The sequence below is a fragment of the Macrotis lagotis genome, chromosome 7 (genome assembly GCF_037893015.1).
Source record: "Macrotis lagotis isolate mMagLag1 chromosome 7, bilby.v1.9.chrom.fasta, whole genome shotgun sequence".
Classification (NCBI taxonomy): Eukaryota; Metazoa; Chordata; class Mammalia; order Peramelemorphia; family Peramelidae; genus Macrotis; species Macrotis lagotis.
Genome location: NC_133664.1, coordinates 142222029 through 142366207, shown reverse-complemented (window position 1 = coordinate 142366207; position 144179 = coordinate 142222029). Strand labels below are relative to the sequence as shown.

Below are 144179 nucleotides of genomic sequence, written 5' to 3'. Positions count from 1 at the left end.
TCTTGTAAATATATAAATACCAAACTTTATGCTAATATGATACTGAAGTTAAAATCCCATCTCTGATGAATACCTCATATAAAGGTAGGACTGGTACATGGCTCAGTGGATAGAGATAGCCAGATCTGGGAGTCAAGAAGACCCAAGTTCACATTTGGCCTCCCTTTCCTCATCTGTAAAATGAGCTAGAAAAGGAAATGGAAAATCATTCCAACATATTTGCCAAAAGATACTCAAATGGAGTCAAAAACCATCAGACAAATGAAAAATATCTGAATGACAACAAAATCTTAGGTAAATCACATAAACTTCCTGGCCTTCATTTTACTTGATTTACTAATATGTTCAATGAGAGGTTAGATTAGATGGCTTTCGAGGTTCTTTCCAGTGCTAAATCTAATGATCATGTAATAATTTCTTATAAGATGAGATGATTCAAAAAGTTTTGTGTTTTTTTTCAAATTCTTCATGTAACAAAAACAGTTGTGATATGTGCATAGACAAAACTTCCCCTATACTGTGTCACACTTAGGACTGAAAATATAATTCAACAGGTGTCATGTGAAACAGTTTTTGAAGGGCACAAAAGGGTATTGTAAAGGGAAATGAGCAATAATCACGAGTCAGTGGTTTCACAACTGTGATTAGGGAAAAAACAGATGCATCCTTTCTGCACATTAATAAATGTTGGGCAGTTCAGAGGAGATGTGCTTGTGAATAGTGCTATCATCAAGAAATTAACTCCAAAATGCAGATTCACAGTCCAAGAGCATTAGCACATGCACCAAAGAGCAAAACAAAAGCCATTAAAAAAATTAATACATTCAAGGAAAGTAGAGGATGAATTTAGGACTCAGTTTTCTTGCCCTCTGGTGCTTTTTTCTTACTTTTATCCCCTTTCTACCTCTCAATCACATTGGTGTTTTAATAATTTTTAATATTTTAAATTCAGGCTACTTTGCAAGTATTTTTGAAAAATATTTTCTATGTTTGGGGATCATTATTGAGTTATAATAATACAAAGTAATTTCCCTCTTTCTGGTTCTAATAAAATCTGGTTTCAATCTATCAATTCACTCACTCCACTCTCTACCCCGCCTTTGGAATAGATATTTAAAAGGGAGAGAGATGACTATTGCTCAACTGATATGAATTTGGTGCTTAGTTTTAACATCTCATATTCCTTCTTTGGATTTCTAATTACTTAGTGATTTTATGAGCAACCAGAACATAATGGTCTGTAAGAGGGGGAAAGGTTGCCATTTAAAAGACCCAATGCTCTATTTGGAAATGGTTCATGAATATCAAAGTACAGGTAATAGACTTTAAAGTTGTATCATTTCAATAAATAAATTCTAATGCTATCACATTTGGTTCTAGTTAACCTTAAAACATAATTGTAAGTGGCAAGGAAAAGATGTCTTCATCCAGATTCTTGGCACACTCTGCCTGCCTCCTTAGTAGGGAGGCATTTGTTTTCCCAAGCAAAATTTCTTTATTTTTCCCCTGAATGCTCCAACATAAAGATAAATTGCCTATTTAATGCCTTGACACTAACTACATCTTGAAGAATAGCTTTAGTATCTATTCTTTAAGTTCAATTCTCAGGGAAAGATCTATTTCTTAGAGGAAAAACATTGCCTCCTTTTTGACCCCTAATATTAGTCTCAAATAGATAACACATTGATTCTACTCAGTAAGCAGTTAATTGTTCTTCACTTACAGGTTACAGTACTCTTGAAAGTTTTAATATTTGCTCTAGAAAATAAACCTGAATTGGGGATGAACCTCTGGATCAAAAAAAATGTTGCTGCTAGATCTTGGTGGGGGCTTTTTTGGTGGGGGGGGGGTGTTGTTGTGGATTTGCTTGTTTTGCTCTGATCTGCATCCATGATTTCATCACAAAATTTTTCTAGTGAGGAAACTCTCTTCTTATAGAGAGCTGCCATATGTAATCTTTGAGAGTGACCTAGAATATTCTGAAAGTTAAGCAACTTGATTAGTTACACAGTCGCTGCTGTCAGAGGTGAAATTTGAAACCGGGACCTAGAGATCCTGATTGAAGACTTCCTAACCACTGTGCCATAATATCTGTCTTACAGAAATTTAATTTATAGAACATTCATTAAACCAGAGGATAGAGGAAAAAAGGAGAATGATTTCCCTCAAACCCAAGTATATATTACTATTACCTAGGATACTCCCCCCCATTTCCAAAATTTAGGTTTGATATTGATATATGCAGTGGAATAAATGAAAACAAATCTGGGCTTTATCCTGTGCTATCCAGAATCCATGCTTTGCCAAAGAAGAATTTGGTTATGTGAGATCCTATACTATTAGGTTCCGAGCACTGAATTACTAAAACAAGGTATTTTGATGAGAGATAACCTAAAGAACAATTGTGTATGAAGACATTAAAGTCTCTAAATAATCTATAAAAGACTATTCCTCAGTTCACCAAATAACAATAATAATTCATAATAGTCCACATTTATATTATAATTTTAGGTTTTCAAAGGCCTTTACAAATATTATTTCATTGGATCTTCACTACATTCTCATTTTACAACAGAGGAGACTGAGAAGAGTTAAGTGAATTGTCTAGGGTCTTACATCTACAAAGTATCTAAGAGATACTTTGAATACATCCTCCTGATTCCAAATTTCCCACTCCATCCAATACAACTCAATACCTTTGATTTTATTGGTGTTAGGATCTCTCAAAAATGAAGCCCTTTCTATAACTCTGTACAATCAAAAGTAAATACATCTCACCTTTGTCCTTAGGACTAAGCACAATAATGGGTTTTGGTTTGAATATTCCAGTTAAAGTGCCTCACTTGTAAAACTTGTAAGTTTTCAAATCTATCATTGTTTCCAAAGAAAAGCAAATCTAGCAAACAGATATTAAAATGACATACAATTTAAAAATGCAGAATTAAACAGAATCTGACTGTGGTCTTTCTTTTCACTAGATCTTTGGACAGCTGGGGGTTAAGCAGAGATTTCTGAATTATAAGATGGTTTCCTTACTTCGAGGATAATTTAAGTATTTCTAAGATGTTTTTCCTCCTTTACAATTTAATAAAAACAGCACAAGTCACTATGGTTTCCCAAAGAGAGAGAGAGAGAGAGAGAGAGAGAATGAAACTATATACATCCAGGAAAGATGGAAGATGCCAAGTCTAGTTTCTGAGTCAAATTAAGTTGCCTTCTCTGAGACATGTGGCATGGGGGGAAATGTAAAAGTTAAAAAATTATCTTAAGTGCACTCAGAGTTTGCTTCCCATTCTGAAACTTGGGATTCTAGCCTTTAAAACTAGAAGAGGTTTGAAGGCTTTCTGTAGATAGTTACAGAAATCTTTCAATATAAAAGCCTCTATCCCTGTGCTTCAGGAAAATAAAACAAGCAACCTACAAAGTCTAACCTTTTGATCCCTTTCAGCTTATCACTTTCTTTTTTTTCTCCCTCTCCCTCTCCCTCCCTATTTTAAGGCTTAAAGATTACTGATTTTTTTGCTTTCTGGTAATAAAATTGTCTTAACTCAGAGTAAAGAAGATAACAAATTATGCAACAATTGATAGAGGAAAGTTTTTTTGCCAAAGAAGAATCTGGTTATGTGAGATCCTATACTATTAGGTTCCATAGTGAATAGAGCACTGATTGTTTCAGTTGTTTCCTATCCCTAGTAACCTAGTTTGGAGTTTTCTTGGCAAAGATGTTGGAGTAGTTTGCCATTTCCTCCTCCAACTTATTTTACAGATGAGGAATACTAAGGCATAAAGGGTTAAGTGACTTCCCTAGGGTAACAGTCAATAAGCATCTAAGACCAGATTTGAACTCATAAAGATGTCTTCCTGATTTCTGACTTGACACTTTAAGTGCTGTGCCATGTAGCTGCTCCTACAGATAGCCTATAATAAGTCACTGTGTAGCAGAGAAAATATTGGACAGAAAAATATGATTTATAATTAATCTGTTCCTTCTGCACTTACCTTGCATCCTACATTGCTCAAGGCAATATATACCTCTACCCCATCCCATTGTTTAATTTATTGAGATGAGGTCAATGAACTTTTTTTTGTTTTTTGCAAGGCAATGGGGTTGAGTGACTTGCCCAAGGTCACAAAGCTAGGTAATTATTATGTGTCTGAGATCAAATCTGAACTCAGGTCCTCCCGACTCCAGGGCCAGTGCTCTATCCACAGCTCCACCTAGCTGCTCCTCAATGAGTTTTTAAAAAATTATCTTGCCACTCCCTGACAAGGACTGCCCCCAGAACAAAACAAACCCCCATTAATAAAACAATGGATCTCTTCCCTAAACTGAAAGGATTAAGTTTTTGTACTACAGCTCTCCCATCTACATATATCTGATTAACTCTTCTTCCTGCCCCTTTAAAAGCTCCCTCTCTATTCAGTTGAGTAGTTGGTCTTCCTTTGGGAGGTCAGCCCTTCTGACTTTTGATCCCCACCCCACCCCTACCTCATCCACCTCTTCTTAGCTGATGTTACTGGTTCTGCTATTAATCCCTTATTTTCTCTCTCTCCCTTGGTTTCTGCTAACTATAGTAATATTTAAATAAAACTTTCTGTTCTTAAATTTGAGTTGGTACATTAATAAATATGTCACATTCATGCCCAAAACTAGACCACCTTAAACCTCACTTTTAAATTTCTCCAATGGGTTCCCTCTTCATCATTCTTGATATCTATCTCATTCCTTACACAAGAGATTCCATCTCATATCTAGGGAAACTGATTTAGAATGCTACCTTCATCTTCTCCTGGATTAAAATTCCCTTCTTTCCCAATCCCACTTAAAGTAAATTCCTTTCCTCTATTGATTTATCTCAGATTTATCCTGTATCTGTCCCCTATTGTCAAAGTGTTGCCAATGGGATTTGGGGGTAACTAGATAAGAAAAATGGTGAGTTTCAAAACTTATATTTCTGTAACAAGTGATTGGAAATTCCCATAGAGCCTCCTATTGATCAAATTGGGGTATAGAGAGGAGTGGGTAAGGTCCAGTTCAGATACCAAGCACCTTCTGGTAATTAAGTCAATTAGTTTCTTCTAAATTGAAAAGGATGCTTACAGAGGACTCTCTTAATAATAAAACAAAACAAAGGCTTACCTTTTAATGTCATAATAAACCTCAAAGTTATACTTTTGCTTTGCAGGTCTTTTAGCCTTTCCTTACTGGAATGTCTGCTCCCCCATTCCTTCCTCCCCACCTTCTCCCACCTCCTCCTCTTTCCCCTCCTCTTTTCCCACCTCTTCCTGAATTCCCTCCACCTCTTCCTACATTGGGGGCCATTCCCTTCTTTGACTGGACAAACTAGAAGTGACATTTTGAATTGCATGTCCAATGTATAGTGTTATTTAAGTCAAGGGTAAATGCCCATGGGAAAGTCTGATAAGTTTAGCTACTCAAACTAACTGAAAGTTATACATTAGCAAATTATCAATAAATGTGCTTTTAATCAAATTTGGTTTCCTTAAGATCAAAATATCCTAACTTTGGAGTTTTCCCCAATAGTTTCCTCATTATATATTGCTCTCATTTACTTCACAAGCGTTTCAGCCACTTTTGGCTTTTACTGAACATATTTATGTTTCCATATTTGCATACATTTGTGATCATGCAAGAATGTGAGCATCCAAAGATAACTAATTCCAAACTCATCCCTGCCTTCTTATTCTGGGAGACACTTGTTGCTTTACTCACAAATCACTAATTAGCAAAATGTGTCAATCAATTTTTCAGGATTCCTCAAGCAACTGATTCTGGTCTCTCCAGGTCAAATTCATACTCTTAGTAGAATTTCAGAAGCACAATTGTTCATCTTAAAAACAAACTTTATGAAATGATATGAGTTGTTTGAGTCTACAGATACCACATGCAGTTGAATTACATTATCCTTCTGACCATTTTTAAATTTTTTAAATTTTAATTTATGAAAGAAAACAATCATTTCTGTAACATAGTATAAAAAAGCATGATTACACATGATCTTTTTAAATTTTAATTTCTGAATTAAAACAAGCATTTCTAAAACAGTAGAAAAAAGGATGATTGCATATGACCATTTCTTTCATGAAACTTAACGAAGTGATTTGTGTAAAACAAGAGCAAGTTTAAGGGTTGCTGAGCAGCCATTATACTTTGTATATAAATCAAATGAGGTGTTTCTCCATTATTTTTTTAGTATGGTTAAAATTTTTCACATCAAAGACTCTAAAATAAATAGGGCTATTTACTAACAGTATTCTGTCAAAGTTTCCTGCAAGCCTACTGTGTGTGGTCCTACTTGGCATCTTGGAGTCATAATGAATCTTCAGGGGTTTCCTTGTCTTGCTCACTATGTGCCAGATAACATATTGACTAATATAGGATTTATACCTCAGTGATGTAAAGCAGTTAATATATCATTTACAATCCTGGGTAATTCAGATTTTTCATTACAATAAGACATTACATCATCAAATGGAGATTTGTTTCAGAAATGATGGAAAAACCTTGGGACTTGGAAAAGTGGAAGATTTTTATTGGCTTTCAGTCATATTGTATCAAGGTCATTTTTCTTTTTTTTCCCTTTCTTTCCAGTCATGGCATGCCTGGATGAGGAATGGTCATTTTGTGGAGATTAACTGCTTCCAACTGCTCTTTCCACTGCATTTCCCTGACATGTGTATCTTATATTGAATTTGTATGTTACTTAAGCAAATTTTAATAATTTGCATTTTTAATTAAGGGTTCTAGAAGGCAAATGCCACCTCTAGGGAATTTGGGCAGTGGGTAGCTGAATGAAATCATGGGGTTAACAATCTAGCTTTGGAGGAGGTACCACTCCCTCCAGATTTGCACCACACACGACTTTCCCAGGTACTTACCAGCAGCTAACTATAGGACGTGTGAACTTGATTCACTCTCATGCTTAGGATTAAAAGTAGTCTGCATTTTCAGCTTCTGAAGTACTTTTTGTAACAACTTTACAGATGCAAGAACTAAGGCTCAGAGAATGATTTTCACAAGGTCACACAAATACTAAGTGGCAAAGTCATATCCATTGTCCTTTCCTCTACAACCACATTGTCAACTTCATGATCTATGTGAGCCAGGAAATACTTACCTCAAAAACAAAACAAAATAAAAACCTGTTGCTTTTAAGTATTTCAAGATCTCACTCAATTAATGGATGGTGAATAAGTTTCATTGTAGGATGACTACAATGTACCTTGTGAGAAATATAATTTGCATTCCATTAGTTCATATTTATAAAATGCTCAGAATGGAAGTGCCACTAAGTGCTGTGTGTTTTAGTTTTTTGAAGGCTTATTATTTATCATTAATACTTCATCAAGAAATTACATTTTTCCCATATAACCTAGTTTTAGAATTTCATCTGTATGTACAAAGCTTTACAATGGGTCCTTGAAACCTCCATTTTTAATAATAACTAGCATTTATCTCTTTGTTTTATGTATGTTATATGGAATTAGAGCCCCCTGTAGAGACATTAGATTAGGGATTATAAAATCAATGTGGCATGCAGTCATTGTCCTGATATTTTCAAACCATCAATGCAGAATGGAAAAAGGGGCAGCTGGGCCCTGACCTACCATGTGGGACCACATTATCCAGTAGGGTGTCTCTCCAAGAGTCACTAACCAGACAGCCTGTGTAAAGTTAGATAAGAGGTAAGCTTAATGTTCAGGGAATCTATAAATAATTATTCAGTTCACCAAGCAAGGTAACACTGCACCCTGCAGGGCTCAAATCAGACAACTCAGTATGAGGGGGGAAATATTGAAATTTAACAAGAATTTAATTTAGTTCTGCACCCTCACTGTAAGGTTAACCTTTCCTTGAAAGTAGGTCACTCAAGAAACAATGCTTTGAAGTGTTCACTTTTTGGACCAAGTCCTTCTTGTCTCAAGACCAAACTCCCATAGTCTATACTATTGGGAGGGAGCAAAGGAGAAAGTAGAAGGAAATCTGACACCATAGTAATCCAAGAAATGGTTTAATCATAGAATCTTTTTGAGAAATGCAATTGTGTTATTTTTAGTTACCTACCTTAACTTGAATTAACTGCTAACAAAGTATTTTTAAATAAAATTTCCTACTGGACCTGCTTTAATAAATAGATTGTGATCATTTGTAATTAGTACTTCTGATCTGCATTTGTGAGCTAAGCTCCTTACAAAAGGTTTTCCCTTAAGAATAATAAATATACCTCATACTTTGTTTATTAATTTGCCTGCAAATCTTTTCACAGTTAAATTTAGCCAAAACCAGGTCCAATTATCATAAATCATGAATGAACAGAGTCTAAATTAGTATTTGGAATATTATTTGCTCTATAATTCTTAAAGGCAAAAATTGTACAGATGACTATAACCAGTGGCTAGAACCAAATTGAAATCTTTTCTAAGCTTTAATAAAAATACTTATTTTGGTTATTTTTGAATCTTTGGACATACTTTGGATTTTTTTAACATCTTCATAAATTGTCTATAAATAATAACTTTCCTAGTTCTAATTAAATATGGAAGAATTCATGTTTCTAAACCAAGTAAAGTCTCTATCTGTTATACTAGAGTTTTTAACAAATTAACCTGATGCATTATAATTCACCTAATTTAGAAAATAATCAAATAAGGCAGATCAGGAATGTTTGAATAAGCTAGAAAAGGTCTTTAAAAAGTCATTTAGATTTCTCTGGAAAGCTGAATCACAGGTTCTAGACATATGCTATCTACTATGTGGAATTCTTTCCCATATGGAAGTTTTTTTTTTATCTCTGATAAAGTTAATTCAAAAGTTATCTGATTTAACTCCATTCAAGCATGTACTCTGCACCCAAAATAGTGGTAGACATTATATATGCCTGTATTAAGGACAACTTCATGCTTCTTTGTGGCATAGTTCTGGAAGGCTGTGGTATTGAACAGCAAGTTCCTTTAGTTCCTACCCCAAAGGAAAGATTCTTTTTAGACCCTAAGTATAAATGGACCTTTTCTAATTTCTGAGAATCAGCTTATCTAAAATTCTTAGATATTTATGACCGAAAGATGATCCAAAAGCAGGTGATGAAGCTTTTTTTAACTAGAGCAATATAGGAAACTATCTATAGGGGTCATGATCTTTGGATACACTTTGAAATCTAAGAAGGTTAGATAAAGGTGAACTATTATTATTGTAGTGGTTAAATGCCCTAGATTACTCTCCCAACCCACATGTCTATTAAAAGGTTGAGATCTCACCCTTGAAATTGTACAAGGCGGGGCAACTAGGGGGGCAACTAGGTGGTGCAGTGGAATCCTGGAGTCAGGAGTACCTGAGTTCAAATGCAGCCTCAGACACTTAATAATTAACTAGCTGTGTGGCTTTGGGCATGCCACTTAACTCCATTTGTCTTGCAAAATCCTAAAACAAACAAACAAACAAACAAACAAAAGAAATTCCACAGGGGCAATTTTTCTAATACCCTTAGTCAAGTCCCCATTCCAGCATAATTCTTCAATATCAGTACAGTGGAACCAAGAAAGCAATGTACACATTAACAACAACATTGTTGGATGATCAATCTTGATGGAAGCAGCTCCTCTCAGCAATTCAGAGAGCTAGGACAACTGCTTTAGAACTCCTATGGACCATACTCCCTCCATCCAGAAGAAGAAAAGCAAAGCAAACCAAAAAAAGCCCTTCAGAATCTGAGGAACACTTTATAAAAATTATCTCTTAAAAATTTTTCGTAACATGTATTTGAAAAATAAAATATCAATAAAAACATTAATATGGTAATTAGAGCCTCCATATCAGTTATTGAATTCATATCTCCTGGATAATATAAAATCAAAATTTAATAGCAATTAGTATTTGAAGGTGAAGCAGTTATTTATTAGTCACATCCATCTCTTCATGAGCTCATTTGGGATTTCCTTGGCAAAAAAGAAACTGGAGTGGTTTGCCATTTCCTTCCCCAGCTCATGTTACAGATGAGGAAACTGAAGCAAATATGGTTAAGTGACTTGTTCAAGGTTTCTCAGGCCAGATTTGAGCACAGGTTTTTCTGACTTCAGATTTATGATCTAATTCCTGTGCCCTCTCTGCATGTGCCATTGTTTACAGGATGGTTTTCTCCATCTATTTATGTTGGGGATGCAGGAACATATTTACTATTAAACTCTGTATCTTCAGCTAATAACTATATTTATGAATTAGAAATGACCAATTTTTAAGTAAATGGAAAGCACTAAAACTAGTGACCATTTTTGAGGCAGCTAACTGGAATAATGAATGACTGAGGCAAAAGACTTAGAAGTTAGGGGATCTGAGTTCAAATTTTGCTCTATAACCTTACTAGTTGTTGGCCATGGGCATTCAACTGCAACATTTAGCTTTTTTTTTTTTGAGTTCCACATTTTGAGGTTTTGAGTTCCACATTTTTCTCCCTTCATCCCTTCTCTCCCCTCTCCCCTTGACAGAGAGCAATTTGATATAGGTTATGCAAATATAACTATTCAAAATTTAACTTTTAAGAGCTTGTTTTCACTTAACCTTTTTAAGCCTGAGTCCTGACATGTAAAATGGGGACTATAATAATTGTTACCTTTTCTTTGTAATCTAAAGTTTGCACAGTACTTTACCAACATCTCATTTGAACCTCATAACAACTCTGGGAGGTAGATACAATTATTATCCCCATTTTAGAGAAGAGGAAACTGAGGCAGATTCAGGATTACATAGCTAGTATCTGAGTTTGAATCAGAACTCAGGTCTTCTGATTAAAAGTTAGCTGTGTTCCCCAGCTGCCTACTATCACCTTCCTCACAGGATTATTGTAGGTAATCAAATGAAATAACACAAAGTACTATATAAATACTCACTGTATTATTGTTTCCCTCAGCATTTCAGGTTTACCCTAATGTAGATAAGCTATGTTTATACTTGATTGTTATTTATGTATGACCTAAAAGTAGGGGATGGGAGAATGAAGAGTATATGCTCAACTGTGGAAAAAGCTCAGAACGTTCTTATTCTCTGCACTGTTCTTTATGGATGAATCATCATGGCCACCCAAAATGAATCATTTCAAATCAATAAATCCACTCCTTCAATTAGTTCTAAAGGGAAAAGTTAAAGTCAACACAAAGGCTATATGCAGAGCTATATCCTATCATTAAGATACATGAAAGATTTGTGATCCTACACGTATTTCCTGAAACATAGGAGATTCTTCATAAATGCTCTTTTTATCTATGAGAACTGGGAATATGGGAATTCACTTTTCAGAGTCAGATCACAGCTGGTCTATGACTTAGTTAATAAATCCTAGAGAGAGGAATTTTGATGTTAAATGGCTTGCCAAGGGTCACACAACTAATAAGGTGCTGAAGTCAAATTTGATCCCAAGTGTCTTTAACTCCAAGCCCAGCCCCCCCCCCCAGTTCACTATTTCAGATTATTTCCATCCTCAGGGACTCTTCACTGTACAAAGGATTTTTCTCCCTGTGAAGAGAGGAGCTTCCTCTATATTTATCCAAAATGCTTATTCTGTGTACATTGTACAAAGAAATGCCAAAAAAAACCCAAAAAGACAAAACAAAAAAACAGTCCCTACTTCAACAAGAAATATACATTCAAGACAAATTAGGAAATAATAATCTGAGGATGGAAGGCACTAGAATTGAGGGAGAATTAAGAAGCTTCTTACTGAAGATGGCCTTTTAGCTGGATCTTGAAGGAGGCTAGGGGAGGCAAAAGGTAAAATGCTCAGAGCTTAGCAATGGAATGTCTGCATATAGAATGTATAGCAGAGGGCAAAGCTATAGGATCTGAGATAATGTGTATGTGGGATGGGAGAAGGGGCAGGTTATAAAGGGCTTTGTACAGCCAAACCAAGGATTTTACTTTTGGTTATGGAACTGATAGGGAACCACCAGTTCATTGAATTCATTTGCAAATTGCTAATTAAATAATACAGAAGGTTGGGATGGGGCAAGAATGAGTATCAGAACACTATAGGTTTGCGAACCATCTAAGTCCTCTAAAGTTATTTTATGGTTAAAGAAGAAAATACCAGTTTAGGGAAGAAGGCTTAACTAGGATGAGATCCATTGAATAAAGTAAAAAAAAAAAAGCCTGTTGTTTGTGGTTTGCCCTTCATCATAGAAGAAGACATCAGGGAAGTGATGACATGCATATGGATTGGATTTGAAAGTAAGCCTAGTTTGGTGACACAGTGGATATAGCACCAGCCTTGGAGTCAGGAAGATCTGAGTTCAAATCCAACCTCAGATAATTAATAATTACCTTGTTGTATGACCTTGGGTAAATCACTTAATCTCATCGCCTTAAATAAAATAAAAATAAAACAAGACAAAACAAAAAAAGAAAGCCTATACTTCTCTAGAATACCTTAGTGGTTAAATTGACCTACTTTGATGGTCCAAGGAAAGACTCTATCTGGAAGAACTGCTAGAACTGTATTTTCAGTGGATTTTAAAGAGTAGTCCTAAATGGTCCCAAGTTATTGATTCTCATAATCTAAAGATTCCCATGTTAGAATAAAAAATAGTATTAAATACTGTTCATAGCTATATTGGGGGGAAAATCTTTTAAAAAGATTAGTTCATTTTAAATATCTATATTACAATGGACTTAAATGTGTAGATCTACTATCAGATGTTTGATTCAATTTAATTAAATTCAATTAGCATTTAATAAATGTCTACTATATATCAGGTATTTTCTATGTTCTGCAGATACAAAGATAGAAAAGAGTCATACCTGATCTTAAAATACTTACATTCCAATGAGAAGATGGAGATGGTTATTGAATAAAAAACAGACAAGCAAGTAGAAGATATATACAAAAGAAAAGAAAAAGAATTATTGGAAAGGCATCGGAAAGGATCTAGTATAGGAAGTCACACTTGAACTGAGTCTTGATGAGAGCTAATGGGAATGGGAGTCCCAAGAGGCCAAGTTGAGGAGAGGATACCACAGCCTATGGAGAAGGGTAAGCCTATGCAAAGGCAATACAATGGGTTAGATGACTTTTTTTGGGGGGGGGTTGCAAGGCAGTGGGGTTAAGTGACTTGCCCAAGGCCACACAGCTAGGTAATTATTAAGTGTCTGAGGTTGAATTTGAACTCAGGTCCTCCTGACTCCAGGGTTGGTACTCTATTCACTGCACCACCTAGTTGCCCCTGTTGAATGACTTCTACTGTGGTCAATAGACAGAACAGTTTGCCCAAATTGAATAGTCAGTTGTATATAACTGTCATTTCTGCAGTAATGCTTTTTTGATAATGTGAATTTGTTCCAATGAAACAATTTAATCATAACTTGAATTTCATGTTTGCTTATTAGAAATTTTATCAAGAAATATCATGAAACCAGAAAACAGAACCCACAAGCAAACTTTGGGTCTTCTTCAAGGACAAGTGCCATATTTGTTGTCTTATCTTCTGGTGCAATAGGAGATGTGAAAAGAAGTAAACTGGTCCTCATATCTACTCTGTTATTTTCCTCCTTGGCCTTCTTTGGCTCAAACCCTAAATTTCTACCTGTCCAGCTCACTCAAAATTTTGCCATCTGAGGCCATGGGAAGTAGGGATTGTAGGAACAGATGAATAGCAGTCCTAGGCCATGGACTTTGCTTCTATTTATTTTAATATTTATGTATTTCTTAAGCATTTTATGTGTATAAAATTATTTTCTTGTTTTTATTGGTTTACTATCTTTTTTTTAATGTTTCACTTCAGAAAATTTTGAGCATTATGCCCTGGCCAATTTTTCCCATAAACCATGTATTCTTTTATTGAGCATAAAATTGTGCATTTTCAAGCACAGAGATGCTTAGAAACTATAAATAATGGTCAAGTGTCAAAAGGCTTTAATGATCTGGCAGAATAGTATGTGTTTTATTCTTAAGTCAAGAGAGAATCATTCAAGTTTCTTGAGTCAGGAAGTGATATGGCTAGAATTGAACTTTAGGAATAATACATCCACAGTGGAGTGAAGGCCAATTAAGAAACTGTTATTATGCCACTTCAGTATAACATTAGAAGTAAAGTGAACAGGATATATAAGAGAGATGATGAGGGCAAAGAAGCCACAAACATTGGCAGTTGATTAGATTACAAGGAAATAAGAGTGAAGAATTGAGGATAACCCAAAGCGATAAGAGTTAGATATGTGGTTTCTTTTGTTATCTGCATAGAACTGTTCAAATAAACTATGAGAGTTGAGAATTTAGTTAAGTACTAAATAGAACTCTGAGATATTTTCATTAAAAGGGAAAGGAAATAGAGGCAAGGTAGAGGATAGGCAAGATAGGAAGTAGGAGGAATAATAAAGCAATGAACAATAAAATAATGAAAATTTAAGAATTAGCAGTGTCAAGTGCTGTTAGAAAACAAGGAGATTGGATAGAGAAATACTGAGGTCCTTGATGCCCTAGGAGAGGACAACTTCAATAGAGTGCTCTTGGACAAGAGTCAGATTGCAAAGGGGTTGAAGAATGAATGGGAGGTGAGAAAGTGAAATTGAGAAATATGAACATCTATTTCTTTATTTTCATGGCTAGCTTCAGTAATGTTCAAACTCTGTGTCTAGATAGGTACAATGACAACAGATTTCTACATTATCTTAAAAATGCATATATATATATACATACATATACATATCTATATCTATATCCATATCTATATCTATATCATCTATATCTATATCTAAATATAGACTGTAATCCTTCTTCCCTTTATACAAGATAACTGGAAAATTCAATTCTACTCTGTGTGAACAAAAACATTTTCCCCTACACACTTAATTAGCATAATATTAATCAATCAATCAACAAGCATTTATTAAGCACTAGAAAAGTGCTTATATATATAAAAGTTCTATAAAGAGTTAATTTGCCCCACAAAAGTAGTCATTTGTCTTGGTCTCAAACTACAGACAAGAAGGACTTGATCAAAAGGAAGCCAGGACTCTCTGGGATACTATAGTTTCTTCTTTCATGCCTGCCATACCTTGGAAAGGGTTAAGCATAGAAAGGGCAGACATTTTTAGATGATGCTAGAAGCAGTATCTTAACCTCAGGGAATGGACCAATGATTTTGTTCCAGTGATGTAATGTAACCACTTTAGGGGACTGTCACTTGATATTTCACTGAGAGGGTTGGAGTATGGTGGTTTTTGTTTGATTGGTTTTTTTGGTAATGGTTCAATGAAGTTTCTCTCCAATTCTTGTAGTTTAGTTTAATAGTCATTAAACTTACCACTGTAATAGAAAGTGAATTAGAAAAAAAGAGTTATAATTCCTTTTCCCTCTAAGCCCATCATATCATTGAAAAATAGCACATCAATTAACTGACCAGTAGCTGCATTATCCCCCCAAAAGTTTGTTCCTTTTCCACCCCCTTCCTTCCATTTTTTAGTCTAAAGAGGAGTGACAGTGACCTTTTTTAAGGGGTGTGTGTGTGTGTGTGTGTGTGTGTGTGTGTGTATTAAGAAACTTTTAGGGAGGTTATTTTGATTATTGTTGGTGCTCTCTTTCCAACCCTCCACCTGCCCCCTCAATTGTTGGCTATTATGAGCTGTAAGAGAAGACTGCACACTCTTCTAAATCTTTACTCTGCCAGGAGCATGCTTACTCAGTCTACCAGAGAGACATCTAATCTTGGCCCCTGTCTGTCATTTGGCCTTTTTAAAATGGTCCCAGTTGAAAGTGTTGTGTAATAAAAATAAATAGGTTTGCCTCCCTAAGAGCTATGACTCACCCTCATTAAAGTCTCAGCTGCCTTGAAGGACACTGCTTTTTACCTTCACAAAATAAGTGAATTGGGAGGGAAGGTGCCCGGGTTTAAGTTAACCATCATATACTGTACACTTACTAGATGGAGAGTTCCATAGTTAGTGGAGAAATCATTTGCAAACTGTTTAGAAAAAAAATATTTTTTCCTTTCGGTTTGCCCTATTAATATTACCAACTTTTATATAAGCAATGTGGAGTCAACATGTCTTTAGAAGCTACTCATTTCCAGGTTTCCCACCAACTTCTACTTTGGCATTGAAGTCACAGGAAATAATTTATCTTTGTAATGTGGATCTTCTGTTTGATTTGTTTTTTTCTGTGATTATTTATGTTTTTTCTTCCCTCTTACTAGGAGATTTACATCCTGATTTGCCAATTTTCTAAGTATTGTATTTTTTTTGCCTTATGTCTAAAACTGAGAAATAGCTACAAGTTTTAACTATTTTAAACTTCTTGTTTAGTGGTGTTCAGCTCTTCATGATCCCATTTGGGGTTTTCCTTAGGAAAGGTACTGGTGTGGTTTTCTATTTCCTTCTCTAGTTTACAGATGAGGTAAAAAAGAATTAAATGACTTGCCCAGAGTCATCAGTTACTAAATGTTTGAGGCAAAGTATGAACTCAGGGGGTGGTGAGGTGGCACAGTGGATAGAGCACCGGAGTCAGGAGTACCTGAGTTCAAATCTGACCTCAGACATTTAATAATTACCTAGCTGTGTGGCCTTAGGCAAGCCACTTAACCTTATTTGCCTTGCAAAAACCTAAAAAAAAATATGAACTCAGGATGATGAGACCCTGTACTCTCTCCACTGTGCCACCTAACTGCCCCATTTGAAATTATAAATCACTTATTGAAATTAATATTAAATGATTGGCTAAAATCTTTGGATTAATGAAAATGATTTTATTATTTATTTGGAAAAGTATTAAAAATGATCTCTAATGCAAAAAGGTACATTTCAATTTATTCAAATCATATATTCATTTCATCTGTTGTCGAGTTTGTCTCAGTAAATCTTCTTGCAAATATACTATATATCAATCAATAAACACTTATTAAGTAATTACTAGTGTAATTAGTAATACAAAGAAAGGCAAAATAGTACCTGTCCTCAAGAAGTTTACATTAGAATTAGGGAGACAAGATATAAATAATTACATAAATACAAGCTAGCTATAGGATAGATGGAAATTAACTAAGGACCCAAAAGACCTATAAAAGGCTAGATTTTGTCTGATTCTTAAAGGAAGCCAGGAAAACTAAGAAGTAGAGATGATAAATGACATCCAGTAAAAATAGTCTAAGCATAAGGGACAGTCAGTGCAAAGTCATAGATCCAGGAAACGCAGTGTATTAGACTATGGTAATTAGATCATGGAGCATATGAGAGGAGGAATGTACAGTAAGACTAGAGAAGGAAAGACAAACAAGGGACTATGTTATGAAGAGCTTTATAAAGAATATAATTGATTGTAAAGGTAAAAGAGAGACAGTATAATTTATTGAGGAAGAGTATATGTGCAGATCAGTGCATTAGAAAAATCACTTTAATAGCTGAGTAACAATCCATCCTAAGAAGGATGAATTGTAATAAGGACATATGAGGTAGGGGAAACAAACCAGAAATCTATTCCAGTAGAGAGGTGAGGAGGACCCAACCTAGGGCAGCAGCTATATGAGTGGAGATAAAGAGATCTATACAACTAATGTTGGGAAGGTAGAAATGGCAAGATTTGTCAATGGATTGGATAGATAGAGAGGATGAGAATGAGTAATGGAGGGGAAACTAAGGTTATCATTCAGGATGATTTGAAGGATGGCATTAATCTGGACAGTAATATGGAAGTTGGGAAGAGGGAAAGGTTGTAGGTGGCAGAGGGAGGGAAATATGAAGAAAATGAATTCTGCTTTAGGTCTGGTGAGTTTGGGATGCTTATGGAGTATCCAATTTGAGACGTTCAAAATGGCAGTTAGAGATGTGTGACTAGAATTCAGGAGAAAGGTTGGGGTTGTATATATAGATCTGTGAATAATTTGCATTTAGATGAGAACAACCCATGATAGTTGCTGAGTTCAACAAGTGAGATAGTAGCAAGCAAAAGCAAAACAAGTCCCAATATGGAACATGGATGGGCATCCACAATTGTAAGAATTGGATGAAAAGGTAGGAAAGGGGATTGAGAAGGAACAGCCAGGTTGTAGAACCATGAGACTCCATAGAGGAGAGAATATTCAAGAGAAGAAAATGATCAACAGTGTCAAATTCTGCAGAGGTTAAAAAGAAAGAGGATTGAAAAAGGACACTGAATTTGTCAATTAAGAGATCATTGATAACTTTGGGAAAGCAGTTTCAGTTGAATAGAGAGGTCAGAAACTAGATTACATGGAGTTTAGAAGAGAGTGAGAGGCAAAGAAGAATTGAAAACTATTTCCATGTATATTAAAGAATGCTTCAAATCACTAATAATAATAAGAAAAATGCAAATCAAAACAACCCTGAGATTTCACCTCACATCCAATAAATTGGCAAAAATGACAAAAGATAGGAATAACTAATTTTGGAGTGGTTGTAGAAAGACAGGCACAGTAATGCATTGTTAATGGAGCTGTCAATTAGTTCAACCATTCTGAAAAGCAATTTGGAATTATGCAAATAAAATGGCTAAAATGTTCACACCCTTTGACCCAGAGATTCCATTGCTAGGCATGTGTCCCAAAGAAGTTGCTGACAAAAGAAAGCTTCCATTTACAACAGAATACTTATAGTAGTACTTTTTATGGTAGCAAGAATTGGAAGTAGATGTCCATCATTTAGAGAATGCTAAACAAATTGTGGTACATGAATATATGAGATATTACTGCACTGTATGCAGTAACATATATGATGAATTCAGAGAAGCATGGAAAGACTTAGATGAACTGATGCAGAGTGAAATAAACAGTCAAAAAGCAATATATTCTACACCATACAATGATGATAACAGTGTAAATAAAAGTTCACAAACTACAAAATAATCAAAACTAAAGTAGCAAAATTATAAAGAACAAGATTAGTCCCTATGAAGAGAGAAGATACCTTCCTTCACTCCTCACAGATATAGGATATTACAAGAAATGTCATATTTTTCCATGTAATAAACAGTGTTGCTGAATTATTTTTCTTTTTTTTTCTCTTAAAAAATCTTTGTTATAAGAGATGATCCTCTGGGAGGAGAATAGATTTGGTGGAAGGGGAAATTTTGGTGATATAAAGTAAATACTATCAATGACATCTGTTTTAAATAGAAAAGATTTAGAGAAGTGGGAGGAAGAGTGCAGTTTTGGTGCAATACAAAGTTTGATAAAGGGAAATAATGTGAAATAGGGTTGAAAATGTGGTTTGGATCCATATTACAGAAGATATTGGATGCCAGACCAAGGAATTTATATTTTCCCTTACAAACAACAGGAAGCTGATGGTTTTTGAGATTGTTGACTTGATTAGATCTGTGCCTAAACAAAATACTTTGGCCAGGTATGGAAAGGATGGATTGGAAAGGGTAGAAACTGGAAATAAACTGTTCAGGAGAATATTGCAATAGTCCAGGCAAGAGTTGATGAGGATCTGAATTAGAGTGATGACTGTGTGAATGAAGTGAAGGAGGCAGAAGGAATAATGGTCTAGAAATAAAATTAAGATAAATTAGCGACATGTTGGAAAGGAGGGTTAAAGAAAATGGGAAGAGTCAAATATTTCACTGAGATTTCTGAGGCAAGTTTAAGTTGATGGTAGTACCATAAGGAGAAAAGGGAAACTTGGGAGAGGGATAGGTTTAGATGGGAAAGATAAGAAATCATTGTCCATTCATTGACCTTATGATGTTATTACTAGTATTTCTGCTTTACTGAATGATCAAGATATTCAGGTTCAATCTTTTTTCAAGTTTATATCATTTGACTTTTGGAAGGAGGGAGAGTAGCATGTGCATTTTTAAGCTTTAATCCTAGGACTAATAATAGTATTTCTTGTCCTAGAGACCCCATGAAACCATCGGGGATTAATGGGTCTCAGTATTTTCTGTTTTACTGTGGACTTATACATGTTCATTTGTGTTTAACATATTTACTTTTTTTGTCATTTTTTTGTAAGAGCAGTTAGGACTAAGGGGGAAAAAAGAAAACTATGAGATAGGAAGGAAACACATAAAGAGAAGTTTTAAAAAAAGTGATTATAGTATGCTTTCAGATGCCATGGCTTTTTTCCTCTGGATGTGAATGGCATTGTCCAGAGCAGATCTCTCAAGGTTGACTTGATCTCTGAACTGCAGAGAGCTGCTACATCCATCATAGTTGTGATCTTATAATTCTAAGTAGCATGTGCATAGTTGTACATGTAGTAAAGGCAGAGCTCAGGACCTAAATCCAAGTCTTCAGATCTCTGGTCCAAAGTTTTATCATAAAAATAACACTCTGTCTCTCAATTCTTTATGGAGAATTTATTTACATTACACAGTCATTCCTCTCCAAAGGACCCAGTTAAATAAAATACAAATTCCTTAGCCTTAAATTCAGTGGTGCTTCTCCTGATCCTCCTTCTTATCTTATTTTGCAATACCCTTTCATGCACCATATATTCCAGTCTCGAGATAGATATTTAATCTTTGTTGGCCTCAGTGTCTTCATCTTGGATGGTTTCTACAGTTCTGAAGCAGGGTACAAGGAAATAATTGACTTGAAGATCAAGCCTTTTGGGACAGGAAAAAACTAGTCCCCAGAAGGCTAAGCTCAATGAGTACTGTTTAAGCTACTCCTTGCGTGTAGCATATGCATGGAGAATACCTGGAGTCAATTGTTAGACCACTCCCCAAGCACCACCCTGGTCCCACCAACCACCTAAATGCATTTAAGAAAGATCTGCCAGGGTGGAAATCTCTCTTGTCTGGATTCCTGATAGACCACTCTTTTGCTCTCTAAGCTAGAGCTATGTGCTCTGGTCTGTGCTGCTCTTCTCCTTTCTATGCTCTGGTCTATGCTGCTCCTTTTTTCTCCTTTCCTCTTCTGGCTCCCTGCTGTTTCCTTTTCCCTTCTTACCTCTAAGTTTCTTCCCTTGACCTATATTAATCTAAGCTTCTTTTTCTCTTTTTCTCTTCTCTCTTTCAAAGAGACTACTTCCCCAGCTTGTAACTAATCATATGGGCCCAACTCTAGGAGAGGCCCTTGTGGGTCTTAGCTCAGTCATTTCTTAAGATTGTTCTTATTCCTTCCTTCTTCCCTCAGACATTCTGGTTTCGATCTTTGATATTCCATCTGTCCTCAAGCAACTTGTCTCTCCAGATGAATTAAATCTGGATTGCTTGTGGTCTGTAATATGTGTATACTTTGCAGGTCTGTGAATTTAAAAAGTCTGAGCTTTTTCATCCTTGGGGTCAGTTGTGAGATCATCTTATTAGGACCCTGATCTTTGGGAAAGCACTCCCAATTTCCCTGCCAGTTCTAAATCTATGAGCCTATGTTGCTGGTTGACTCATTTTTTTCCAGGTATTGTCCTACCCTCTTCAACTGGCATAGCTTTACACACATTCTCTCCTAAATCTAGAATTTATTTCCTTTCCCCATTTCTGCCTCCTTCAAGGGCCAATTCAGGTACTTCTCCCATGAAGCCTCCTTTGAGGTAACTTATTACCTGAATCTCTTATTCAAGTCTATTTGACCTCTCCTGTGCCCTTAATCAGAATTAAACTTGTTCAGAAAACATACTGTAGGATTGATCTTTTCATCCCTAGCAAAGACTACCAAGATAGACCATAACCAATCCATGACCCAGTAGAGAAATCTTAAAGAACATACAGTTGAAGCAGAAAGTGTCAGAAGGAAGATTTGGCCCAGATGTTCCTGGTCTTTAAACCCAGCACTCTACACCATGTTGCCATTTTAACATTATTATTAACATATTAACAAGTCAATGCTTGTATTATAACTATTAAAGGGCCATCTCTTGTTGTCCTGATCCATATCTGTTCACTGAATCCAACTGACCTTGAGGAGAAAGTGAAGCCAGTGACTTTGTACATGACCCCCTCACTTAAATTCATTCACAAGCATATCGTGGCATCACCTCCCTGATGTCATGGTTCTCTTCTAGAATAAAGGACAAACCGGTATCATATATATGTGTGTGTGTGTGTGTGTGTGTGTGTGTGTGTGTGATACACACACATATGAGGGGTACCCCCAGTGAGACAAAAGCTGAAGAGCTTCAGGGTCTAAAAGCCAGAGTCATTGGAGAGAAAAGAGGAAGTCATCAGATTCAAGATAGCTATTCTCTATCCTAGAAAAGGTGAGATGATTGAATACCTTCATGGTTTTTGAAGAAGTCAACAAATCAATGAAAGTGTCGTCAGAATTTAGACTGCATTTATACCATTGTCCTTTGACACTCATCTACACAAGATTCCCAAAATAGTATGGGAAATGAAAATAATCAACTCAAAGGCAGCATGGAGAGGCTTAATGAGGGAAGAGACTTTTGACCTAATAAGATTGGTAAGCCTTCTTCTATTTTCTCGTCTTGAGTTGATAAACAACCTCAGACCTTTTGATCTGGTGGAGATGAAATGCAGAAGCTTTGGCCACCCTAAAGTAAGAGTGGTTATCCTGAGAGCTTTGTAACGCTAAAGAACATGGTCAATCGAGTACATACCACCCAGTGTAGTCTGTGGCTAAAGGTGAAAAATAATTCCTTTTACCAATGGAAGAGTAAGCCCCAGACAACAAAGGATTCAGCAAAGATTCTGCATCATAGAAAGATCCCAGAGGCTTAGTTTGCAGCAGCTGTCCAATATAAAAGCCACCTGCCAGGTCCCTTCTGGCAGCCACTAGGTTGCCCCCAATCCATCCCAGTAGTGATGCTATTAGTAGCTTGCAGAGTAAATGAATGACTTTCTCAGATCAATCCAGCAGCAGAATAGTCTGTTGAGGAACTCCACCAGCTACCACAGGACCTTTTCAGCCCAGTCCAGCAGCTTATTGGCCCAGTTCTTTAAGTTCTAGACTTGCCAGTTGTCTCGAGGCAATGAAGGACTCTTAGAGATTGTAAGGTCCCTGAGGTCAGAGATTTTTTTGCCTCATTTTGTAAATCTAAGACTTGTAGCTGGCACCTAATAGGTAGATACTTGATAAGTGCTTATTGATTGATTCTAAAGTTGTGATTTATCTTATTTTCAGAATTGTGAGTTGTCTTGAATACTATCATGAAACTTTAGTTAGTGCCCATTCTTCTGCCTCTCCTGATCTCTGGGCATATTGGTGAGAGAGTGCCCCTGGTGGTGAAAAAAAATGATTATGACTATTTTTCTTGTTGGGATTTTGGGGTACATGTATTTGCTAAACAACTGAATCTACTGTTAAATTATTCAGAGAAAATATGAACTATTGTTTAGGAAGACTGCCACCCAAAGGATCACAGGAACCTAAAAGTAGTAACAGCAACCCTTTTGGGAACCTAACCTGCCAGCCGTGCATGATTTGGGGAAAAAAAGCCCAAGGCTAGGAGAGCATTGAAAATGAATTTCTTCTCCTACCAGTTATATTCTTCTTTTGGACAAGTCCTATAGCTTATTTGGACTTTACATTTCTAGTGCCTTCTAAGGAGTAGTCATTTAATAAACATTTGTTAAATTGATTAGAATATGAAGAGACTTGTTTCCAATAAACTTGCTAAATTTAATAGTCAATGAAACTAATAACTTGGGACCCAAAGACAATATTTTGATATTAAAATTTAATAGAAAATAGCCATTTTGCATTTTGTTTTCTAGACAAAATATAAGTAATGTTATCCCTAGTGGATGATTCAGGAGAAAAAAAAACTGCTCTGGAGAAATATTCAGGTATTTTTGATTTGTACTGTTTAGACTGACAGTCTACACTAGAGGTATCAAACAAATAGAAACAAGGATCACTAAACCATATGTAAGAATCATTGTGTCACATATTGACTTGGTTTTTTAAATGTAATATTGTCTATATTTATAGTATTTTTTATTTATTTTATCAAATATTTCTTAGTTACATTTTAATTTGGTTTAGTTCACATTTAGGAGCATTGTGGCCTGCATGTGGCCTGCAAGATATATGTTGAACACCTTCTTGTCTCGGCTGATATAATTTGCTAAATTTTATTATAACTTATCACTTCACTTAGAATTTTCTCAGTCTAATAGTTCTATACTCCTGTGTTATAAGATGCTAGAGAGCATTCATATCATTATTTTAACTAACACAAAATTAAAGTAGAAAACTAGCACCTGCAATACTGTGACAATGCTGAATTCTACATATCAGGGTCAAATTTGAAAAAATTCTTTAATATAGCATAGAGTCAAAATGGTACTATGTAAACTTTCAACCAACACTTTAAATACATATGCGCTATATGTGCATATGTACACACATCCATATATTTACATACATATAGAAAGTTGATGACTACCAACTAGAAATGTTTCCAAACACAGATGAATAGTCCAGAGAACCAACATTCCACTACATCATTGTTGCATATTTTTGCTGTGTTAGGGCACAGAAAATCTCCTTTATTCAATTGTCAGAGACTTATGGTACCTTATTTTGTCCCAACATTAAACCCGAACCAAGATGGTACTGATTTTAGACTTGTCCCTCCAACAGTCAGGGGACTAATAAGTAACAGAGATGACTCGAAAGATAATATCTTTCTACTAGATTATAGTCTGTCTCAACCAGCCAGCTAGGTTTCAGGGTGCAAACTGTTCTGAAAAAAAAAAAAAGACAATGTGGTATTAACATGTTTGTGTATAGTCTTTAGAATTATAAAAAAGGGGCATGGTTTCAATTTTCAAAATAGTTTTCCATTAAAATGATGTGAGCATGAAAAAATGAGCTGATCATATGTGTAATTTGGGACCCCTAACACTAATTCTTGGGGGTAGCCAGACTGTCAGAATACATTCCCTAGCTCTGGGTAGCCAGAGTTGACATTTAGAAATACTGAAATACCTGTCACACCCATCCCTGGCCCCACAAATAGGAAGAACATTTCATAGATTTGCACTATTACTATTGTCTATAAAAGAAAGTGGGTAAGGGGGAGGTATTAAATTTAAAAAAAATACAAAACATTAAATTAGTTTTCCACATATTTCCTTTTCTTTGTTAAAAAGATATTAATTAGTTTTATAATACTAATGGCATGCATATTAATGGTTCCTATTGCAAAATTTTTTCATTCTTCTGAAATACAATTTCACCTATGAAAATATAATATTTAAGTTTAGCCACTATTTGGTTTTCTCTTTCTTATGTCTTTCATTCTACAAATCTAAATTTAATGGAAAAAAACAAGCTTCTCTAAAGACACCCTAGGAATAAATAGGGTATGTAATGAGCAACCATTATACATGATTTCCTCACTCATGTGGAAACCCCTATAACCCACTAATGAGTTCACCACTTGCGAGTTACCAAGGCCTTTTCTTTCAACTACGCTAATCATATTTTATGGCCACCCATCATACCTCCTTTATTCATGTATATTACTGTTTCATCTGTACATACTGTATTTATACTTTATGGTCCAGTTTATAATTTGACTACATTTGAGACCCAATCCTATAGGGATATTTTTGTTCCATCATTTGATATAGAAAATGTATTAAAGTTTCTATTATCTTCATAAATATAATAAAACATGTTAACAGAGAATACTTTGTAAGTAGATAAAATAGTATATAGCAAGTCCTAAATAACCATTTTTATTCTGAATATTAATACAATGGGGAGCTAGAAGACACAGCAGATTATTGAACATGGAGTTAGGAAGATCTGTGTTCAAATCTGGATTTAGACACTTGTTATATGACCCTGGACAAGAAACTCAAACTCTGACTCAGTTTCTACATTTACAAAATTGATAAAATAATAGCATCTATCTTCCAGGGGGATTTAAAGGCTCAAATGAGATAAATTTATAAATTATTTATAAATATCACTTTCAAGTGCTAAATAAATGCTACTATTATTATTGTTAATTATTATTATTATTATTATTACAATAGTTTGTAGTATGTCCAAGTAACCTCACAATGACCTTGAGAATGGTTTAATGGCTGATAGAAACAACAAGAAGAGCAGTTAATTATAGGATCATTGCTATACAGCTGGAAAGACTGTAGAGATCGTGTAACGCCATTATTTCAGCTTACAAATGAAGAAACTGAATTCCAGAATGTTATGATTTGCCCAAGGTCACACAGAAAACAAATTCCTATGGTTTCTTTCCTCCTCCAGGTACTATGATTTCAGCATCCCCCACAGCACTACAATTATTATTCAATTATTGTTTGTTTAGTAAACTTTTGATTAAGAACAACCAGTGATGGGGCAGCTAGGTGGTGCAGTGGATAGAGCACTGACCCTGAAGTCAGGAGGACCTAAGTTCAAAGTCAACCTCAGAAACTTAATACTTACTTAGCTGTGTGACCCTGGGCAAATCACTTAATCCAAATGCTTGTAATAAGAATTTAAAAAAAAGAACAACTGGCAAAAAGATTTCTTTTGACAATAAATCAATGTGGGTATCAGTGAGCAAGTTACAAATGGCAGCTCTAAGATACTGTAGAAAATAGCAATGAATTTTCTTCTTTGTATGAAATAAACTTCCTTTAATAATTTGAGATCATGGGATATGGTGAAGAGGACAGAGGAGAATGTAAGAAAAGGGGAGGAGAATATAAGAAAAGGAGAGGAGATAAGAGAAGATGAGACAAGAGGAAGAGAAGAAGGGGAAAAGCAAGGAAAGAAGGAGAAAGGAAGAAAGAAGGAAAGAAAAAATAGAGGAGGGGGAAAGGAGAAGAGAGGAGAGGAAAGGTAAGCTAGAGCAGACAAATCATAAACTGATTATGAGGCAGCCCATATTATTAGCTCTGTTCCCAAACTCTAAAGGATTTTGACCCAAAGAAAGTTATGAGAATTCAACAACGAACATTTATTAAACACCTACTATATACAAGGAGACTTTCTGGGGAGTCAGGGTTAGCTCCCATCATCTTTCTTTAGTTTTAGTTTTTCTTGGTAATTTGAATCAAGTTATCAAAAAGGTTGAGGGGTGGGGTGAGGGAAGGGGAGGCAAACATCCAAAAGCATCAACGCTTGTAGCAAACTTGAGTAGCCACTGAAGATAATACAGATTCTAGTTATGTTGAAAGGAAAACATTTGTTTGCTTTTCATTCATGGTCAAACCATGATGTTTCTCAGGGCCCTTAGTTAATTATTATATTTATTATATATAAAATATTATCATATAGTATATGGACATAATTATAAATACAAAATATATAATGAATATTCAAATATTGTAAAAATTCAACTTAAATAACTGCATCATCCTAAGAAAATAATCACTAAAAGATTCCCATCAAGACAATCCATATTAACCCAACTTATAGAGGAGGAGTAAATACATTGATAGGACAGGAAAACATAGATAGTATTGGGTTTTAGACCCAGCTCTTTAGTAACTGTGTAATCATGTGCAAATCACTTAACCTTCTAGATATTAGTTTCTCTCTATATATAAATGAAGCAATTGAGTTAGATTGTCTATAAGGGTCTTTAGAGTTGGAAAATTTTGATTCTAAATAAAAGGATTTGTTTAACAGTTTAACTGCTCTGACTTTGAATATAATTTTTGAAAATATATATTTTAAACATTTTTGATATAATTCAATTCTCAGTATCCCTTAGAAACTCATCATAGAGTTTATTAGGTTTTTAATAACAAAGACTTCAATTCCTTGGAATATGTCACCCTATTTGATGGGCGGAATGGTTTGGATAACCACTCATACTTACCAGAGATATAGACAAATCTAGTAACTACTCAACCCAACTGCAAATATGTAGCCTCTGAAACCTCACAGAAGATACAATAACATTATGTCAGATTTATAGAGGAAAGCTCTTTATAAACCTCCAAATGCTATGGAAATGTCAGATATTGCTATTTTTATATTATTACTTACGTTTATAGGTTAGGTGGTAGTTTTCTAATTTCTAAAAAATTTTAAATTACAACATCTTAAAAGGTACACATTTGCACATTCATTTAGTTACATTCTAAAGATGAAATAAAGCTTATCAATATTTACTTTTATAGTACTTTTCTTAAATCAATTTTTAAAATATTTTGAAATTATCTAAATAGTATTTATAATAATCTTGAGATCTGAGCAAGTTCAGTTGAATTTTTAATTGTCATTCAATCATTTTTGTTCACATTAGCCTCTTCATTACCCCATTTGAGGTTTTTCTTGACGAAGATGCTACAGTGGTCTGCCATTTCCTTCTCCTTATAGATAAGGAAACTAAGGCAGAGTCAAATGACTTGCCCAAGATCAACCATCCAGGAAGTATCTGATGTCAGATTTGATCTCAGAAAGATGAATTACTGACTCTCAACCTTACATTCTATCCAATATGCTACTTAGTTGCTCTTCAATTGAATTATCTATCTAAATTCTACCTAAACCCCACAAAAAAAAATTATTTTCCCCCAAGTATGGGTGTTTTATATAAAAATCAGGTGACTCCTTAAATCCCAAATAATCAACATCTGTTATTTTCTGACTAAATCAAAAACAGGAATGAAAAAAAGGTGAAATAGGAACTGAACCTTGAAGCAAGGAGGGATGTCAACAGAGTTGACTAGAATAAGGAGAACAAGAAGGCACAGGACAAGTAGTATTCTAATCTTGGGAAACAGCAAGCTCAAGGATGGACAAGAACTTGAAATGAAAAGGGGTTCATTTTTGTAGGTTGCTGCCAGATTACAGAGATCCCTAGAGGAGGAATTTTTACTTTATTAAAGAAGTCATAGATAGCTATTAATATTAAGCTTAAGTTTACAATAGACCACTAAAACTCCCAGATTCTATTCATAGGTACTATTAATATTATTAATATTAATATTAATATCTCTCTCATTATATATTTGAAGAATTTATCTTTTTGACCCAATTGCTGGATTTTACATTTATTTCTATTGGATTTCATCTTTTATATTTGGCACATTTTTCTAGTATATCAAGATTTTTTTGAATCCTTTATCATCCAGTATTAGTTACCCCTTTCAACTTTAGGTTAACAAAAATTTTAATAACCATTCCATCTTTACATTAATTCAAGTGGTGAATAAAAATGTTGAACTGCAGAGGAACAAGGAAAATCCTTCTCCAAGTAGGCATCTTCCAAGTTGACTTTAATCCATTAATGACTACTTTTTAGACCCAGTCTTTTAACAAGATATGAATCCACATAATTATAGTCATGGAACTAGTCCACATCTCTGCACCTCAACCACAATGACAGTATAAGAAACTTTATTAAATGCTTTGCTGAACTCTGGGTCAACTGTGCTTGCAGCACAGATCAAATGACCTGTCAATAAAAGATAATTAGATTATCCTTGACTGACCCAATGTTGTTAAAACCATGAAGGATCCTAGTGATTTCCATTCCATTCCAATACATATAGAAATATGTAGTATTAATTTGATCTAGTATTTTTCTAGGAATCAAAATCAAACCCACTGGCCTATTGGACCATAACACACAATTTTTATGAAAGCCAACTAAAATTGTAACTTAATTCTATTTACTCATAGAGAACATCACAAGGGTCACTGTGAGGAGGCCAACAAAGGGGTAAAGATACTAAGTTTTAATGAGCAGAAAGGAATATGCTTTATCATCTATTTGCACTTAACCTGAATTTTATTGCCTTTTTGGTCTCATTGTTATCTACATGATTTTTGTAATTGGGTATTGTTCTTCTGGTTCTACTTACTTTTCTTTGCATCATTACTAGCAAGTCTTTTCAACTCTGATAGGACTAATATCTACTAGGGCTACTAACATGTATTTTAACCCATACCTCCTTAAATAGCGATTAGTTTTCCCTAAAAGATGACTCTCCAAGTCATCTGATTGATCCCTGCTACCTTTAAGACCACTTGCATCACCATATTGACCAAATCATCATATTGATTTCCAAGCATTTTTCTATATGGAAGGCCATGGAGGCCATGGTCACCAAAGATGAAGCCAAGTACTACTGCATCTTTACCTATATCTTTTCTGTGCTACAGCTAATAAATTCTTATCATTAACTGTTCAGTGACCAACAAGTGTCTCATTTTATCCCAACATTGAATCTGACCTAAAACAGTGCCCATGATTTGCCCATCCTCAACACTATATTTCTCTGAATTCTTCACATTAAAATTTTAAACTCCCATTAGTACTACTCATAGATGAAACTTCTCAGCCTTTTTATGGAAAACAATGAAATTAATATAATCACTTCTTTTTTGACCATTGGATTAAGACAATATATATTAAAAGGAATCCAGAAAATGACACTATAGTTGTTTAATGCTTTGTTCCAAATTCTGTAAATGGAATTGAAGATAATTTCCTTTTTTTTTTATTTTGCAAGGCAATGGGGTTAAGTGGCTTGCCTAAGGCCACACGAATAGGTAATTATTAAGTGTCTGAGGCTGGATTTGAACTCAGGTACTCCTGACTACAAGGCCAGTGCTCTATCCACTGTGCCACCTAGCCACCCCCTGATAATTTCTTTAAGTTGAAAGAAACTGAGACTAGTAAAGCAAATAAAACTGAAGAATTTAAAGATTCAGAAGAAAGTGATGACTCTGGAAATGATGAAGAGCATGGAGTAAAGAATGAGAAAAATAATATAACTTTAGATAATTCATTAATGAAAAGTTTATATCATTAGGTACATTAGTTTTTGTATTTAACCATTTTAGTTTTTTTTATCTTAAATTCAAGGTTAATTTTCTTTTTTTTAGGGTTAATAAGGTTGTAAGTAATCCTCAAAACCTTGAATGGAATGAATTCCAAAAGCTCTTTTCTAAGTCAGTTGCTTGGAACATTCAATGCATTTCCCATAAAAATATTGTTATAAATAGTGATTAGGCCTCCATGACAGACCACAAAAGCCTCTTTAATCCATAATGGAGCTGAACTACTATATTAATAGTACAAGTTTGAGTTCCAGGGGTCCTGGGAATAGAGGTTATTTGTACATGAAAGATAATTTCTTTCCCTCTTCCTGAACTAGAGGCTGCTCCTGAGGAATGTCTTGAAATAGGCCTAATTTATACTGGACATATTTTTGCTGTCCTCTGCCTAGGTCACTTTCCCTTCATACCCAGGACTCTCATTTTGACTCAAATTCAGCCTATTCAGATATGCCATATCTATCCTCACCCCACAAATACTCCAAGTTCACAAATTTCCCACCTCACTTTCTTTATAGTCAAAAATCTATTACCTCAATATAAATGGTCTCAAGTATTAGAAATATGGCTCCAATGAATTCATTCTAAGGTGAAAATTACAGCCCCTTAACCTTACTATTGTTGGTAATTTTGTTAGACAAATGATTCCCTAATTTTAGGATTCCAGAAAATGTACCACAGAAAAGTTATTTGGAGTTCTACTCAAGTCAGTACCTTCAAAAAAACCTGCCCTCAGGGAGAGCTCCTCTAAATTCTGATTGCTTGTCAAAATTTCTTCCCTATCTTCACTTTTGAAAGTATTGTCAACTAAACAAATAAGAGACAAGTATTTAAGTGCCTTCACTGGGCAGGGGGTGTGTTAAATGCAGAAGATTTCAAGATTAAAGTGAAATGGTAATAAGAGAAATGGAAGGAAGGAAGGAAGGAAGGAAGGAAGGAAGGAAGGAAGGAAGGAAGGAAGGAAGGAAGGAAGGAAGGAAGGAAGGAAGGAAGGAAGGAAGGAAGGAAGGAAAGAAGGAAAGAAGGAAAGAAGGAAAGAAGGAAAGAAGGAAAGAAGGAAAGAAGGAAGGAAGAAAGGGAGGAGGGGAGGAAGGGATGAAGGAAAGGAGGGAGGGATAGAAATGAATCAACATAAACTTATGTAAGTTTACATAGAGTAAATATACATATTTTTTCAGTGTCTTCAATGGCAAGAGCAATGTGAGTTCTAGTGAAACAAGGCACCTTGACTGTATTCATCAGTCATTTTGTGGTAAAGGCCTGCTAACTAACTGTATGCATATGTATGTGGATATGTATATATGGATACAGATGGATCTGGATATGTGCATACATATATACAGTGCTAGGCCAGTGAAGTCTGTCTTCTCTAGAATTTGATCTATGAATTTCTCATGTGGGGGCCTACATCTTAGGTGATCTGGCTAAATTTTATTATCAAATTAAAAAACATTATTTTGAGAAAGGCTTCTCCAGAGTGCTAAAGGGATCCTTGACACACCCCCAAAATTAAGAAAGACAGATTAGTGAAAGACCGAGAATCTCTATGATGGGTAGATAGAAAATTAAGTTGACCGGCAGTAATTGTCTTCCTACTAAATGAATGTCCTTAGATCTTCCATGGGCATTTTTCAAGAAGGGTTACATTGGATCTAAAGATAAATATTTAGATCTTTTATGGGAAGAAATAACCTCCTTACCAGAGGTTCTTAATTTTTGTGTGTATCAAGGATCCCTTTAGCATTTGAAGAAGCCTTTCTCAAAATAATGCTTCATCTAAGATGAAGGCACCTATGTGCCTAAGTCACTTCAATATTTTTCTAATTCTAGGGAAGATAGATTTCAATGACCTGCTACTGGATGGGAGAAGCCTCTTTTCACTGGCTACATAGATTAAACTGCCTATATTTTTTTATTCTACCTGATTTTGGTGCCATCTCTCCTCAGTCACTTTCAGGAACCATAAGAGTCAGAGAATCATTGCTAAAATGCATAGAATATAATATATTAAATTGCAAAGGAAACTACTTAAATTGAATTACAGTTATCAGAACTTTCTTTTTTTTTAGGTTTTACAAGGCAGTGGGGTTAAGTGACCTGCCCAAGGTCACACAGCTAGTTATTTATTAAGTGTCTCAGACTGGATTTGAACTCAGGTCCTCCTGACTACAGGGCCAGTGTTCTATTCACTGTGCCACCTAGCGGCCCCAAGAATATTTTTTAAACAAAATTCATGGACCACAAGTTAGGAATTCCTACTCTAGAGTTATTGACGTTCTAAAATTGGTAGTAGAATTAGAAGAAATTCAGTCAAAGTGAAGTGAAAAGAAGAATAAATATGAGTCATTCTGGCAGTTCCTTGAAGATTCTGAATTCCTATAAGGTTTTATTGCTTTATATTTCTTTGTGTCCCTAGGATATTTATGTAATTTGTTCCCTTTAGGTACTTAATACTTGTCAAGTAAATAACTGGACTCTCAATAACTAATGAAACTTAGTTCATGAAGTAGACTAACTATCCATATAGGAAAAATCAAGTAGATGAGGTATATTTTATTCTAATTGGATAAGCAACCCAGATCATTTTGGACAGACTCTAGAAAGGGACAATAGGCTGCACCTAGAATTAAACAGGAAGAGGAAAACTATCCAATCCAGCAACTATTTTGCAACTTGCAGTCTTTAGAGAGAGTCTCTTGGGATACTGAGAAATGATTTTCCCTCTATCTGAAAATCTAAAGGATTTTCCCAGGATCAGGCATTCATTCTATCTATTGAAGGTATAACTTAAACCTAGTTCTTTCTGATGCTAGTACCAGTTTTTCATTCACCACAGGATCCTGCCTCTCTCAGGGAGTTGGACTGCCCTTGAAAAAACTTCATGATTCTTTTAGTCATTCAATATTTTTCTTAAACAAAGATCCAACTTTTTTTTAACACTGATATTCTACCAAATTTGTTCTATAGTTATTATTTGTAGAAGGCTATGGTCACCCAAAAGGAGATGGAGAGGACCTTTGTGTACATGAAGAAAGGAAAATAAGGAAATAAGTTTTTGTAAATACCAGTATGAACCAATATGAAAAGTGCTAGGCACTTTTACAAAAATTACCTCATTTGATCCTCACAACATCCCCAGAGACAAATTATTATATGCATTTTCCAGTTGAGCAAAGGTAACTTGCTCAAAGTCATATAAGCCAATGAAATCTTCCTAACCCCAAAACCAGAACAGGTTGCTATACATTACAAAAAGGAATTAAATGAAAAAAGAATTGTAAAGAATGTTATTAAAGAAATTTGTGACCAGGAAAAAAGGAGGGTCTGATCACAGAACACTATCAAGAGAATTCAAGGGCAGCTAAGTGACTTAATGTATAGAGCGCTGGCCCTAGGTCAGGAAGACCTGAGTTCAAATCTAGCCTCAGCCACTTACTAGTTGTATGACCTTAGATAAGTCACTTAACCCCACTTGCCTCCAAACAAAAGACAGAGAGAGAGAGAGAAAGAGAACTCAAGGAAGACACAAAGCATATTGATGGAGAGATTAGGTGAAGAGACATGAATGGATTATGATCTGTAGACCTACATCAATGAGATTATATATTTTCTGTACTGTTGGATGATCATTCAGCAAGTATTAACTGATACCAACTGCTACAAGATTACAAAAGAGGATGGCATTGTTTGTGCCCTCAAAAATCCTTGGTGAGTAGACATGATTTATAAACATGAAATAATTATTCAAACTAATCAGTAAATGATATAACAAAATTGAATGCTAAATAAAATACTTGGGTCTAAACTCAAAGGAAGACTTCTTGGAGCAAGTAGGACTTATAATTATAGAGTCTTAGAATTAATAATATTCACATTTATGCAGCACTTTAAAATTGCAAAAATGCTTTCCATCCATTTTCTCAAATGATTCTCATAGCAATTCTATGAAGCAGATAGTATAAGCAATGTTACAATCCATCTAGCTGTTCAACATCCCGCTTAATGTAAACATCCTACATCTTTATTGTGCTTCTGATTAAACACATTCAGTGGTGCAGAATTTTCTTTACTATATAAGACAGACATTTTGCTTCTAAGATATGGTCTCTGCCCTCCAGTGATTCACAGTTAGCTAAGTGTTCCAGATTAAGTGTCCTAAAATACTACTTTTCTCTCACCCTCTCCTGTTGAATGCTTTCCAAGTATGTCCATTTTCCATCATATTACACTTAAACTCTTTTCTTTAATTTTCAAGTTGATCCAATGATTGGGCCTAGAATATTCCCCATTCTCTTTTGACCCTACTATAATCTGTAACTTTGTTCAACAACTGAGCTTTACTCATCCTGTTTAGTACATATGCTCAATTCATTCCTCCTGCAAAGAATGCTCTCCCCATCACTTCTCTATCCAAACACTGTGTGACATCCAACTGTCACTGAGAATAGTATACTGTGCTTTAATTTAAATCACAATTTATCATTATTATACTTTTAGCAATACCTATTAATTAGATATAATATTAAAATAAATATTTGGAACTGTAAAAGCAGGGCAGGGATTTTTGAAGTTTAAGCTCATTTCCTATTTTGCTTCTTAAACTTTGAGTTCCAAAAAAAAAAAAAAAACTTTGAGTTCCTAGCTATAGATTTTGTTTTTCCATTTTTCCAAATGAAAAGAAAGGCCAAAATTTCCATCCCTGGATATCTGTATGTGAGACTTGGGGATGGGCTATTCACACACACACACATAAAGCACCTTCTGTGGCTTTGACAAGTTGAGAGGTATATTGTGCTTAGTTCTAGGATCATTTTCTTGCTTTCCAGACAAAAGGTTTTCTGCTACTAATCTGTCAGTCTTAAATCTCATGGGATATGCTCTCTTACAACCCTCCTCCTCTCTTGTTTTTTGAGTAAATAATTATATGATGTTTTCATCCTAATGCATATATTGCACTAAATCAAAGCTCTCTAGAAGGAGAATTTACATGGAAATGAATCACATAGTAAGTATTAATGGTGTTTTGAAATAATAAACAGCAGCTCTAATGGCTTTTAGCCAAGTCAAACTAAAAAAAAAAAACTGAGGTTACTGAGAATCAGGCTGATGTTGTTTTTCATATTGCCGTTAGAGTTAGAAAATCCATCAGGAATAACAATAAAAACTCCCAAACTTGAGGCAACAAAAAGCTAGGAAGAGTATGCCATGTTAAAGCAGATCTAATTTTGAGGTCAAGGGATGAGAGAGACCCAAGTACATAGATTCTTTCAGAACCTACAATTGTATGACTTTCTATTAACCCCTAGTATTATAAATGAATTTATATAGTGTTGATTTCCACATCCTTCAGATGAATTTCTAGCTTGACTATTCAGCTTCTCCTTCAGTATTCATTCCAACAAGTCACTTTTCATTTCTTTGATTTTTGAAGAACTTACTCTTTCTTTCCTTTTGTGCTTTTGAAAAGTGTTGTTTTTAAAAAATTGAAATTTCCAGAGTGTTATTTATCTTCAAGGACAAATTTTTACAATGAGGTTATACTAGGCTTGTGTGATATTCTGAAGACAAAGGTATCACAGTTCCTGAATAAAGAAAAGAGATGTTACTGGGGAAATAACAGAAGTGGTCAAACCCCAGAATACACATAGAACCATTTTAATATCACTAGTATTTTCCTCACCCTGTTCAAGGAGCAACTCTATCTATTGCTAGCTCCTGTGACAACACTCAAGAAGCTTACCTTGCATTGTGGATTTTTAGAAAGCAAATAACAAGCCACCTATATTTTGGAAGCAGTGAATAGGCAGATTAATGAGTAGCTTAACCCTAGCCTCTTTGAATAAGTATTTATTAATTTTGACAGTGACATAGAAAAGTGAATGATAAAGTATAGTTGCATATCTCATCTGGTTCTGTGCTTTAGTTTGTTGGTTAAAGTGGATAGTAAATGAGGGTATGCAGGAAAGACAGCATTGAGAAAACTCTACTGGCCACAGAAACAGGAGGCAAAGGTCATAGAAATATAGTGCTCCTCCCTGCACCCCATAGACTATTTTTGAAATGCCTAGAATTTCAGGCATTTACAAGTTACTTTAATACCATGCAAATAAACGCATTCACAAAGTTATATTCATTTTACAACTCTTAAAAACAAGATATATTTTCTGACTTAGAGCACTTATAGACTTCATGTATCTCTGGGAAAAAATCAAGTTGTGTTCTATCAGTCTTGTACGTCATCACCAATAAAGAAGATTTTTGGCATTCATCCACAGTTGGCACTATTGTTAAAGATGCATGAGGGAGATGGGATATAACTTGCTTGTCTACAGCTATATTGAAGCTGTAAAGCTGACAGTAATAAAAATTTGTTTGTGTCACTAAATTAGGCATGTATGAGTCAGAGGAAGAGGAGAGAAAAGATAGTTTTAGTAACAAACACTATGTTCATTTATTGACTTATTTTTGGCTGTCATGCCACTGACCAAACCCAAATTTAAGTCATTCAAGGTTAAAGATAAAATGTTACTGTGTTCTGCTCCTGTTTCTCATAATTTTTGTCTTTCTTTAGGCTTGGTAAAGAAGCAAATTTTATTTGAGGAATACAGGGTTATATAGCCACAAGATTAAATTCTTGGTTCTATTATATTTCATGTTATTGAAAAGAAAATAGTACAGCCAAATGAGAAAATATATTCCTCTTTTGCTCATTAAAAGGAGAAGAATCAATTACTCCAGTCCATTTAAGTAAGTGACAAGATACTATACCCTGTTAATTTAACCAAGTGAGAACATTTCTCATTTGAATCAATTATAAGAATTAGACCAAGTCAAAAATTCCCTAATCAATTTAGATGCCCTTGAAAGCTCTGGGTAAAACAATGTGATATTGCACATGAATTATGTTTGGATTTGTTGACTAAGTTTTGTTATACCTATGGGTCATCTATAAAACAGCAAGTCATTTTGGACCCCAGGAATTTAAGGTTCCCAGGAGACTGAAAGTCTTCCAAACAAGCCACTAAGAAGGAATTGTTTGTGGAGCAAAGAAGAATCCCAGCCTTAGCTTTAAATTTCATCTTCACTCTCAATTCTGCCCATCCTTGGAAGAGGACCTTGTAAACTTTGGAGGAACAGAAGATTTGGGTTTTTCATCAATACCTAACTAGTATTCCCAGGACAGCATCATTAATACCTGCATCAAAATACAAGGATAAAAAATTAGAAGCCAAGTAGAAAAACTAAGGGGAATACATTCTTTTTTTCCAATTGAAATTTTATTTAATTTTTCCAATTACATTTTTATGAAAGTTTTTCAACATTTATCCACATACATGCACATATTTTTAAGTTACATAATTTCCTTCCACCCTCCCTTTCCTCTTCCCTTCCCATGGTGGTGAACAGTTTGATAAAAGTTGCAATGTACAATCATGTTTAACATATTTTATATTAGTCATAATGTGAAAGAAGAAGTAGAACTAAGAAGAAAGAAAAAATCATGAGAAAGGAAAAACATAAAAGAAGTTTTTAAAAGGTGAATGTAGTATGCTTTGCTCTGCATTCATACTCCATAGTCTTTCTCCCTCTGGTTGTGAATGACACTGTCCATAGCAGACCCCATTTCAATTTTAGTTTGATACCAGTGGTCCAGAGGATGTGCTATCCCAGCATATGTTGAATTTAAGCTGATTTCTCTCATCTTAACTGGTTTTAGCATTTGTCTCATTCAAAAAAGAATCAGGGGCGGCTAGGTGGCGTAGTGAATAAAGCACCAGCCCTGGAGTCAGGAGTACCTGGGTTCAAATCTGGTCTCAGACACTTAATAATTACCTAGCTGTGTGGCCTTGGGCAAGCCACTTAAACCCCATTTGCCTTGAAAAAACCTTAAAAAAAAGAGAATCATAGAACCACTATTCATTTGTTCATATCTTCAACAAACACATATTAAGTCCCATCATGTTAATTATAACAGACATGAAAAAATGGGAAAGACAGGGAAGGGAGGAAGGCAGGCAGGCAAGAGTGGAAGGAAGGAAGGAAGGAAGGAAGGAAGGAAGGAAGGAAGGAAGGAAGGAAGGAAGGAAGGAAGGAAGGAGGAAAGAAACATAAATTGCCCTGAGGAACTGAAATGTAGTGAATTTGCTACAATAGGATTAATTTAACAGATTAAAAATGACTAGGCATTAAGTGTTCTGATTTATACAAAGCTACTGGAATTGGCTAACCTTCTGTTTTCATGTCTGTATGCACTGCCTTGGCATTGGGGGGTGGGGGTGGGAAGGAAAAACTATAACATTCTAATATCCATACTTGAGACATACTTGTGCTATGGTGTATTACTAAATCAATACAACTTATTAAAAAGTGAAAATTTCTCTTAATTCTCTAGCTAGAATGAGTCATACAGATGCTCTGAATCATAAAGGATTCAATCATGTATTTTAATAGTCTCCATATGGTATGTTGGAATGTTCCAATACTCCCAGTTACTAGAGAGGCTGAAGTTGGAAGATCTCTCGAACTTGGGCAGACTGTAACACCATTCTCAAATTCTAAGGGCTTATAATATAGAATATCAGAAGGACTTTTGATTTCTTAATGTCTTGGAACTCTCCATTTGGGGATATAACCCATTTCTGATTTAGTAGGTAAGCCTTCAGGAGTTCCCTGTGATCCAGGAGATCACACAGTTAATAAATGTCAGAGGTAGAATTTAAACTCAGTTCTTTCTGACCTTAAACTCAGCTTGCTCCTTACTATTTTTATAAGTGTTAAGAAATGGAAGATGAACATAAACATAAACAATTAATGTGTTTGAGATATCTATGTATATACACATATATGTATGTGTATATGTATATACACATACATATATATAACGAACTTAATTGATGCACTATAGACATTTATTTATCTAGATTTAGTTTAGTTATAGCCTAGGGTCTAAAACTTAAAGAAGAGTGGAGAAAATATTATTTTTTGGAGATTCATGACCTAATATTACCAAATAAATTAAAAATAAATACATCCTTATTCATGAATAATGCTCTCTGATGACAGAAGTTGCTATGCACAAGTAAATATGCTTATCAAAACTTTAATAACCATAAACAGAAAACATACACAGAAAATGCATTCCTATTTTATTTTATGAATTCAGATGATATTCTAAGAAAACAGTTATATAATTCTCACTTGTCAAGCATTAATATAGTAACTGATTTTAATATGCTAGCTGATAAGTATAAAATGTTATGATCACAGTTAAGTGCTAAGAAATAATATAGACTAGCAGGATATAAAATCAATTGCAAATTTAGAATTGTGTCCAATTTATTTTATTTCACATCTATGTACCAGTAGGGGTCACTGGTATCACAGGGCATTCCTTTTCTCTAGGTTTTTGAAGGATAATTTACCTGTTGACAGGTAGTATGTCATAGTAATAATATAATATACTAGTAAGATTTACTATTCATCAAGGAATTTCATTAGCATTAAAATAATGATCTGAACCTGGTATATGCCTTTGGGAAAGTTGAATGTTGATCTTTTTTTTTGTGGAAGTTGATTCACTGTGTTTGTTAGTAGATTATAAAAAACTTTTTTTCTCATTCCTTTGCCTGAGCTATTGGGTGTAGTCAAATAACAAGGAGCCAGAAAGGTAATAAATCACTCATTTTAACTTTATTAAGCCAGTATACTCTTGAGTGTCATAAGAGGAATGTGTTACATAAACTCCATTAGCACCACTCACTTTATTCATTTTCTTGGATTTGTAAGAAAATTCTAAATAATACACTCCATTTCTCTGCAGAAGATGAATATAAACAAAGACGATAAGTGACCCTTTTGGGGAATTACTTTAGTTAGATAGTGCCAATAAACAAAATTTCTATAGAAGACTAGAAGTATAAATCCAGTGTGTGTGTATGTATGTTTATATATAATGTTTATATGTTCATTCTTTGACTATTAGCTGTTGATAAACGTGAGAAGTAAAATGGGATTACTCTTATTTAGAAATAAAAAAGAAAAGTTCTTAGAATAAAAGTTGAGAGCTTTATTCACTCCTATAACCTAGAGCCAGAAGTGGAAAGGAGGTGAAAATTATTTAAATCCTTCACCCCAGTCTTTTAGGAAGGATAACAAAAGATGACTGCAGGATCTCCTTAGAACTGTAATCCCTAATATAATATTATCCGTGAGTAATTATGTATTCAAATGTTGTTTCTGGGTAATGCTGTGCTGTCATTTTAAACTTACAGGGAGACAGCAGATGCCAATTCCTCACCAGTAATTCGTAAGGCCAATAAAATCACATGACCTTTTCAGCTTCCCTCCGTACCACACCCTTTTTTTGACATATCTAATTTATATTTAACTTGCAAAAGTTATGACTTAAGTGGCAGATCACTGTATCTGAGATTGCCTGTCACTTTGGCCATTGGATAGTACATAAAAATCAAGACTACTAATAATTTTCTGACTAAATGAAGAGGGGGGGGGACAGTTAGCATTACCAAAAATAGAAAATTCCTTATTATTATTTTTTTCATATGTGTGTAGCATCATATATGTAGTAGATCATTGGATTATAAAGAAGCATGGCAGTAATGTTATAGAAAGAATCTTGCAAGTCATTTGGTCTAAATTCATTTTGCAGAGGGGTTACCTGAGTCCCAAAGAAGTTAAATACCCTAATTTTCCCAAGTAGGAAGTGGCTGAGCTAGGATTTGAACCCAGGTCCTTTAATTCCAGATTCAATGCTCTTCCCTTTGCACTATTATGCTTGCCCATTCCAACTGTCATGTCATTTAATCAATTGAAGAATGAATTTTAAAAACTGTTTTTACCTAAAAACCTGAAATCATTAATTAGTTTGTCTTAACCTATCCTAAGTTCATTGGACAATCTTTGTTTGTCTTGACCAATCTGATAGCATTTTAACAAAACAATGCAGGGATCCAAAGAGTTAAATTTTCAAAATGCTTTGGAAATTTCTTCATAACCTTTCTTTATTTCACAATGAAAAGCAAACACTGCTTTGAAGTTTAAATACAAATGAATTAATTCTGAAAAAAAATAAATGTATTTGTACTAGAACTGCAAATGTTTGACAGAAATGGGAAAGTGGCTCTTGAAGAAACTCTCAACTTGAAGAACCATAATTAGTTTTGAGATTTACTCCTAATGGTTACTCAGATCTACAATACTTGTTTGATATAAGGTAATATCTTTTTGTGTCTAGGGGACATTCAGAGACAAAATATCAATTGATTTATTTTCCCCTTAATTCTGATAGCATTGCAAAAATATGATAGCAAAGTCATAAAAAACAGATTTCCAAATAATATACATTAAACTTAAAAGAAACTTTCTTCAAAATATGGAAGATGGATTCTTATAGGACAGATGGATAGATAGATAGATGGATAAATAGATAGATGGATAAATAGAAAGATGATAGATAGATAGATAGATAGATAGATAGATAGATGATAGATAGATAATAAATAATGTTTTATTTCAAAGGAGATCACAACATCAGGGTCAGGGTGATGGATTTGAGTGATGGGAACCTGTGCTAAGTCACCAGCCTCACTTTTTCTTTCAGAACCATCTGGGTCCAGTGGCCAGATATGAATCAGGATGACTGGAGATGGCCCTGGATGTGAGATAATTAGAGTTAGGAGATTTGTCCAAGGTCACGTAGCTAGTAAGAGTCAAGTGTCTGAGGCTGAATTCAAACCCCTGTCCTCCTGACTCCAAGACCAATGCTCTATTCACTGTGTCATTTAACTGCCCTGATAAAGGAATAGGAAGATAGACATATACTTATGCATATCTGTCTACATCTACATATATATAACCATTTGTCTGTCTATTTATCATGCATCTATTTATGTAACCATCTATCCTATCTGATGCCTTTGGTAAGATTTTTAAGTGATCTTGTACAATTTTCCTTTTGACTCGTGTGAAAATAAATATTTAAAATTTTTAAGTAATTGTATCCTATTCCACTTTTAAGGGCTAGTTGGTCTGGTTTGTGGGAGAAATAAATTATGTCTAATGTGAAACATGAGTCTCCTTTTTCACTTTTTGCGAACATTTAAAGAAATATCATATTTTACTAACTCTTTATCAAGGTCATTGACTTGTCACTTTTTTATTAAAAAGGTTTATGAAAAATTCAAGCAGGATTATTTTTCTGAACAATATGCAAAAAAAGTATAGTACTGGAGATTTAGGTTTATGATTTGTGAAGTGGGATTAGAAGGGCACTTTTCCGCAGTCTCTACACTTGAATTTTAAAATAAAGTATATAAAGTATAGGATGGGTAAGATTTAAAACTAGAAAGCAGTTGTTTTGTAAAAGACTTCGCTAAAGTCAACGTGAGTTACTTTTACGAAGCTGAATCAAAGAAAGCTAACACATGACATTCCTGGGAGAGTGTAAGAGAGTGTAACCAACCCTGGTCATCTAGAGTATTGTATTTCATTAGAGGTAGCCCAGGGGCAGCTAGGTGGTACAGTGGATAGAGTACAGGCATGGGGTTAGGAAAACCTTAGTTCAAATATGACCTCACACACTTAGTCACTGTGTAACTCTTGGTAAGTCACTTCACTCTGCCTCAGTTTCTTCAACTGTTATGTGAGCTGAAGAATAAAATATCAAATTACTCCAGGATCTTGGCCAAAAAAGCCCCAAAATAGGATCATAAAGACTTGAATCATGATTGAAAATGCCTAAACAACAATAAAGGTAGCCCTTCTTAGGAAAGTGGTAGGAAGACTATGTTCAGAGGAGTGTGACCAGGGTGACAAAGGGACTCAAAATCATGCCATAGAAAAGTTCCTTAAAAGGAACACAGTATGTATAGCCTCGAGAAGACTTTCAGGGAACAAGATCACTGTCTTCAAAATTGATTTGAAAAATTGTCATGTGGAAGAGGAATTACATTTATTTCTGCTTGGCCCCAGAGGGCAGAAGTAGAAACAATGGGTGGAGGTGATAGGCAGATTTTAACTTACTATAATGGAAATACTTCCTAACCATTGCAACTGTTCCCTAAAAAAAATAAAAATGAAATGGGCTACTACAAGATGTAGGAAGTTTTCTACCAATGAAGAATTGTAAGCAGAGGCTGTGTGGTTAGTTGTAAGGAATGTTTTGGGGATGATTCAGACCTTGGATGCAAGTTGGACTAGATAAACCTTGAGGTCCCTTCAAACTCAAGCCGTATAGTTTTAATCTTGATGCTAAGGACTGCATAATTGATAGAATGATGATAGGCAATAAAGTCTGGGTTTGCATTCTTTTTTTGTTAATTTTATAGAAAAGATGGCCTGAGTTCTATCTGTATTACAAGTTTTGATCTTTTGTCAAGTGTAATAAACTCCCAGTTATCAAATGGAATCATTGGAATGCAACATTCCAGTTAATTAGAAAATTACCATATGTACATACATGGATTACTAATTTTCAACAAGACAGGCTACGATAAAATACACTTAATAAAACTATACTGAATATAATTTGCTTTATTTTGATGATTCAGAAGACCCTTCAGGATCTTGCAGTGCCTCAGGGTCATTATTTAAAATATCAGTTATCATTATACAGTAGATATGCAGAAATGCCAATTCTCGTTAAAAGAATGTCATATTGCAGAGTTTATGTTAGCTTCCACCCCAGGCTTTTAGCCTCTGCCATCCACACCCTTACATTGAATGTTGTCTTTGACAAGGCTTAATAGGTCTACTTGGAATTTTAAGCTCATCAGAAACCCTTCTTGGAATATACCAACTTGGACAGGGACAGTTTTGTAGGGACATCATGAAGACCATTCACTTTACTCATTGTCTTCTTTAAGGTTCAACATATTAGCATAGGCCTCTGAGCTCCACAAGGAAGGCAGATCACTAGAGAAGCACTCCAAACCATAGCTGTAGCCACCTCAGTCCCACCGGAATCTTTCCTACCTCCCCTTTTTCCTTTTCACAATCCATTATTTTTTTCAAGAACAATGAGTAGATAGTTGCATCCCCTGGCAATTCTACTCTCTCTACCCCTTCTGTTGTCCCCCCCAATAGAGTGTAAGTTCCTTAAGATAAGGACTATTTTTGCCTTGTATTTGCATCTCTAACACGTGATACCAAGTAAGCATTTAATACTTATTCATTCATTCAGACTAACAATAAATTATTTTCTATTAATTACATTGAATCAAATTTTCATTTGCCCAACAAGAAATTGAATTATATTTAACACATTTGCGTCTGTGTGTGTGTGTGTGTGTGTGTGTGTGTGTGTGTGTATTTTAAGTATATTAGACCTAGAAGAGGGTAAGTTCAGACATCAGAGATGGTGCCGAAACTGTCCCAATTCCTCTCCCCTCTGACTTCCTGGACTCATTTACTTCTGGCCATCTCAACTTCACTTCCTTTTGTGCCATCAGCATGAGTCTTAAATGTAAATGTAACAAAATCCCACCTCCTACTCTCCATAATTCCTATGATTGATATATCATTTGCAAAGGATGAAAATCCCTTTCCCCAGCTACTGCTACCTTTTCTTATACTTTCTTTACATCCAACTCAGTCCTACCATTTTTTCAGTTCTTCATTCCACACTAGGAAATTTGGATGGTGCAGTGGATAAGAGTGATAAACTTGCAGTCAGAAAGACTGAGTTCATATTCAACCTCAAACCCTAGCTGTATGACTTTGGATAAGTCACTTCACCTTTCTCAATTCCTTTATCTGTAAAATGGGGATAATAATATTGATTTCCAAGGATGATTGTGAGGATTAAATGAGAAATCATCTACCTTTTATTGAAGATCTTTCTAGTGAGGGCCTGAATGAGCATGGTGGCCAGGCTGTATGTGTATAGATAGATAGATGTGTGTGCACATATGTGCACATATGTGCGTGCATAACCACAATATATTTACACATGTATGTATATATGTACATGTATATATACCATAGTTTTATCTCCATATATATGAACATACACTATATGTATTGTATATGTCGATTTTTAACTACCTAAGGCCTACCACACCTTGCTTATTCTTTCTAGCTTTATTTCACAATACTCCTTTTTGAAACTCTATGTTCCAGATCACATAGACAAAGCAGGATTTGAATCCGTGTCTTTTTGATTCTAACTCTATCCATTGTACAAAGCTTTCTCCCCTTCTTCTAGAATATGATATCCAATCTCCTGCTTTCATACGTTCATTTCAGTCATACTTATTTGGGAAGAAAAGAACAATACTCTTTTCTTATCTTTACCTTTATAAATCCTTACCAAGTATCTATTGAGTCAGACTTGACCCCCAAGCACTTTTTCTTCCTCTTAAACTCATTTATGTACAGTCTCTTGGATGAAGTTGTCCCTGATGCATCTGATTGTTTCTTTCCTTCTTGTAATTATTCCCTATTTAATTCTTTGTGTTCTTTTTGAATCCCTTTCTCACCTTCTAATAGACAGACTATAATAAGGACTAGACTCCATAAGGACCAGAATAGTTTCATTTCTAATTTCATTTGTATCTTCAATGCTTAGCATAATGCTTTTTTTTGCACAAAGTAAACAATTAATAAATGTTGATTTAAATTCTAAGCCCCTCCTTTTAAAGTGAAGTCTCCTAGCAGTCCCACCTTCCTTAAGTGCATATGTTGTCAGAGTAAAAGATATTATTGGTCTGAGAATCAGTAAAAATGACAGAGGTGAAATACTTAAATACTCTAAAAGGTTATAGCTTGAAGCTAGAACCTAACCATTTACCTGTCTTCTGTCACACCTACAGGAATTTACAATGAAATTTACAATGAAAAAATTCCCATATAGAGTTGATGTTTGAACACTCGATAAGTTCCTTTACCCTACTAGTTTTCAGATCTAGATATATAAAATAGAGGGTGGAACTAGAAGATCCCTTCTAGCTTTAAATCTATGGGCCTTTGCAATGTTTATTCAATGCTAAAGAAATCTCAATTTAACTCAACCCATTCCCATATATAGGCATTGTTTTGGTAGCTGAGGAATCATAGTCAATTTCCTGGGATATATTTTTCAGGCATGTTTTGATGAGACAATCCATAAAGATGACTTTTCCTATAATTAAAAGTAAATATATCCTAAGCATTTTCCTGGGCATGGATCAAAAGGATTTCCCTATACCTGTCAGAAGCTGGTTGCTTGTTAGGTTAGTCATGCTACAAGGTATGACTCAGAGGTGTAACACAAGCAACTTGTAAGATAGATTGCTGTTAATACACCTTGACTTTCCAAAATATAATCATGTTTTTGGAACATTGAAATTGTAATGTAGATCAGTCAGATTTCAATGATAAGTGATATTATTATCTAAAGTAACTTTGTCCTTTTTTGATTTAGAAAGGCATCTTTATTTTTATTCAGTTATTTATGCTGATTTCAATCTGTAAGTTTTTAAGAAGAAGATTGTTTTTGTAGTTTCAAAATTTCTCTTTGGATGGGATGTTTACCATGTTATATATAAATCATTAATTTTAAAAAGAAAAATATAGAACATGAATAAAAATGATTCCACATCCAACTTTATTAGATCCTAGACAAAAAGAAATATATGTATAGATATACATACATAATGCACATTTATTTTATACTTTGTGTGTATGTATTATATATTTATATACATACATACCTCAGAGGCAGAACTGCAAATCAGATCTTTTTGACTCCAAGACTGCTTTTCTAGCCACTTCACCTTGAAGTTTCTCAACAGCTACACACAAATACATGCACACAAACTATACCCATATATTTACATACATATATTATATGTCTATATCCATATATCATAAACACTTGAGCAAATTATTGTATATAAATGCATTTGTAGTTTTATATCTGTATGTCCATATGTACCTATGTATATGCTTTTATTTCTCCTTGTTGTACCCTTAGCAGGATACTTATTTGTATGTATACATAGATGATGGGAAGATAATATAATGTAATGGAGAGCCAGACCTGAAATCAGGATGACCTAAATTCAAGGCATACCTATAATACATATACTGGCAACTTTCTAAGATTCCATGTTGCAAAATAGCATTGATAGAGGACATTTCCTCATTAACAATTGCCTACAAACAAATAATAGGTCCTACTAAAAGTCCAAGAGCATCAACAAACTGCCATAAGAGTGAAAGTCACACACACACACACACACACACACACACACACACACAAAATTAAGAATCCCTAGGTTCTTTCTCTCTCTTCAAAAATATATATGTACACATGCATATTACACACATGGACATGTGTGCATATGTGCATGCACAACACCTCAGCTTTATGTTTATGTTCATGCATACACAGGCACACATGCACACATATTATATATATATATGTTTTATACATATTATCTTATGTATTACTATATTTTTGGATCTGTGATTTCATTGGTACATCAGTAGGTTTATTTGGGGAATTGCTTGGTCCAAAAAAAAGTCATTATCTTGCTGCAAAACTAGAGATGAGATTCTTCAAATAGAGTTTGACCGGTCCTTAGATAATAGACATTTATTCAATTATTGTTCTCATCCAACAGTCTTTCTAATTGGATAGGAAAGGTTTTGTCAGAATTTATGCTCCAGTGTCATAGCTTTAGAGAGTCTGGAGTTACATCCACCTTGTAATGAGTTATCAGAATAAGACTGTTGCCCTATACGTTTTAGAAGGGGAATCAATTAAAACAATTTTATAAGCCCCATATCATTATAAGTAGTTTAAACTCTCTGTTCTGTTAAGTGTACTCCCATCTTCTGGAAGATCCAAATTCCATTTTGATCTTAGGAGTTACCAGAATATAGTTTTCAATTTTAGAAAGCCTGAGAAGGTCTAAAATAGCAAAGACTATGAGAAGGAAGCATGGTTCAAGGGAAAAGGTATTGGTAAAAAAATTTGTAATGCCTAGAATGTTTTTTTTTGGTTTCCCAAGTTTGTTTTGTTATTTGTTATCATAACTTATAGTAACATAAATTTTCTCTTTTATTAACATCTGAGAAATAATAGGAACTACTCCAAAAGGACATTCCTGGCATTCATGGTCTTGATGTCAATAAGTGATACAGTTGCTTTTTCAGATCATTGTGGAATCATGATACCCCCTGCTCAAAAAGAAAAACCATTCTAAAAAAATATCGTCCTAACAATCTCAGGAAAAAAAACAATTTATTTACCTTATTTTTATTGATCAAACTCTATATTGCATGAAGTTTATGAAAGAAAAATGAAAGATACTATTTTCACAGAGGAACTTGAGCTAATCATTTCCCACTAATTACTGAGAGTAAGAGAGAATGTATATGAATTCCACAGGTATGTGCCTATTTTACAGCCTAGAATTTCCTATCCATATACCATCTTTTGTATTTTTATAAAAAATATAGTTTCTCTGTTTTATATAAATATAAGTTGTGTTTTATAAAAATATAATTTGTTTTTCTGTAGAAATGCACTTGAAGGTCAAAGTCTTAAGATGGTAAATGAGAATTCTTCTAAAGGGAACTACTAATCTAAAATCTGTTTCTGTCCACTTAGGGACTATTCTTCTTTGAATATTCTTCTGTATGGTTGTGGGTATGGAATATTACAGTCTCTAAAAAAATGGAATTGAGAACCATTAATAGCATATATTAATACCAATAGCAAAGCTCATGTAGGCTTGAGCAGGTTATTAGATATCACCAACAAATTATTTCAAAGAAAACATGTCCTACCAAACCAGAAAGACTTTGGAAATGACTCTGATAATGTGCTCTTTGGGCACATACTACCTAATTTCAAATCATCATCACTAAAAATGTCACTATCAGATGTTATCTTTCTGTCAGTCCCAGTTTAAAAATTTGTCACAAGAATAGCAACAGAGAAGGTAGTGTGACTTGTGTCAATATGATAGATGTCCAAACCCAAGAAATATCTGATCATTGAAGAAATGGTAGGTATAGTTGAAGTGAGGAATAAATTTTCAATTAGAAGACTTGGTTCAAATATAGACTGAGAAAGTCAGGGTAAAGGAAAGTACTTTAAAAATATGATACAGTAGAGAATGGGTTGGATCTGGAGTTTAAATCTAGGTTCAAATCCATTTGCCATTTGCTCTGAATGTGCAAGCATTGGAAAGTAGTCTGTGACCATGGACAAGAAACTTCAGTTTCCTCATTTAAATAATACATAAAGGGGCTAGATGACTTCTAAAATCCTTTCCAGCTTTTAATTCTTTTTATAGCATATTCATGTAAAATATACTATCATATAGCATATTCATGTAAAATATACTATCATATAAATTGCACATATATCAAATGCCTAATATGTGTCAAGAATGGTTCAAGAATAGATACATGTTTTAAAATTAAGGATTGAATTGTATATATTTTACCCTTTCAACTTTCCTTCCTTCCTTCTGCCTCCTTCATTCTCCACCCCTTCCCCAAAATATATATACATAATAGCAGAAGTAGTTGCCGATGATTCTGCCTAATTCCAAAAGACCTGGGCTGAAATAAGATGCCTTGCTTTGGAAAGGTCAGACTGTCGGTCTTATTTCATACAGTGTGACAGGTGGACCAGTGAACTAGAAATGAATGATATCTAAAAGGGAGGTAGAGGGGTCAAGGAACTGACAGGAGAGGAGCCTGTAAAAACAGAGTTTATGGAGTGTGAACTTTGGTGTGACCTATGAATTGGAGTTGGAAAAGTGAAACCCTAAGACCCAGGACTATGTCCTTTCTAGAACAATCTCCTTAAAGTGTTCCCCAAGCCATCTACCCCCTGATAAGGAAGAAACTTTCTAAGGATTTCCAGTGAACTACTTGTGAAAATTAGTTTGCAATGTGAAGGTATTTTTCATTCTCTCATTTAAAGGATCCTAGCTGCCTTTCCAATTTGGAAAGATTTGTCTCAAATATTTCCTGCTCTGGGTATGAACTCAGAAAACCTGATATTCTTGTGAATATCTTCTCAATGTTTTCTTAGTAAGTAGAAGCTAATTTCACTTTATGAAATGGCAAAGTTTCACATAAATGATGAAAGGAAAAGTCATTTCTTGAATTATATTCATAAAAGTAGTTTATTGCTTATATGAGTAGAGGTGTTTACTATGTAGAAGCCATGCTAAATCATGCAGCAATTTAATTTTATGAGCAGGTGACAAAATAGGATTCTTCTTTGTGATAATTTCACAAATGATCTTTGGTTAACCAAAAAATATTTTTACAAACATTTTTATGAAATCACCATATGTAAAATTGCTAAAAGCAGATCCTGGGTAAGTGAAGTGTTTAAGAACTGGGGTTTTCAATCTATTACAAAGAATAGCAAGAACTTTTTTATATGGCTTAGAACACAGAAAGAGATTAGAGATTGTCTAGGCCATTTAAAGTTGAAGAACCTGAGACCAAGATAAATTAAATGCCTTTCCCAAGATTATCAAAGTATTAAATAACAGAGTCAGGTCTCAGACCCAAGTCCTCTTATTACAAATCTAGGGTTTTTTCCCCACTACACTATTTAGATCTTAGAAATGATCTAGTCCAGTTTTCCTTCCCTCTTACCTCCCATGAAGGGTCATAAAAAAACAATGGTTATTCTTTACAAAGCTAGTCAGGTGACTGAAGGAAACATCAAAACCATGATCTTGATTAGCACTAATCTTACGAGATTACTCACTTCCCATTTTTAAAATGGAGAAATTGAAGACTGATGAGTTTGGGTTAAGTGATTCTATCAATAAAGCCAAGGGGGAACTACTAAGCAGGGAGAGAATCCAGATTTTCTTACCCCATGCCTGATGATGTTTGTTTTTTTGTTGGGTTTTTTTTTCCAAAAATAAAGAACCACCAATATCATTGGTTTCTATGGTGGCAGTTAAAAACATGTAGGAGAGCAAGGGAGGCAGGCTAATGACAGAGCAATCAGGAAACAGAAGGACTCATCAGTTGTTTGAACATGGAATATTAATCCCTAATAACATCATGACCTTTGTATGGGAAGAATCCCAGGAAAATGAATAGCAATGAAGAAAAGGAACCTTAACTTGGAGATTGCCTTCCAACTGTTTTGTATAATTTTTTATGTACATAATTATTTATGTCTCCCTCATTAGAATGTAAGCTCCTTGAGGAAAAGGACAATATTTTGGCCTTTTTAAAAAATCTTCAATAAAGTAAGTGACAAGTAATAAGTTAATAAATTTTTGTTGATTACTTGGCTGATTGAAAAAAGGGAAAGAACTTGTAGTATCAAAAAGAAGCAAAACAATCTCCCTCTTTTCCCCTTAATATCTGTCTCTGTTGCTCAATGATCTATCTTATAAAGTACATTTTGAGGAAACTTTAAATTTATTTCCACCAAGAACTAAGTTGACCAATATGTCATATAAATGAATGTCATGGTGAAGACATAAATTACAAGATAAGAAATCAATGTTAGATACCCTTGACATTTTCTGAAGTTGCATTTCTTGTTGTTGAATCATTTTTCCTTCAAAGTTGCATCAAAAATAGGTGAAAATGAAATCATTTCAATTTTTATGGAATCAGGTGGAAATAAAGACTAATTTTATTAGTAGATGAATATTTAATACTTTTGAAACATCACAGATTAAATAATTACAGAGAAGATAAAATTCAAAACCTGTTAGAATAAGGCTATTAAAACAAAAACACCTTTTATATATTAAACACAGCATTGAATACATTTCATATTTGTATTAATAAGCTGTCTTTTAATTACTCAATTGATATTAATTATGTCATTTAGGAGGTTGTATTTATTTAACAAATTCTGGTCAAAGTAGACAATGAGTTTTATAATCAGTGCAAAAGAAATTCAGTTCACTTCCCTTCTTTGTGGCTGAATTTGCTTGCTTTAACAGTTGACATACAGCACAGGTGTAAAATTGACCAGATCAGCCAGTCTCAAAGGTCAGAACAGCAGTTGCTGGGATTGAATTTCTTGCACTTTAAACCTTGTGATGGTTGATGGTTTTAAAGCTAATGAGCTACTTTGTCTAAAAAAATGTTTCCTTGTACCATCAACTTCCACATTACTAGATTAAGAATTGTTCTTCTAATTTGCAATGTGTTTTGTAGCATATGAAGGGGATGTGGCTGCTTTGGGAATGTTGAAGAGAAAGCTGCTTAATGTTAAAGAGGAACAGAAGGAACAAATCATTTCCCTTTTCCCCATGCCCAGTAGTCCAAAGAAATTTTATTTGTATATCCAAATTATGTTTTCACTATTACTTCGGTCACTAAAGAGACCTGAAAAATGACTGGGGAGAAGAGGGGAAAGGGAAAATAGTACATAGAGTGATATCCTAGAAACCACTGACACATACTGGCTATGTGACCCTGGATAAGTCACTTACCTTCTCAGGGTTCCAGGTAGCAAACTAAGATTGTAAATTGTAGTGAAGAAATGATTTTATATTAGTAAAGGGCATTTCTTCACCTGGGGAGTTTTCTTAAATTAAATTACAGATCGAATTCCTATACCTATCTCTCTCTTCTAAACATTTTTTCTCTAAAATAACTCAATGACTTTTGGTCAATTTTATACAATGATTCAAAAATAATTAAAGTTCCCAAAGCATTCTCCCCTCGCATCTACAACATTTCTCTTTTTGTAGATTATGTGATCATTGGCTATGAAGGATTGTCCAACTTTTAGAGTCTTGTTTCTTATTCTATTATTCATATTAACAATGCTATTCCTGCAATTTAATTTTAACAAATATTTTATTGAATACCTGCCACATATGTACTCAATATTGTGCCTACTTTGGAAGGCTTTTAGGAATTTCCAATCTACCATAGAAAAACAAGATACACAAAGAAATATATAACTATTTCCAAATAAGTATTTCAAACAGCAAACTACTATTAGATTTCATGGAAGGGAGAAATCAATGTGGGTTAGAGGAGTTTTAGGGAAGGTTTTATTTCAGAGTTTTATTTGGAATTGGCATTGAAAAATGATGAAAATTTAGATAGAAAATAAATAAGAAGGTTTCAGATAAGGAGGACAGCATGAAAAAAGAGAACTAAGGAAGAATTAAGCATGGATTGTTCTAGAAACAAGGAGATCTGTTGGGTTATTTTTGCTAGAGGGTATGAATTAAGGAGTAAGGAGAGCAAAGGTTAGATTAGTATGGCTGGGCAAAATTGTAAAGGTCAAATTCATTTAAATAATAGCCTAATTAAATACCATTAAAAGTCTAAATCTGCTGCCAAAATCAATGTCAAATATTTATAAATTTTTTAAAATCATCTGCTCTTTTGGATTATCCATGCCCTTGATTCCTTCCATTAGTATGGTTATTATGAGTTGAATATATTGAAAGGAGTTTGGAATTTTTCATTGTTGAAATGTCATATTTTTTTCTACTTTGAAAAATGAAATGAAGCATTTAAACAACTTGCTGAACTTAGGATGATGGGCCTTTTAAGATTTTTAACAGTTTCAATAATTATCTATCTTGTGACACATAAAAGCATTTGTCTCCTCCAAAATAAAATCACAAACTAATAGGAGTTTCAGGATAATCATGGGGAAAAGGTGGATGCTCAATCAAACTAGTATTATTCAATAGATGAGAAGAATTTGTCCTCCTGGCATGTATTAATAATTCATCAGAAAAAATGTGTTGATACTCATTTTGTCAATGTTGGATATCTGTAAACCTTCTCAGTAACTTTTAATCCTAGAGAGCTTCCTGGAGACCTGAAACATTAAGTTACTTGTCCAATAGTCACACATCTAGTATGTTTCAGAGATATGACTTGAATCCAGTCTTCCTGATTCCAAATTTGGCCCTCTATCCACTCTTTCACTTCACCTAAATTGATTCTTTAATTTTGCTCTTTTCAGGTTGGAGAGGTTGTAGTAATAGTAGGTCAGTTTTTCCTTCCTTTGGAATCATAGAGGAAAACTAGAATATGGTCTCATAGTAACAGAACAGGATGACATGAAAAAACAATAACAATAATAACAAAACCCCTTCTGTAAATACATTCCTGTTAGCATTTAGCAGATGTCCATCCCTTGAAGGTGGAGAACACTAATCACATCCTCTCATGTCCTGTAAGAATCATGTGTAAAAACAAGCACCAAGATCTTATGCTCAGTCTTTAAAAATGAGAGACAGAATTCCTTCAGTGCACCAAAGCAGTGTCCAGAATGAATGATTTCACAAATAATCTTAAAAGAGACAGACTCCAGTAGTCAGGAAAACCCAAGCTGCTTTAGATTTAATTGACCATGTTGATCTGTAGTAAAGCAATTTAGAGAAGGAGTAAAGCATTGTGTGAAACAGATGAGTGGGTTGGTCCTTGAGGTAATGGTTGACTCTTGATTCCAGCCTGATAACTGGGAAGGAGGTAAAACTATTCAACATGTTTACGATGATGGATTTCCAGACATATGGTCTTTTGATTTTTTATTTTTGCAAGGCAATGAGGTTAAGTGACTTGCCCAAGGTCACACAGCTAAGTAAGTATTAAGTGTCTGAGGCAGGATTTAAATGCAGGTCCTCCAGACTCCAAGGCAGGCACTCTATCCACTATACCACTTGGCTGTTGATTTCTTTAAAAAAAAAAGAATTTGTAGAACAATCCATCTGACTCCTTAAGAGAAGAAATTGTGCAATTGAGGTCATAGTATCATCTCAGAAAAGAGGAATGTCTTCTTATTCTTTCCTAAGATTTCTTAAAAGTGCTTCTAAACAAGGAGGAAACGAGGTTGTCTTTTTCTCTATGCTATTAAAATTCTGATAGATGGAAAGAATCCTAGTAGACTGCTTTCTTTTACGACAAGGAGCCTATTGAAAAGGATTGGAATGGCTTATACAAATTTGAATTTCTAAACCAATTATTTTTACTAGTAGCTTAGCTGATGCTGCTAGTTAATTTTTAGAATTATCTTTCTGACGTATAGCCAGCAGACTGGGCAAGATGGAATATGAAGGTTTAACAATTCATATTTCTTATACAATTCAGGCGGTAGATATGTGATTTACTTCTCTTTGCTTACTACAGTGCCACACACTCTTTGAGCACTCAGCAAATGCTTTTGGATGGATGTTGATGGTGGTGATATTTGTAGAGATTACACCTGCCACGTTAATTCAGGGATAGATCTTGGATAAGTGGAGATCTGCCAGTATACAGTGTATGCCATTTTTCTTATTCAATATAGTGATGCAACCAAAATAGCCTTGCCTAAATCTACCTTTCCATCCACCTATCAAGATTTCCCCAAGTGTTTATCACTTTATTTCATTCTTTACATGAAAATTACTCCATCAGTAGTAGTGGAAAAGAGAGGACCTAAACCAGGGATCATTTTTCTCTGAGCTCAGATAAATATACAATTGAATATTTTCCATCCTAAGGAGGTTACAGATATCATACTACAAATTGGCATTAAGACAATTTTGAAAGTAAATGTTATTTTAAAAAATCAAATACAAGAAGTAAAATGGGTCACTTTGTTCTTTTATGCATAATTGTAGTCCAGGTATCTAAGTTCAATAATGCAATATAGTATTTTATTTTACAATAATAAGATATGACATATTGACTAAAACCCTTAAAGGTAGAATGCAAAAACAAAAACCATGCCATTAAGAACTGAAGAAATACTAACATGAACTACACTGTTTCTCCAAACTTTGTATAGACCTGTCAACAAAATTATCAACCCAGCAGTTTTAGAGATAATATTCTAGATATTGCCTACAGTATTCCACTTGTCTTTAAATAAAGATATGATAACTCAAACAATCATACATTTGCCCCAAGTTCTACCTAGGGATGTTTATATATGTTAGTTTAAAAAGCTAATGCCATTTAGTCTGAATGGCATTTGAGGGTTGGATGGAATCATATAATCTGGAAGAAGAAAGATATCTGAAATCATCTAATATAAAGAGAGAAAAATCAATTCTCCTATTGCATGAGGCTCACCTAAACAAAATTTATTATAATTTTTGCTTTTCAAAATGAATCTAGAGTTTTTATTATGATATAGAAAATTAAATTTTATCATTTTCTTGAGATGAGGTGTTATTGATATCTCTGAGGATGAATTAGGTGCTCTATCCTCTTCTCTGAAATAGAAGAAAAAAGTCAGACAGATAGAATGACTTGTAGGGAGTTTCATGATCTCTGGAAGTGATTAAACAACACTCAAACATACCTAAGTTCACCACTTTAGAGGGGTTCCAAAGTGTGTCCAAAGTAAAATAATGCCATCAAAATTTTAATGTTATCTCCACTTGATAAAGTGATCAATTCCACTAGTTCATCAAATTAATCATGTCATAATAGACACTGCCAGTTCTCATATCAGTTTATTTTCTGCCGAATATATTACTGCTTATTACCAACTTCAAAATCAATTTACTTAACTAAAAAATTAGAAGTTATGATTGTGATTAGTACCTAATTGTGGTTTTTTTTTTGAGCATAGAAAGATATCCTTTGCCTTTTGGATACTTTTAAGGTTTAAAATTGAAAATGAATTTAAATTGTAGTTTTACCATTTTTTGAGAAAAAAGAAATCACTTCTAAATGTACCAAGTACCATATGTTCATTTTTTTTATTATTGTTATTTAATACTGTGTGCTTCATAGGTACAAATGCTTTCCAAAGCAATGCTTGTGAAAAAATGAATTCAAATTTTCTATCTCAAATGATTCTTGTCAATGAAATTGTTCAGTTGTGCTATAGTCTACTTTACAATATTAAAAAAATATGAAAAACACTCACCCAAAAATTTTTGTGCAATTGAGTGATAAGCTACCAATTGTTTCAATCTTTATTAGCTTTGTGTTTTGGAAGTACCTACTTTTTATCTTGCTAAAATCTTACAAGTACAAACTTGTTGTATTTATAGTGCTTGAGCTCTGTTTCCCAATATGCAGATGATATTCTTAAACAATGAAATGGAAATGAAAAGAACTATTTGCTCTCTCAGATTGTACTGGGAAATAATAACCCACAAGTGGGAAATACAAAAATTGTATGACCAGCACTAGGGGACTTTAAATGTCCTCATGCCATTGCCTACATTTCAAATATTTCTTAAACCATTTTGTAAAACCTTGGTGGGGAGGGGGTTGAAGCTTTATTGTAAAAGAAATGAATGCAAGAAAATGGCACTTTAAGTAGTGAAGAGACGTGAAGCATTGCATCTTCATAGCCTGCTAAGGAGCAACAGCTGTACCTAATTTTAACTTGACGTGCTTCAGATCTCATATTCATATAGGTATTTAATGATCCAAACATAATGGTCCTATATAGAATAATTACTTATATGAAGGAGTGAACTTCATACGCATTCCTTTTTAAACGATCCTTCAAGAGAAAACTGCACTGGTTCTATGAACAATGGATATTCCCTTTTAACAATCAAAATGTTTGGGGCATAATATCTTAAATTTTAAGTGAATAATAAAATTTGTGAGATTATTTTTTTTTGACAGGTTCCTGGGGTCGCCCTCCTTCCCAAGATAGCCAGTACAGTGAAAAAAGGTAGAATGCCAAGCCAATCATTAAGTCATAATAGTAGGTTGTTAGGAGAAACAAAATGAGTAAGAGGAAATAGGTTATTTTAGAGTTGATGTATTTTGAAAGCAGCGACTCACTGGTCAGGGTTTGGTTGTCCTGGGCAGGGAAATTGGAGGAGTCAGCTCTGTTACCTGGCTTGAAACCTGGGGAGACAAATTCTTGTCCATCGTTTATTAGCTCAACAGAATTTGTTTCTTCCACATCCTCAGTAGGTTCACTTATTAAAATCATTGGCCCTAAAGACTTCTCCATGTTATTTTCTGCTTGTTGCAAACTTTCAGCTATGACCCTTTCTCTCTCACCACCGGAAGTCAATATGATTGAACTCTTGTTACATTCTTCAGGTACAGTGTTTTTGTCAATACACTGGACTTCACTATGGGGATCACATTTGCACTCTGAAAAAGAAGAAATGGACTTGAATGGTGTGTCAGCCATTGGACATTCTGTGGCTAATGCTTCCTCATTGGATTGAGTTTTATTAGGACAAGTGGAAACCTGAGTACCATTTTGAGGACAAATACTTCTTTCAGAGTTAAAACTTTGATGAGCAAGAGCCACCAAATCAGTATTCTTCTGAGGAAGTCCTTGGACCTCAGCATGGTCTATACTTTTCTTCAAAATGTTTGGAATAGTAGGTAACTGTACTGAGTAGAAATTCAATTCTGAGCTTGCTTTTCCATTCTCAGGAGTGGCCTGCAGAGATTCTCCTACACTTGCAATATTTCTAATGCCAGACTCTGCCCTGTCAAGGATTTCCCCAGAATTGCACTGAGACATAGTTTCTTCCTTTCGTGTTTCATCTATGTGTACATTATAAATACCTAAATGTGATTTCTTTTCAAAGTCAATGTCATAGATTACATCCACTGAATCCCGATGACAAAGGGGATAATGTGAATCATCATTTCTCCCTTCATGTGGATCAAACGCTGTTTCCTTTTCCTCAGTGGGCCTGTCACTTAGAGAGGTCTCTTGAGGTAGCTTAGCAATTATTGCTTTTTCTCTAGCAGACATGCTTTCTAGAGTACTTTCTGATGTTGTCTTAATTATATAAGCTGTACCTGCTTCTGCTTTCTCGGTAATACCATGATCAGCTACAGAAGACAGTTCACATATCACTGTTTCTTGGCAGGTAAACAATTCTTCTGTAGGAGTAACATTCAGGTTCCTTGTATTATCTCTTATTTCCCACATGTCTTCACCATCTGCTTGCTCCTTAATCTGTTCTGTTCTATTTGTCTTACTCTTTCTTAAAACTACCTGACTTTCCAGAACATTCCAACTTTGATTTCCACATGCAGTCTTTTTCTGATCCTCAGGAATATCCCTATCTGATTTCTCTTTTTGAACCTGAGGAAGATACAGATTGGTTTGCAAGTTATTTCCATTACCTGGTGAGCAAACTTGGCCATGCATTCTTTCTGGAGTGGTGCCTTCTGAATTCACCAAACCATCCCTTTGGGTTGTACACACATCTTTGGGGCCAGCTAAATCAGCTCTGACAGAATGTGATCTATCAATATAGGAGCTAACCGAGATTTCATTTATTTTGCTGTGATGGTCATGTGGGGATCTATGACTAACTTGACTCATGTTAACACCTATTTCAGGATGCCCTCTTTTCCCTTGATGGTCGGTTGAGATTGACAGCACATCTTCATTTTGCCTTTCACTAATGCCAAATTTGATTCTTTGTTCCTCCTTTTCTTTACCAACTTCATACCCTTTTCTAGAAGATTTCTTTTCTGGAACTGAGCATTCTTTGGAAGCATTCATATGGGCAGGTATATAGGCAAGAGATTCTCTTGTTGGACATTCTCCCTCTTTGACTTCAATTTTCTTGATTCCTTCTTCTTTGCCTTGATCAGGATCGCCTGCCAAGGGCATATAAGCAGTTGAATAAGATGTTTGTTGTTTGTGACCCTCTCCTGCTGGGTTGGCATTGTCGTCTAGTACTTCCATGCCACTGGTACCTAATGGAACTAATTTATCATCTTCATAAGAAACTGTTTCTGGTATCATTTCATGGGTCTCTTTGTAGCTATGAGCATTTCCCAGTCGTGTAAATGATCTAGCCCCCATCTCACTTCCCATTGTGCCCTCTGTTTTACTGTTTGAAATATCCACCCATTTTATTCCTTGCCTCTCTGATTCATCAAGAAAATGAGAACACTCATCCTGTCGCCTTTCAAGGAGACTTCCAAGTAATGGAGCAGTCTCACCACTATCACTATAACTCAATGATGGTTTGCTACTGTTTACTAGACCTGAAGTAAGTTCCTCTGCCAATTGGTGACTCACTTCATTTCTCAAGGTATACTTTAGATTGCTGTATAATTCTCCCTTTAAGGGATTTTCTGCTGATGAACTGGGAGACAAAGGCCTCCTGAGCAAGTCTCCGCTTTTCTCACCAAATGTTCGCTGATTCTCAAATTCTTCAACTGTATTTGGAAAATTAGCTGGTTCTGCTGCAAATGAACTTTCATCTCTGGTGGAAGAACTTCGAGTTCTTATTGAGTGCTGATTTAGCTTTGAAGAAGAAAAGAAAAGAAAACAAAAAGAATGACCAAAAGAGCTTTAGAAAATATGCAAAATGAATTAACTTGGATTCATTTGCCCAGTCAGTCAGTAAGTCCCAGTAAGTATAGTCCCATTACTTCATTTCATTTATGGGTTTCTTATAGACTTCAAAGTAGGATGTTTTTTGGGAATCCTGCTAAAGTATGATTTGGGAATGAGATTACTAAGGAAAAGGCCAAAAACTAATCACTCTCCTTCCCAGACTCCAAATATCACATTATATTATTCAACTGTTCTTGCTTGTCATTGCTCTCTCTCCTCACTTAGGATATACACATTGATAGCTCCATGCTAATCAATTAGAGAGTAGCTTCCTGGGTGCCCCTTGCTACATTTATACTTGCTGTAGGTGCCCCCATTACAGTTTCTCTTATTAATATGTTTTCTGCAAAGCCTCTGCAAACTATTAATAGCAAAACGTCACTCAAAGAAAAGTGAGGGAGTTAATGTCTCTGCAAATTCTGTTTTAATGACCCTCTGCCAACTGGTACTCAAATGTATTTGAGCTCTTCAGTGATGCCAACTGTCAGGATTTAACAGTGAGATGCCTGTGTTTTTTTTTTCTCCTCATAACTGACATTTGCATGATCTCAATAATTATATGCAAATCTTACGATTTCCCCTTCTTCTCACATAAGGCTCATGTTACTTGTCAACTGCACAGCTGTCTTGCAAGCCAATGCCTGTGGGTTTCACAGATTTGGTTGTATTTCCATCTATTATAGAGCTTCATTGTTTTATGCATTAACATCGGCATGGTGCAAATTAGCATCTAAATTACCGTTCCCTGTTCATTTATTGGACGTACAATCTCAGTGACTTCTAAACAAACTTTTATATTTGAGCCTGCTCATTGTAATGAGGTGCATTGGTGGAGTATGTGATTTTTCAGGGTCCTTTCATTATATTCTGTGGTTTGAAAAAAATGGCAATGTTAACTTTCAGCCGGTGAGAATTCTCACAATGGGTGACAACTTTGTAGTTACTTAAAGTTGGAGCAAAGTAAATTGCATACTTTTGTGATGCATCCTCCATATCACTCTAGAAAAGGTGGTGCTTTGGCGGGGGAAGGGGGAAGAAATGAGCTCTATTTCTTTCCTGCTTCAGCACTGACACTTGAAGAGGCAAAAGTCATTTTAATCTTAGATTATTATGAATCCATGTATTCCAATGCTCCAAGCTCAAACTAGACACTGGTAAGGATAAATTGCATTATGTGACTCATTTACTGCTATTTCTTTCTTTGTGATGAAAAATGAAAGTTTAAACCATCAAAAAAAATCTAAATGGATTGAATGTTCACTGGGGTGTGAAATTTATGATAAATTTAATATTAAATTGGATGCTATAGAATTTTTTCCTTATTTAAAAATTATAGCAAAAGTCTCTTATTCCTGCTGAGCATTTCAATATTTTACAATAATGTAAACCATTGGCAGTCTCATAAGGAAAGAAGTAAATAAAAGTGCACCATGAAACTAAGAGAATTCTAGATTGTTAGAAATGGAAGGGACCCTAGAGAGTATCTCATCCAACCCCTTCATTTCTACAAAAGGAAGAGTTTGTACTTGTCAGGAAGATTAGGATAAGGCATCAATATTGGGTTATCTTTCCTATAATTCCTAAAAACTATTAAGTCTTCAAAGACTGAAAACAACCTATTTCCATTAAATTGTACTTTTAATCAAGATAGAGAAGTAATGACAGCACAATTCATGTTTTCATGTTTGTATATTACATTAGTTGATGCTAAGGTATATTTTGCCATTTTTGAGGCACAAATGGCTTCATATTCTCTGTGTAAACCAGAATACTTACCATCAGTTCTATCTCTTTTTCATTGTGTACATCATATTCCCTGTTTGCATCTTTTACATTTTGACCACTGGTTTCCGTATCTTCCTTATCCTCATAAGAACAAATGATTGTTGGGAGAGAGGTATCTGAAAAGTGAGTACAATTATACCTATGTAAGACTTTTCCCCCCTGCTATAGGTTATAGCTATAAGAAAAATATTTTTGTTAGAAATTAAATAAAAATGGTACCTGTAGTCCTTGAATTATTACAGTCATTCTCCTCTTTGCTGTTGAGTTAAAAAAAAAATAAAAGCTTGTTAGGTACTATTCCAAAATTCAGTCTTCTAAGAAACATATTTTACTACATGAGGATTATAGTTCATAAAACTATCTATTGTGCAGTCTTACAAGTTTCATTGCACTCTTTCAAGTATTTTTCAAAAATCATATTAATCTTATATAGTAATAAATACAGATAAAAAAACAAAAGAAAAATATAATGCAATATTTATCAATGAGAATATTTTATTTTAAAACAAATAATCATAATAAAAACATATGTAAATCATCTTATCATTCATAGATTTAATTTTCATAAGTGAGGACATTTTCCTGTAGTTTTTAAGGATAAAGGTTTATGAACTGCCAGTGCATTTGTGGTAATAGAAATTGTTTTCTAAGATTTCAATTGTTAATTTTTTTTCTTTCCCATCTGACTCAATGTTATGTTAACTCTTGGAAAAAAACAACAACAAACTAACTAAAAACTGAAGGAGGCAGCCAAATACATAATCATTTGAAAGAATTTATATACATGTATTGCCATAGACCAATTTTATAATTGAGACTTCAGACCTCTCATATGTAAGTTTTTATTTTCTTATGTAAAGGATTATTTTCCATATATTCCCTTCTCTTTCTCATTCAAGATCTGGACTTAAAATACATACAACTCCTTTTGGTTTAAAGTTAACCTTCCCTCAGTATATTTACAGGATGATTTTTTTTAAAGTCTCAAAATTATACTTAGAAAATTTTGGTGAATCTAGTAAATTAAATTTCAGGGGCTTATATGTAGCAATATCTTTAGCAAATCCATAAGGAATATAAGATTGCATAAAGTGTTTTCTTTGTATAGATATAGCTGAATTCCTATTCTAATGATTTTTTTTTCCCCCAGTGAAAAATCTTACATTCACACAAGACCACATTTACCAATCAAAGCAAAACAGAGAGATGGGAGAGTTAATTTACTGATTTGTCCAATGTAGACAAACAAATTGGATAACTTTATCTTTAATGTCAAATTTCTGATTCTGGAATCATGTGGGTCACTTATAGTGCCTCAAATCATGAGACCTGCTCAACTTTTCCCTTTTGCTTACACTAGACTAGTCTTTATAGTACTCAGATATCTCTGTAGTGTTTAACTTTTAATTTAGTGAGGAATGAATACATGTAATGGTCACCAATAAGGAAATGGGAATGCTTTATTAGCATTTTGACAAGGAAAAATAATGGTTACACTGTTGGAGAATTAAATCTTCTATATTAAAAAAATAAAGTCAGTAGTTAGGGAACAAGTCTCAGTTTTGAAAATGTAACTCCAGCTCATTCACATACATGAGTTCTACTCTTTTCAAAATGTGAACTATTAAGCATCTTTTAATAGCTCCGGCTTCCTCTTCATTCCCTTAACAAAACTCACAATTCCATTTGTAGTAGAAAAACAATAGCATTTCAAAGATTCCTTTCACTGTTTCTAAAACCAAAATGTTATCAATCATTTTGCTCAAGTCTCTAAAATGCTTCTGATTTGAAAAGCATTCAGAACAAATGGAATAGAGCTTCCTTTTAGCTCATTTTTGGAAAACATTCAATAGTTATCCACCTGCACATTGTTCTCTACTGGTTATAATACTAACTTCTGCTTCTACTGCTTCTGCTCTAAAAGCTGACAATTTAAAAACAATGTTTACATATAATATATATATATATATATATATATATATATATATATATATATATATATATATATATATAGTGTGACACAGCAATAAATATACACAGGAATACTAAAAACCGAATAAAATATATAAAGATTGGAAAGTAGGTAAATAAATCCTAATGACAGAGAGTAAAGACAAAGGCAAACATACTTATAATGCAGCTTAAGGTTAGAAGATAACTGCCTGCTTATATAATACATTTGATCATTTGAGTATGTAAAACCCAAGTTCCTTTGATATTTTTGATTGAATTTCTTATTCAATTAAATATAAACTGTTGACATGACCTTAGGAAAGTTTAGGGGAAAAAAGACTATTTTTTTGGCAATAATAGGAAGCTAAAGTGGCAGTTAGGTAGCACAGTCGACAGAGGATTGAGAGTCATAAACACTCATGTTTGTGAGTTCAAATACAACCTCAGACATTTGTTAGCTATGTGACCTTGAGCATGTCACTTAACCCTGTTAACCTCAGTTTCCTCACATGTACAATGAACTGGAGAAAGAAATGGCAAGCCATTCCATTATCTTTTTCCAAAAAAACCCTAAATGGAATCACAAAGAGTCAGACATAACTAAAAATGAGACAATAACAAAATGGTGGCTATAGACAAGGACAATTCTAGGCAAAATGAAATACGCATTCTTTATCTCAGATTTTCTTCTTTATGTTCTTTTCTTCCCTGTAGTAGTAGTACCCCTTTTTTCTTTCATTCCCCTACTCAGGAACACAATGCTATCTCACTATCTCATTTCATTAAAACCTCCTGTTCAGGGAGGCACCCATTGTACAGGGAAGTGTGCTGGATTTGAAGGTGGAAGACCTTGGTTTGAATTCCAGCTTTACGATTTATTAGATCTATGGGACATTAAACTAGTCCTTCTACCTCTCTGAGCCACATTTTTCTCATTTATAAAATGATCAAATTAGGGGGCGACTAGGTGGCAAAGTGGATAAAACAACAGCCCTGGAGTCAGGAGTACCTGGGTTCAAATCCTGCCTCAGACACTTAATAATTACCTAGCTGTGTGGCCTTGGGCAAGCCACTTAATCCCATTTGCCTTGCAAAAAATAAAAAAAAATAAAAAAACATAAAATGATCAAATTAGTTGATCACTTATCATCTAAATGAGTGTACAAAAGAATTCATACAAAGGTTTAAATGACTAATGTGGATTAAAGAGAGTCCATTCCCAGGGATAGTTGGATTTTATAAAGGGATAAAATCTTAAGCCAAAGGAACAAAGGTCTAATAGTGGAATTTCAGGAATAAATGAGTCAGTGGTGGTAATATTCAGAAGAGACCTTCATGATTTTTCTGCAATCAGATACTTCTCTTTACAAGACTGATGATAATGAGAGAGAAAGAGAGAGACACCCTGGATATAGGGAAAAGAGAAAGACTTGAGAGAAATTATGAATATGTGCACTAGACTGAGAAAAGATCAAGAAACTTGAAAAAGTAATACCAAAAATGTTTACATGATTATTGTGCAAAAATTATGTGAACCCCTATTTCAGATCTTCATTTAAATTCTAAAGTAATAGTAATAATAATAATACAATTTTTGGAGTGGGACTGTAATTTCATGGGAATGTCAGGTTAAAAAGATTCCTCTTGGCAATAGAGCTCATTTGGAGGCAATGAGAGATTAAGAGACTTGCCCAATTGGTCATGTCAGAGACAAGACCCAAATCCAGGTTTTTCTAATTCTATGACAAGCTATTTGTCCATCATATCATACCCCATAATATACTGGTAAATATGTAACAACTAGGAGGAAAATGTATGCAGTAGATACTTTCTAAATTTAACTTGCATTATTACCATTTTTTCCATCACTTTCTTAATCCTAGACAGTAAACAAAATAATAAATCAAGCCCTGATTTGCAATATTTGCAGATTTCCAAGCTGTAAATTCTCACAGTGAACATTCAACAGGCTGTTCTTATTCCAGCATACTCCTGATATTTTCAAAAGTTATTGAGTAGTAAATAATACATATAATACTTTAATGTTTGCAAAATGCTTTACAAGCATCTCATTTTAATTTATCTATTTATGCAATCAGAATTGTCTATCTGAGGCATCTTAAAAATCAAGAAATCTATTTCCCTCATTTTACATACTCCAAAGTTCAAGGTAGCAAACTTCCTTATTTTATCTTTGTTTTATCTAGGGTCTAACATAATACATTGGGATTAAAATAACTCTGAGATTCTAACTCAGTTATCAAGTTGCCAAATGTAACCAAAGAACAAAATGCATGTCATTTTAAAATGAATTGAATGAAATTGCCTAGGTTTATGTAGTTAGTTACTGACAAAGCCAGGACTAGAAAACATATCCCTCTCTTATACTTTTTTTTCTTTTTCTAACCAAATATATCACAGGTTTCGATCTCTGAAGAAGAAAATGGCCATTTGAACTCAGATTTAGCATTTCTGAGAGAGCAGTTTTATTGTTGAAGTTTATAACAACAATGATTGATCATTGATTGCTCTAAGGTATGGACATACCAAGAATAGGAGTGAGAAGCAAAATTTTGGTAGCCTAGTATCTGATTCTTTAAGCTTTTGATTGTATCAGCTCTTGATAGCCCAGTATTTAAGATTTGTTCTGTGCTTTTCCGTGGAAGAGAATCACCAATAAAACCTTGAAAACTGTTAGACATACAGGATAAAGTGTTGAACTGGAGACAGGAAGACTTGAGTTTGAATCCTGCCTCAGATTCTTAGGAACTGTATAAATATGATCAAATCATTTAATTTTTTCCCCCAAGGTAATAGGGGTTAATAGGATCATGCAGTTATCAAGTGTCATGTATAAGGTCATTTGATTTTTTTAAATCTGTTTCCTCTTTAAAATTATGATAATAATAGTATCAACTTCACAGGGTTGTGAAAATCAAATGAGATTTCATACACACACACACACACACACACAAATATATATATATGTATATACACATATAAATTCAAATATACATATATCTTGTGCAATCATAGAATTTTCTACATGTATATACATACATATAGGGACAATTAGATGGTGAGTGGTAGAGCACTAGTTATGAAATCAGGAGGACCTGAGTTTAAATGTGACCTCAGACACTTAAGCTCTGGAGGAGAAAATGAGGCCAGTGTCTTAGTACAGCACACCCTCATTCAGTCCAATTCTTGTTCATATCATGGCATCACCTCCCAGATATTAAGGTCTTCTTCAAGAATGGAGAAAAAAAGGGCAGCTAGGTGGCGCAGTAGATAGCGCACCAGCCCTGGAGTCAGAAGTACCTGAGTTCAAATCCAAACTCAGACACTTAATAATTACCTAGCTGGGTGGCCTTGGACAAGCCATTTAACCCCATTTGCCTTGCAAAAACCTAAAAAAAAAAAAAAAAGAATGGAGGAAAAAAACATCATCATCCTATATAACACTTTGTCAACCTTAAACCCTGTACAAATACTATTGTAATTATTTACTTGATATCTCCTAGTGATATTACTTCTTAAAGGTCACATATCTTTTATCAGAAGAACATAAACTCCTGCAGGTCCTACCAAACTAGAAATGCTTCCATTCTAGGCCTGATGATTTTTATTGAAAAAGGAACAACCATAATATGTGAAGAAAAACTCTTCACCAGAAGATTGTTCCATGGTGATGATTTTTAGGAACAAATAATATCACTAATTTTTGAGGGATAATTCTTACCCCAAAACCATCAATTGAGGAATGGAAGAGTTGTGTTTTGCACTGGAAGAGGGAAAATCAATAAAAATTAAAATTAAAATTTGAAGAATTGAATTATAAAGATGAAAAGGAAAAGGAATCAAAGACAAGTAGAATACAAACTTAATAGAAAGAAAATAGTACCAAATCAAATACAGACTGAATTTCTGCCAGATAAGTGTCTTAAGGAAGTTTGTTTTTCTTCAGCCCAAATGATGGGCATGAATTCATAATTTGGATCCCTCACTACTTTGAAAGTTAAAAAAAAATGTGTTTTATATATATATATATATATATATATATATATATATATATATATATATATGGAGAGAGAGAGAGAGAGAGAGTTCAAATGTTTTATAATAATAGTATCCGCAGCATTTTGTGAAAGTTTATGGAATTATTTGCTATTGATAGTTGAGTAGTGCAATGGATAGAGCCTTGAGTCAGATTCAGGAAAAATATAAGTTTAAATAAAGACTTACGAGCTGTGTAACTTTGGGCAAGTCATTTAATCTCTGTTTGCCTCAGTTTCCTAATTTCTAAAATGAGGACCTACCTTGGAGTGTTGTTGTCAGTATAAAATTAGATACCATTCACAAAGCACTTTGCAAAAGTGTTGTATAAATATTGTTGCTATCACTCACCACCAATGAGGAGGAAAGTAACAATGCAGAATTATTTTGCCCAATTGTATGCTAATCAATTTGATAACCTAAGTGAAATGGATGAATATTTACAAAAATATAAGTTGTCCAGGTTAAATGAAGAGGAAATTAAATATTTAAATAACCCTATCTCAGATAAAGAAGTTCAACAAGCCATTATTGAACTCCCTAAGAAAAAATCTCCAGGGCCAGACAGATTCACAAATGAATTCTATCAAACCTTTAAGGAACACCTGGTTCCAATTCTATATAAATTCTTTGGCAAAATAGGTGAGGACAGAACTCTGCCTGACTCTTTCTATGACACCAATATGGTGCTGATACCTAAACCAGGAAGAGTCAAAACAGAGAAAGAAAATTATAGACCTATCTCCCTAAGGCATATATATGCAAAAATCTTTTTAAAAATCTTAGCAAAATGACTACAGTAAGTTATCACTAAGATAATACACTATGACCAAGCAGGATTTATCTCAGGAATGCAAGGTTGGTTCAATATTAGGAAAACTGTTAGTTTAATTAACCATATCAATAATAAATCTATCAAAAATTATATGATTATATCAATAGATGCTGGAAAAGCCTTTGACAAAATATGACACCCAATCCTACTAAAAACACTAGAGAGCATAGAAATGCATGGATTATTCCTTAGAATGATAAGCAATATCTATCTGAAACTATCAACAAGCATTATATGCAATGGGGAAAAAGCTAGAGGCATTGCCAATAAGATCAGGGGATGAAACAGGAGTGTCCATCATCACTACTACTAGTCAATATTGTGTTAGAAATGTTAACTTCAGCAATAAGAGAAGAGAAAGAAATTGAAGGAATTAGAATTGGGAAGGAAGAAACAAAACTCTCACTCTTTGCAGATGGCATGATGGTATACATAGAGAATCTCAAAAAAATCATCTAAAAAAGTACTAGAAACAATTAGCAACTTTAGCAAAGTTGCAGGATATAAAATAAGCCCTCATAAATCCTCAGCATTTCTATATATGACTAATAAGATATAGCAGCAAGAGCTAGAAAGAGAAATCCCATTCAAAATAACTTCAGACAACATAACATACTTGGGAGTTTACCTGCCGAGGCAGACTCAGAAACCCAATGAAAACAACTACAAAATACTTCTCTTACAAATAAAATGAGATTTAAAAAACTGGGCAAACCTCAACTGCTCATGCATAGGTCAGGCTAATATAAAAAAATGACAATTCTACCTAAATCAAACTACTTATTTAGTGCCCTACCAATCAAAATTCCCAAACTCTACTTTAATGAGTTAGAAAAAATTAAAAGTAAATTCATATGGATAAACAAAAAGTCAAGAATTTCCAGTGATTTGATGAAAAAAATGCAAAAGAAGGTGGCCTAGCCCTACCAGATCTAAAATTATATTATAAAGCATCAGTCATCAAAACTGTCTGGTATTGGCTAAGAAAAAGAGTGGTGGACCAGTGGAATAGACTAGGTGCAATAGCTGGAAATGATTATAGTAATCTGCTATTTGAAAAACCCAAAGAGTCCAGCTAATGGGATAAAAATTCTCTCTTCGATTAAAAACTGTTGGCAAAATTGGAAGTTAGTATGGCAGAAACTAAGGATTAGACCAACAACTCACACCTTATACCAAGATAAGATCAAAATGGATGCAGGATTTAGACATAGAAAGTAATATTATAAGCAAACTAGGAGATCAAGAAATAGTTTAACTATCAAATCTATGGAAAGGGAAGCAGTTTATGACCAAGGAAGAGATGGAGAACATCATTAAAAACAAGCTAGAAAATTTTGATTACATTAAATTAAAAACTTTTGCACAGACAAAACCACTGTAACCAAGATTGAAAGAAATGTAGTAAACTGGGAAACAATTTTTACAACTAATATTTCTGACAAAGGATTCATTTCTAAAATACACAGAAAACTGAGTCAAATTTTAAAAAAACAAGCCATTCTCCAGTTTACAAAAGGTCAAAAGATATGTGGAGGCAATTAACAGATGAGAAATCAAAGCAATCCATAGTCATATGAAAAATTGCTCTAAATCATTGCTTATTAGAGAAATGCAAATTAAAGCTTCTCTGAGGTACCATCTCATACCTTTCAGACTGGCCAAATGACCAGAAAGGACTATGATCAATGTTGGAAGGGATATGGGAAATTTGGGACACTTTTACCTTATTGGTGGAGCTGTGAACTCATTCAATCTTTCTGGAGAGCAATTTGGAATTATGCCCAAAGGGCAATAAAAATGTGCATACCCTTTGATCCAGCAATACCACTACTGGCTCTGTACCCTGAAAAGATTATGAAAAAGGGTAAAAACATCACTTGTACAAAAATATTCATAGCAGCTCTATTTGTGGTAACAAAGAATTGGAAATTGAGTGAATATTCATCAATTGGAGAATGGTTGAACAAATTGTGGTATATGTACGTTATGGAACACTATTGTTCTGTTAGAAACCAGGAGGGATGGGACTTCAGAGAAGCCTGGAGGGATTTGCATGAACTGATGCTGAACAAGATGAGCAGAACCAGAAAAACAATGTACACCCTAACAGCAACATGGGGGGATGATCAACCTTAATGGACTTGCTCATTTCATAAGTGCAACAACCAGGGACAATTTGGGGTTATCTGCGATAGAGAATAGCATTTGTGGAGATGGAATTGTGGAGTTTGAACAAAAAACAAAGACTATTACCTTTAATTTATAAAAAAAAAGCCATTATTATGTAATCTTGTTTTTCTTACATTTTATTTTTTTCTTAAGGATATGATTTCTCTCTCACATTGAATTTAGAACAATGTATAGCATGGAAACAATGTAAAGACTGACAGATTGCCTTCTGTGGGGGTGGTGGGAAGGAAACAAGATTTGGGGAAAAATTGTAAAATTCAAAAAGTAAATAAATAAATTCATTTTAAACATTAAAAAATGTTATTATTGTTTGCTATATTCAGATTAACTATAATCCATCCCACTGAGTCACTGAGCATGAAATTTCCCACAAAAGAGCTTGTAGGTAATCATGGTACAATAAATTTTATTTATTTGAATACATTTCTGTTAATGACATGATCAAAAACTGAACTAATTATCTCTCTCCCTAAACCCTCTAATTATTGTTGAGGACACCATAATCTTGTCATTCACTCCTCAACACTTTCTCACTCTTCATATCCAACCTGTTGCCAAGTCCTGTTGATACTTCATTGGAAAGCCTCTCTTACATGTATTTAAAAAAAAAAAAGAACATAAGCTCCTTGAGGGTAGGAACTATTTTTGTTTTCTTTTTATCTATAGTGCTTAGCATAGTTTCTGGCAAGAATAAACAATGAATGCTAAAGTCATTAGTTTTATCAGCTTGCCAGGTATCTAACATCATCGCCACATACTTCCTATAACCCAGTCATCTAAAAATAGTTTTTTTCTTTCTTATTTCCCCTCACTCTCCACAAAAATGGGTATTTTTAAAATAGAAAATGCTGGAAAAATAACTCAAAGAACATGCATTACTAGTATTGTCATCAGTCCTCAGAATTGTCTTCTTCTTCTATGGAGGGCAAAAACTTATGATGAAAATCAATTGATGAGACTGCAACTTCATAATGCGCCAAAACAAACCAACTAACATGTAATTGAAATGACATCTTGCCTATCGTAGGACAAAGGAATCAATCTACAAGCATTTATTTTGTACTTACAATGTGACAGACTCCATGCTTTAAACTAAAAATAGAAATACAAGTAGCAATCATATAATCCTGATTGGTTCTTACTAAAATATAAAAACTGACTTCTACAAGAAATAACATATGTATGTAATATATGTATATATGTGTACCTATATTGAACATATAGGTCTGGTTAATTATTTCATTTATATATGTACATATATACACACATACATACATATATATAAACATATATATAGGGATAAGGTATAGGTATTAGACTTACTAAAGGCACACTAGGAAATAAAATTAAGAGATGTTCAGATACACCTAATGAGGAGGAAAATACAGTTTCTTTTTGCCCCTAATGTTGTTATTATTCATAATTGTAAATTTCTTTCATGCTTTATTGCTAAAATCTAGCTGGGGGAGAAAGGAATGGCTAAAGCTCTGGGGAGCAAAATTTAGAGACAAACAGCATTTATACTCCCACAGTTAGAAACAATTGAACTCAGCATGTAATTGATGGGAATGTTCCCTAAAATTAAGAAGTCATCAGATGTCATGCTTATTCTTCACTTTCAGTTATAATCTAGGTAACTTCTTCCATTATTCTTACAATGCCCTGAGGTTCCCCTCTTCTCCACTGAATTTCCTTAAATGCCAAAATTGCTAGTTACAACTCTGGATTTTTCAAGTATGCAAGGAAAGTCCTGGAAGACATTATTTAACCACCAGACTTCAGGCAAATAGCTTCAACTGAAGAGAAAAAGACTTCAATAACAAAGTTCTAATGAGGCAGTCTAAATATTGATGACTGATCCCCTTTGGACCCACTCTTGCAGTAGCCTCAATATAAAATATCATAGATTTAGAGCTGGAAGAACCTTAAGATTACATAGTTGAATGCCTTCATTCAAAAAAAAAAAAAGCAAGATCCAGAGAGTTAAATATTGTCCAAGATCAGGTGGCACAGTGGATAGAGTGCCAGGCCTAGAGTCTGAGACTTCTCTTCATGAGTTCAAATCTGGCCTCAGACACTTACTAACTGTGTGACCCTGGGCCTTGACCCTGTTTGTCTCAGTTCCTTATCTGTAAAAAGAACTGGAGAAGGAAATGATAAACCATTTTAGCATCTTTGCCAAGAAAATCCCAAATGGAGTCAGGAAGAATCAGATACACCTGAAATGGCTGAATAGGAACAACACGATCACATCAATAATAAGTAGCCAACCTAGAATTTCAATGTGTCACAGTTCCTGTTCTGATTCTGAAACATTTATAATTTAATAAATAAGAGCAATAAACCTAAAGAAGTCTAAAAGCAGTTTATATAGAGAGTTTTTCTTTATATAATCTAAATTTGATCCTTTGAAGTATCCTATCTTTATTCCTGATTCTACCCTTTGTGGACAAAAGGAATATGTCTAATTCCTTTCCCATATGACTGCCCTTTAAATATTTTAAAAAAAAGAGTTATCTTGGTTCTCCGCAATCCTTTTTCTAGACCAATATCCTCATTTTCCTCAAACTTCATAGTGTTTACTGTTAAAGCTCTTCACTATTCTAATGGCCCTCCTAAGGATTCTCCCTAGTCTATCAATATCCCTCCTAAAACAAAACCTAGATTTAAACATAGTCAACCAACAGCTAATACCTCAGTGGTCCTATGTCCAAATCAAATTAACTCAAGACTGTACTATCTTCTTTACTGACATAATGCACAATTTCCACATTGAGCTCACAATCTACTAAATATTTCAGGTTTCTCAAACAAATTGCTGTCTAGAAATGTTTCTTTTATTTGTACTTATGTACTGAATTTACTTTTGCCAAATATAAATCTTTTCATTTTTCCTAGTATATTACATCTTAGATTAGGCCCTATTTAAACTTGACAAAATCTGTTTGCATTCTGACTTTGTCAAGTATCGAGTTAACTCTACCTTACAGTTTGCAAAGTCTACAAATGTGATAACTATAAACCGGTCCTTTATAATTCATTGATAAAAATGTTAAATAGCTCAGAGCCAACTACAGATCTCTGAGGACCTCCTTTCAAGATGATAGAGTCATTAATGACCATTCCTTTGTTCAATCCTTTTAACTAGTTGCAAATCCATAGGACTTTATTCTTCTCAAATTCACACCTCTTTTTACCATAAGAATTATATACGATAATTTGTGAACCATTTTTTGCTAAAATCTAGGTGAATTAAATCCATAAAATTCCCTTGTCAGTTATCTTTTCAAAAATAAAGGGGGGGGGGGGCAGCTAGGTGGCGCAGTGAACAAAGCACCAGCCCTGGAGTCAGGAGTACCTGGGTTCAAATCTGGTCTCAGACACTTAATAATTACCTAGCTATGTGGCCTTGAGCAAGCCACTTAACCCCATTTGCCTTGCAAAAACCTAAAAAAAAAATAAAGGGAAATTATTTTAGTCGAGCTTGACCTATTCTTGATAAAAAAAAAAAACCATGTTCTTTGTGACCAATGCTTCCTTCTCTATTTGTTCATAAACCAGTGAAGTCAGAAATCATAGAACATGTGCTTAAATCTGGAAAGTATCATCTATTCCAATATTTTCCTTTTTTTAAATGAAGAAATTGAAATTCAAAAATGTTAAATGACTGCCCCCAAAGTGACAGAGTTTATAATTCAAACCTAGATTCTCTGATTTCAGAACCATCATTCTTTCTATTATGTCACATTGCCTCTCATCCCTTTAATAAGATAGTCTAGATTTTTTTCTAGTAATCAAAGACAAAATCACTGGCTTATGGTCTACATGCTCTTTCCTCTTACTCTTTGAAAATTAGACATTTGATTTTTATTTCTTTAATACTATGATACCTTGTAAATTGCCCCAAATCTTTCCTAGGTCACTGAAAGTACTTCAAAAAATATATCTTCCACATCTTTAGTACCTTAGCAATGCAGTTCATCTTGGCCTAGGGTCTTGAACTCGTCAAGGTCAGATTGGGCTACTTTCTGACTTAAGAGTGATCAAGGAAGCTGATTTCCTTATGAAGCTAGAGCTATAGTGATGACTTGAGTTATTTGAAGGTTGGTAATAGAATTCTACCCTAACACCCTCATTAAGATTAGAGGCTAAAACTCCTAGTCTTGGTAATCTTGAACCTTATTGAACCCTTCCTCCAACTAGACAATATGCATACAGGCAGAACCCTCCTCTTATTCTCCACAAAGGTAAACCAGACCTCAGATCTTATTTATTTATGCCATTTTTGTCACATCTATATATTTAAATAAAACACATATATTCTACTGTACAGAATTACAATATTAGTCCAAACTTTCAATTGTGATCAAAACTAAGTTTTACCATTAGAATAGACACACACAGAGTTCTATCATTCAATATTTACTAAATGAAAAACAGCCTATTAGTAACATGACAGGTTTCTTTCATATGATTCCTTTGTAAAAAATAAGAGTAAAGGTCTTCCTATATTGCATGTAGTCTAGATAGGAGAAGTATTTAGGTATGGTCCATATAATAAAAATGTATCTTTTTACTAAATTATTCTTCCAGTGATGTTATAGATATCTAAATGAGGAGGTATTATAGTCTCTGAAGAATGGAAGTTTTAGATCACTCAAAGCCAATGGAAAAGAGATATATTGTGGCCATGAGTAGGTTGTACCATATTAAAAATCAAGAATCACATGTAAGAAGTAGCAGAAAGGATAGCATCAAAAAGAATGAGAGGAGAGAAAAAGAGATGAGTTGATCTTGGAACAAGAGTAGAGATTAATGATAACCTACATCACATGCTCTATTAGTGTCTGAGCAATCTTAAGAGGAAGGAGGAAGACCTTCTCAAGGCTGGGTGCACTCTTGTGGAAGACTTACAGAAGATACAAATGAGAATTGTACAACTCTCAGTCTGTGTGGGTGGATCTTCTTCTGGGTCATTAACATTAGTAAACACATCAAAGAGATCACAGATCTTTCAAAAATATGAAAATAGCTATAGAAAAACCATACCTTACCTTTCCAAACTAGTATCTTATTCATGTAAATCCTGTTAGGGCAGCTAGGTGGTGCAGTAGAAAGAGCATTGTCCCTGTTTTCTGGAGTTCAAATTGGACCTCAGATACTTAATAATCACCTAGCTGTGTGACCTTGAGCAAGTCATTTAACTCCACTGTTGCAAAAAAAAAAAGGTAATCCTGTTAGCTCCAAATATGTATTTTGGAAGAAATCATTGCTCTTCAATATCGTCCTATTTTTAAAAACTGCTCATACTTTGGTGAAGTCATGATTTCCTTGTGTGCACCATCTTATTAGCCATGAAGATTTCAATTCATCCATATATTCTTTAATGGTATATGTATATAGTGTATATATTTTTATTAAATAAATAAAATAGCATTGATAGAAACATTTTTAAAAGTAAATTTGAATATAAAAGCCATCAATGAACGATATGATTAGAAAATATTTGATAAGAATTATTACCAAGACTTTTGATTTATTACATTTTAAAACACACACATATACATATATATATTATATATAATATATATATATATATATGTAAACTATGGCAAACTGTAAAGCCCCTCAGAAAACAAAAAAGCAATTCAAGTAGCCAACCAAAATAACATCACATTAATGATCAAATGGTTTCTTGATTTATTTTCCTGTTTTGTGTAAAGTTGTACTAATATATTTCTAAGAATTCACTTTGTTTCCATTTTTAAATTAGTATACTGCTATAATGATTGATATTGAAGAAGTTCTCAAACTGATGATCCTTTTCAATTTCCATACAGGGAAATTTCATTGCAGTTTAGAATTTTCCAGAATAAGAAACAATGATGAAAACTAGACTCAATTGTGTTAAAGAATTCTTTGACTTCATCATTAACTTTAGTGTTTCTAAGGGGTAGTGTTGCTTAGGATTTAATAACAAGACAAGTCAATCATTTCTCATGCACCAAAGTATCAAATGTACTGTGCTGCTCACCTTGAAGAACCCTGGCATGATGGAGATTAATTTTACCTCAGGAGCAGCACAAAGTGTACTTTATAAGATAGGTACAAAATTATGAATATTTAACAAAATCTTTGGTCCCTTTAGAGACTCAAAGAGGTACAAATGTTGGCTGGTTACTTTCCTCAATTATTTTCTGTATTATGAATTAGAAGAACTTGTGAGTCCCATGAATATTAAATCTGAAAAAAAACAGGTAAAACTATTTAAGTAACAGTAAAGGAAAAACTGGATAATTTATTTTTTCTTCATTGAGTGATAGAGTATTGTGGAGAACCTAGTACATCAACAGAATATTAGAAGCTACTGATCTGAGGCCACAGTTTCTAAAGTTATCTACTCACATGTTCCTTAAAGGGATCAGCTTTCCTGACTAGAATAAACAAATTAATGGAACTATTCAGTGTCCAGTTCATTAAACATTTAACTTAGAGTCATTCTACCTCAAATATAACAGAATTAAACTATAGACACTGCCCTTCACAATATGCCATTCAGAAACTCTGTACTCTTCTCATTGCCTGGTTATTTTCCTATTAATTGAGATTCATGAAATAGTTTTTGACTTGAAGAATCTAGACTTCCATCACTAATTCAAAAATGGAGTTGTTTGGGGGCCATTTTTCATGTCAATGGTAAAAGAGCATTATTACTGAGTCAGTCAATTCAATATAAAAGCATTGTGAAGAGCAGGAATTTGCCTGAAGTTCCTACAAATGCAGAGTTTGAAGCTGAGGGGCCTTTTGAATTTCAAAATTCTGAACTGCAATAGAGTTAAAACCAATCTAATGTAGAGTCTCCAATCGATGTAATGTGAATCTGGTTGGGGAAAGGGGTGACCTCAGGATATCAAAAGGGAGGCTAATCCATCCTATGTTGGAAACAGATCAGGTTGATGTTTTAATTGGGGTTGGTCAGCTGTGAATGACTACTGAAGTTCCAGCTTAGATGAAATGTGGTGACTCTGTTTTCAAAAAGAAGAAAAAAAACTTAAGCATCATGGATAAATAAACGTATATTTACAGCCAGAGTATAACAACTAAATTGTTTATATCATTAAATTAAGAAAAAGGAGTTGGGCAGCACAGTGTAATTGAACATGGAGTCAGGAAAGCCCTACCTCCTGAGGTTATCAGGTAAAATGAAATATTTGTAAAGAACTTTGCAAATCATAAAGTGATATATATAGTCTAGTTATTATTATTACTACTACTATATAAACTTTTATTAATCAAGATTTTTATTTTAAAAAGGAAGGAGAGGACAAGACCCAATGTGCATTATCACCAGTGGTATTTGAAAGTGTTGGATAAGTTGCTAAGGGGGCAGGAAGTGATAGCCTTTGCCACAAATGCCCCATCATAGAAAATAGTTCAAAAATGAAACTTAATAAGAAGTTCATATCTTTATTAGCTACAACAAATTTGAATATAAATGAATGAAGCATTTATTAAATATGTACAAAGCCCTGTGTCAGGTCAGTTTCTCAAGTTGATTTAAAAAAAAAAGGAAAAAGAACCCATATGTTCTAAAATATTTATAGTAGTTCTTTGTGGTGGCAAAGAACTGGAAATTGTGGGGATGCCTGTCAATTGCAGAATGGTTGAATAAGATGTATCATATGATATGGAATATTACTGTGCGGTAAGAAATAGTGACCTCAATGATCTTCAAAAATTATGAATAGATTTGCATGAAATAATGAAGAACAAAATGAGCAAAACCAAAAAAATATTGTATATAGCAATATTGTTTTAATAACAGCAATATTGTTTTAAGAATAACTTTGAGTGTCTAAGTAGTTTTGACTATTATAAGTGCCCAAATTAACTATGAAGTTTCTACCTGCATCCAGAGGAAAATGTGATATATAGAATGGTTTTATATATGTATATATATATATATATATATACATATATGTGTGTGTTTGTATGTATATATATATGTATCTCTCTAGACAGATAGATACATATATACATACATTTTTTTTTGTCTAATGATAACCATCTTTAGGATAAGGCAGAGGAAAGAAAACAAGTTACATGAGGACTTAGAAATTTAAAAGGAAATGCAAGTTGTACATAATAGATTCATAGTTTCATGTACAAACATCTTTTTTTTAATTCCACTATATTATGGAAATGCTTGTTCTAAGTTCAGAATAAATTAAATAAAAAAATTTAAATTCTAGAGATACAAATACAAAATAAGATGGTTCATGGACTCAAGAAGTTCACATTCTAATGGGAAGACACATAAAAGACTTCAGCAGCAAGTAAGATAAAAAAGTCTCATGGTCCTTAGGGTGCAGCTGTTAACAATGCTTCTTTAAAACCTGATTTAGGGGCTTCTAGGTGGCACAGTGGATAGAGCACCTGCCCTGGAGTCAGGAGTACCTGAGTTCAAATCCATCCTCAGACACTTAATAATTACCTAGCCATGTGGCCTTGGGCAAGCCACTTAACCCCATTGCCTTGCAAAAGAAACAAAAAACCTAAAATCTGATTGAATCATAATCTTAATGAACTATTTAACAATGACAAAGTCTTTGGAGATAAGAACTTTGCTTTCTAGGTCTTAAGTATCTGTAGTTATAGTACCTTCAGAAGCAATGCCAAGGTACATTTCCACAGAGTTTGCTTCTGGGAGCATTATTAAATTCTCTTATACTTGGGGAACTTGGTTATCTACATCTGTATCTGTGGGGAGATGGTAATCAAGGTAGTAGAGGTGGTTTGACTTGCCTGGCAAATAGAGCCTCTTGTCTCTCACTGAGAATACCTTGATAATTCAACTGGATTGAATTGATTGCCCAGTGTGTTTGAGGTGGGTGACAGTTGGTGGGGATGGCCTGCTCCTTATCCATAGGAGTTACTTCCCCCAATGATGGCTATGAAGATATGATATCAGAACTGTGAAACAATAGGAATGCATTGAGATACTGGATTAATAACTGAGAATGTATAACTTGTGTGAGACCATTATCTAAATTCCTAAAAGAAAGTACTTTTTTAAAACCAAAAAATACCCAAACTCTACTTAATTATTTTCTACATTCTCTGATCTATGCCAATCACTTATAACTGACCAAAGTTTACAAATCTGTTGATAATGCACCTAAGCAAGTTGATATTCTAAACATACTCTATATATCAGCTTTTCCTCTGGATGCAGCTAAAGTCTTCAGTTAATTTAGGTATTTATAATAGTTACTTAGTCACTCAAAGTTGTTCTTAAAACAATATTACTGTTACTATATACAATATTTTCTTGGTTTTGTTCACTTTGTTCATTATTTCATGCAAATCTATTAATCATTTTCAAAGATCATTGAGCTCACTATTTTTTAGAAAGATTTTATTTATTTTGAGTTTTGCAATTTCCCCCATTCTTGTTTCCCTCCCCTAGCTCACTATTTCTTATAAAACAGTAGTATTCTATCAAAATCATATGCCACATCGTATTCAATGTTTCTATGTTTATCAAGTAATAAAACAATAATACTTTCCCCCAAAATATTATTTTTTTGTCAACAACCAGTAGATTTCAAAGGCAGGATTTGAACTCATGTCAGTAGCTCAGATACTGCCTCTATGCAAATGACTCCCAAATTGATATTTCTATTTCTGATATTTTCTGAACTCAAGACTTAACTTCTAGCTGACTATAGAAAATCTGCTACTAACTGTTCCTCTAGCACTTCAAACTCAACACATCCCAAGAACATATTCTCTTTCCACCTCTACTCCTTATTTCACTATTTTATCTGTAACACCTTTTGGTTTCCCATTGACATGATTTAGACTTGCCATTGATTCTTCCTTATGCTCCAATTTTATTTTCAGTCTGTCTGCAGATCCTATCCATTCCAACTCCTAATACATCTCTTGAATCCATCCTCTTTTTATTTTTCAGTTGCCTCCTAAGGAAAGGCTTATATATCAACACCTAGGTACTACATACTAACAAAATAACCTCCTAATCTCAATCAGTCAGTCAATAAGCATTTATTAAATGCTTACTATATGCCAGACCCTGTGTTAAATGCTGAGCACTCATCAACCCATTCTTCATTCCACTTTAGAATAATCTTTCTTACAATAGATAGCATCATGTCAGTCTCTTGCTCAAAAATTTCTATTACTATTATAAAAAAATTTTAAACCTTCTGCATGCTATTCATGATTCTCCACATAGGAGACACACACACACACACACACACACACACACACACACACACACACAAACAAACACATTCTTAGACACTTTCATTCACACCTTTGTTCTAGGCTATTTTCCATAGATTTTTTAGCCCAAATGAACTATTCTTTGCCCCTCTTTTTCCACAGATACATATGGTTTCAGCTGTGTCTTTATCAGGCTGCTCTCCATCCCTGAAATGTCTCCCTGGAGTCAAGAGAACTCAAGTTCAAATTTGACCTCACACAATTAATAAGTAATCTAGCTATGTGACCTTGGGCAAGTCACTTAACCCCATTTCCTTGCAAAAAAAAGTACTATTTGTTCATAACCTCTTTCAGACCTCACACTTATAACTCTCTAATACACTTAAGTAGTAATATGTGTTATGGTTCTTTGTTATTCCTTTATAGCTCTTTGGAGGCAAATAAATTATCTTTGTAGCTCTAGGCCCAATGACCTGTAAATAAATATTACCTAATAAATGTTTTATTCAAATGATCTTTTTGTGATATTACTTTATATGTATTCTCTGATCCAACAGCTCTTTCTTCCTTGCTTTCCCTCAGATAAGACACTGCATTTTTCACTAGTTGTTCCTTATGTCTGAAATGCTCTCCCTTCTCATCTCCATGTCCTAGCATACCCAGATTACTTTAAGTATCAGCTGATTTCCACCTTATTCAGTCTACTTAATGCTAGAACTTACTCTCTAGGATTATCTCCAATGTTTCCTGCCTATGTCTTGCTCACACATAGCTGTTTGCATGTTGTCTCTTCCATTAAGATGTGAGCATCTTGAGGACAGGAACTATTTTTGCCTTTCTATGCCTAACACTTAGCACACTGTCTGAAACAGAGCAGACACTAAAGAAATGCTTTTTTTTTTTGACTTGATTTGATCATAGTTTTCAAACTAAAAACCAGAGCTTTTCATTCATTATACAGAGGAAACTGGGAGGGAGGGGAGGTGAGACAGACTAGAGAGATTAATAACTTGCCAAAGATGATAAAGATAATAAGTATCTGGTCTGGGATTCAAACTAAGGTCCTCTAATTCCAAAATCTGTTCTTTTCCCTTTACTGGAAGGCAGTGTACCCTAGAGAACTGGTCTCAAAGATAGAAAAATTCAGATTAATATCCTATACCTGACTGATACTGATTGTGTGATCCAGGGCAAGTCACTTGATGTGTCAATATTCTAGGTATCTCCCTAAAATTGTAAGAGAAGGTGCTTACCTACTTTGGTAAAGTGACTTTCCTCACCAGAAAGTTCCCTAAACCTATGAAATCATAGGCCCTGTTTTAATCCTTATTTTTCCACTACACCAACCAAGTTCTCTCCTTTATACAGCATATTTGTATAATTGATGGCTTCATATCCAAAATATGGGGCATAAGTAAAGAATATTTAAGGTTTCTTCCAGGTCTAAATCCTGGGACCCCATGATCTTCTCATTTGATCTTTATGCTAACCCAGCCAGGCTGGCAAAGTAGGTATTATCATTCTTATTTAACAGAATAAGAACCTGAGACTCAAAAAAGGCAAAAGAATTTGTTCATGGTCATAGAAAATAATATAGTAGAGCTGTCACTAGAACCCAAGTCTCTTGATTTCTAGTTCACTATTCTTTTCGTTACACCATGCTCCTATTAATTAATGTATACTCATTGCCCTTTATTTTGATTGCAGTGATGACCCTCTTTTGGTCCTCCAGCCTCCCAGAAAGTTTCACTATTTATCAAAACCCAGTGCTTTATCATACAGCACAATGAGCAAGAAGGCACTTCATCAATATCTCTTATAATCTCTCAGGCAGAATGATGCCAGTTTAACATCCTTTGAGGGATGCCAGCAGGGGCAAGAGCATCTCTGTTGGGAAGGAACTTTGCATTCTGGTCAACTGCTAGATTGAGATCCTTGATCAATAGTCCTTCCAAAATCTAGAGAACAATTCAGGGAAAAGGTGCCTCTCATCTTTGAAGAGTAATTCAAGAAAAATGCAGGAAGTGTAATCTTCTGCATCCCCACACAAAGAAGACCCTGCTTGTATTCCTGACCAAAGAACTATGTTTCAAAGTGCATTGAGTTTCTTACATGTCCTAATTGGATCCAACAAAAGTCAAAGCATGTGGAGTGAAGGTGGAAATGTTAAGGTGCTAAAAGTCCTCCTGGGGCTATGTCTAAGTAAAAAGGAGTATATGTGAGCAAGTCATTTTGAAGAGGTATGGTGCATTTTTCCATTCACTATGCAATCAAAGACATGGCTGGTGTATCTTTTTTACTTTCAAAGTTTTTTTCTGCTAGCAATTACTCTTTTTTCAAAGTTATTTTTTAAATAAATGTTTTAGCTAAAATATGATTTTTGAGAGTTACAGTGAAGACTTTTCATTTTAAAAACAATGTAGCTTCATGAGCAAATTTCAAAAGCAATTCTTCAAGTTGGTTGTAATCAGGTCCTACATGGGTGTATCTGGAAATATAAAAGGTGTTATTTTGAAAAAAAATGGTTAACCTTGTATTAAATCCCAATAAGTCTTAGCTTGGTTTTTTTAGAAAATCTGCTGCAAAGTTTTTGAGGCAGTAGCTCCAGTAAATCTTAAAGCATTATCTCTAAATTTGATGCTTTTGTGAACTTACGTCACATATTAAAATTATCTTAATGCACCTTTTTGTCTTTCCTTCACAATAGTATTACAAAAGAGAAAGGAGGATTGGGAGGAAACACATTTAAAAATCAAATGAAAAAGAACTCAATGGAAGTCTATGTGACTACCTGTTGATGAGTATGTAAGAGGTTCATTAATATGCAGATCATTGACATGATAGGCTATAATGACTCCTCCAGGGACATATCAGTCTATTGTGTCAGAGACTAGTTAAGAATTCATTAATGTGTAGATTCGTGACTTTTTAATATGCACATTATTAACACAACAGACTAAAGCATAGCTCTCAAATTGTCCACATTTTACAGAACATTCTCTCATCCGCCTCCTCACCCACTCCTCTGAAATATTCTTTTTTCCTCTCTCTGCTGTCACCAAATAACATGAAATGAGTTCTGGGCTGGTACAAAATTCACATAAAACCTTTGCTTCCAAGTCAACCAGATCATTCAGCCTTTATTCAGGACATTTCTCCACCTGCTCTACCTCATCCCAAACGGTCTGATGTTTAGCCTAGGAATCATAATTAAATCAATATTGCTTCAGGAAAGGGCACAATATTAGACTGACCCTTATCACCCCATGTTTTTTTTGCAATAGTCTGCTGGTCTGTCTGCCTGCTTCAAGTATCTCTTCAATTCTGTCCATCTTCCACCTAGTCTCCAAAGCAATTTTCCAACCCTATCATCTCCCACTGAATCTTCCCCAGTAGCTCCCTTTTGCCCACAGTACAAATTCAAAATGCTCTGACATTCAAAGTCCTTCATAATCTAGTCCCCTCCTATCTTTCCAGTCCTTTTACAGCTTACTTTTCAATATATACTCTCTGATCCAATGACACTAGCCTCCTGTGCAATGAGCAACACATTCCATCTCTTAGCCTTGTGCTATCTCTGCTATCTTCTGACCTCTCTAACTTCCTTTAAGCTCCATTTGTTTGCATGTTATCTTCCCTCTTAAATTGCAAGTTCCATGAGGGCAGGGACTATCTTTTGCCTCTTTTTTCATCACCATTCCTTAGCACATTGCCTAGCTTAGGGTCTATAAGTGTTTATTGACTGATTGAGATAAAGAAGTGGTGCAACTGATAGAACCCTGGGCCTAGAGCCACCTGAGTTCAGATCCAATCTCAAACACACTTCAATTGGGTGACCCTAAGCAAATCATTTAATTTCTGTTTGTCCCAGTTCCTCCATCTGTGAGATGGAGATAATAATAGCACCTACCTCTCAGAATTGTTGAAAGACTAAAATGAGATAATATTTGTAAAGCACTTCCTGAATCTGAAAATGTTACATAATTACAAACTATTATTATAAAGAAAAAAGATACAGAAAGGCACTTTAGAAAGCTTCTTTTTTTTAAAGAAAGGATATAATTGGACAAATAGAATAGGGAAAAGTTTAGAGAAAAGATAATGCTGAGGTTCATGTTTTGTGCCTGGCACAGGATTCAGGTAATGATTGATTCTGCCATAGAATCAGCAAGAGGCTTGGCATTTGAAGAAACTAGTTTCACATAAGAGTGATCAAATGATACTCACACTTTGAGTTTCCATAATAGGGACAGAGATGAAGATCCCTTTTTTGTTTGTTTCCTGCAGTGGAATTGTACTTAAATATTTCTAAAGATTCATGACTTTGTCAATGTGACAACTGTCTCCCCTTCTCCCCAATCATTCCACTTTTATATCTTAGTAGAAAATCTTTGAGTAGCTATGCTCCCTCCTCCTTCCCACCCCCCCCACCCACCAAAAAAAAAAATTACCAAATGATGATGATTGTTCTCTCCAAACCATAACTAGTAGTTATGGGGTCCAAGAAAATTCATTAAAAGAGGAAGGGGTAAATACCCTGTAAGGAGACAGAGACCCAAAGATACCTTAAGGCTATTGCTCAGAAAGTTGCTATGAAGAAGAGGGAAATTGGTTAGAGTGACTCTCCCTTTTCATTTTAGACTTCTAAAATTTCTTGTTTTTCTATAAGTCCCAGCTAACATATCACCTTTTAAAGGAAACCTTGCCTAATTCCTCTTAATATTAGTGGCTTTCATCTGCATATTATTTCTAGCATACAGACACACACACATACACACAAGCCAACAACTAGATGTAAAAAAGTAATATGTATTATACTGATACAGGGAAAAGATGTAGAAAAGTATGAACTAGCAGAAACAAAATTTGTAATCTTAAAGGCTGTTATATCTTGTTAAATTGGGTGGAGATCCCCCACCCTTGAGATGGAATTCAACTACCATGGAAAACATGTAGAGAATTATGAATGTAGCAGAAAGGAAATTTGTAATCTCAAAGGCTGTTAAATCTTGTTAAATTGGGTGGAGGTTTCCCCACTCTTGAAATGTAAATAGAGTACCATTGTTTCATTATTTAATGTAAAATTTGTATCCTGATCTCCTCAGGCTTCAATTCTCTACCTAATTCGGAGTCCAGTAAGGAAGAAGGGATTTCACCTTTCGCCCTCTGGATAAGGAGTAAAACCATAAAAATCTGGGTTGGACTTCTGCTGGGGGCCAGTCATTTCTGACTTGCTGGCCCAGTCAACTCTACTTGTCTATTCTTTTATCTCTGTCTCTCTCTACCTACCACTTCTTTATGTGTTGTAACTTCTTTTTAATAAATTTTTATTTTCTTTTCACACCTGCATTCCTGAATCTGAGTCATGATTCTTTGCATGGTAGTAATCGAACCTAAGTAGCCAGTGGCTAGAATATTGCTTTTATATGGCATATTTAATATGTCCATATATATGCATATACATATTAAAGTATATGCACATATATCACTTTTTTTGCGGTTTGCTGTTTGCCTGTTGTCTCCATGAGAGCAGGGACTATCTTTTCTCTTTGTATGCCTATTGCTTAAGCTACTAAATGCTTGTTCAGTCAGTGAACAAGTGACTTGAATATATCACTTTCTGACTTGAGTATCTATGGTATGAACAGAAGCTTCTTGAGAATTCTGGGAAGATGGCAAAGCAGATCAGAAGACTTTGGACTCTCCAAATTTCCTCCACAAAAAAAAAAAAAGGACAGATTTTTCACCTAAAAGCAACAGAAATAATTATGGGATAAAGCATTTGTCTTTTAAGAAAATTTGAGAAAACCTCTGGAAAGACCCAGACTCCAAGGGTGGAATAAAGTGCAAACCTTTCTGCACTTCAACAAACAACAAACAACAAACCCTCCTTAGACGTTTCATTTCACTGACAGTGTTGGGGTTTGAAGGCTGAATAGGAAGAGATCAAAGGACTTGCCCTGTGCCATGCGCAGATATACTGACCAGATTGTTCCCAGCTGTGGATGCAGAGAGACAGAGCTAGCATTCACCTGGTTGGTGCAGTACAAGGGACAGGGATCCTGTTGATTGTGGGCACTTGCAGGACAGCAGAGTCTCTGGTTTCAGTTCTGAGGGGGGGGGGGGGGAGGCAGGTGTAGTTTGCAGCAAGGTCATTTTATTTGAGGCACAGAGTGACTGGAGGCCACTGCCACGGTGTAGGAATGAGGAGAAGAACCCAGGGTTGGACAGCAAGACAGACTTCAGAAAATAAAAGAGGAACTAAGGCTTGGGGCATCATTCCCTAAACCTCTAGACTGCAATTTGATTGCATTACTAAATGTTGTAAATAAATAAATAAACAAATAAAACAGAAGAATGAATGAAGAAACAAACAAATAAATAAATAAAAATGAGTAAGCAAAGGAGAAAGAATCCAATTATGGTTACTATGGGGATAGAGAAGATCTAGGTTCCCATTCACAGGAATATAATGGAGCTAAAAAGAAGCCACTCCTTTTTCAGTGAAAAAGTTAGATAGTCCCAAGCACAAAAAGAGTTCTTTTTTTTTAGGTTTTTGCAAGGCAAATGGAGCTAAGTGGCTTGCCCAAGGCCACACAGCTAGGTAATTATTAAACATTTGAGACCGCATTTGAACCCAGGTACTCCTGACTCCAGGGTCAGTGCTTTATCCATTGCACCACCTAGACGCCCTGCAAAAAGAGTTCTTGGAAGAAATTAAAAGGACTTTAAAAAGAAAATAAAAGAAATCTAGGAAAAATTAGGGAAAAAAATAAGAGTAACACAAGAAAATCAAGAAAATAATCACCTGGAAATAGAGAATCAAAAACTTAAGGAAGAAAATAATTTCTTGAAAGGAAGCTTACCATCTATTAACTATTTACTTTAATTATTCCTGTTCATATTGTATTACTATTCTAACATAATCTACAATATAATGAGTATTCATTACCAATCAACATATCAATCAACAAGTATTTATTTTGAATTTACAGTGTGTCAAGATTCAAAGATCTTTGGAGATCCAAAGAAAAAGCAAAGAAGTCTATCTTCAGTTTACTTTCTAAGGAGGAAGCTAACATATATAATCAGAGCACTTGCTAACTTAAGAAGAAACACTCTCCAGGTTCTTAAGAGCCTGATTTTAAATTCCTGTGTGCAGAATGTCAGGGACAGATAGAGAACAGCTGCTGACTTTCATTTCCTTGTTGGAGTATGAAATATGAATCCATAAAATATTATTTTTCTAGAAATTGTAATGATTTTTTACTTTGCTTGTTAGAAATAACACTCTTACACCTATAAGGCCACTATATAAAATAAAGTTTTTATGCTAGTGTTTTCAGTCTATATAATTGTTATTGCTATTCAAAAATGGTTCATGTTCAACATTAGTCTTTCATATTGGTTCAAACAATACATAGAGATGAGACTATATTTTATGACCCTTAATAGATGAATGAAAAAACATTTATTAATTTTTAAAAAATAAATATTTGTTATGCACAAAGCAAATGATGGATAAGCTCTGGAAATCTAAATAGAAAAATAAGGCAATCCTTATCAAATCTCACATTTTAAAGGGAGATTTTTTTATTTAATTTTTAATTTAAAAACACTGCATTTTCTATCATACATTAAGAGAAGACTCAATGGCAGAACTGAAGGGACTTTGAAAAGCTATCCCCAATCTTCATAAGACTGTCCTTGATTCATCCTTGATAAGTAAATTTTAAAATGGAAGAAGGAAGAGTGAAGGATCAAATTATTTCACACCTCCTTTTATTACCACATTTGACTAATTCAAATAGCAGGAAAATATTGCAAATGTTTAACAATCTATTTTGAAGGAAAGTATTTTTATAACATCATATTTGCAAGAGAAACCTACTTGGAGGACCAGTAATGTATGTTGAATAAAGTACTAAATTTGATGCCAGGAAAACTTGGGTTCAAACCTAGACAATTGCTTAGTATCTCTTTGACTCAGGTAATTTTTTTTTGGCAAAGTAATGGAGTTCAATGACTTGCCCAAGGTCAACCAGCTAGTAAGGGCCAAGTGTCTAAGATGAGATATGAGCTCAGGTCCTCCTGACTCTATCCACTGTATCACCCAGCTATCCCAATTCAGGCAACTTCTTTAAGACTTAATTACTAGGGGTGGCTAGGTGGCGCAGTGGATAAAGCACCGGCCCTGGAGTCAAGAGTACCTGGGTTCAAATCCGGTCTCAGACACTTAATAATTACCTAGCTGTGTGGCCACTTAACCCCATTGCCTTGCAAAAACCTAAAAAAAAAAAAAAAGACTTAACTACTTAGCCATAAAAGGATGTTTTTTATTCCCATAGAGGAATTTCTCCTATTGAGACTCAGAGTAACCAGAATCTAAACAATATCCAAATAATTATCCACAGTGCCCCCTACAATAAGTGGCCATCCTGCCTCTGTTTGAGGATGTTCTATAAAGGAGAATCTGTTACTCTGATGATCCCTTCCACTTTTGTAAACTTCTCATTGTGAGGAGGTTGTTTCTGATGTCAAGTCTTCATTTGTGACTTTTCAGCTTCCACTTATTGCTCTTGATCATTCCTTCTGGGGCAAGATCATTCCTCTTCCTTGCCTCAGTTGGAAACTCTCAAATCTCTCCACCTCCCCCCCCCCAACCTAACATCAAATCTCTTATCAAGGCTAAATACCTTCAATTCCTTCAACTTATAAATGCTACTATGGCAAAAACTAAGGATCTCTCATCATCCTGGATGACACTTTAGATACTCTAGCTTTTTAATGTCCTTCCTAAACTGTGGTACCCAGGCCAGAGCAGAGTACCATGGTAACTCATTTCTGTTAAGTACATCTCTTTTGTGTCTTATTACCTTTTACCACTCACATTCAAGCATTTGCCAGGGTTTGTCAACTTCACTTTTGAAACATCTTTCAAATATACTCCTTTTTCTCCTCTGACACTGCCATGACTTTTGTGCAAACCCTTATCCCCTCATGCTTTGGATTAGTGCAAAAGCTTACTGGTGGTCTGTTTTCCTCAAGTTTCTCCCCATTCTAATACATCCTTCATTCAGCCACAAATGTAATTTTCTAAAAGCATAAGTTCAGCCATGTCACCCTCTGACTCAATAAACTCTAGTGGGCTATAGTGATACAGCCTCCAGGATCAAATAAAGAAAAATTTCTGTTGGTATTCAAAGTCTTTTCAATGACCTAACCCCCTTCCTCCTTTTCTATTCTATTTATACCTTATTCCCCAACATATATTCTGCAATCCAATGACAATCCAATGGCCTTTTGACCATTCCATGACCAAGATACCCTATCCCTCAACTTAAGCATTTTCTCTGACTGTTCCCCAAGTCTTCATTTCTCTCCTTCCTCAGTCTCATCTACTGACTTATTCAGATTCCTTCAAGTTCTAACTAAAATCCCTTTTTACAGGAAATCTTTTTCAATCCTTCTTAATTCATGCTCTCCCTGTAAATTATTTCCTAATTCATTTTATATATTCATGTATATTATATGTATGTGTGTGTTTACCTAGCCAGAGAGAGTTTGCCATATATATTTGTTTGCATGTTATCTCCCCCCATTAGATTTTAAGCTTCTTTAGGGCAGGGACAGTCTTTTATATATTTTTTGAACCCTAGGACTAATCATAGTACCTTGAATATAGTAGGTGTTTATAGTAGGTTAATAAGTGTTTACTAAGTTGAGTAATTTATTAATAAAGGATAAGATCACATTAGCTTTCTATGGACTGCTATAGCACAATTAAGTCAAATTTTCTAAATCTCTAGGTTTTTTATAGACTATCTAAACATACCCTGACCCTCCCCCAAAGTTGACTTTTTGTGTCCAGGTGTAAGACTTTACATTTAAGCTCTAACAAACTTTGTTCAATGTTCTTGTCATCTACAAATTTGATAAAATATGTTTTTTGCCAAGCTATTTAACAAAAAATGTAAGCAAAAATAGAACAAGTTCCTTGAAGCATTGCAATGAATACATTTTTTTCCAAGAAAGCAAAACAATCATTAACGAATACATTTTGTATCTATCAATTCAACCAGTACAGAATTCATCTAAATGTAGAGTGTCAGGGATGTTCAGGAACTATTTTGTACTAACTCATGAGAGTCAATTGTTAAATTTTCACTGTGAACTTATAGGCCTCAGAAATTAACAAAAATCACAAAAAGGGCTTGGCTTATTGCTTTATTGATTTGTCTGGGCTTTGAGAAAGTAATGGAGAAAATGTTAATAATGAAAATTAAGCCTAAAAGTAAATTGTTTGTAAGTAGGTGAGGGGAGCAGGGAATGCCAGTTATTAAACGTTTACTAGAACACCCCTGTCTAAACCCACACTCCACATAAATAGCAACTATTTTGCTAAAATATAGGTTAAACTGTTTTTGTGGTATTTCCCATATCTACCAGTTCAGTAACATCATAAAAAAAGAAAGAAAGAACATTAATCTGGTACTCTGTAATGACTGCTTCCCTTTCCAGTTCATTAACTATGTCTTCAATTAAATATTTTATTTATTTTTTTTCTAACTACATGGAGCCATAGTTTTCAGTTTTCAAGATTTTGAGTTTCACATTTTTCTCCCTCCTTCCCTTCCCTCCTCCCTCCTTCCCTTCCCTCCTCCCTCCTTCCCAGAGAGAAAGAAACCTTACATAGGTTTCATATATATGTTAATCACACTAAACATTAACTATGTCTTTATTAATTTCCTCCAGAATTGAAGTCACATTCATTGATTTATGGTTTGAAAATTCTGTCCTCTATAGTTTTTTTTAAAAAAACTGAAAAATATTTGCCCTTTTTTCTTCTGTGGTACCCCTCCCATTCTCCATGTTCTTTCTTTTTTTTTTTGGCAAAGCAATGGGGGTTAAATGACTTGCCCAAGGTCACATAGCTAAGTAATTATTAAGTGTCTGAGGTTACATTTGAACTGATTCCAGGACCCATGTGCTATCCACTGTACCACCTAGGTGCCCCTCCACATTCTTTCAGATATCATGTCTCAGTAATAATATCCACTGGGCTTTCACTATCCTTACTTAGAAGAATATAAGCATTTATTGATCACCTACTATGTACAGGTGTTGTGCTAAACACCTTATAAATACTATCTCATTTGATCATTTCAATAACTCTAGGAGAAAAGTACAATTATTATCCCCACTTTAAAGATGAAGAAACTGAAGTAGCCAGAGGTTAAATAATTTGACCAGAATCACATAGCTACAACGTGACTAAAGTAAATTTTGAATTTGGATCTTTTTTGCCATTGTGTCACCTAACTTCCTCCTTTAGATTATTTGTGTACTCTTATTATACTTGTATTGACTCATGACTCAAAATCTCATGAAGCATAGAGGTGGCAAATGGCCTTTTCATGGGTATTGAAGCAGATTAAATGATTTCTTAAGATGCATTTATGGTATTCCTAAAATGAAAACACAAAGAGCTTGAGTTCATGTTTTTAATACACGACAGAAAACTATGTTGTCCTTCATTATGTGGCTTTTGTGTTTGAAAGCAAACTCTTTTCAAGAACTCTTTTCATTCAAGGTTTTGTTTAACTATAATCTGGTCTTTATATATGAAATAGAAGAAACACTAGTAGTTACCCCACATTAATATATGAAGGCATATTTCTATCCGGTGCACTGCTGTCCTTGTTATCCCTCTAAATGAATTAATTTTCAGTTGACATAGGGATTATTTTTCTATACTTTGGAGGGCTTTACATTTGTTTTCTTTTTAGCAAAGGAAATCTAAAGTGCCCTTTGCTCCTCATAGGTAACATACATCATTTTTATGTTTCTCAATGATACAGCTTATTATACAAACTGATAGTGTTTGTGAAGATTTGGACCTGTGCTGGCAAAATGTTTTCCAGTTGTTATACTCTATGGCAAATTGCCCAAACAATTACAGCAAATGCATGAGCCATAAAGTGTACTGCCAAGGACACTAGTAGGTTAGCTCCCATAAAAGAAACAATTAGAGTCTTGAGGTGAAAATAATAGAGATGAGGTGACAGTTATTGAAAAGGCAGAACGTGCAATTTAATGCTTTAAATGCAGGTTTGTGGATAATGCTGATAGTTTAATGTGTTTAGAGTTTATCATGTGTGAGAATATGTTTCATATAAAATACTACTGCTATGCTTGCTTTTTTTTCTTTCCCTGAAATTTTGTGAACAAGTGAAGGGCTACATTCAAGATAATATTTTGAATAATTATTTTTTCTGAACTACTAATTTGATTAAATATGGTGACAGGAAATATAGATTGGACAGATAATGTCACTGACATAGTGAGATTCCAATCAAAAAGTCCCTCAATTCCAAAACCTTAATTTTACAGATGAGGAAACTGAAGCTGCTCCAAAATTAAAAGATTTATCCTGAGGTACACAAGTATTAAGTAGGATAACTCAAGCTCTTTAACCCTATATCTAGTACTCTTTCCCCCACATAAATATACATATATATATACATATATAATATATGTACAATATACACTTCCTTATAACCTAGTCCACATATGTACATTAATACAATTGATGCTAGTTAATAAAATATTTTCTTCAGATATGAATTAATCAATGAAAAATAGTCATTAAAAACTTACTATGGACCAAGAACTTTGCCAAGTGCTGGAGATATAAATACAAAAGCAAGACAATCACTGCCCTCAAAGAACTGTATTCCAGTGGGAGAATAACATTTAAAGGATAATTGTCCTTAGTAAGTAACATCAATACAAGTACCTTCAAAAATATTATTAAATGTTTATCTAGGGGTGGCTAGGTGGCGTAGTGGATAAAGCACTGGCCCTGGAGTCAGGAATACCTGGGTTCAAATCCGGTCTCAGAAACTTAATAATTACCTAGCTGTGTGGCCTTAGGCAAGCCACTTAACTCCGTTTGCCTTGCAAAAAAAAAAAAAAACCTAAAAAAATGTTTATCTAAAAGCATAATTTTAATCTCCATCTGTATAATAGCCTTAGAATATTTTGAATCTATAAAGAATGGTAAATAAAATATTCAAATATTGAAGATACCCAATTTAAGTTTTACCTTTGATTATTTCTATCTACTCCCTGACAATGGCATTGGTTACAAAAACAACTAATCAAGTCTGCTTCAGTTTAGACCTAACTCCTTTGAGTATATTCTAAATGTCTCCTCATAGGTTCATTGCTAAATAAGGAATTGATCTCATCATCTCAGTAGTCCCAACTACAGAGTCAAATAAAAAGTACCCAAACTATAGATGGACTAAGCAAGAGGTATCTTAGAATCATTATCCCAAAAGCAGTTTAGAGCACTCCTTCCAAAGAGGTTCATTTCAGTACTTTTCAGTCTGTTTCAAAGAGGATTAATGTATGTGGACTAGGGTTGGATTTTGTGACCTTTTATTTTTGCTGTCGGTCAATCATATTTCAGTCTTATTCTACTCTTGGTGACCTCATTTGGAGTTTTCTTGGCAAAGACCCTGGAGTGGTTTAACATTTCTTTCTCCAGCTCATTTTATAACTAGGGAAGCAGACAAAGTTAAGTGACTTGCCCAGGGTCAAATAGCTATTTAGTATCTGAGGTTGGATTCAAACACATGAAGATGAATTTTCCTGATTCCAGGTTGACTGTACTCTATCCACTGTACCACCTAATTGCCCAGATAGTGCTTTAACTACTTGGGAAGAAATATTTTTTAACTGGTGTCTGGAAAGAAAAAAAATTTTAAAAAGACATGGCAGTCTTTGGTTACCCAAATCTATAACCAAAATCTGTGTTTTCTCCAGGTTTGTTTACCTACCCCAAATGCCCACTATTCCATAAATGTTCTTTGTTCCTTCATCATTCTCTTCCTCCTCCAATTATAAAGCACATTCTGATCTGTTTTCATGTTGCCTATTGTCTTTCTCTCCATCCAGTAGAATGCAAGTTAAGTAAGGGCCAGGATTGTTTTTAATTTTTTTATTTATATTTTTGCTGATCCTCACAGTGACATACACACAGAGCTCTCTCAATACTTGCACCTAACCTCTCAGTATTTCCTGTAGGTTGAGTTATAGCTAACTAGGTAGCCTGGATCCCAGATAGCTTCTCATTTGAAATTTATTTTATTCTTCACTCTAACAAATTTGTATGTCTGACTATATGCACAACAACTATTTCAAGAACGAATACTACAATTATTAACCAGTCATTTCTTATCCACTAAAATATAATCAGATTCTTTTGTGTGTTATGTTACTTGGTGAACAACATATATGGCACTTCCAAATTCTTTTCTTGTAAAAACTATTCAATAAAAAATATTTAAGATATTTAAAACACATTTTTTTTCTACATAACTGGAGCTACCATAGTTGAACTCTAACATCATGATGCTCCACAAGAGGAAATAGAGCAGGTATCAAAGGGGAAAATAAAAAGCTGAGAGGAAAACTAGAGGAAATCTCTGATGGAAAGAACATAAATTTAAGGACTTTGAAAAATTCATTCTCAAGACATTTCAAGAGAAGGAATGATAGATATGATTTAGCTTGAACATGGTACCAACAAAGTACTAGGAAAGGAACAATGGTAAATAGGGAGATATGCATCAGAGACATATATTACTAGAAAAGGAGGTTACCAAGTCATGTCAGGAAAGTTAGGAATAATTTTTGGACAGCCTTTGTATTCATTGGTATTTGTACAGTGTCACAAAGAAGTCCCCAATCATTAGGTCGGACCCCCTGTTAAGGTATGTGAAAGGAAATGGACAAGAGTATCATAAAATGAAAAAGGGTGGATGGTTGGAAATTGGAGCTATTGGAGGGAATAGTTGTATCCATGTGATAGCTAATCTATCAAAGAAATGAAGCATATGGGGTCCTATAATGAAATCTTACAACAATGCTTATTGTAGTGGGGATATAACCATGGGTTCTCAAAGATTATTAAAGCGATAAATTAATTAATAAATAAACATTTATTATTTTTAATTAATATTTTATTTGTTTTCCAATTATATACAATAGTAGTTTCTACCCATCATTTTCTGTAAGATTTTTGAATTTTACAATCTTTCCTCACCCTCCCTTCCCTCCCCCATCTCCCTACAGAAGGCAAACTGGTAATCTTTACATTGTTTCCATGCTATACATTGATCAAATTTGAATGTGTTGGGAGAGAAATATTAATAAACATTTATTAAGCACCTAATATGTGTGCTAGTTTCTCCTAGATGCTTGAATATAGAAACAAAAATGAAAAATCCCTCCTCTCAGGAATTAGAATTCTACAACATGAAAAGCAGAATGACCCCTAAAGAATAGTTTTTCACTTTGATAGTTTTATAAAATCTCATATCCTACTAGGAAGAAATTCTCTAAAGTTTCTAGAGAATCAATCAGAGGATAGAGATATGATTGAGATTACCTGTTCCTTACTTGTCACTCTTTCCCAGAGTCATATTCTCCCTTCAGCAATGTGAAGTGCATTAGCATTATCCATCTTCTCTCTCAAAACTGGAATGTACAAGTGCTCAAAGTGACTGCAGAGCCCAAAGCACTTGAAGAAAACTGGAGATTGGAGTTGCTCTCATCATTTTCATCCTGCCTTTTAGTCAGGTGTGGGGCTCCCCATAAGTGAAAAAAGAAGTTCATACCAGAAAAAGAGAAGCCAGAAAAGAGAAGAGTCTAGGATGAATGAGATTTGAAATCTCAGTAGTAAGGAAGAAGGTGGTCTCAAAATAAATGGGGAAATTTCTAGCATGGATTAGTTTAAAGAAGTGCCAATCAATCAACAAACATTTATTATGTGCTGCTCACTTAGTTAAGGACTATGTTTCCAAAAATGAATCAAGGGGCTTGACTTCAAATAAGGGAATTAATAAGTACATCTATAAACTTCCAGGTCATAAGGTACTAAATATCTAGTAGACAGTTCATGATACTGAGCCTGGGCCTCAAAAGAGATCAGGGCTGGATTTATAAACTGTAAATAATCCATATAGAAATAGTAATTTAATTCATGGAAATGATAAGGTTATCAAGTGAGGACAGAGTAAAGAGAAGAGGACCACAGAACAGAGTTTGATAAGTTCAGATTTAGACATGCTGAGTGTGAGTTGTCAAAATAATAATCAGATAGAGAATTTCTTCTTTATTAAGTGCCTACTCAGGGGAAACTAGGTGGCAAAGTGGAAAAAGTGTCAGAGGACCTGAGTTCAAATTTAATCTGTGTGATCCAGAACAAGTCACTTAACTTTGTTTGCCTCGGGTACTTCATCTCTAAAATGAACTAAAGAAGGAAATGACAAATCACTCCAATGTCTTTGCTAAGAAAACCCTAAATGGAGGTCACAAAAAGTCAAACATGACTGAAAAACAGTCTGAACAACTGAAAGGTGCACACTATGTACTAGATTTCATGTTAAATGCTGTGGATTAAAAAGAGGCAAAGGTACATCCTGCCCTCAAGAAACTCACAATCTAATGATAGGGATAACAAATAAACAAATAAGTACAAACAAGCTATATTTGGGTAAAAGTGGAAATAATTAAAAGTAGAAGGACCCTAGAATTAAGAATAAGTAGTAAAGCCTTCCTGTAGGAAACAGGATTTTAACTGTGATATTAAGAAAATCAGGGAATCCAACAGGAAGAGATTAGGAGGGAGAACATTCCAGGTCAGAGCAGATGTTCTTTAAACAATTGTTAAAGGTAAGATTGGAATTCAAATAATCTGTATAGCAGTGATAATTGAACTCTTGGGAATAAATGATATCCTCAAAAGAGGATGTATAGAAAAATTGATAAGGGCTTACAATTAGCATAAAACAACAAATAAGCAGTGGTTAAACAGGGGAATCAAAAAAAAAGCAGTTTCATAAAAGATAAGTTAGTTCATCTACTGATTTTTTTTACTTTTCAGTTGGTTACTTTGCTTTCATATAGACTAGACTAATCTCCACAGCAAGAAATGGAGGTAATGGAATTGGTTTAGTCATTTTCAGACATGCTGACTCTTCAAGACTCTATTTGGGGTTTTCTTGCCAAAGATATTACAGTGCTTTTCCATTTCCTTCTCTAGTTTATTTTGCACATGAGGAAACTGAGGCAGACAGGGTTAAGTAGCTTGCCTAGGGTCATACAACTGTTAAGTGTCAGAAGCTGGATTTGAACTCAAGAAGCTAGTTGCCCTATCCACTTTGCCACCTAGCAGCCTAGGCAGTAACAATTGAATAGGAATAGGAATAGGAATACTTAAAGAGCTAGGATTAACAAGTACCCAGAAAACCTACTGAAGTCTAAGTTACAGCACATAAAGATCAAAATTCGGCATTATTAGAAAAGCAGAAAACAGAAAAATAGTACCCCAATACTAAGTGAGGAGTTGAGTATAGCCAGCAAAAATTACACAAATCAGAATTTATTCACTCATGCCTAAAGACAGAATATACCTTCTGTCTTTTTAATGTTGTGTACTCAAGATAGCCTTCCTTCAGTTTACAGAGACAGCATAGTGAAGAAGTCAGAGACCTGAAGACAAATCATGTTTCTGATTGGGTCAAGAAAATGATGATTAACTTCTAAATTATAAAAAAGTATTTTTAAGGGACAGCATTGTCTGATGGACAGAGAATTGACCTTGGATCCAAGAAGACCTGGGTTCTAGTCAGTACATTTTTGACATTTTCCATCTCTGACCCTGGATAAGCCACTTAACATCTCAGTGACCCAGGAGCTCTCTGTTACTATAAATTGCAAAAAAAAAAATTGTTGGTCTGCATTTATCAAGGGGATTTCTTCACTAAGAATTCCTTCATATCATTGAAATCACAGTTCTAAAGAAAACAAAAATCTTAATGAGGAAAGAGGTCAGTTTAGTAGGGGTAACAGGAATGGTATTAAAAATCATTTGGTAGTTTGAAGGGCTTATAATGTATTTTACCAACTGTCAGTTTCTCTCAAGCTGACCTTTGTCCTTCTATCTTGGGAACTGATGCCAGCTGTCTAAATTTAGGATGTATCTGTGTGATGCCAAAGCAGCCAATCCTTTCAACTAATTCTATTTTTTAAATGTCATTGAACAGATTTGTGGGTTTTGCATTAATAGAATAACCATTTGATTGACAATTTCCCACCTTTCAACTTTTTATTTTGCTGTTGCATGTACAAAGCCTCAAACTTTTAGACTTTTAATTTATCTAAATTATGTGAATCTTAAATCAAGACTTTTGTATTTAAAACAGCTCTTGCATATTTGAACTCTTTGAACCTCAGTTTCTTCATTGAAAAACAGGAGATACTTATGCTACATATATGAATCAAGTGATTGATTCATTTATTTAGCATATATGAACACCATGATATCAGGGAGGTTGATACCATGACAAGCACATGAATTGGATTTAATTGAGGGGGTGAAATGCTAAGTCAACAACCTTATTTTCTCCTCCAGACTCATTTGGGTCAGTAGCCAGATATGAATCAGGATGACTGGAGATAGCCCTAGAAGGGAGGCAATTAGGATTAGATGACTTGCCTAAGGTCACACAGCTAGTACATACCTGAGGTCATATTTGAATTCAGCTCCTCCTGATTTCAGGTCTAATGCTCTCATGCACCACCTAACTGCTCACATTTGTTAAGTGTCTACTGTATATGCTCTATAATAAGAGGAAGCAGTGTAAAGGAAAGAATATTGGAACTGGATTTTGAGGACCTGGTTAGAATCCCAATTCTGCTACTACCTCTGTTTCCCTGGGAAAGTTAGTTAAACCTCTCTGAATCTCAATTTCCTTATCTGTATGTAATATGCCTGTGTGTACTCTCCCAACAACATGTAATATAGATATGGATAAATCTAACATAAAACACCTTACCAGACAGTGATATGACAAGAAATCCAGTCTTGAATCTGGGTAGCCTCACCTCATATCTCCAAAGGGAGCTTAAGATTTCCACCTTTGAGGATAGTAGGAGGACCATAGCTATACCACCAGTAGCCTTGTATTAGAGGAAGAGGCAGGGCCTGCACCAACTCTGACTAAGCAATCACTCTTTCTCATTCTCTGGGCTAGAATTATCATTAACTACCATACCACAAATTTCTTTTGGTCTTAAGGCCATGATATTTTCTTTTTTTAGGGGTACAGGATAAAAAAAAAGAATTTTTCCCTAGTTACTCTAGAGGGAAGGGTATTCTCACCATTTTCCAATCACAACATTAGTAAACCTCTATCAAAGTAAATAGAAAACAAAAATTAGAGAAATTATACAAATCAACTGAAAAAATAAATTCACAAGAGTAAATGAGCTTTTTGAGAACAAGACAATATGACAATGATCAAGCAAGGAGTAAAAACAATCTTGCTAGGGCGAATCTAATCTTAGTAATCTTCAGGACAAAAGATATCAAGGAACATAGTGAGAGCAAGTTTCACTTCATGTCTTCAGCCCCCAAAGACATCTCTCCTCCTCTGCCATTCTCTCTCTCTCTCTCTCTCTCTCTCTCTCTCTCTCTCTCTCTCTCTCTCTCTCTCTCTCTCTATTCTTTCTCCAACTCTACTTTTCTCAACTATTTCTCTAAATTTAAATACGCTTCTCCATTTATGCAGGCATGCAGTGTTGAAGGTTCACAGTGTGGAAGAGTCGCATCTTCTACCATCTCTGAATTTGCAGCATAAAATACCACAGAGCAGTATCTCAACAAACCATCACAGACTGCAGGGGACTAGAAATAGAGTTATATATAGAATAGGGTAGTGTGATAGGATAGACCAGACGGCCTCTAAAATCCCTTCTAAGCTTAAATTTGTGATACTATAATCCTAGCTCTTTGAGGACAGTCAGAATTGAAATAATATATAGCCTTTACAATACTAGCAGTCCAGAATAGGGTTAAGACATATAGGTAAATGATAATAACAACATATGATAAATACATTGGAAAGTTGCAAGACAAAGTCCATGAGACATTCAAGGAGATAGGTCAATGCCAAGGGAGGAGGTAGCATCTGAGTTTATTTTAAAAGCAAGTATTGGAATGAAACAACCCAAATTTCAGGCTTAAGGTTCAACATAAGTAAAATGATGGAACAGATAGTGCATATTGTGTTCAAAGAGCAGAAAGAATTCCAGTTTGACTGGAACTTAGAGTGCATGAGATAAGTTTGAAAAAGAAAGGTTATATTAAATTATGGAGGGCCTTGAATACCAAAGAAATGAATATTCTCTACAAGATGAACATGATAGCTACTAACATTTTTCATTCAGAGTATTATATAACCATATATATATATACATATATATATATGTACACACACACACACACACATATATATATATATATATATATATATATGAAAATACTATTTTTGACAGCAGGAATTCCTGAATTCCTGAAACCAGGAATAATTATATAGTCAAGTGATAATGAGGAGTTTTACCAGGGTTGTAGCTATGGGAATACAGAGGAGGGAAAAGATATGAAATGGCATAGGGGGATAATAAAAAGGTCCCACCAATAAATGATTGGCTATTAAGGGTCATAAAAAAGGAATAGTCAGAGATAAGGTCAAGGGTGCAAATATGGAAAACAAGATAGTGGTGCTAGAGACAGCAGCTATATAGGGGGAAAGTTAATATGCTCAATTTAGGACAGTGAGTTTGAGATTGATAAAGGAATAGCTATTCAGAGATGGCTTGTACTTAATTGGAGATGCAGAAATGAGATCAGTCCTGGAGATAAACAAACTTTGAAATCATAAGCATAGAGATAGTTGCTGAAAGCTTAGAGTTGAATGATTGTTAGTGAGGGGAAAGAATTTTCACTTTGAAGAATATTTATATTAAGAAGTTGGGTAGCTAGGTGGTGCAATGGATAGAGAACTGGGTCTGGGGTCAGGAAGACTTATCTTCCTGAGTTCAAATCCAGTTTAATAGATGTGAAACCTTGACCAAGGCATTTACTCCTGTTTACCTCAGTTTTCTTATCTGTAAAATGAGTTGGGGAAGAAAATGACAAAACACTCCAATATTTTTGCCAAGAAAAATCCAAATGGGGTCACAAAGAGTTGGACCACAATTAAAAATGATTGAACAAAATCCTATTAAGAAGTTAGGAAAAGGATGAAGAACCAATGAAGTAGAAAAACAAATACAATTGACTTCTCCTTTCCTAAAGCAATTAAAGCATCTCAAACTTGTCTACTTGATCTATGTTAGTATAGGGTATTTTCACACCAAGCTTCTATCATGATCCTTTGTGTTCAAGACTTGAGAAAATTGAGGCTCAAAGATGTCAAATGGTTTGCTAGTGGAATTCCATTAGAGCATTTAGGCATTAGAGCTTGAATTCAAATCCAGGACAATCCTGACTCCAAGTCTAGTGACCATAATACGATTTCACCTGTCAAGCACTTCAAATTTTTTATGTCCAGGACAAAAGCATTTATTTCTGTGAAGAGATAAATGGAACACTAGGCATCATTATCTACCTGCACACACACACACACACACACACACACACACACACACACACACACACACACTGTCACTTACAATATATCCTATACAATTCAATAAAATAACAAGGGGAAAATGCAAATATATTAGTAGGAAAGGGAGGGAGTGGTAAAGAGAAAAGTCAGAAATTCTGAATTAAAATTCCACCCCTTCACTTGGGCCTGAGACCCAGGACAAGTCACTTAACCTCTCACAGACTCATTTTTTTCTCATTTGTAAAATGTTGGGTTTTGACTTCATACTTACAAGATCTAAATCCATGATCCTATGTAAAGATGGCAGTGATTAGGGAAATATTAATCATCACCTGAATTAATGATAGATGTTTCATCCATATAACACTTTGGCTTTAGTCATTAAAACATATTTTCATGCCTATAAAAAAAATAGTTCAGCAATCAACTTGCAGACTTACTCTGAAAAGAGCCAAAATTGCAGGGGGAGGTGTAAGCCAAAAGTATCTCGCAATAAATTCTTTCTTATTACAGTTTTCACAAAGGAATAAAAACAAACCATTAAAATATAATGATTCCCAAAGTTTAATTAAAAAGAGTATAGTTCTGGGAAAATAGTCCCTTGATGGGGCTTGGCAAGACTATGAAGTTATATTATGAATTCTTATTAGATATAGTGTCTCATTAGTAATGAGAATCTATACTATATGAAAATAAAATATACTAACTTTTCTCTCCACTCTACAGACCAAAAAAGTTGATCTGTAGAAGAGAAATTCCTTTGATAATAATTTTTATCTTTTGTTATGAAGTAATGGCACTAGACCTAAACTTGGGAAATCATACCCTCTTCTCTGAGAAAAGCTAATTATGTATTCTAGCCATAGCAACTATGTTAAAATTTTGATAGGAATATAATATTCAGTTGATTCAAATGGTACATCCAATCATTAATCCCATCTCTATGTATACTCTTTCCACTAAATCCAACTGTAATTTCTTTATGCCCTATCTTCTGAAATTTTTGTCTATATTTTCTCATAAATCTTCAGTTAAAGAATCAAGTTATGGCAGTATAGACCTCTATCTTGTTTATTTGGGGTTTTTTTCTATCAATGAGCTATAGCTACACCAATCAAGCTTTCATTTTTACTACATGACTGATCTAATCCTTTTCTGGTCTTCTATGGCTTTTAAAAGGTCTTTCATTTCATTTCATTTGTCAAATACAAATAATCTTTTGTAAAATATAGTAGCATGATTATGCCTACCATGTGCTCAGATGGAAGAGGGAGGGAAGTAAAATTATTTTAATTTCCACTTAAGTGCCTATAATATGTAAGTTCTATGATCAAATTTCACAAATACAAAGCAAACAAGGATCAAGGTAGTTGAGTGTTAATTATGCTTCTGGACCTAGACATCTAAGAGAAAATTTCTTAATTTTTAATTTAGATGTAGTAAAAATGGGGTGGGAGTAGGGAGTTCTTGTCTTTTTTTAATTATGCATTAGTCACCCAAGATGTTACCAATCCTGACTTATTTACTCCTTGAGTAAAGGGATATTCAGGCAAGGTGGAGATATCTTGCTTCAAAAAGAGTCATGAATTGATTCTATGGATGATTGTGTTCAAGGAGAAAAAGAAATTATGTACAGATTTCACATTACCCATTATTTTAATGGTAGAGGACAGGACTTGGATTCAGAATGAACTTACCTCCCCCACTGCCTCCAAAATTCCTAGCTTTGTGACAATGAGCAAGTTGTTTGCCTTTAAAACTTCACTTATCTCTACTGGGACATAAAGTTAATGGTATTTAGAGTACCCTCTCTACTTAGATCTCTTCTTAACTCATTGCATTCGTAACTATTTTATTACAAACTGGTAACTGTTAGATTGATAAAACATAAACTCCTTGAAATCAAAAAATGCATCATTTTTAATCCTCTCCAGTTGCTCATGAGATCCAAATAATATTCACTTAATAAATATGATTTTAAAAAATTTCAAATTGGAAAATTGAACCTAAAATTGTCTAAATTCAAATAAAATATGCACCAGAGCCAGGATTTGAATCTCAGTCTCCTGACTCAAAATTTCCCATTTGTTCTAATGTACTAAGATGGGCTATCTGGTTCAGTTCAAATCTGATCCCCCCAAAAAAGCTAGATTCAGAGATTTTCAAACTGAGCCAGAATCACAAATGAAGTTTTGCTCTTTGAGAAAAAGAAGTTTATCACTCTAGACTCTGGACAAAGCTATAATAAAATTATATGTAGTTACATCTCAAATCAGAAATGACTGAAAAAACTAAGCAATAATACTATTTGCTGCCAATCTAGCATACTGTCTTCCATATGAGGTTCCATATTTTAAGAATGGAAAGAAGAGCATGATAAGGTTCAAAAAGAAATTAGTAAAGATTTCTCAAAGTTAAGTAAATGGGATGTGAAAAGATGACTCTTAAGCACAGTATCTTATCTACATGATTGACATGTAGGTCATGTGGTTGGGTGGGTGGAGGATTCTTGAACACAGGAAAATAGATATCCTTCAGGAAGACAGCATAATTATTAGCAAGCATCCAAGTATAAAGATGATGATCCTATATTCTCCATCTCCACTGACAGCCAAAGAGAAAATGAATTTGAGCTATAAGTGTAGTTAGATATTGAGAGTCAGGAAGATATAATGTCTTCATAAAAGACATTATCAGAATCCAAAACAAATTCTGAAGGATTTCAGCCTTTCCAAGGATTTGAAAAGGATACCAAAAAAAAATCTTTGGGGTTGAATTCAACAATTCTGCCCAAGTTCAAACATATGATTCAATGACTCCTTAAAAGCCATCAATATGATTCAATACAAATTTCTCAAATATTATAAAATATTCTGTTGCTATCAATAATAATGATTTTAGTTTTATTTAAACCAGAAAATATAATCTTAGGGAATGATGTGGATGTTAAATCAAAAGCAAAATTCTTTTCCCTGTGCTAGATTATGAGAAAAAAATCTATATATAATATTCAATTTTCAAGCCCCTTGAAATAGAATTAATTGAATTAATTTATTTAATTAATAAAATTAGAGCAGCAATATTTGTAGCAATTTATTTATGGATATTAATTCTTCAGAGAGAATATAGCAGGTGATCTTGAGACCTCGACAAAGGTTTAAGGTCTAACTCTGATGAGTACTGGCTGTGTGATCCTGAGTAAGTCACAACATCTCAGTGTTCCAGGCAATAAATTTCAGAGAAATTGCCAACCGGCATTGTTAGAGGGAATTCCTTATCCAGAGATTCCTATATCAATAAAATCATAAGTATGGTCCTTAAAACTAGACCTAATCTTCTCAAGACCACTGAATAACATATTAAGAGTTGGAAGGGTCTTTAAAGGTCACCCACAACCTGCTCATCTTATAAATCAGAAAATGGAGCCCAAGAGCTAAATGATTTGTCCAAAGTCACATATTAAGTGACTGAGTTGGTATCTGAACCTATTACTGACTCCAAATATCATGTTCTTCCTATTATGATATAATGAAATGAGTGCAATGTGGACATGTCATCTACTTTCAATTCTGATAACATACTAATGACCCTGAGCTATGGGTAAGCAATGCTCTATGAAGGTTCCACTGGGTCAGGACACCAACAAAAATTTTGTAGCAATGCAAATCTGCTTTAAACTTCAGAGTCAAAAGGTTCTTTTTGGATCGTGGCCTTATTTATCCTCAGGAAAAAAAAGTCATCCAGGATGTTATTGGAATAAAATCTACTAATGAAATGAGTCCCATATAACTCTCAGGCACAGTGTTTCATTATTAAGGATGCATGCTATGTATATCATTGGGGGTAGAGGGAAGAAGGATGTCCTTTAGTTCATTAGTAATAGTGGAAATTTAAAAAAGGATCAAAATGTCACAGCCGCAGCTGCCCATATGCCAGTTACAGCAATTTTATTGTTAAAATTCTATTTCTATTTATTGTGATTTGAATAGCCCTGATATGCCAATAGACAGTCCATTTACAGAATCACCTGGATGGTGGGGGAGGGTGAGGATGTTAAAATTCTCTATGACAGGTTTGTTTAATGTACAATTGGTCTCTGTCACTAAACAATGGCGTATAAAAGTCCAATTTAGCAATTTATTTCTATTTGTCATAAAATCTTTAAGCAGTAGGATGGCATGATTAGGGCTTCAAAACTAGTTATTATTTATATAATAGATAATAACACCACTGTGTCTGTTAAACAGGATGAATTTTTTAGAGCGTCAGCAAAAAAATAAAAAATGATGGAGTTTGAAGAACACTGTCCTAACGATTTTTTCCCTTCATATAGTCATTAAATAGAGAAGACTGGAAAAATTACCAGAATGTGACAGCATTTAGATAGAACAATCTAAGCTTTTAAAAAAATGGTTTGTTTTCTGTATCTAAATTCAACAAGAAGCAATGGTACATACTGGATAGAATATTAGAACTAGAGTCAAAATTTCCTGAATTCTAATTCCACTTTTAAATCCAATTAGTCTGGCACATCTCTAGCACTATTTACAATGTCAATAGCTATTCTCAGAAGAAGAATGCAACTATTAACAACTATATGAAAAAAATGTTCCAAATCACTAATAATAAGAGATGTGTAAATCATCACAACCATGAGGGTTTAACCTCACAGTCAGAAAAATCCAATTGATGACAAAAGATGAGAATAGTCAATAGTCATGGAGTGTTGTAGAATTACAGGATTGTTATTATTGTTAGTAAATTTTCTGATTAGTTCAATCAATTGGAAAGCAATTTAGAATTAGATATTTCCTTTGATCCAGGGATCCCATTGCTAAATATATATCTAAGAAAGTCATTAACAAAAGAAAAGTTTCCATCTATTATTCCACAGATATTATAATCAATCAAGAGATAGAGAACTTTACAAGATATAAAATGTATAATTTTGAGTACATCAAATTAAAAAGGTTTCATACAAACAAAACCAATACAGCCAAGATTAGAAGGAAAGTGAGAAACTTGAGAAGGGAGAGAAGGATTAAAGCAAGTTTCTCTTATAAAGGCCTCATGTATCCAGATAACTGAGCCAAATTTATTAGAATATGAATCATTATTCAATTGATAAATAGTCTAAGCATATGAACAGGAAGTTTTTAGAAGAAGAAATCAAAACTATCTAGAATCATATGAAAAAAAAATCCTCCAAATTGCAATTGGTTAAAGAAATGCAAATTAGAACAACTCCTAGATAGCTCCTCACACCTATCTGATTGGCTAATATGACAGAAAAGAGAAAAGAACAATTGTTGGAGAAGATGTGGAAAAATAGTTACACATGGAACTGATTTATTCCTTATGGAAATTTGGAACCATCTCTTTGCAGAATAATGTTTTTAAATGTAGAAAATAAAACAGCAAACATATTATATATATATATATATATATATGATTAGAAAGGAATCTGAAATATCAAAATATATATATATATATATATATTTAAAGCAAGTTCATAAACCATAATTTAAGAATCTTTCCTCTAGTATATGGGATCCTACTTTACTTTTCCTAAGACAGACCTCATCCCAAAAATTTTATCCGATTTTTTTGTGCCACATACTCAGAGAAATGTTGGTAATTCACTGTCTACAGAGCATAGCAAATAGTGGTGAAGTGACTCAAAATCTTGCAATGAGTATCTATTTTAGCATTTAGCCTGAAGAAGACTTAGATAGAATGTAATAGTCATATTCAGATATTAGAAGGATTGGCATATGGGAGAGATTTTTCTCTTTGACCCCAAAGATCAGAACTGGGCTCACTTGACTGAAATTATATGAGGAAACATTTTAGCTCAAAAGAAGGAAAATTCTTAACAATTAGAGCTATCTGAAAATAGGACAGACTGCTTGGAGGATAGTCAATTCCCCATAGCTAGATGCAGTCAAGGGCAGGTATTGATGTAGATGGGACTTCCATTTGGGGTAAGGATTTCTTGTAAATATTTTGTGAGGATCTGAGAAGCCTCCCCTGCTTTCATATATTTGTGTGTGTATTTTTTTCTGTGTAAATAGTTTCACATATGTGCAGATAAGTATATGTGTTTATATATGCATATATTATATACTTGTACACATGTATGTTTGTGTATATAAACATGTATATTTATGTATGTGTGTGTGTATAGCACTAGGTGGCTGATATTCCAAAATGAATAGAGTTTTACTCCTTTAAGTTAAAGCATTGTCTACTATTAACATTAACAATTGATCAGTCATTAATTTATTAGCCTCTACCACATGACAAGTAGCTGAAAACAGGTTGGATAGAGGACTGTAGGGAGATACATTTTGGGGAAGGACAGGCTTAAGAGGGAATCCAAAACAAGCAATATGAAGTTCCTGGGATAGGGGCAGGAGAGGAAAGAACTGTATAGAAAGAAGGCAAAAATATTTCCAAAACATCCTAATTTCTCTTCTTGGAATGCTCCTGATTTAAGGTCCCCAATTAGGTTCAGTCTAAGGAATGTGATCCCAGAAATGACTTATTTTTTTGCTCTAAGAATGCTAATGGTTGAGAGAAGCTAGGAAAGTAGAGGGCAGAGCTGTTCTTGGCTCACCACTCCCTCTAGGTCTAAAGTTTCTAATCAACTTTAAGAGAATACCAATGTTTATGAGTCTGGAGTGGACCTGCTGTGAGCAAAAATGTAGTAGGGCACTTGTGGGACCCTAGAAAAATAGAAACTGGTAGGCAACCTCCTCTGTGGCACAGGTGTGGTCATCCCCTGCCTGCCAACTGGAAACTCCCAAGTAAGATGCCTGCCACTGGCAGATCTCTGCAAATTCATTTTCTGTCCTGTTGCTTCATGATGCTTTTTACTGAGGTCAAGTGTAATGGTTAGGGTGTTGAACTTGCAGTCAGGAAACTGGGATTCCTTATTCTGTCTCTGATACTGTAGGACATGAACAAATCATTTCAGTACTATTGGTCTCAGTTTCTGTGCCAATAAAATGGGGATGATAATATCTGTAGCCCTTAGTCACAAGACTCTAGGAACCAACGAGGAAAATGTATATAGAACACTTTTAGTGTTATATAAACATCAACCATCATCATTATCATCTTGTTCTCATATTTTTTAATGATATTCAGTCAAAACAATCCTGGGCCAAGTACCTCCTTTGATGAACCAAGAAAAATTTGGACATTATTCTTTCATATTTAATGTTCTAAACACTATTAGAGAGGTAGGTGAAATAATTGCTTTTTGTAATTGAGAAAATATCAAATGTAAGTTCATTCTATGAAGACTCCCTGAAAGCATACTCATTACAACCCAAATAGCAAAAAAGAACATTGAGATTAGACAGATCTTATCCTCTTCTCATGCTTCTGACTTTCTCTGCTAGGTTTCTCTATTTTGAAAACTTTATGTTCCATATATTTTGGAGATTTTGAGGTTTTGGAATGGATATATCTATCAAAAACATTATTCTTAAATTTTTATGAAGTACCTTCACTTGCCTGAAATACTCTGACCATTATTTCTGCTTTCTAGTTTTCCTGACTTCTATAAAAACTCAGATCAAATCCCTCTATACAAGAGGTCACCCTTCCCCCACACACTTACAAGTGTCTCCCTTTATATGCTATGGAAATAGCATGTATAAACCTAGATCCTTATTGTCTCCCATTAGAATTTAATCTCACTGAGAACATTCTCATTGAGAAGTGTTTTCTACTTCCCTTCCTTGTTTGTATCCCCAGAATTTAGCACACTATATGGAACATCATAAAAACGATAAATGCTTACTGACAGACATGTAGAATTATTATCTAAGATTTCTTCCCTTTAAATAGTTCCTTCTACTTGAACTAGACTGATCCAAAAGTGAATAAATCCTTGAGTCTACCTTGAACCTATACACACCTTCTTGGACACTCCTCACAAGGAATCTCAAGAGTATTTGAAACCCAGTATCCCTAAATTCAGCCAGTAATTAGAACACACCACATGACCATGCACTTTTGCCTCCATTTTTTTAGTTTTGTTGTGATTTAACCATTCCATGAATGAAAATTGTAGTTTTAAAATGGAAATTATGTTAGAGTTTTTCTTTTTATGATTGATTTTTCTTGTTTCTATGCCTTGCTTGACAGGTTTATGCATCTGCATTACTCAGGGATTTCTTTACTTCTCTCTATCCATGCTATCACACCCTACCAAGTATCTATATTACATTACTTTTCTACTTGGCAAAATGTCTAGATTTGGTTCACTTAAGAAAAAGAAATAAACAGATTTTGACCGAATCTGAAAAGGTATGTTTTTGGCACCTAGCAGAAAGGTGACCAAATAACCTAGACCACCCTCCAAGTTCAAACCTACAGATAACAATACATTCCACACATTCCATGATACTTGCCTTCATAGTATGAGAAAATGTAATGTATGTATTTCTTTTACATTTATTTATTTTAAATCTGTGGGAGATTAATTCATTTCCATTATAAAACTTTCTTTGGCAGTTTCCCTTTCCCTCTGCCTCTTTTTGGCTTCAATTTCCATCCTCCCCACCTCCCCCCACCCCCACCCAACATAACTAAGCCATAAACTTTCCAATAGGCTTTGCTTTCAAATTTCTACCATATTTGGAAATGCTCTCATGAATTAAATTCTAACTATGGCTTTACCCATAATTGCTCCAGGTGGTACTCTTCTCAGGGATATTTGCATTTTAATAGAGAGCTCTTGAACAATGAAAGATCCTTCAAGACCCAAAAGGAATGAAGCTTTAATTGGGAACACTATAGGCACTGTGAAAAGCAGTGGGAAACATATTTGAAGTAGAATAGTCTTCTGAGGTGTTTAAAGTTGCATCAGATAGGTGCTATTACACTTTATCTGCTTTTAAAGATCATAGGATCAGAAATCTAAAGTTGGAAGCATCCTCAGTAATAATGTTCCAATTTGTGATTATATAGACTGAAATCCAGGCCCAGGGAGGGTGAGTCACTTGCATGCAGTTCAGAGATAGGACTTGAACCCAAGTCCCATGACTTCAAAGCTAATTCTCTTTTAACCACAGCACACTGCCTCCCTCAAGACTGTCATATATGTTTGTATAAATTTTATTTAAATCTGAATTCATAACATGCTACTTCTAGAAAGTAGTTTGACTTGTTTGTACAGCACAATCATGTCTATGAAGGTGTTCAATTGACTCATAACATATAGATATGTTAGTTAGCAATTAGCATTTATTAAACAACAACTATATTCTAGGTTCCATTCTGATTTCTGGAGATACAAAGAAAGGCAACACAAAACAAAACTATTCAATTTATTCTCATGAATTAAAAATTAAATTAAATTAATAAATGGAAATATTAGAACATAGGGGGAGTGATTGAAAAGATAAAGACTATGCTCTTCTCAATATAGTGCCCCAGTTAGACAGTAGTCCACCTGCAAGTAGAGATTATTGACATTTTCATAAAGTGCAACCTAAAAGACCCCCCAAAAGCAAATAACTTCAATTTAAAAAGATTGGTTATTACTTTCAGAATCCATATAGATTTTGCTTACTGCCTGTCCCAGGGTCCCCTCATTTTGATTTCAATGGCTATTTATAGGTTAGAGAATTAGTTATTTGCCTCCATGCAGAGATGAATGCATGAAGCAAATCTTACATGATTTTTTTCTCTAGAAGAAAATGATCAATAAATTGGTATCTTTAGGTATTATGTAAATTATTTGTTTTGGTCTAGATCCACAATTTCATCAGTGTGGACAATTACCAGTAGAAAATGTCTCCACTTATGCAGATCAGTAACTCACCTGTAAAATCTGGTTGTGCAGAGTTGCATAGGGCTTTGAGGATTTAAGTGACAAAGAAAGTATATAAGAGGGGCAGCTAAGTGGTGCAGTGGATAGAGCATTGACCCTGGAGACAAGAAGACCTTAATTCAAATTCAGGCTTAGACACTTCTAAGCTTGTGACTCTGGGCACATCACTTAACTGTGATTGCCTCAAAAAAAAAACAAAAAATGTATAACAGAGGGAAAACTTGAACTCAGATTTTCCTGACTCCTAGTACAGTTCTCTTTTTACAATGCCAGACTATCTTTCATAATAACAACCTAAAGTCACATTCACTAATACAACAACAACCATCAGTCAAAAACAACAATTAATTTAATCAAAGGAGTCTAAGCTCATCCTTATTTTAGGAAAGTACAATATTATGTTTTGTGATATCCCACTAATAATGTAAAGAGATTTTTTTTCCTTGACAAAGCCCCTTGCAATGGAAAGCAACTGTAATATTCATTTTGAAATTTGATAGTGCTCTCTTGTGTGAGTTTTAGGAATATTTGAAAACCATTGCATATAAATTATATTATGGAAAAGCTGTATAAATATTCTATTATGGCACATGCTGTTCTATGGATCTGTCAGGATTTCCTTTATACACTCCATTTTGAGTGGTATATAAATCAGATGTAAAAATTCATGTTGGACTGAAACTCAGCACAGAAACCTCCTCCAGAGGCAAATGCTTTTTTTTCAAAATGTGGTTTGAATTATATTGGTCATTTTTAAGTTATAGAACTGCAGAAATGTATTTGTGGGTTTGAGGGGGAGGCTTTTTTTCTTTTATAACTCATTAGGAAACTTTACAAGCCTTTAGACCATTTTGTGGTTTAAGACTCAGGTTTTTCCCTACAGTGATATTAGGACTTGAATGGTGTCTGCTGTAATTCAATGATAACTCTTCTGAAAAAAAAAGTCTCTCTCCCCCACAACATACATATGCATGTATGTTGTGAAATACATGAAATAAATATAAGCATTCATGTAAGTATACATATGCATGATCACCTATACGTTCACATGTGTTGCATGTATATGTACATGTATTTTTATCCTAGTCATGGTCATTCATTCCTTAGACAGGCAAAACTTCAATTAGTATTGTTAACATATAGTTTTCTTTATTGAAAAAATAGAAATAGGTTAACCCTGTATACTTTGCCTTTTTTTTGTGTTCTTGGAATCCAGTCAAGTTTGGTAAGCATAAAGAACTTCCTATCTGTACCAGATTAAGGCATATAATATAATATAATTAAAGTATACACTTTCAAAACCACATTTTAATCTTACATAAAAAAACCACTTGGTAAAAGAGTATTTTGTTTTTAGCAATTTCCAAAGCTGTGCTCTTCTGAAAAGTAGCATGTTATGAAATGCTAAATCAATATTAATAAGGATCTCATCAAATGTCTCAAATTTATGCAAGCTTATAATGCCAAAGATGAGTATCATTTTTTAAATAATGGTATTATCTATGTTTTAAGAATTTCACAATTGAAGATTTCTTAAATTTGTGGATAATCAAATCTTATGGTAAATAGACAAATAATCATCTTAGCATATATAGATGTTATAATGCTATTTTTATATTTACAAATAACTTTACAATACAGATTTGAGGGAACTTCATTTACACTTTACAAAAACTGAGCAAAAAGCAGAAGCCCTAACAAATTTAAGGGAGAAAACATGAATATTTCACTATTGCAAGTATTTTAAAATAATAAACCATTAGTTTTTTCAATCAACAGCAAAGTCATATATATATATATATATATATATATATATACATACACATATATTGTAGCAGTTTATGCTTTTAATTGTGTCGCTTTATCTGACTGATTCCTCAAAAACTAGAAAACTAGATAGAGAAGTTAAGTGATTCATCACCGTTCACACAATGTTAGTAGCAGAACTGGAACAAGAGCCTGTATTTTTTTCTAAGTTCCAAATATAATGCTTTTTTCCATAGCACAGTTTTCAGTATAGTCTGAAGGCAAAATCCTCTTCCCTCTGCTTTTCCTCCATTAGAAACTGGCAGAATAGACAACTCCGGAAAAGAGGTAGACCAGTGATGAGTGGAACAGTAGTTTCATTTTTTTATTTGGGAACCTTTCTAGCAAAAGCTGAGGGGGAGTACCAGGAAACAAACTTTTCCTTTAAAATGATGATTTGGTAGCCTGATACCATGAGAATTTAATCAATCTATAATATGGAGGTAATAAAAACCAGACATTCTTTATTACAATTATAAATGGGTTTTCAAGTCAACCATAGATATTAACAGCTCCAAAACACAGACCAGTATATCTGAATTCCTTGGTCTCTCTTAAAAAAATTTCTTTAGCTTATAGTTTACAATTTCTTTAAGGTTGTAGTTACCATGATAATCTGTCATATTTTAGTATTTAAGTAACATGACATGCTTAATCAGTCAAAATTCTTAAAAACTTCTCATCATCTCATTGTACCTTTATCATTTTATTATCGTAAACCTAGCCCTCACAACAATACTAATCAGGAAATCATCGAATTTTCCTATAAATGAACTAAAAAAAAAAATCAGTCAGAAAATTTATGTTTGAAATATCAAGCTAATATTATAAGATCATAGGAGGTGATAATAGAAATCTAAGTAGTATTCACTTTTTGAAGCACTCTTTTTTCATTCATTAAATACCAGAGTAGACTTTTAGGCATATTGATTGGAAATCAATGAACTTACAACTTCATATTTCATTTTTGTGTGTGGAGATAATCTTTATATTAGGGAATGAGGGGAGTACCAATAAATTTCCCAGTTTACATTAAATTAGTCATTGGTGACACTGTAAGTTGTTAAGAGATTTAGAATATTTTGTGCTTTCTCTTGTTATAGACTCCTTCAAAAATCTTTAACAATTAACCAATAGTGCACATACTCAACTTCCTGCCCATCCTCTATCATACACATATACTTAATGATTTAGAAGAGATATGCTCTATTAAGAAATAAGATTCTTATTAAAGTCAAATAGGATTTTAAATACATATATACAGTGTAGTCTAAAATACAATTACAATTTCTTTTAACAAGTGAAATACATATGACATGAAATAGTGAAGCTTGTCAACACTAAAAACTATAAGATGTAACCTCACCTTGATTTTACCTTTAAGCAGCCTCTTAACAGTCTGTTGGTTATTACTTCTGGAGATTTTTCAGGTTCTTTCTCCCTTTCCTTCTTTTGACAGACCAATATATAGTTTTCACCATTATTGTTTGACCAAAATGTACCAATAGAAGTTTCATAGCGTATACAAAATTCAATCCTAGCACCATCTTTTTGATAGGGAGGAACCAATGAAATCTTAAAGGAGAATTGATCAGTCTCACCATCACAAGAATTAGGGACATACTCTGCTAAAATGTCATAATGTGAAAGCCAGTTATCTAAGGACATTCTAACATAGACTAACTTCTCAAAAGAAACATTCAAAACTCGGATAGTGCCCTTCATAGTTGTAGCCCCAGGTAAGAACTCGGTCGACTCCAGCATTGCCTTCTGAACTTGTAGTTCCTGCATCAGCACTTCTTTTGAAGGTAAATCAAACAGTGGAGATAAAACATATTCCTCTGTGTGGAAAACATTATCCATTAAGTCAAAATGTGACGATGCTCCCGGTAACTCCCAACAGTCATATTCTTTAATAGATACAAGATTGAATCCCAAGGCATCAGCAAATGAAACTCTTCGTGAACCTGAAGTAGGAGTATCCAAGTATGGATAATCTGATTCAGAAGAATCAGAGCCTCTTCGTCTTGGGAGAGGGGAGAAGTGAGGTTTGAAGTTATCTTTAATTTGTTCATCTTCAGAAAGGGAATCAGATAAACTAGGAACTTCTAAAAAATTATCCTTGTTAATCTGTACAGTTTCTTCGGAAGGCTCCATTGGGCTCTCTGATATAAACCAAGGGAGAACTGGACAACTAGTAGCAACTGATATTTGAGATACTGAGATTTAAAAGAAGTATAATGTTACAGTTGACATTGCAGAAGGGAGTCAGATCTAAATATAGAAGCTCTGGTGTGTAAACTATGCTGGCTGGCTTTCCAAAGGCCTTTAATTTGATCACATCAATGTTACTCTGCCCAGGCTAAGTTTCACATTTAATCCTCATGTTTAAAATAAATATGTATTCATCTATGCACTGACCCCCAAAGTAACATTTTGAAATCCATCTCTGTCTTGTCAGAAACTAGAACCAATTTCCATTAGAGATGAAGCTTTTCATGGTTGTCGGTTGATTTTGTTTCTTACCATACTCACTCATGTCTTGGATGAAATCAGTACCCCTTTCTGGCATACAAAGAGGCTAGATGATTAGTGTGCCTCTGCTACACCCTGCTGTAAATTAGGCATCAATCTAAACCAATCCAATAAACTTTTATTAAAATGCAATTATATGCAAGGCAGTGAAGTTACAAATTCAATATTTTTTAAAGAATAACAAAATTTTTTAGAAGAACTTTTTTTTTTTAAAAATGGGATCACCCATCTAGGGCCAAATGGAACTCTAAAGTCACCTAATCCAAACACTTCATTTACAGCTATGAAAAGTAAGACCCTGGAAAGTAAAGAGACTTTCCCAAGGTCACACAGGAGTAAGCATCAGAGATGGTATTTGAACTCCAAATTCCCATGTTCTTTTAAAGAGATTATATTTTACTGAAAAAATATAATATGCAGACAAATAAGTATATAAAGGAGGAATGAAAAAAGGCTTTCCACATTTGGAAGTTCTATTTAAGTCTTTTGGGCTATTGCTTTGTACTGCCGGACAGAACTTAAGTATTGTTGGCCACTATAATTTCTAGAGCAGTGCATTTTTCAATCTTTAGGGAGAATGTGCTTGAGTTTGTTGCCTTTTTTGTTTTGAAATTATTTGATTTCTTTTAATGAATCTGTAGGAAAACGCACAAGAAGATGCCATAAACTACTTGGTTTGGACACATTAAAGAGGTACATTGGTAAAGTAAATCTGACTCTGAAAGGAATCAAGTATATAGAAAATGTTCAGCTCATTTCTCTTTGCACTGTCATCCTGCCAGTCACCCATATTTGAAACTTCAGAGTCATTCTCAAGTCCATTCTTACTCTTAGTGTACAGTCAGTGTTAAATCTCTTGCCAGTTCTGACTCTATAACTTTGTTAGTGTTCATGCTCTTCTCTCCCATCATACAGCCACCACTCTCTAGTTCAGACCCTCATCACTTTACATCTGAATTTTGGCAAGTACCTCTTACCCGGCTTCTCTGATTCTATTTTCTTTATCCAATTCCTCTTCCACACATCTGCCCCTGTGTCACTCTCCCAGTTAAATAATCTTCAGTGACTCCCAACTGCTCTTGGAAAACAAACTTCTCAGTTTAGCATTTAAAGCACTTGGTTCAGTCTTTTTTACATTACTTCCCTTACTATACCCCTGTAGTACTACTTACTCTACATTTCAGTCAAAACGATCTAATTTTTATTCCCTGAACTCAGCATGCAACTTACCGTTTCTATGCCTAGGTTGCACTCCCTCCTTATATTTGCCTCCTAAGATATGTAATATTCTTAATATCTGGTACCACCTCCTACAGAAAGTCTTTTCTGATTACTCTTGTGGCTAATGTTGTTTACTTCTTCAAATTATCTTATTCATTTGTGCAAATTTTGTTTCTCCCAGGGGAAGATAAATTCAAAGAAGGGAGTGTCTGTTCTGTGTTCCTAGTACCTTGTATATAGAAGCTGTTAAGTAAGTGATTATTGAATTGAATTCAAGTCTTTCATGGATCCCCCATACGAGATTACTCTGTGTGACCCAATAAAATACTGGAAGAGAGGTTGTCGTGGCATCATACAAACGCTTATTCCCTACTTACTTCATATATATAGCACACCATAGACAAGCATTTTTCTGAAACCTTAGTTCCTAGGACCAGCTATTATCCAAGATATTTGAAGTATATAGCAATAGAAGGAAAGTAATGGAATTAGAAAAGAATGTCCAGAAGCATTCGATTACAACTTTCATGGCTTGCAAAAATATAAAATAATGAGGACTGGTGGAAAAATCTAACTACTGAGGTCATTGAGTCCATTCAAAGGCATGCCTCAGTACTTTGTAAGCACTTCCAATTTGTTCCATTTTAAAATTTCAAATGAAACAGGTGCTGCCACTAACCTCTGAAGAACATAATACATCTCAACATTCAAAAATGCCCCTGCTATTTGCCCTTTTCTTTTTCTTTTCTTAATTTTATCTCATTACAAAGTAATACTCCCTTTATTCATGGTAATCACTGTCTCTTTTTGGAGTTTATAACCTCCACTTAATTGTAGACAGTTGTCATGTTCCTCCTTAGTCACCACTTAGTAAAAGTGTAGAGATTTCATCTTTTTTCATCTTTTCTCACATGTCAATTCCTCCAGTGCTTTTTATCATTTTGTTACTCCTCTCTGAACTCCTTCCAGTTTGCCTATATTTTTCTGTTAATGAGGTGCCTGCAGATGAATGCAATATTATAAAACAAGTCTCTGGGGTTGTAGAGAGAAGCACAATCAACCCAAAGCCCCATGACATGGTGTTTTTCTGTGTGCCACCCAAATTCACATTGTCTTGTTTCTTTTTAGCAATAGAGAAGAAACTAACATCCAATTTTTTCATACCTACTATTACATCTGCTTTCAAAACAAAACAAAGCATATTTCCTTCCTGGGTCTCCTCTTTTCAACTAAAATATTACATTATAATGTTAGCCAATTTATGAGATAAAATCTCACCCTGTTTTATTCAGTTTAGTTTTTTAATCTATTAGATTAGTCAGAGATTTTTAGAGGTTTGTATGAAGGAACATATGAAACTAAAGATTTAATATTTCAATATAAAATATATACTCATATGAATCTCAAGTCCAAGAACCACATCTACAAATATTTATTTGTAAATACCTGCTGAATTTCTATTGTCTAATCCATAGACCTTATTGTCTCATGTACCAAAAGTGATTATTACTTGTCTAAATTAAACTCACCATTACATGAAATCTAATTTGACTTTTGCAATGACAAGGTAACAAGTTTGAGGGGAGGAATTTCTAAGGTAAGAAAAGAGAAGGTAAGGATAACGAAAATTTTATCATGTTTCTAGGTGATAGTGGAAATAGATAAACATTCCAAAGAAAGTACAGATAATCAATGTCAGTTAATTGAAATATTTAAGTGCCTCCTCCTCTACCTCCTCCTCCTACTATAACTACCATTACCACCTCAGTTTTTTGGATGGCACCAAAGGAAAGAATGGGAGAGAAGAGGTATTAGACTGGTTACCAAACTGAAGGTCCCCATAACCATCATGCTGCCCTCACTATTGTATGTCTTCGAAGCTTGGATAGTATACCAACATCATGCCAAGAGGATTCTGAAGTACACCTGTCAAGATAGGGTGCCAGATACTGAGATCCTTTCTTGAGCTAAATTGCTAAGCATTCAAACTCTACTGCAGAGACCAATTCCAAAAGACTGAACACCTTGTTCAAATGCCAAAACTATGTTTGCCTAAAAGACTTTTATGAAGAGCTCATATGAAGCAAGGATTCACATGATGATTAAAAGAAGTGATAAAAGGACATTCTATAGTTCTCTCTGAGAAACTTCAGACTTGATTATGAGACATGGGTAACATTAGTATGGTATGGCCTCATTAAAGAAGACACTCTATGAACAAAACAAAATTGCAGCAGTTCAAAAGAAATTAGATATTCAAATTTTGAGATTCCAAATATTTATATGGACTATTTGTGCCAGACTTGTGGTAGAATCTTTTTTGCTTTTGTTCTGATCAACCCCAGTCATTTAGTCCTCTTTGAGCGCAAAGGACAATAATCAATCATCATGCCAAATAATGTGTTAGGTACTAAGGATATGAAGATTAAAAACATCAACTAAAAACCAGTCCTTGCTCTCAAGGAGTTTACCTTGTATTAGGGAAAACATCATGTTCACAGATAAATAGGAAAAATATTTATAAAGTTAACACAAGGTAATTTGGGAAAAGGAGCACTGAATTTTGCAGAGATTAGGAGGGGGTCTTATGTGGGAGATGACACTTATACTGAGCTAGAAATTCTAAGAAGAGACAGTGAGGATTGATGAAGCAGAGTCTCAGAAAAGACCTCACAGATGAAGAGGTTACTTTTAGAAAAATCATCTCATTCTTAAAGATTAATTGGAAGGAGAAAAAGTTATTTAAAAGAAGCAAAAGGTTTTGAGATATGGAATGGGAAGTTGAAGGAGTTTATAGTGGCTTGATCTCTCAAGCAAGGAAGAAGTTCATGTCATCTACTGAGAGAAAGGGAAATGAGTGATGCAATAGGTACTAAAATAAGTGAAATGAAACTTTTATAAAATAAATATAATCTTAATATTTAATTAAAATAAATATAAATAGAAGTGTTTAAAATACTGAAATAAAATTAAAAGATCCAATAGGTAAAGATGACTATTCAATAGGTAATTCATCAAAGTTTGTAAAAATTATAGCATTACTATGTATCAGCAAAGAACTTGCAAATTTTGGAAAACATTAATTTTTATTCTGCTCAATTGTCACAGTTTTGTAACAATCCAACAGTGTTTGATTACTTTGTTATATAGAAGACAGGTGGTTGGGGTAACTCAGAGTTGGGGACTAGCAAGAAAGATATGGTTTTGAAAGTCAAAAGCGCAAGGGATTCAAGGTTAAAGATATATGATTGAGATGATACACTGTGACACAGTAAATAGAGCAGTGGATTCATCTCCTCTTTGGTAGTTGAATGATCCTGGCTAAGTCCCCTAACCTCTTAAAGCCTAAGTTTCTTCATCTGTAAAATGATATCCTGATTCAGTGATATCCAATGTCCCTTCCAGTTTAAATTGATGAATCTGTGATTCTACGAAATTCCTAAATCATGGTGTTTAAAATACAAAATGTATGAAGAGAAAACAGAGGTAATGAACTGAGAATTAGGAAAACATGATGAGGTGCGAGAGGCAAGTTCAAGCAGGAGGAATCATTATATTTGGATTTTTTTTTTACTAATTGTAATCAGTATATAACATCTCAGACAAGTTATTTAACTATTGGCTTCAATTTTTTTTAAGGAGGCAGCAGGGGCTAAGGAGAGAGACAATAATCTAATCTCCTTCCCAACTCTAAATTCGTTAAATCCAAAATAGCATCCTCTAAAAGGGTAAAAGAGATGGATTAAAAAAAAATAATGGTAAGAGAACATTAGACATCAAAATGTTGGGGTGGAGTCATTCTGAAAGAAAGTAAGGTTTGGCTTTTCTGGTGGGAAGACAAAAAATATAGTTGATTTGGTTTGTTTACTTTTTTTTTTTGCAAGGCAATGGGTTTAAGTGACTTGCCCAGGATCACACAGCTAGGTAGTTATTAAGTGTCTGAGACCAGATTTGAACTCAGGAACTTCTGACCCCAGGGCTGATGCTTTATCCACTGTGCTATCTAGCTGCTCTGATAAAATATAGTTGAGATGGGGAAACCATAAGAGATAATGAAGATATGGGACTCTGAAGATCAGAAAAGTCATGACTGTGACACCAGTTTTCCAAGATGAAGAGAAAAGCTCTGAATCAGTCATTAAAAACATTTAGGGAGGTCAAAATGTCCTGGAATTTGGCAGATGACAGCAACAATGTAAGATGGAAGGAATGGTAGAATCAGATGGTTTGTGCAATTTTCATTAAAAAGAAAAGTAATTGATTGATTAATGGTGACAGAGTGAAGGTCTAGAACCTTCATAGGGAACAAGATAATGAACTGATTCCTTTTCTTGGACTGTGAATCAGGAGGAATGAAATAAACTTCACTAAAAAGGGTTGCTAAGGAGGTGTCATTCTCAAGAGAAAATGTCAGAGAAGTAAGAATCACTTGCTTCCAGTGAATTTTATGTCTATAGTTTATAACTTTCTATATGTTTCTATACATTTCACTCTTTTAATGAAGTTGGTCACTCTGGGTTATCATGGCTAAAAAAGTAATCCATTAATGCCATCTTCAGATCCATTTTGCTAGACTACGTGATATACAAGAGTGAAATGCAATAAAATCTTTTAGTCTTTCTTATGAAAAAAATTATAAGGGTCAATATTGAATCCACATTATTCAGAATTATAATGCTATGGCAAAGAAAGCTATGGAAAACTGCAGTCTCTCTCTGTCTCTCTGTCTCTGTCTCTCTCTATCTCTCACTGTCTGTCTGTCTATCTGTCTGTCTGTCTGTCTCTCTCTCTCACCTCCCTCATTTGTGATGAAAAGAATGACTATGGAATCACCTGATAGGCAAGAACTCCCTTCTACAACTCTTTATCCCTTTCAAAGAAATAACACAAACCCTTGCACATACCTTGCATTTAATAAGTATCTGTCAAATAAATGATTACACAGTTAACTAATTAATAAATTAATCATATGAGATAAGTAAAGCACTTTGTAACCCTAGCTCTATTAATGTTAGCTATTGTTATTACTTATTGAAAAGTTATATATGTGGTTCTTTTGGTACCATGGAGTATACATGAAAGACACAGCTTTGTGAATTTAACTTTAATAGCTTCTGAGGTCCCTTTCAAAGCTAGTTTTGTGATCCTAACTCCCCAATCCTCCCAAATCACAGAATCAGACTTTTAAGATGTGAGGTTGTGAAAGAAAAAAGGTATTATTCCTCTTTACCTCTGCAAACACAGGGTGATCCTATGCTGATGGAGAACTTGAGCATATTTCTGTCACACCTTCAGTGGCAAGAGGTCACACATTCATTACTATGAAGGAGCAATTCTCCTCCCTCTGTACTCCTCAGTCATACTGGGGACCTCTCATAATGAGACATCAATTCCAGATGAGTCAAGTAGTCATCATTTACTGAACTATATTCAGAGAATTCCATAAGTTTATAAAGATCCTTGCTATATTTACCTAAGTGTCATGGAATAACTTGTAGTCCACTATTTAAAAACTTCCCCTCCACCAAGAATAATAACAATAATCATTTTAATAAAAAGCTATAGGGTATGGATGATGACTGGTTGAATTGGAAATCCAAGAATAGATACTTAAAAGTATTTTTTCAAGTTGATTCTTGGTTCTTAACCTTCATTATCAAAAAAGATCAAAATGGGGCAGCTAGGTGGTGCAGTGGATAGAGCACTGGCCCTGGAGTCAGGAGTCCCTGAGTTCAAATCCCACCTCAGACACTTAATAATTACCTAGCTGTGTGGCCTTAGGCAAGCCACTCAACCCCATTTTCCTTGCCAAAAAAAAAAAACTAAAAAGAAAGATCAAAATGACATCATGATATTTGAGACATTATAGTGTGTCCAACTGTGACTGATTAGACCAATATAAACTCAGAATGCTCTACTACATGTCAGGTACAAATAATCCTTGTGAATACCTGGGGTACTTGCTCTAAACTTAGGTATGTCACTCTAAACTTGTGTATTCAAGTATAGTTCTATGTAAAAAAATGAAGACGTGAGAGAAATAGTCCATTAAAAACAGATACCAGGAAATTTAGATTCTTTAGAGGAGATGTGATAAATATTGTTACTATTTCCACCTAGTTGCAAATATTTTAAATTTAGGAATGGACTATTTCCTTCCCTCAGGGGTTTAATCTGAGTATAAAATGAGGGTGGGGAAGGTGTTTCACAGGATTTAAAATCTGATCTTTTTTTTTTAGATGGTCACAGAGAGAATGTAGTAAAAAATTTTCTTCTGACTGATTGGGAGGTGACTTTTTGGGGAGAGCATTTAAGATCTGAAAACAATGACTGCACTGAAGAGCAGTGATTAATAATCTTGCTCTTTGTAGATATAAATTCTGCAGACTTTATGATGAATAAAAGCAGAAAATGAACAAAATGCATTGTCCCAATCATGTCTAAACAGTCTTCTTTTCCAAGTTCCCAACTACTACTCTTATTACAGCAGGCATAGGTAACACTCAGATACCTCAAATTCTAAAACATTTTCTGAATGATTCATTTTGCTCTGCTCCACACAACTCCTTGTCACTCAGTCATCTACTACTCAGGGTTATAGGGTTTGGAAGCCAGGTGGGTGAAATCACCTTTCACCAAATCCCTATGAGCTTTTGTCTAAATTGTCTGGCTACACAAAAGATCAGCTTGAAACTTATTGCTCACCTCTTATCTATTCAATGGTTTGATGGAACAGCAAGGAATATCGTTAAAGACAATGAGGCATCAACTCCTTTAATTATTCTCTCTTAAGAATCTGCCATTTCAGACCATCTATTTCTGATTTGGAATCATGACATTTTAACCTCTCCTTGATTAAAGGTTTCTAGCTCCATCTCAAAGAATGCTTACTTATATGTGGTTTTGCACAAATGGCTTAACCTTTCTGCATCTCAGTTTCATCCATTATAATAGAACTAATTACAGTACGTTCTGTCCTCCCAGCATGTAGTGTGCATACTCTATGCCTGGTCTCCCTTTGAGGTCAACAGGAGCTCTACACATGGAAAGAGAGATAGGTAATAAGTGGAGCCAGATCTTGGGAGTGGGGCAAAAAGCAAGACTTATGGCAGAGAAAAATGTGAGAAGTATATCACAGAAGTTCTGGAGTCCTTTGCTACTAGGATCTACAAAGAGATAGATTTAGATAATAGAGATAATAGAAACAGAGATAGAGATATCTTGTTTTTAGCTCCACTCTCCTGCACCCATCATTTATCTCCCCTTCCATATACATTGTTTCTGTTGACCTCAAAAAAAGTCTCTGTATAGAACATACATGATAAATGCCTCCTAGAGTTCAGATGTGGCCATGAGTGAACTATTTGGCAATATTTATTTACATCTTGCTGCTTAACATGGTGCCAAGAGGAACAAACATATCTAAAATGAAAGTTTCAAGATGGAGGAACTCATCTTGTTGGGCTAAAGAAATAATTATAGATGGAAAACTAATCTCATCTGGAATTTTTGCATGAAAGAATACATTACAATTCCCAATCTTAATTGGAAAAACTAAAGTAAAGATGCAAACTACAAACTACATTGATGAAGGTTTTTTCCTGATCTCATCAAGACTTTTTCCATGAGACTTTAACAGTATATTCTCAGAATCTTTTGAGCAACACTGAAGTAGGAACAAAGACTACAAATCCACATCCCATTCTCAAGTTAAAGCTTAAGAACCATAAGCCATAGAGAAGGGACATGAGTATATGGTAAAAAAAATGTTTTAAAGATGTTTCATCCATATCTATTTCTCTTTTTACAAACCCATGGTTTCACTGCAAGATGGAAGAAGAAAGGCTAGCCATTATCTGGCAGGCAGAAATGTGACCTTGTCAGAACAAAAGTTGATAGAAAAATCCAAACTGTAGATTTAGATAATTTGTAAGTTATGAGTCTTTAGCAGCTAGTCTGTACAATTCATATCTGTAAAAGAATCACTACTACCATATATGCAATAAGTGGTCATGTATCCTCTGTCTGAAGAGATCCAGTGATGGGGAACTGAGTTTCACCTAAGGTAACTCATTCCAATTTTAATAACTCTAATTGCTTGGGAATCTTGCTGCTAAGGTTACACTTTCCACACTGAAAACTATACTTTTTGTCTTGGTTCTGCCTTCTGGAGCAGCATAGAGCCACCCAGAATGGCATGTCCTCATCAGGAAGGGTACTGTGCCCTATGACCATAGCTGAATTGAAGCAGCTCAAAGAAAATGTGAGATACTTAAGTTTAGAATAAATACCTCAGATGTTCACATGGACTATTTGTGTTCAAACGGTGGTGGAGCATTCCAAGCTTATATAGGTCTGATCAGCCAAAGTTAGGCACATTATATCTCATCTCCAATATGATACTGTCATTTTCATCTCTGATAACTAAGGACTAACCTTCTGGAGCAAAACAGAACAGAACTAATCTTGGGCAGCTAGGTGACACAGTGGATAGAGCCCTGGCCTTGAAATCAGGAAGATGGGAGTTCAAATCCAACCTCAGGCACTTGACACTTGCTAGCTGTGTGACCTCGGGCAAGTCATTTAACCCTGATTACCTCACATCCAGAACCATCTCCAGTCATCCTGATTCATATCTGACCACTGGACCTAGTTGGTACTGGAGGGGTAAGGCATAGCATCCCCCCCCACTTAAATCCAATTCACATACTTGTCTTGACATCATCTCCCTGATATCATGGTCTTCGTCAAGAATGAAGGACAAACATTATTGTTATTAGCTCTTGAAGGACTAGAAGGAAGGTAGAGCCCTCATTCTTTTGCAATACTCTTCACAGATAATGGATGTTTTCATCTGGGAATGCCCCCTTGAAAACATTCATTTCTTCACTTTGGAGACCGGCATAGAAACTATCCAACCACAGCAAACAGATTAATAATGAGTTGTAAATTTGGCTTGGAGGTTCTTCTGTGTCTGAGAATCAGGTTACCTGCTTTCACTAGGAATGGCACTTTTGGAAGCAGAGGATTCTAAGTTTTTCTCACTCTTTTGTTTTCCCAGTGAGAAAACAGCAAAGGTTTGAGAATCAAAGGAGTTGGGAATCTGACACCTATTACTTGTGATACCTTGTGTGTAGTGGATAGAGTGTTCAAACAGGGAGAGAACTGAGTTTGCTCAGATACTAGTTGTGTGACCCTGGACAAGTCAATTAATTTTTCAATGCATGAGTTTCCAATTCTATAAAACAAGGTCATTGGACTCAATGGCAACTGATGCCGTTTCCAACTTTAAATCTTTGAGCCCATGGGGCCTCTAAACTTCATGTACACCTTGATTCCTCAGACCCTCTAAGACCTCTGAACTCAGTATTTAAAGCTCACAATGATTCACAGAAAAGTTGAAGAAGTCTACAGGGGTTAAACCAGAATCATTTTCAAAGGGATCCTAGGCAAAAGAAGATGCCATTAGAATAAACCAGAGAATTTAAATAACTAAGGGAAGTTGCCAGAAACAAAACCAATATCAACTATTAACAAGAAATGGATATTAAATCTAGCTAGATCAAGAATTGACCTCAAAATCTAGTATACAGAGAATGTTCCAACAGGTCAGGGAACAATGAATCTGCCCCATGGACTTGCCAGGATTATTTACTCTTGGGGACATAACATCTTATGATTATCTTTGGTCACATCCTCATACACAAAAATTTCTGCTATACTATAAAGGGTAAGCAATGACTCAAAGTATTAATAGCTCTTTGAAAGAGTTAAGAATTGATCAGCTCCATGGCCAACTATGATCTCAGAATAGTCATGATGAAAAATTCTCTCCACCTCCTGATAGATGGATGATGTATTCAGAGTATATATCTGAGATATAAAGAGTACTGAATGATAAGTCAGGAGAACCTAAGTTCAGATATGTACTAGCTGTGTGACCCTGGACACTGTCACTTGACCTCTGTCTGCCTCCATTTCTGCATCTTTAAAATGGGAATAATAATAGTACCTACCTCCCAGGATTTTTGTAAGGATCAAGTCAGATAATATTTGTAAAGCATTTTGTAAACCTCAAGATGCTCTCTGAATGATAGCTAATAGTGTTTATACGTATGTATATATGTATAATTTATATGTATATTTTCATTACTTGGATATCATGTCTATTCTTTGAGCTAAATTTTTCTTAATGTTATAAATATGACTTTATATCATATTTGTTCAACAAGTATACACTCTTGGATTCAAGAAAAATCTCCATGTGTGAATGAGGAGCAATCCATGAAGGCACAGCAGATACCCAATAATAAAATATCCCTGAAATTTAAAACTGAACATTTTTGATGGGGGAAAGGGACAAACCCTGGAAGATAATAAGAGGCCTTTGTGATAAAGACATACTTAAGGTTATTATATGCTTCCTTCAGCTCTCCCAATATGGAGGCTTCTTTATTGGCTTTATTAGTTTTTGCAAATTGACTTTTTGCCTTTACAGTTGAAGGGACAAAATACTAAGAAGTGTGTACTACTTTTACATGCTTTATTTCTAAATCCCTTTTCTGTGAGGAAGTGAGAAAATAGGTTTGTTGACATTTTAAAAAAGAAGTGAATCATTTGTTTAATGATGCCTCCATGTTCTGGTGATTTCTTGGATTAAGACATAAAGTTACCTGTGAATAAATACTATTATTTGTTGTCTTTGGAATGGAGTGGGGGGAGGAGAGGCTTATTCTCATTAGAATTAATTTTTTTAGCTGTTTGATCTTTGAGCTATAGTTCAAATACTTTTACTTGAAGATTACAACATTTTTTATCACTTTATTGAAAATTGCTTTAATCTAATAAATGGTGATGTCAGTTTCGGATTGATAGAGACAATAGAGAGCTCTTAAACAACTTTACAGACATTCCAGGAAAAACATGTCCTTAAAGCAATTTTTCCCATTTCTCTCTGTATAAAATATATTTCTATATAAAAATATTCTCCATTTCAATGTATTAAAAAAACTGAGTAGAATGCTTACAGTCAAATTTTTTTAAAAAAACTTAAGCTGTCTCCTGTTAGAAAAATCTAACACTATTTCTGTGTACTGAGAAAAATCCAGAAGACATCAGATTTCTTAAGCAAGGGATTTATCATTTGTAAGTAGGTTGGCAGTCTTTGGATAGTCTGTACAGAAGTAAGCATTTAATGTAATAGGAATATTTCACATTTAATTAAGAAATCAGGGCCACAGACTGAAATATTGTCACAAAATAATGTTTCCTTCCTTCAGTTAAAAAAAAATAGCAGAGCAAAAGAAAAATCTTGGCCATTAATGCAGTAATCATTGATTCCATTTCAGCCTTCTTCAAACTTGACTGTATTCTTTTTTTATATCAATAAAAGTTCAGTTTAAATGTAATCATTCATTTTACAAGGAAGAGGTTGAAACTCAACAATTATTATTGATTGACATTATTTTAATTGACTTAGAGTTTTGGGGGTTTTTTTTGGTCCTTCATTCTCAAAGAGGATCATGACATCAGAGAAAAGATCCCATGACAAGCACATGGATTGGATTTGAGGAGGGGCTGCTGTATTAAGTTACCAGCCTCATCTTCTCCTCCAGAGCCATCTGGATCCAGTGGTCAGATATGAATCAGGATGACTGGAGATAGCCCTGTATGCAAGGAAATCAGGGTTAAGTGACTTGCCCAAGGTCACCCAGCTAATTGACCTAGAAAGGAATTTGTCATTGACTTTAGACTGAGAAGACATTTGACAATAAAAACATTTTGAAATCATTAGGTGAAAACATTCCTTTGGATGGTTGTATATAAAAAAAACCTGATGGTTTTAATTTTTATTTCTGAATATAGATCTTTAAGTTATGTTATCAGTTGTATCTATTCTTTATAAAATAAGACATTTATGTATAACATTGTTGCTCTGGTCTTACTCTTTTAGGGCCAAGGCTCTTTATAATGATCCAAAAGGAGCTAGCCTCCATTAACTGTGTTCTCCCTTTTCTTTAATTTATTTTAAAACTTTATTCTTTTCCAATTATATGTAAAAACATTTTAATCCATTTTTTAAATTTTTAGTTTGAAATTCTCTTTCACCCTTCTTCCCCTTCTTTTTAAATTGAGAAGGCAAGCAATTTGATAAAGATTATACTTGTAGTCATGAAAAATCTATTTCCATATTAGTCATGGTATAAAAGAAAAAAAGGGGGGGGAAAACAAGCAAATTAAAGGAAGTTTATTTATTTATTTAAAAATATTTTATTTATTATTTTTTCCAACCACATGCAATGGTAGTTTTCTTTTAAAAAAATAAAAGAAAAATTTTATTTATTTTGAATTTTACAATTCTCCCCCAATCTTGCTTTCCTTCCCCCCACCCCCCACAGAAGGTATTCTGTTAGACTTTACATTGTTTCCATGGTATACCTTGATTGAAGTTGAATGTGATGAGAGAGAAATTATATCCTTAAGGAAGAAAAATAAAGTATAAGAGATAGCAAAATTACATAATAAGATAACTTTTTTTTTAAATTAAAGGTAATAGTCTTTGGTCTTTATTTAAACTTCACAATTCTTTCTCTGGATACAGATGGTATTCTTCATTTCAGATAGCCCAAAATTGTGCACTGATGGAAGAGCAAGTCCATTAAGACTGATCATCACCCCCATGTTGCTGTTAGGGTGTACGGTGTTTTTCTGGTTCTGCTCATCTCACTCAGCATCAGTTCATTCAAATCCCTCCAGGCTTCCCTGAATTCCCATCCCTCCTGGGTTCTAATAGAACAATAGTGTTCCATGACATACATATACCACAGTTTGTTAAGCCATTCCCCAATTAAAGGACATTCACTTAATTTACAATTCTTTGCCACCACAAATAGGGCATATGAATATTTTTGTACAAGTGATGTTTTTACCCTTTTTTCATAATCTCTTCAGGGTATAGACCCAGTAGTGGTATTGTTGGATCAAAGAGTATGTACATTTTGGGGCATAATTCCAAAGTGCTCTCCAGAAAGGTTGGATGAGCTCACAGCTCCACCAACAATGCATTAGTGTCCCAGATTTCCCACATCCCTTCCAACATTGATCATTATCCTTTCTGGTTATATTGGCCAGTCTGAGAGGTGTGAGGTGGTACCTCAGAGATGCTTTAATTTGCATTTCTCTAATAAGTAATGATTTAGAGCAATTTTTCATATGACTATGGATTGCTTTGATTTCCTCATCTGTAAATTGCCTTTGTATATCCTTTGAAATGGTAGTTTTCAACAGTCATGTTTTTGGCAAGGTTTTGAGTTTCACATTTTTCTCCCTCTTCCATCTGATAAAAAACAGTTGATGTAGGCTATACAAATAAACATAGATCCATATTAATCATGTTGTGAAAGAAAAATCAAATCAAACTGGGAAAAATCATTAGAGAGAAAAAACATAATACATACAGCTTTTAGAAATTGAAGGTAGGAAGCTTTGGTCTGTATTTATATTCCATAAGTTCATTCTCTGGATATAGATGGTATTTATCACAAGTCTTTTAGATTGTTGTCTTTGATTATTGTACTGCTGAAATGAACAAATCCAATATAACTGATCATCACCCAATGTGGCTGTTAGTGCATACCATGCTCTTCTGGTTCTTCTCATCTCATTTAGCATCAGTTCCTGCAAGTCTTTCAAGGCTATTCTGAAGTCCTAACCTTCGTGATAAAGAATAATAGTGTTCCATCACATTCATATACCACAGCTTGTTTAGTCATTCCCCAATTGATGGGCATCCCTTCAATTTCCAATTCTTTGCCACTATGAAAAGAGCTGCTATAAATATTTTTATTCATGTGGGCTTTTATGGGGGGGGGAGTTGTGATCACAGAATACAGACCTAGTGGTATTGTTGAATCAAAAGATTTGCACAATTTTATTGCTTTTTGAGCAAAATTCCAAATTATTTGGAATGGGTGGATTAGTTCACAACTCCACAACCAGTTTATTATTGTTCCAGTTTCCCCACAACTCTTTCAACATGTGTCATTTTTCCCTTTCTGTCAAAGTAGCCAATCTAATAGTCATGAGGTGGTACCTTAGAGTTATTGTAATTTGTATTTCTCTAATCAATAGTGTTTTAAATCATATTTTTTCATATGACTCTAAATAGTTTTGATCTCTTCATCTGAGAATTGTCTATTCATATGCTTTGTCACATCAATTGGGGTAATTGTATTCAATTTAAATTTGATTCATTTCTCAAAATGTTTGAGAAATTTCTCCCAGTTTTTTGTTTTCTTCTAATCTTTGCAGTATTTATTTTTATCTTTGTAAACATTTAATGTATTCAGATTGATCAATTTTATATTTTTAAATAAATAAATAAACTTCCTTTATTTTGTTTTTTTTCCCTTATTTTCTTTGACATCATGATTAATATGGAAATAGATTTTGCATGACTACAAGTTATGCAAGTATATGGCAATAAAGTCTTTCCAAATCCCTAGATCTGATTGTTAAACTATTCCATGCTGCCCTAATTTGTTTATAGTATCATCCTTTATGTCTAAATCAGATACTTATTTTGAGCTGATCTTGCTATATGGTATGAGGTGTTGGTCTATTCATAGTTTCTGCCAAACTACTTTCCAGTTTTGTTCTCTTTTTCTTTAGAGGTCTAATAGCTAGAAACCTACCTCAGTGTAAGATACTAAGATACCTCTTAGTATCTGACTAGCTATTTTCAAAAGGATAATTATGTCAAAGTTATAGCAAGAGCAATTGTTACCACCCCCAAATCCTTGGGGGGGGCATAATACCTTCTAAATCACTTGGATCTCTGGAAAATAGAAGTGGGAAAATTAGTCTCACAGCTTAGTTCAATTCCCATCTAAAAGAGATGGGGAGTATTTCTTTTTGTCAAGGACTATTTCCATATTTATAACATCATTCAAGGGATATACAAAATTATCTGCTTTAAAATTAACCTGCCCTATTTGGTCAAACATTTAATTAATTCACCACTAAAAAGCTCCTAAATTTACTGAATTTCAAGTTCCATTTGTGGTTGCCAATGTAGCACCAAACCAAATGATTTTGAGGGCCTTCTATGGCCTGTAGGCCAAACATTCCTTATCCCTGCTATATTTCATTAGTCCCACTAAGTTCAAGTTCAAATCTACACGTCTGTCTTTTTTGTTAGAGTCTAGATCTGGTACTCCTCAGGGTCTAGTTGCTTGGCTAGCTGAAGCATTCAGTTTTAATTCCTTGGATCCACACTTCTCTATAATGTGAAGGAAGGACACTTAATAACTCTAGGACAAATACTCTCCATGGTTCTATGAAACGTAAGGAATCACATGACCCTAAAAATACAATGGAATCTGTATCCTAGACAGGGCCCTCTATTTATTTTCTCATTCACCTTCCTTTCCCATTGAGATGAAGTCAGGATACCTAGATTTAAATTAAAAAAACTTTGTTATTTGCTACCTGTATGATTTCACAAAGGTATCACTTAACCTCTCTAGATCTCTATTAAGTGTTTTTAAAATGACTGTGTGGATCAAGTGATTTCAAAGTTTTATTCTTGTTCTAAATACCAAAATACTATGATCTTCTATCTCAAGAAAGCTTTTTTTTGTCCATCTCCTTCCAATCTAACACCCATAAAGAAACCTTTCTTCTGCATCTAAGGGACCAGAATAGACCTGGAAAGGAGGACTATTCTAAATAGAGATGAGTGCTTAGGAGCAGATAGTACTAGGCAGCATGCTTTACTGAACATAACTGATTTGTTGGATGATTAGGATCTTTATCACCTTAATGCTTCAAATGAAGTCATTTCAATGCTTCAAAGATCTTTAATTTGACTGAAGGTAGGTAACCTCTTCACCAACATATATGATCACCTTTCTACCTGTTAAGAAGACAATCTTCATGAATTATTTGGGATGGAAAAAAATCATTTCCTTTTGGACAATTTGATATTCTTTTTACATACTATTTTGAACATATATAATTAGGAAGTGGTTGGCATTCTTCCTCATAATAGACCATGTTGCTTGCTACAAAACTATTTTGACTTTCTAAGTGGAAGGAATTCCAATACAAGGATTAGCCTTAATATTGTTATAGAATGTCCTTCTTTTATTATATAGGCAAAATACTTCAAACTGTCGTGTCTTTGTGAACCATCCTCTACTTTCTAAAACATTTTTAGTATACTATTCTAAGTATGATGTTGTAAGCATATTAACTTTTAAGAAAATTGTTCTATTGGCAAAGTTACATTTGGTGGTATGGACAATTTGTTGTATGAATCTCACTAAATTTAATACTCAAACTTCTACTAGGCTAGAAAACAATGTTTTTCTACATTGGAAGGACAGACTTTCTTTAGCTTACACTTTAAGTCTTCAAATATTTATAGGTGTCAGACCTTGAAAGAACATTAGAGATAAGTGAGGCAAAATCTCTTCCTCTCCCATCATCACCCCCCCCCCAATTTGCAGTTGAAGAAACTCAGGCACATGCTCTCCTGCAAGTAGTTAAGTGATCCCCTGGGTCACACAATTAGTAAATAATATCCTAGATCTTCCTGACTTCACTCCCATTGAGTTTCTGCAATATCTGGTTGTCTTATTGCATCCAAAGATACAATGAAATATTAACTAATTAAATAATTAAATAAAATTAATTAATGATATTAATAATAATAATTCATCAAAGACCTACAATTGGTTTTTGTCCACATATTTTAGGAACTCCCTTCACTAACACAAATAATAATCTACTCACCACTTACCATTTTAGAGAATTACCTGATATATTGGAAAGTTTAAGTGTCTTGCACCTGATCTTAGAGTTAGTGTCAGAGGTAGGATTTAAACCTAGGTCTTCCTAACTCCAAGTCCAGTAATCTATCCTCTACAGCTTGTTATCTCAGGATATATATGTGATGGAATACAAATATAAATTCTTATCCTTGGAGAGTGATGGTTATAGCTCTATATTAGGTCACAGAAAAAAATAATGCACAACCAAGGGTCCCTTCAATATTGGGAAAATTGTTAGCTCACTGAAAGACTGCCAATCTTGAAATCATATATTAATTACATCATATTTCAAGCTGTTGCAGCTACTTGACTTTGCCAATAGAACAATTTTCTTAAAAGTTTATATGCTTACAACATCATACTTAGAACAGTATACCAAAAAGGTTTTAGAAAATAGAGGATGGTTCACAAAGACATGACAGTTTGAAATATTTGCCTATATTACAAGAGGACATTCTATGGCGATATTCAGGCCAATCCTTGTATTAGAATTCCTTCCACTTAAAAAGTCAAAATAGTTTTGTAGCAAGTAAAATGGTCTATTCTGAGGAAAAATGCCAACCACTTCCTAATTATATGTTCAAAATAGTATGTAAAAAGAATATAAAATTGTCCAAGGCTTTCTTACCTCCTAAGGCATTATTATTCAACTTATATTTACTATGATATTTTCTGTCTTTACCTTCTGCCTAAAGTGTATTTCAAGGTACATAATCAATGACCATATTTTCTTAGAGCTCCAAGTAGTATGCAATACCTATGACACTGGCAGCTACATTCTTTTTAATAAAGAAACTCATCTCAGATCATTTTCTTTGTCTCTTTTCTTTTCAGACATATTATAATGCTAATATTTTATTTAAACCCAAAACCAAAGAGAAATATAAAATAATACATATAGCATTATAATGACTCCTAGAGAAGTCAGAAAACTAAACTGGATCATATCAATTATAGATACCACATATAATTAAATTATTTTAGTAGAAGTTCATGCTAGTCATTTAGTTCAAATTCTACATGCTAATCATTTAGTCATATTCTACAAAGTCAAAGATCCCTTTGGCCTTGTTGAGATTTTAAAAGTGAGTCTGGGGGTGGCTAGGTGGTGCAGTGGATAGAGCACTGGCCCTGAAGTCAGGAGTACCTGAGTTCAAATCCAGTCTCAGACACTTAATAATTACCTAGCTGTGTGGCCTTGGGCAAGTCACTTAACCCAATTGCCTTGAAAAAAAATAAAAATAAATAAAAATAAACAAAATAAAAATGAGTCCACCATCAAAAAACCGTGAAGGTAAGAACTCAAAATATTTCCATTCAACTCTTCTTAATTGACATTGTGTGTCATTATAATATAGGTATACATTAGACATTATATACATTATATACATTAGACCTTATCTGTAGAAAAACAAGAATGAGCATAAGAAAGAACAAGAATTACAAGGACAACATAAAGAAGAACATGAATAAGATTAAGATCATTGAATTTACAATATACTTGGTAAAACATATAATGGATGGAAACTTCGGGAGGATAGGGATCAAGCATTATTTTCATTTCTAAATCCAGGAAATCTTATATATAACAAGGCAGTTAGATGGCACAGTGGATAGTCTGGAGTCTAGAGTCAGGAAAACAAGTTTAAATTTAGCCTCAGATACTTATTAGTTGTATAAGTTTGGTCAAATTACTTAAGCTCTATTTATCTCAGTTTCTTCTTTGTAAGATGAGGACAATAATAGCACCAACTTCATGGAGTAACCTGAGGATCATATGTAATTTCCTAATGATGATATGTAGATGATATGTAAATACTATCTTTAATATTATTGTTGTTGCTGCATTTTTATGTAAAGATCATTTTTTTATTCAACTGATTCTTTTCTAAGCAAGGTGCATTAATTCTGTTGATGTGCAAGTTGTTCAGTTTCATATATTCAATTATCCATTTTGTCTTTTATAATTGCTTCTATCCTTTATATATATATATATATATATATATATGTATATATCCTTTAGAAATATATAATATATTCATCCATATATATACTACATATATTTTACATATATTATTCATATATAATGTCTTCCTCCTATTAGAATAATATGATCTCTTTATAAAGAGAGATTACTTAACTTTTGTCTTTGTACCCTCAGTTTACCTGCACATATCCAAGTGCTTAATAAAAAATTATTGACTGAATGCCTGACATGTTAGAATTATTTCCAAGATTTCCCATAGCTAGTGACCATCACTCTCCCTAGTTACACATGTGGGGACAAATGATAATGGCAGAAGGATCTGAGAATACATTTCAAGTATTTACAAAGTATTGGATAAGAAATAGAAGACCTTAGGGACATAGGTGGTAGGTTGTGTGCTAGGATTTTGAAGAAGGGAGATTTCAAAAATGAAAAGTACTTAAGATGGTAACAGAAACAGGATTTGGATTGCTCAAGACATAAAACATAAGAATAATGGACTCTTGGCCTTGGGTAAAATGTAAATCATGAAGGCTAGTAAAATATATATATTTTTCCTAGTGTCTTGAGAAACTGATCAAAAAGTTTGAAATAGAAAATGAAAGAAGGAGAACATTGACCACACATATCTGATATAAAGAATGGCAGATGCCATATAGGAAGAAAAATATCAGAGAAATCTAGTAATGCTCAGAAGTAGGATCCAAAAGTAGAAGTAGCAATACAACTCAGGGTTAGGAGGAAGAGTCAAGATGACTGAGTAAGAGGGTACACTCTCTAAAAAGCTCGAGTCCAAAACCTCTGCTACAATAGCCATAGAAAATGTACTAAACTGAATTTTGTGAGGAAATTCAAGAAATACACCAAACATAGTGGGTCATTTTTCCAACCCAGGGCATATTAGGAAAACAGAAAGAGAGAGCTGCCGACACTGGGGTAGAGATGGCCAGGAACACAGTAAAATAGTAATAGCTTGGCAAGAGGTAAAAACAGCAGCTGACTTTGACAGAGATACCAATTGTGAGCAACTCAGAGTCCAGGAACAATAAAGGGACTGAAAAAAAAAAGACACCTTGTGAGAACCCCTATACTAGCATTGGGGAAAGAATTTAGCATCTCTTGACCAGTTACTTGGTTCCAGGTCACAGTGGCAGATTATCATGGTTGCAGTCATGAGGAAACAGGGGTCTACCTATGGAAGGAGAAGAGCACAAACAGATCAGGAGGACAGTGAACAGATTCTCCCTAGATCACTTAAAAGTTATAGGCCCCAAAGACTGAGCTGTGAAAACAGCAGAAGAAAATAAAAGGCAGAAACAGGTCAGTTATCCTTTCCTGCTCAGGACCACCCACCTCTCCCACTACCCCACTATCACCCCACCCCCTCCACCCCCACCATCCTCTGCTAGAGATAAGCAGAATAAACAACAGCAAAAAAAAAAAAAAAAACTTGGCCATTGACCATCAAAAGCTACTATGGGACAGGAAAGCTGATTTTTTTAAGGGTTAAGAGGAAACAATGTATATTAAGAAGATATGCAAGGTAATATGCTACATGAATAAAGGAAAGGACATTTCCTAATTATCTTCTATTTGCCAATTATTATAGTAGTTCCAGGAAAACCATGCAAAGCTGAGAAAGTCCCTGAACTCAAATGGTTTACATATGAAAAATGTGAGGCAACACTTAGTTTGCAACAAAACAGGAAAGGAGGTTTGGTCTGACTGTGACAAGAGCCAAAGGCTGAACAAGAGCAAAAGGTGTAAAGTGGTGGGAAGAAGACTCATTGACGTGAGAGTAGTGGAGCAGACTAGAATCTGTCTTCCTGATAAGCTTGGTCTTGGAAGTATGGTCTTGAACAGACTAGATATAGCTTAATTGAATGAGTTTTCAGTCATCTATCAATCAGGACAGTTAAGCCACAAGACATAAAGTGCTGATGTGGAAAATACTCTGGACTTGAAGTCAGGAAGACTCTCAGGTTTAAGACACTTACCAATTAGTTATATTTAACTTCCTAGAACTAAGTTCTCATAAAAGCTCTAATCAGAACTTCATAAGAAACTTACAGGCTTAGACTACAAAGGGTCTAAGCAGGAACTAGCTAGAGATAAAATGATAAAGTAGCTAATTTATTTTCACTGAACTTTGCTGCCCTTCTGAGTTGTGCCATTCCCTTGTTTTCCTTTTGAGGTCCAGAACTGTTTTTTAAATTTTAAATTTTAATTTACATTTTTATTTATTTTCAGTCTTGTTATAAGAGTAAACATAATCCCCCTCCCCCCATAAAAATAAAAAACCTCACAAGAAATAAAGTGAAATAAAAAAATGTGCTTCATTCTGTGTTCAGATACCATCAGCTCTGTCTCTGGGGTGGATCGCATTTTTTATCATGTCTATCAAAGAAGTTACTTCCATATTTTCACAGTTGCAGTTGCTAATTGTAATTCTTTCCAAACACTCCTCCCCACTACCATTTATTATATTTTCTCTCTCCTTTCACTCTTCCCCTCTTCAAAAGTATCCTATGGGCAAGGGAGTGGCAGAGGACAAAGCACAGGTCTTGGGGCCAGGAAGGCCTGAGCCTACATCACAGCACAGAGACCCAGCAACCTCCCAGCCCCATGGTCCCAGAAAGGCACCCCCAATCTCACCACCTTGCAAAAAGTAAAGAAGATGTATTATATCTGACTACCCTCTCCCATGATCTGCCCTCTCCTCTATCATTTTCATCTCCCCTCCCCTCCCCCATCCCTTTTTTCCTCCTTTTTCCTCTCAATCTCTATACTCTATTAAGTATGTATGTTGTTTCCTCTCTGAGTCATTTCCAATGAGAATGAAGGTTCCTTCATTCCCACCTAACCTTCCACTTTCCATATCATTGCTAAAGCTATTTACTGACTCTTTTATTTTTTGGCTAGGCAATGGAGTTAAGTGACTTGTCCAAGGTCACACAGTTAGGTAATTACTAAGTGTCTGAGGCCATATTTGAACTCAGGTCCTCCTAACATCAGGACAGGTGCTCTATCTACTTTGCCACCTCACTGCCCCTCTTGACTCTTTTACATGAAATATCTTAGCCTATTCTACCTCTCCTTTCCCTTTCTTCCAGTACATTTCCTTTTCACCCATTGACTCCATTTTTTACAATATATTAAACCTTCAAATTCAGCTCCCTCTTGTACCTTGTCTATATACATACATACATACATACATACATACATATATATATATATTTTCCTTCTAACTACTTTAATAAATGAGAACGTTCATATGAGTTATCAGTATCATCTTCCCATGCAGGAATACACATAGTTCATCATCATTAACTCCCTCATAATGTACCTTTCTCAGCCACTCTCTATACTTCACCTGAGTACTGTACTTGAACATCAGACTTTCTGTATGTCCATTTTTTCCCCTGGAAGATGTTTATCTTTGCTGGGTAGTTGATTCTTAGTTGCATTCCAAGTTCTTTTGCCTTCTGGAATATTATATTCCAAACCCTACAAGCCCTCAATGTGGATGCTGCTAAGACCTATATAATCCTGACTATATCTCCACAATATTTGAATTGTTTCATTCTAGCTGCTTGTAATATTTTCTCTTTGACTTGGGAGTTCTGGAATTTGATTATAATATTTCTGGGGCTTATTTTTTTGGATCTCTTTCCAGAGGAGATCAGTGGATTCTCTCAATTTCTATTTTGCCCTCTGCTTCTAAGATATCAGGCCAATTTCTCTGTAGAAACTCTTTTAAAATGAAGTCAGGGCTCTTTTCCTGATCATGACTTTCAGGTAGCCTAATAATTTTTAAATTGTCTCTTTGGATCTGTTTTCCAGATTAGTTTTTTTTCAATGAGATATTTCACATTTTCTTCTAGTTTTTCATTCTTTTGGTATTGTTTTGTTGTTTATTGATTCCTCACAAAGTCATCATTTCCTTTAGCTCCAGTCTACATTTCAAGGATTTGCTTTCATCAAAGAGCTTTCTTAAATCCTTTTCTATCTGACCAATTCTGCTTTTTAAGGTATTCTTTTCCTCATTAAAATTTTTAACTGCCTTTCCCATTTGACCTAAACTGGTTTTTAACATGTTTTCATCAGCATTTTTTTTGGATCTCTTTGACTAAGCTGCTGACTTGGTTTTCATGGTTTTCCTCCCTCTCTCTCATTTCTCTTATTTGATTTTCAAAATCCTTTTTGAGCTCTGCCATAGCCTGAGCCCAACTCCTATTTTTCTTAGAGGCTTTAGATGCATGAACCTTGGACTTTGTCATCTTCTGAGCATGTCTTGATCCTCCATAGGACCAAAGTAATTGTCTATGGTCAGGTTCCTTTTTTTCTGTTTACTCATTTCCCCAGCCTATGCCCTAGTTTTTGGGATGGTTCCTGAGCTTTTGAGTTGTTATTGGGACACCCCCCACAAGGACCTCAGTTCCTTCGAAGTCTTATGAGAGTTTCTGACTGCTCTCCTGGCTTGTGCTCTGGTCTATGGATGACCAGAAGCACACCCCTCTGCCCTGGAGCTGTGAGGAGGGTCCCTGCTCTGCTCTGGTAGTGTGGGGACCTAGACTGTGACCAGCATCTGAATATAGACAAAGAATCAGAATTCTTTCCCAGGGATAGATTGACAGTCTCCCTCTACCCCCTTATCTTCTGTGGGCTGAGTGGTTGGGGAGCAGCTGCTGGGTGGCTCCCTGCTCAGCAGCTCTGTGGGCATGCTTCTGTTTTCTGGGATCAGGGCTGCACTGAGTGCCATGGCTGTATTGAGGGCCAAGCTGGCCTGGGCTTCATGCTCACTCTGGCAGAGGTTTCCTCTGCTGATCTTCCAGGTTGTGCTTGATATTCCCTGGGATGGCAGGTTAGGAAATTGCTTGTGCTTTCAGGACTGCACTCCTAGGGACCTAGGCGCCCTGTGGACTTTTCCTGGAAGGTTGGAGCTCCTTTGCTCAGTTGTGGTGATCCTGGATGCACTGTCACCCCCTCCAACTCCGTGGAACAGAGCCTTCCCATGATCTTCCAGTTACCTTGGGCCAGAGAATTGCCTTATTGAGTCTTTCAGTGAAGTCTGTCTCTCAAAAATTTAGTTGAGTCATAATTTTAAGGTTTTTGAAATATTTTGGAGAGAGCTCTTGGGAAAACCTGTTCTCATATTGCCATCTTGACTCTGCCCCTGATATCCAGAACTGTTCTGCTACCCCCTGTAATCCAAAACACTTACTGGGAAACTCATATGTGATCTGACCTTTCCTGATTCCATTTTCCCTTCCAAAACTTATCTGTTCTGTGTTCCATTCCATCAAGTCTCAGGTGGCTAAGTAGTCAGTTAGGCAAACATGATATAGTTGTTAGAATCCTGGACCTCAAATCAGAAATACCTTGGGTGCTAATTCTACACCTGACTCTGTCATTATGATTGAGTAAATAGTTATGCTCTCTGGCTTAATTTTCTAATTGTAAAATGGGAATAATAAAACAAATGCTGTCAAAGTCATGGGGTTGTTATGAGACTCAAATGAAAAATGTGTGAAGCATTTTGTGAACTTCAGATTCCTGAACTGTCCATTTATAGGGTTGTATATTTAAAGCTATAGTGAACCTTAAAGTTCATATATTCTAACTCCTTCATTTTACAGATGAGGAAACTAAGACCAAGGAAAGTTATATGACTTGCCAAAGGTCACAGAAGTAGTAAATGACAGAGCTAAGATTTGATCAGAGATCATCTTCAAATCCAGTACTCTCTACACTATGAGTTACTATTACCAATCTAAAAAAAAACTTAATTTAAACTAAACTATTCATAGCTTGTAACATTATAATGTATTGTCCCTACCTGAAAACATTTAAAATTTGATAGGAATATTTATTTGTTTTATTGGCAGGGCAATTGCAGTTAATCTCAGAAGTATCAAGTGTCTAAAGCTGGATTTGAACTCAGGCCTTTCTGACTCCAGGGTCATTGCTCTATTCACTGTGCCATCTAGCTACCTATGCCTTTAACAAGAGCCTTTAATGTCTTAGCCAAAGTTGAATAATTTTTAAATGTCAGACTCCCTGACATTCTAAAGTAGGAATATACTTTTGATTAAGGAATTTTTGTCTTCCCACCAATTATATGGGATAGGCCATGCTGATTCTTCCAATGTGTAAATTTTATCTTTGGTCTAAGGAAAGGTCAGCACTGAACATGTTGGTGCTTAATGTGGAGCAAAGAAGAGTCAAAAAATAAAACAGCTTTTTACCAAAAAAAAAAGAAGAAGAACTTTATGATATCTAGAAAATACTTAGGCATGGCCTTTTATTCAAATAGTCTTCATTTTGCTAATATTTGAACCAATTTCCTTCCTTCGTTCCATAGTGGAAAAAAAAGAATAGCTG

At 34.5% G+C, this 144179-nt stretch overlaps 1 protein-coding gene across 2 annotated transcripts; it reads right to left on the bottom strand.

Annotated features, from left to right (window-relative positions):
- Positions 1–55354: 55354 nt before the first annotated feature.
- PPP1R3A (protein phosphatase 1 regulatory subunit 3A) lies at positions 55355–117436 on the bottom strand. 2 transcript variants are annotated; one of them, XM_074193881.1, is made up of 5 exons: positions 116584–117435; positions 62966–63003; positions 62738–62862; positions 60751–60868; positions 55355–60213 (listed from the first exon to the last, which is right to left on the bottom strand). In XM_074193881.1, the coding sequence occupies exons 1-5, from the start codon at positions 117372–117374 to the stop codon at positions 58235–58237; spliced, it is 3051 nt and encodes a 1016-aa protein (XP_074049982.1). In that variant the 5' UTR covers positions 117375–117435; the 3' UTR covers positions 55355–58234. The 2 variants fall into 2 exon arrangements, with proteins under 2 accessions (XP_074049982.1, XP_074049981.1); XM_074193880.1 differs by having other exon boundaries at positions 55355–60868; positions 116584–117436.
- Positions 117437–144179: the final 26743 nt, after the last annotated feature.

Bases quoted from the DNA above. Each gene is read 5' to 3' on its own strand.
- PPP1R3A (XM_074193880.1), bottom strand. From the start codon at position 117,374: ATGGAGCCTTCCGAAGAAACTGTACAGATTAACAAGGATAATTTTTTA. The intron at 62,863-62,965 runs GTACCATTTTTA...CTCACTTTTCAG, and splicing joins TAATAATTCAAGGACTACAG to ATACCTCTCTCCCAACAATC. The intron at 60,869-62,737 runs GTAAGTATTCTG...TCTTCTTCAAAG, and splicing joins AAAAAGAGATAGAACTGATG to CTAAATCAGCACTCAATAAG.